General features: G+C 40.7%; 3 protein-coding genes across 14 annotated transcripts; 1 reads left to right on the forward strand and 2 right to left on the reverse strand.

Moving 5' to 3' along the window:
* Positions 1–349: 349 nt before the first annotated feature.
* On the forward strand, positions 350–61,378 carry LOC125098225 (uricase). Of its 4 annotated transcripts, none has more exons than XM_047726798.1 (8): positions 350–456; positions 40,671–40,889; positions 43,626–43,742; positions 43,840–43,918; positions 53,832–54,018; positions 55,579–55,702; positions 57,673–57,756; positions 59,823–61,378. In XM_047726798.1, exons 2-8 carry the CDS (start codon positions 40,713–40,715, stop codon positions 59,895–59,897), a joined length of 843 nt encoding a protein of 280 aa, XP_047582754.1. In that variant the 5' UTR covers positions 350–456; positions 40,671–40,712; the 3' UTR covers positions 59,898–61,378. The 4 variants fall into 4 exon arrangements, with proteins under 4 accessions (XP_047582754.1, XP_047582752.1, XP_047582753.1 ...); XM_047726796.1 differs by lacking the exon at positions 350–456 and adding an exon at positions 15,349–15,439 and having other exon boundaries at positions 59,823–61,377; XM_047726797.1 differs by lacking the exon at positions 350–456 and adding an exon at positions 27,240–27,481.
* DNASE2B (deoxyribonuclease 2 beta) lies at positions 13,993–81,216 on the reverse strand. 3 transcript variants are annotated; one of them, XM_047726792.1, is made up of 9 exons: positions 81,141–81,216; positions 53,589–53,671; positions 51,697–51,823; positions 30,209–30,590; positions 26,770–26,947; positions 23,378–23,459; positions 20,028–20,189; positions 18,056–18,253; positions 13,993–15,082 (listed from the first exon to the last, which is right to left on the reverse strand). In XM_047726792.1, the coding sequence occupies exons 4-9, from the start codon at positions 30,319–30,321 to the stop codon at positions 14,742–14,744; spliced, it is 1,074 nt and encodes a 357-aa protein (XP_047582748.1). In that variant the 5' UTR covers positions 30,322–30,590; positions 51,697–51,823; positions 53,589–53,671; positions 81,141–81,216; the 3' UTR covers positions 13,993–14,741. The 3 variants fall into 3 exon arrangements, with proteins under 3 accessions (XP_047582748.1, XP_047582750.1, XP_047582749.1); XM_047726794.1 differs by lacking the exons at positions 23,378–23,459; positions 26,770–26,947; positions 30,209–30,590; ... (1 more) ...; positions 53,589–53,671; positions 81,141–81,216 and having other exon boundaries at positions 18,056–18,188; positions 20,028–20,140; XM_047726793.1 differs by lacking the exons at positions 23,378–23,459; positions 26,770–26,947; positions 30,209–30,590; ... (1 more) ...; positions 53,589–53,671; positions 81,141–81,216 and having other exon boundaries at positions 20,017–20,108.
* On the reverse strand, positions 61,465–116,648 carry SAMD13 (sterile alpha motif domain containing 13). Of its 7 annotated transcripts, none has more exons than XM_047726803.1 (4): positions 116,565–116,648; positions 111,691–111,775; positions 93,676–93,787; positions 61,465–61,627 (listed from the first exon to the last, which is right to left on the reverse strand). In XM_047726803.1, exons 1-4 carry the CDS (start codon positions 116,572–116,574, stop codon positions 61,520–61,522), a joined length of 315 nt encoding a protein of 104 aa, XP_047582759.1. In that variant the 5' UTR covers positions 116,575–116,648; the 3' UTR covers positions 61,465–61,519. The 7 variants fall into 7 exon arrangements, with proteins under 7 accessions (XP_047582759.1, XP_047582758.1, XP_047582757.1 ...); XM_047726802.1 differs by having other exon boundaries at positions 61,465–61,630; XM_047726801.1 differs by lacking the exon at positions 61,465–61,627 and adding an exon at positions 75,668–76,808.
* Between the last annotated feature and the right edge of the window lie 1,191 nt (positions 116,649–117,839).

Consider the following 117,839-nt stretch of genomic DNA (forward strand, 5'->3'; position numbering starts at 1 on the left):
ATATAAAATTAATAGACATATGATGAGCCAATGAAACATGGCTAATGACCAAGGATCAAGGCAGATAATAGAATTAGGCCCACTGATGATCTAAATGTTAAAAGAACTGTAAAATAACTCAGAGCACAAAGTGGAAGGCAACGAAGGAACCAACCATTCCAGTATAGAATAATAAATTACTTATGATTGGGCTATGATTTGTGAGGGAGTGTCCTCAGTCAAGAGAAATTATCCTGTTTCTCTCTCATCCTTATGGAAGGTCGTGGTAAGAGTAGGAGAATTGTCTTTGGCTTACACAACAGAACCAGGACCTCATGTGCTGGATAGTGAGTGAGAATAAATCCAGATTACCAAATGCAAAATTCCAAAGAGAAGGCAAGCACAATAATACAGAAGTTTAGGAATCAAGACCTGAAATGTGAAGATGAGGACTGAGGCCCTATCCCAACCCAATGTGTAAGTAAAAGAGCACACAGGAGGCAGACTGGAGGGGATAGATAGGAGAGCTATTGAGGAAGCAGAATCAAGAGGAACTGATGATTATTTGGGTCAATGGAGGACGAAACAGAAAAATCTATGATGTCTCCAAAGTTGAGTGACTGGATAAGTGGTTCCCAAGCAGGGAAAAATGGAGGAGAAGCAGGTCTGATGAGCAGAAGGGAGTCTTGAATATGGGACATTTTAAATGCCATTCCAATAGAGATGTTTATTGCACTATTTTACACATGCATGTATGATGCATGTAAACACACACATACGTGAGAACTTTGTCAAAACATAGATGTGGGTGTCATCAAAGCAATAGTGGATAGGACTGCCTAGGGAGAATGTTTCAAGTGAAAAGAGATCCAGAGATAGGACCCTGAGAAATATGGACATTGAGGGGAAAAGGAAACTTGAAAGGAGACCCTGGCTGGACAGAGGTAGGAAGAAAATAAAGCAGAGCCATATCACAGGGACCTGGAGGAAAGCATGACTTAAGGAGGCACAGTGAAATGTAAAAATGAAAAGACATAAAAGATAAGATTAAAACTTTATTTTTATTTTATTTTATTTTATTTTATTTATATGAGAGAGAGAGAGAGAGAGAAAGCACAAACGGGGAGGAGGGTCAGAGGGAGAGGAAGAACCAGACTCCTCACTGAGCAGGGAGCCCAATGCGGGACTCGTTCCCATCCTGGATCACGACCTGAGCTGAAGGCAGATGCTTAACTGACTGAGCCAGCCATGTGCCCCAAGATTAAAACTCTAAATAGAGAGCACTGGACATTAGCAAGAGAAGATTCCTTGGACAAGTGGCCATGAGATTCAGACCATTTTTAAAAGTTATTGTAAAAGAAAGGAAAGGCATGGGTCAATTCTGGGAGGGGGGGGTGCTGTAGTTGTAGGGGCTGTAGGCAGGTTCTTTTGTTTGTTTTGTTTTCAAGGCAGGAGAGACTTGAACATGCTTGTATGCTGAAGAGAAAGATGTAGTAGAGAGCATGTGGCTGGAAACGTGCGGGTAGATAAATAATGGCATCAGGTTCTGGAAAAGGAAGGAATATATAGAATTTGATTTAAAAATAGGTATATAAGTGTACATATATTTATATATCAGTAAGACCATGTAAGAGAAAAATCAGTTCTCTCTGGATGGGATTTATTTAATATAATAACACAGGATATATCTAATATTTTAAGTGGAGATACTATTAATAGTCACATAGTGTAACCCAGACTTAAATAGTGACTTTAACATTTTATTTTGAAAAGTGATTTTTCCAAAATGCTTTACTTCGCTTTCTTAAAAGCAAGTGTTCTGAACAAAATTTGGCCTTTGCTTGATGATTCACTTTGAACATCAGTCATTGTCCAATGCTATAATACCACCATGCCCTCAAAAACGTTTGAGGTCCTCAGGGCTATTAACCCAATAATAAATGACTCCAGAAAGCTGAGAGTTTAGAGTGGTTCTGTCTTCCCACCCTGTCATTTGTCACTCCTCTGCCATTGTCAGTGTGTCCTAACTCCCTGCTTTTCATGTATTGCCTTCGCTTTGTAGCCACGTGCTGGGTGGGGGCCCGAGAGCAGCTCTGACCAGCCCCAAAGTGCAGACACGGACCTGGGACAACTTGTCCAGCCTCTCAGATGCCTTCACGCAGAGCTCTGGCCTGAAGGAGCTGGGCTTCCTGCCTTGGGGTCCCTGCCCGTTCTTCAGATGGGAGCTGAGGAAGCTGCCAGTCTGACTTCTTGGATAGAGAGACACAACTGGCAAGCCCTACAGCTCGGTTGAGCCTCCCCTTGGTCACCAGACACTCTTTTTTCTCCTGGAGATGTATAGACTTGAGTCATCAGGAGGCTCTCATTAAATCCTCATCTGCATATGGTCCTGAGCTACTGGGTACTGCTGTACATGAGCAGTAGAACTTGACTGGTGTCTTGTTTCTGTTTTTGTTTTCCTGTCAATAATGCCAAATTATTTTGTCCCTGGTAAAAGTGGCTAGAGTTTTACAGCTTCCTTTTCCACTCCCTAGGAACTGGTTAACCCCAGATGGATTACCCCACAGGTAGAAGCTTTGTCTAACATCCCCCGTGGGAGGTATACCTCTTTCTTTGGCGTTCCTGCACACACGAGCACACAGAGGCAGGGACAGGCAATAACTAGGTCTGTACTCTGACACCCATATTAACTGTGGTTAATGGTTTCACTCTACTTTCTCTGGCTCCTTCCTCGTTGCCGAGGTCTCCCACGGACAAGAAGGACCCGGCACTGAAGGGTTGGTTCAGAATTATGAAGGAAACCATAATGTCACTCCAAAATATGCCATTTTGGCGAGAGGATTATTTCGAGCTAAGGGCACTTGAAAAACACCCACCTCATGAAGGGGGGCTCTGAACTTCCCTATTCTTCCTAAGAGCAGGAGATGAAACTCCTATGTGAAAGATGTCTTCTCTGCACCTGCAGGAAAGAAACATTTTTGTCACCAGAATTGGGTAATTGCAGCTGAGAGAATTCTGTACAAACAGACCTTGTTAAAATGACTCTTTTCTTCCTTCAGCTTCCCCATATTTTTAGTACCTTTTCCACAGTTGTCTCTAATGACCAACCTAGTATAAAAGCATTTAGGTTTTGCCACTTTTTTGGGTCTTCATTTCCTTACAAAGGCCTCTATGTTGCGTAAAACTTATGTTCAATAAAATCTGTATGATTTTCTCCTGTTTATTAGTTTTATGTCAGTTTAATTCTTGGACCCAGCTGGAGACTCGAGGAGGGAAGAGGCAGAGTTTTCCCTGTCTTCAAATTACCTCGAGAAAATGATAGCTTTGCCTCTGGAGGAAGGGGCCAGATTTTTCTTATTGTCCTCTCCTTTAAAAAGTCTAGGAAAATTCTAGATGCAGAGGCTTGTATAGTTGTCCATCAGGCACACACATATAGGTAGGATCACATTTTCAGAGGCCCATGATATATAGTCAAGACCATTGGCATCAGCCGCTAGCAGGCTTCTCAGCAGTTGGTTGCCATTAAATTATCAATGGTGAATGTCGCTATCCAATGTTTATATGGTAAGACCCTGCCTATTAAGTGTGCAATGATCGTTGAGTCTCCAATAAGAAGATCCTAGGAGCTGAACAGGTGAAAATAGTTTTCTGTTTCTCTCTCACCAAAGCAATTTTTTCCCTTGGGTGTTATGTAATAAGCTCTGTGGGAGTGGTTGGTTATGGTGGTAAAACTTACTTCCAAGTAGGAGAGTAAAAAATTAAAATCAGTAAGAACCTGTTAGACTTGATAAAAAAAGAGATACCATTTTTTCGTGTAAACAAAAATATATGAGTATATATAGATACATAGCAAATCATTTGAAAAAATGTACTTGAGAGTATTAGTAGCAGTTTTGTGTGGATGATGACAGAAGTACTTTGAAAAGTATTCACTGGCTCTATAAGGTATAATTTACATGTACGCATATATGATACATTCAAAATACACTTATTTTAAGCATACAGCTTGAATTTTGAAATGTATACACATTTGTAATCACCATCACAATCAAGACAAACATGTGCATCTCTCTCTAGAAGATTTTTCATGCTCTTTCTAATCAATTCCACCTCCCCCAACCTCCAGAGCCAGGCAATCTGTGATCTGCTCATTTGCAGTACTTTGTACTTTCTTCCTTTATTGTAATATTATTGTAATATTCTTGTAATATTGTAATATTGTAATATTCTTCGATGAACATGTATCTTTTTTTAACAAGAAAAAAATTATTTTAAAACTAAAACAAATGAGGGACACCTGGGTGGCTCAGTTGGTTAAGCCTCTGCCTTTGGCTCGAGTCATGATTCCAGCATCCTGGGATCAAGTCCCACATTGGGCTCCTTGCTCAGCAGGGAGCCTGCTTCTCTCTCTGCCTCTGCCTGCCACTCTGCCTACTTGTGCTCACTCTCTCTCTGGCAAATACATAAATAAGTAAAATCTTTTTTTAAAAAACCTAAAACAATTGAAAACTATGAGAAAAAGTAGAAAAGCAATGCAAAAATATATCTATAAGGTGAAATCATTTCAAAATTAATTGATGTATTTCTCCCTGAGTGAATTTCCATTTCCTCCATTGCTCCCTGACTCTAAGGGACCTCCCCTATCCACCCACCTATCAACACTCCCCCAAATCAGCAGCTCACCACCCCCTCATGAATCCATATCCTCTAGGGGTTATAACAATCTTCTCACTCAAAATGGAAAACAATGAGAGAGCCCCTTTTCTTTTCAGAAGGTTTTTACCTATGTGACATTCAGAGCAATTTATTGTTTATCCATCATTTAAATTACTCCTTTCCCTTCAATTCTGTTTAAATACCTTCCAGTCGTAGAGTGATAATTAAACATAGTGGAAGCTTCACACAGCCCAAACATCCAAAAAAAGATTGCCTTCCTTGAATGTTTCTCCTGCCAAACAACAGAAAACATTCTGAGGCTACTGGAAATGAAGAAAAACAGTGGTGAATGAACTAGACAGGATCTTGGGATTAGGTGAGTATGGTACTGACCGAGGAAGTCGGTGGCTTCCCTGCCTACAAATATGATGAAGGAGATCCAAGACTAGTTATCAGGTACACAGAGTGCTTCCATGGAAGCCAAAACAAATGATCAAATATTGAATGAACACCTGCCTGCCAAATATCCAGATAACAAAGCCTTCCTTTGTACCAAAGTACCATGTACCCTTCAGATGATGTAGCCTAGAAACCCTGATGAGAACACACAGTTTTATTTAGCTAACATGGCCCTAAGGGAGTAGGGATGCAACGTACATTGCCTGCTTCCCTTGCCTAAGAATGTCACATAGTTTACTTTTCTAATTTCCTCCAGCTCACAGATGAGGGAAATGGAGGATTGGAGGGTTTAAGTAAATCACCTGAGGCTGCATGGAAAGTGGCAGAACTGGAATTTAAATCTCCAAAGCCCTCACTCCTGAAGGGCCTCCTACCTGTTTGCTCTGCAAATAATGGCCACAGAACCCTGTTGTCATCCTGTTAATATTGCACTAAAAACATTTGCAAAGAATTTTGCTGGATGTTGGGAAGGTTGATGGCTGTACTTCCTCTTCTCTGAGAGCATTTCTTTCTTCCATTCATTTCCTCCCCATTCCTCAAGCGTGAGATAAAGTAAAAAAAAAAAGGACTGGTTTTTATTTGTCTGTTTATTATTGAGAAAACACTATTACCGTGGAAAAAGGGAACAATTCAAATAAAGGGCATTCTGTGATCCTTTATTCTATTTATGCTAACCAGTGAGACTGATTTCCTCATGGAATCGAGTAGTTGGTAGAATGCACTACAGATGGAGGCTTTGCTTTTCCCTCAACATTTCAATTAATACGATTAATTAATATAGTTAGTATTTGTTGTTCTGACAGTTTAAAATGGAAAACAGGGAAATTCTGTATGTGCTGGGTACTAAGTGTTTTACATAGATTTTCTTATTCCTCTTATTAACGTTCTTGTTCTTCAGTTTAGAAAGTGGCTTGGAGAGGTTAAATAATTTGTTCAAGGTCACACTGCTGGTAATTGCTCAAGATCGGCCCATTCAGGTTTCAAACCCAGGCTGTGTGATTCCAGAGCTGTTACACCGTGCTATGGCTACTGTGTGGCTTCTGAAAGTCTTTTGTAAAGAGAAGTGTCCCAAAGGGTGGGAAGAATGATACTAAGGGATGGGCTTTTAAAGTGATTAATTGGAAAAAAAATACATTCGTTTGAATGTCTAAGTGCTGGCAAGATAGAGAAGAAATCATTTTAATCCCTTTGTGGTGCTGTCTCATATAGGCCTGGTCACATAAGGTTATAGCTGGTCTGGAAGGAGTATGACTCTAATAAGGTCATAGCCATATAGTCATAGAGGCTGCCTGTTGGTGATAGAGGACATCTTTTCTACTTGGCCGTGATCAGTTAGCCACCTGCAGGATACTGGTGACAAAGGAATTGAGCGAAAGAGTGTGTGCAAATCCATGACCATCCTTACACAAAGGCTTGTATTTATCTTGCCAGTGTTCAAAGATGGGATCTTTTATGGTACGTAAGCAAATATTTATTGAGTACCTAGTATATGTTAGGTTCCCATTATGGAAATAACTATAGTTATTATTAATTTAGAAGTGAAATTCTGGCAGCTTTTTTTTTTTTTTTCCTTTTTGAAATGCCTCTCACATTCATCTTTTCCTGGTTTTATTTGTTTCTGTCTTAGGTCAGGACCTTTTATCTCCCATCAGGATTATTGTCAGAGCCCCCTCAATGGAATAGAATAGAAAAAAATTGTTTTAGGATAGAAGGGACATCATTTAGTCTAAATCAGTTTCAAGGATCAGACCTTACCAGAAACTAACTCCCCTTAAATCATTGCCTTTATCATGATGTTTATCCATCTTCTCAAAAATTCCCAGGTTTTGTCCCTTGAGTTCAACTCAGAGCTTGGCTGTGAGGTCCCAGCTTGCATTGTGGCCCTACTGTACGTGTCCAGTTCCTAAAGTACATCCTCTCCTTTGGGTAAGCCTAACTCCTTGTGGTTCTCTCCTCAGCTCTGCCTCTGAGACTTTGCTCATGCTATTCCTTTCTCCTAGAATATCTTTCTTTCTATTCCAACTGTTTAAATTTCACCTGTCCTTGAAGAGCCCTTGATGTCTATTTCTTCAATGAAATCTTCTTGACTGATCCAGTTTTCATTAGTTACCCCTCTCTGAACCAATAGTGAAATTTTCATGCATCCCACAATTTAGTGCTTAATTATAGAATTTAAGATTGAAGAGGACTTTAAGATCACCCAGTTCTACCTTCCAATCTATGTGTGACTCCCCTCTACCACAGCCTTCCCAACAAGCTTTTGCCCTTCACTCAAACACATATCTGGCAGATCTTGCCATCTATACATTCGTTCATTCAACTCATAGTTCCTGAACACCCAGTTTTCCAGGCAGGGCACAAGGTACTGGGAATCTGATGGTGAACAGAATGCAAAAATCTACTTTCTATCATGAAGATAATGTCCTACAGTGAGAAATACTAAAATAAAATAAATCAAAGGGTATGGCATTAGAGAGTGCCTGAAGATGCTAACTTAGGGTGACCAGAAGAAACCTTTTAGAAGAAATTACTTTAATGCCAATGGTCTTACTGATGAGAAGAGACTAGCCATGTATACAACTGTAAGAAAAGGTTTTCAGACAGCAGGAACACCAAGTGCATGCCTTGGGAAGTGGGGGTGAGTTTGGAGAGTTTGAGGAGGAGGAAGAATGGCAGTGGGTGAAGTGTAGTGAGTGGGTGGGAGGAAGATTGGAGAGTGGCTAGAGAGTTAGCCCGGGTTATAGCCTGTAGAGCTCATAGGTGATAGCAAGAGGTTTGGACAACCCAGCTTGTATTTAAATTGAGCTGAATGTGGCTCACTCTATTCTATTCCTTTATTCTGGCTTTGCCTCTAGATGTTATGTAGAACAAATGTAGACCAATCTCCACAGAATAGTCTTTTATATATTTGAAAATATCTATCCTGTCCCCAGTGAGCCCTTTTAGGGATAGACATTTCCATTTCTTTCCACTGTTCTCTCCACTGTCTCAGGAGCCATACTATTCTGGCCAATTTCTTTTACTCGTCCTCCAATTTGTATTCCTCATAACAGTGATTATCTAGGTAACCAACACAGTATAGAGTATGTCTATTTCCTTAGTCTTTCTAATACGTATTACTCATACATCTCAAGATTGTATTAGCTTTTTCTTTTTCGTTTTTCAGCCATTTGCACTGTCCAGTCATGTTGACTTTTTGCCTAAACCGCTGGATCATTTTCTGTAGCATTTGCTGCTAAACTGTACTTCTCCTCAACCTACACTTCTGTGATGGCCATTGTGCAGGTTTTTTTTTTTTTTAATTCAAGGTCAGAGTCTTACATTTATAATTAATATATTTAGTATCACTTGATTTAATCCATTACACCAGCTTTCCAAATTCCCTTGTGATGCAATTTCACCGTCTGCTGGATCTGCTCTTCTCTTACCTGCTTGTCATATACCAATTTGATAAAGGTGTTTTCTGCATATTCACTGAAATCATCTAAAATGTTTATGAAACAGGGCTAAAGCCAGACTTAAGTATAAGATTTATAAAGGCAGAGACTGCCTGTTTTGTTCGTTGTTGTTCCTTTTGCTCATTATAGAGTCCAGTACAGAGTATGTTTGATGGATTAAGTTGGAAAGAGTGCTTGGGTGTGACCCCAAGAGCCTCCTTTCAAACTGACACAAATCGACTCTTTGACTAATGCATAAGTTCACTGGACTGTACTCACATCACCCAGTGTTACTGTCTTGACCATAAGGATATCAAGAGGAACATTTGTTTGTTGCTGCCCAAGGATACCATTACCTCTTACAACCTCATGATCCACTGGTCGTGTAACTCTTGTCAAAAAAGGAAACGAGGTAGTCAGAGATGCCTGACTTGCAGAGAACCTAGCTCATGCTCAGACCTGCAGATCATCTCATTGATTGCTTGGTTAAGTGCTTAAAAATCTGGCCCTTTTAAGATCCAGGCAGAATCGCCCTGGGAATTACATTTAAGAACACACCTACCATTCGATTTTGTAAATGAAAGTGACATTTGCCTGTCTTCTGTGTTTACTTAGTGATCTCTGGTCTTTCAGTAGTTTTCACTGTCATTTATTGAGCCTGGAAACATGAATTCACTGTGGGGAGCAGCGAGTTCTTTGAAGATTGCTTTGAGAGGACTTGATTTAGTTCTCTTTGACCAATTTTATTCCTACCTTTTTACTCTAAATAACATCTTTACTGAAAAGATGGAAGTAAAAGAAACAAAAGTTGCTTTGTTTTTCGTATTTTTTTGACACACACCGACTCCTATTAATTCCAATGTAATCTTGATTGAATGTAAGTATAAAATATTTTTTATATTTTATATTGTTATATTTTTCATTTAATCTTATCTTATTTTATTTATTTTTAATATTTTTATATTTATATTATATTTTAGCATTTTTAAAAGATTTTATTTATTTGACAGAGAGATCACAAGTAGGCAGAAAGGCAGGCAGAGAGAGAGGGAGAAGCAGACTCCCCGCCGAGCAGAGAGCTGGATGTGGGGCTCAATCCCAGAATCCTGAGACCATGACCTGAGCCTAAGGCAGAGGCTTAACCCACTGAGCCACCCAGGTGCCCCAAACTTAGCATTTTTTGCAACAAGTTTCATATTACAGTTTCACATAATTCTATACACAGGTTGGTGCCATTCTTCTATTCTTCTTTGTTCAATGGGCTTTTACTCCCATGCTTTGCATGCACTAAAGTTATAGAAGAGTGTGAGAAAGCAGGCTGTGTATTTACATTGCTTTCTCCCTTTCTTCCTCATGGAGAAATCACAGAGTCAGAATTTATTTTTGGTCTTAAACTCCTGAGCTGCATTCCCTTTAAGAATTTTCTGCCATGGCATCAGGGAAATACAAATCAAAACCACAATGAGATATCACCTCACACCAGTCAGAATGGCTAACATTAACAAGTCAGGAAATGACAGATGCTGGCGAGGATGCGGAGAAAGGGGAACCCTCCTACACTGTTGGTGGGAATGCAAGCTGGTGCAACCACTCTGGAAAACAGCATGGAGGTTCCTCAAAATGTTGAAAATAGAACTACCCTATGACCCAGCAATTGCACTACTGGGTATTTACCCTAAAGATACAAACGTAGTGATCCGAAGGGGCATGTGCACCCGAAAGTTTATAGCAGTAATGTCTACAATAGCCAAACTATGGAAAGAACCTAGATATCCATCAACAGGTGAATGATTAAGAAGATGTGGTATATATACACAATGGAATACTATGCAGCCATCAAAAGAAATGAAATCTTGTCATTTGCAACGATGTGGATAGAACTAGAGGGTATCATGCTTAGCGAAATAAGTTAATCAGAGAAAGACAACTATCATATGATCTCCCTGATATGAGGAAGTGGAGATGCAACATGGGGGGTTAAGGGGGTAGGAAAAGAATAAATGAAACAAGATGGGATTGGGAGGGAGACAAACCATAAGTGACTCTTAATCTCACAAAACAAACTGACGGTTGCTGGGGGGAGGGGTGTTGGGAGAAGGGGGGTGCGTTATGGACATTGGGGAGGGTATATGCTATGGTGAGTGCTGTGAAGTGTGTAAGCCTGGCGATTCGCAGACCTGTACCCCTGGGGATAAAAATATATTATATGTTTATAAAAAATAAAAAAAATATTTAAAAAAAAAGAATTTTCTGCCATGGAATCATATTTTTCCTGCACCTCAATCTCAGACTTTCTAAACTTGAACTACGTTCAACTTTTTTTTTTTCCTGATGACCATCCAGGAACACCTTTCTCCTGGGGTACCATGTCCTTGCTTGCAAGCCTCAGGTTCAGAGTTGAAATATCTCTGGTCATTTCAACTCTTTGGGAAATGAAATAATGTATTTAGCCACAAATTAATAAAATTTTTTTTAGCTAAATGAGACACTTAGGAAATGTCCAAATATTTGAAGCTATCTCATTACTTTTTCTTATTCTCTCCCACCAAATCCTCCCTATTTATTACCTTAGGAATACATTAATCATGTTGTGCTACAATCTCTAGCATACTTCCTTTATAACCCATATTCCGTGTTAGTACGTAAAACATCTGAGATTGTGGGAAATTTTATTTATTTTAAGATTTTATTTATTTATTTGATAGACAGAGATCACAAGTAGGCAGAGAGGCAGGCAGAGAGAGAGAGGGGGACGCAGGCTCCCTGCCGAGCAGAGAGCCCGATGCATGGCTCAATCCCAGGACCCTGGGATCACGACCTGAGCCGAAGGCAGAGGCTTTAAACATTGAGCCACCCAGGTGCCCCTTATTTATTTTTTTAAAGATTTTCTTTTGTAAGGAATTTCTATACTTGATGTAGGGCTCAAACTTACAACTCTGAGATCAAGAGTTGCATGTTGACCTACTGAGGCAGCCAGGCTCCCCCTCAGTTATTACTTTAATTGAAATGATTTGGCACTGCCCTTGCACTGTCATTCTCGTTTCTACATGACTTAAGTGAGAATTGTTTGCCTGTAAGAAATAGCTAACTACCCAAACCAACTGAAACCAAAACTGGGATACTTAAGGAAAGATACAGTGTGGTAGGTCATAGGATATGTGACTAGGGAGAATGGCTGGGCTCCACAGGAACTCATCTGACAACTGTACATTTGGAATTGATATTACTCTGTGCTCTTTTGAACTCGGGGTGCATTTGCACCATCCTCTAGCTTTTGCAGCCCACCGTTCTCTGCGTCAGCAAGCATAAGGCAATCTATGGTGATCTTATCTCCAGGGGACATAACCCTCCAGATCAAGTGCTCAAGCACCGAGACTCCGTTGTAATACTCCTACCTCAAACTCTTTTCTGAATCGTATTGCCTTCAATGCCATATGGCTTATTTTCTTTTGTGTCTCAAGCATTTGGAGCTGGAGAGGAAGAGGTCACGTGATACAGACTGGGGAAAATAGCTTTTCTAAGAAGCTCACATCTAAGAAGGGTGTGAGGGCAGAGTAGAAATGATTTGGAACTGCCATGTTAGAATTGCCATCTCCAACCCTGATTATTGCCATAGGTTTATTTCTGTTTTTAATTTCCTCTGCAATTACATTAAGTACTTTCCAGCTAAATACAATCTTAATACTTCTTTCCAAAGTATACTTCCATCTTAGACATAAGTCTTTAATTCCAGTATTTCAAACCATGGTTTAGAACTTAAATTTTATTCATTGATATCTCCCATATCCTTCTCTTCCTCCCAAAGGGCATCAATGAAAACATCCCCTACAATCTCAAAAGTTTCAGTTTCCTTCCAGTGATGTTATTATCTTAAAGATACTCCCCAGTGTCCCTATAGGAATCACCATGATTGGGTAATGGGCTTGGGCATATGCTTGAGGAAGATAGCAATACTAGTTTCTTTGTTCTGCTGTGGCTACTCCTCTAACTAAGCTCCATCCCAGGGAACTACAACACCAAGGTATATTCCTTCCTACCAAGGTCAGTATTTGATATCCTTGAACTACTGGGGCTGTTCAATTCCTTTCCAGCATTTTTTTCCTTCCTCAAGGAGGGTCTAGGCACTGCTCTTCCTCCCTTCACTGGGAAGCACATCCTTAATGTGCGTTGCCAGTAGGCCAGCATTGTCTTTTACTTCTCTCTGTCACATTCTTATCCTCTTTATTCTATGGATTCTGGTTTTGATTCTGCTCTCTTTCAGATTCTTCTGTGGTGCTTGAGATAAAATCATTTTTCTAGAACGTCTGGATTTACCTTTGGGGAAGCTCATACCTATTGTGTGTATATTTTTAGTCCAATAAAATTTCTTCTTCAATTGACCTTTGTTTTCTCATTTTCCTTTTCATTTATTCCTATCTGTGTTATTGAATCAAGTTCTGACCCGCTTCACCTTTAAAGTCAAGATCTTGTACTTTTTAGTTTTTCTGTTAATCCTATTTTATTGGAATTATTTATAGTCAGATGCTTTCTGTGAGGATAAAACATATTTTTCAAACCTCTTCATACATTTGGGGCGCCTGGGTGGCTCAGTGGGTTAAGCCGCTGCCTTCGGCTCAGGTCATGATCTCAGGGTCCTGGGATCGAGTCCCGCGTCGGGCTCTCTGCTCAGCAGGGAGCCTGCTTCCCTCTCTCTCTCTCTCTCTGCCTACCTCTCTGTCTACTTGTGATCTCTCTCTGTCAAATAAATAAATAAAATCTTTAAAAAAATAAACAAAAAAACAAACAAACCTTTTCATACATTCAAACATATAAGCTAGCTAGCTAATATTCAACATCCCGTTAGCTTATCTTTGCTTCTGACAGTGAGATAAACTCAATTTTTTCTCTGCTTTTCATTGGACGGGTGTCATTATGTTCCATGAGTTTTGGTTGGTGTTAAGACATCATATATTGGGGCACCTGGGTGGCTCAGTAGATTAAACCTCTACCTTAGGCTCAGGTCATGATCCCAAGGTCCTGGGATCGAGCCCCGCATTGGGCTCTCTGCTCAGCAGGAGGCCTGCTTCTGCCTGCTCTCTGCCTACTTGTGATCTCTTTGTCTCTCTGGCAAATAAATAAAATCTTTAAAAAAAAAAAAGACATCATATATATATATTATCCTATTTTGCATCATTTTATTTTATTGTGTCTTGGAATAGAAGTAAAGAGCATAGCCTTAGAGAACAGATAGACCTCTATAATATTGGGCAATTTACTGAAGCTTTGTAGGCTTCAGTTTCCTTGTCAGTAAAATGGGGATATAATAATTTCTATTGCATAGCATCATGATGAAGATCAAGTAAGAAAATATGGGTTGACTGTTCACTACATAGTAAATGCTCAATAAATGCTGGCCTTAGTTACTGTTATGATTACTCTTGTTAGATTATAATTTTCTTGAAATTGGGAACCGCATTTCAAGTTTTGTTAAGCAACTAGTTCTTAATACAAATTTATTACTGTTTATTCATAGCACAGTTGTATTTAGTGACCAGAACTCCCAAAATGAAGCACACTGGAATGAAGATTGTTAGGTTTGATTATGATTTATTTATGTTACTCTTCTTTATTTACTCCCAAGTTGGTAGGTTGTTTCACTTCTTCCTCCTAATCTGACTTAAAAACATTTTTTTTTGAAAATGTTTATTATTTCCATGTCGCAGATGAGAAAAGCAAAGCTCCGAGAGTTCAAGTAAATGGCCTAAGATCATAAGATCAGTAAGGAGCAGCAGCAAGAACAACAAATAAGACTCAACCATAAACCAGTGAAAAGAACTTTAAGAAGAATGTGACTAAATAGTATGAGATACACAGAGAAATTTTTTTTTCCTTCAACAAAGAATGAGAAGAGTCAGGAAATCTTTGTGAAGGAGGTGCAATTAATCTAGGAGATAGCCTGTCGATCTATGAACAACAGAGAATATTTTTTCTTCCACTCCATCCATTCTCACTTTAGTAATGTATAATCATTTATGTTTATGACATATAAATAGAAAGTAGATAAATTGTCACTAAGTGGAAGATAAAATGGTAAACATGGTAGAAAAGCATTTTATTTGATGGTATGTGGAGTACAGCTACATTGACAGGCTTTTGATATATAATGGATCTTATGGAAGAAGACTCATTGTCAACAGTGAAAATGATAGTACTTCTGTCCTTTCACCAAGTTTAGTTACAGTGCTCATAATACAAAACCAGTCCTTGAAATGCATGGTAAATAAGCTGATTCTGGGTACAAATGAACCCTCCACTTCTGAAGGCTTGGTATGGGCTCCGATTTAGGTCTCCAATACAGGTCCAGCGATTTTTGGTCCTCTTTTGGGAAACACACCATTTGGCATGATCCTGGTAAGAACTGAAATAAGACTGTCCAGATATCTTAATTGCTTTGACATTGTAGACGTGGTAAGGAAGGGAGCAGTTTGAAGGAAGCTCTTGTCTCTTTCGCTGCCAGGTTTCTGTTAGCAAGTGTGTCTTCAAATGTTGAGCCATCCAGGCTGCAAAGATGTCTAGAGTTTATAGGGAGAAAGATAGCAAGGCTAGTATTTGTACTTAGATAAGTCCCTGAAAATATCCTCAGCAATGGAACTCATCATTCACCCCTGATATGTGAATGTCATAAGCACAATAATAACAACATAATTGAGATAGTGGACGGGAGAACATTTTATAAGTGCTAAAGTGATATGTAAATAAAAGTTACTATCCTTATTACTAAGATGACATTGGTGTTTAAAAATGTCCTCTGTTCCACACAAATAAGAGAGTAATATATGTTTTTGTTCTGAAAAGATCTTCAGAAAGAATAAGGCTAGAGAAGTAACCAGGGGCCAGCTTCAAGGGATCTTTGCAAATCATGCCAAAATGTTTGGGTTTTCCTGAAATCACTGGGGCTATTTATTTATTTAGAGTGAGCAGAGGGGAGGGGGAGGTGGAGACAGAGAATCTTAAGCAGACTCTATTCTGAGCCCAGTGCAGGGCTCAATCCCATGACCCTGAGATCATGACCTGAGCTGAAATCAAGAGTCAGACACTTAACCAATTGAGCGACCCAGGCACCCCTCAATGGGGAAGTTTTTAAAGAAGTGTTAATGGAGAATTAATAGAAACTGGTTTATGATCATAAATATCAATCAAGAGGCAATGCAGAGGATGAACCATGACAGGTGCGTTAGATTGGAGATAGGGAAAACATCAGGTTGTCACAATAACTGTGACAATAAACACAGGTGGGACTGTAGCAGTGGCCGAAAGTTTGGAGAGGAAAAGATGAATGTGAGTGTTACTAAGGACCTGGAGCTGATTGAATTTGATGACTTGATAGAGGGGTGAGGAAAAAGGAGGGATCTAGAGTCCCCAGTTGACTATGCAGAATGCAAGAAAAAGAGTGGATTTGTGGGGGATAATGATGAGTTTGGCATGTTGAATTTGATGTGGGTGTACCACCTCCAAGTAGAAATGTCCCACCCACTTTTGAATACATCTGTCAGTCCAGAGATCTGGGGTGCAGATCTAGTCTTGGGAATCACCTGAAGGCTTGCTGGAAATCACCTAGAGTGAGTATGTAGAATGAGATAAGGATGAGTAGAGAACCACGTGGCAACTCAGCCACCTAAGTAGTAGGCAGAGGAGGAGGACCTGGCAGAAGAGACTTAAGAGAAGTGGGAAGAAGACCAAGAGACTATACACTCCCAAAAATCAGGGAGGGGGAGTGTTTCAGGAAGGAAAGGGTTTTAACAGTGCCAGATTCTGCAGAGACTATTTCTGTCCTGTTAATTTTTGGATCTCTATCTGGTGCCTAACACAGAGCTTGGCAAGTGGCAGGCATTCAGTGAATTTTATCTAATATAAAAGGAAGGAAGGAAGGAAGCAAAAAGGGAAGACAGTGAGGTCAACTAAGAGAGTCATTGGTGACTGCGGAGAAACTGGTGTCTACAGACCGAGGCTCAAGGCTGCAGTGAAGGAGCATTGATCCACTGAAGGCTCTGAAGAGTCCTTTAAAAAGAAATCTGGAAGAAAAGAAGAAACAGATATAGGGGATCTAGAACTGAGGGAAGGGTTTTGGGGATGTTTGTGGGCTAAGGGGACAGAGCTTATAGAGTGGGCCTGTTGACGTAGAAGAGGGAGAACAGATCAAGTGGATGAATCAAGGTATTCTGAGGCTGGGATGGGTTCCAAGGCACAAGGGGTGCACTTCTTCTGTTGGGGTAGAAGAAAACTCGTGAAAAGGGATGGAAACAGATAAGATTATTGAGAGTAGGTGTGTTCTTTTTGTTGTTGTTGTTGTTAGCTATTTTTAAAAATGGAAGTATAGCTGACACAAAGTGTTACATTAGTTTCAGGTATAAAACACAGTGATCTGACAACTCCGTTCTTCATTTTATGCGGACCACAGTGGAGCTACCATCTGTTACTGTACTATGCTATTGTATCATCGACTACATTCCCCAGGAATGTAGTGACTTATTCATTCATCCCTGTGACTTATTCATTCCATAACTGGAAACCTGTACCTCCCACTCACTTACACCCATTTGCCCATCCCTCCACCCACTCCCCTCTGGGAATCATCAGTTTGTCCTATGTATTTATGGGTCCATTTCTGCCTTTATTCAGGAGGGGAGGGGTTTGTTCATTTGTTTTGTTTTTAAATTCCACAAATAAGTGAAATCATATGCTTTTAAAATTCCACATATAAGCGAAACCATTATCTTCCTCTGTCTGACTTATTTCACTTAGCATAGTACCCTCTAGGTCCATCCATTTTGTCACAGATGGTAAGATTTCATTCTTTTTAATGCCTGAGTAATATTCCATTGTATATATATACCACATCTTCTTTATTCATTCATCTGTTGATGAACACTTGGGTTTCTTCTGTATCTTAGCTACTGTAAATAATGCTGCAATAAACAAAGGGCTGCACATATCTTTCTGAATTAGTGTTTTTGTTTTCTTTGAGTAAATACCCAGTAGTGGAATTATAGAATCATGTGATATTTCTGTTTTTAATTTTTTGAGGAACCTCCATACTGTTTTTGGTGGGGTTTGTTCTTGAAGGGGTTTCTCCTTGGTGATCTCTGTTCTCTCTATGAAGGAGAAATCGAAGCCAGAAATGAGGTGGCAGAGTCATGTAAAGGACTTGAGGGTAAAGAAGGTTTTAAATAGCTGCTTAGAGAATAGAAAAAGAAGGAGACAGCTGGGCCTGCAGCCCAGAGGCTGCAGACTGTGAGTTTTCACTGGCCCCTGGTTGGATGGTTGTGAGATATTATAAGATATTTTGGCGGTTGGATCAGGAATTTTGCTATTCAAGCAGAGTAAGCAAATGTTTGAATTGATCCAATCTCCCTTTTCCCTTTCCTTCCTTTTCCCTCCCTTCTCTTCTACTTCCCTACCCCTGAATAATCAGAGTATTTCCTCTGTATAAACCAGAGTGAGTCCAACAGCAAAGTTACATATGATTGGATCATGATCTTTCATACCATCAAGGAAAGAATCCGACTTTGCAAAATGGAGGAATTTTTGGCCCCGGGCTGACTGAAGTGCGGTGAGGTGCCGGCCAGGGATCTCTGACGAGCTGGAACCAGAGCACAGCTGGGGCATGTGAATGAGCTCCTGGTGAAAGATGGCAGGGATGGAACAGCTATAAATGTTTGGGTTATAGATCAAGAGCTGAGAATCTGAATCAAGAAACAGAAAGAAAAGTTGAGAATTAGGACACAGATGGAAATGCTTGTTGATATTATAGATCTTGCTTTGAGTTAAAAAAAACAAAGCAAAACAAAAAACAAAAACAAGAGTATTCCCTTCTTGAAACCAATAGCTTTCAAATTACTCTTGGTTAAAGTAGTTGACACCTATTGAGTACTTCCTACTTCCCAGGCATTGTCCTATGGGTTTTACATGTTTTTAATTCAATCCTAACAATAACCATATTATTAAGTAAGTAATTTTATCATTATCTTCATTTTACAGATGAATTAATGGAGAATTTATGTTGCATGCACAGGGTTATAAAGCTCATAACTGATGGAGTTGATATTCAAATCCAGGCAGTCTGACATCGGAGGCGATATGGTCCTTTCTTATATATGTACATATGCAAAAGTAGAGACCTCCCGTGAACTGATCATCCAGCTTAAAGAATGGTTAGCTAGGGGCGCCTGGGTGGCTCAGTGGGTTAAGCCTCTGCCTTTGGCTCAGGTTATGATCTCAGGGTCCTGGGATTGAGCCCCGCATCCGGCTCTCTGCTCAGCGGGGGGCCTGCTTCCCCCTCTCTCTCTGTCTGCCTCTCTGACTACTTGTGATCTCTCTCTCTGTGTCTAATAAATAAATAAAATCTTAAAAAAAAAAAAAAGAATGGTTAGCTCATCAGCATGTACACCTAATCTCTGTGCTATTCTTCTCTAATCATTACTGGGACTCAAGTAGTTAAACTAGGGCTTTGAGTGAGAGCCTCAGTAATCCTTGGCATAAGGTGGAAATTTGATGAAAAACATGTTCTAAACCTTTTTTTTTTTTTTAAAGATTTTATTTATTTATTTGACAGAGAGAGATCACAAGTAGACGGAGAGGAAGGCAGAGAGAGAGAGAGAGAGAGGGAAGCAGGCTTCTTGCTGAGCAGAGAGCCCGATGTGGGACTCGATCCCAGGACCCTGAGATCATGACCTGAGCCGAAGGCAGCGGCTTAACCCACTGAGCCACCCAGGCGCCCCTAAACCTCCTATACTTAGAGGTAAATCACTCTTTACTACAATTTAGCAGCCTCCTCAGTAAAAAGAGATTGGTAAAACAGTGTTCCTCCTTCTCCTCCTCCCTCAGCTTAGTTTTCCAAATCCATATCCGTAGTTTTCACTTCCAAATCCAAGTATTTTTGGCCACTTGACCTTGGGATCTCAAAGGAAGATCCCATGACTTGGAGCTCTCAGGTTGGTGGCCGGCAGGTAACATGTAATCTGCACAATTATTTTTTTAAATAAGATTGAGACCATGCTGTCTTTCCCACTCTCTCCCATCCTCCATCCCTAGGTGTCTAGTTCGTCTTGAAAAATATGGAGATCTGGTATCATTAGGTCTGCTTTCCTGCAGAGCCACATGGCAGAGATGAGGCTTTGGAGGGGAGACTCAACACTCCAGTTTATCACTGATCCCACTGCCCATGAAGTGTTGCTCATCTATTTCACCCATTTTTGTTACCAGCCTGGCCACTGCAGATATTTGAAAATACTACCCCGATCAATTTCAAGGACATCACTGGCAGATCAGAAAACAAAGGTCTAGTAAGTGAAACAGCTCAAGGTGTCACCATGGCAATGTCAATATTAGAATCTAGTAGAATCCAGGTGTCAGAGTGTTAATAAATAGAGAAATAGATGAAGTAATACATTTATTAATACATTTCCAAATCCTTTCTTTAACATTGCTATCTCTTTTTTAAACATACTCTAGTGTTACCTATTGCTTCATACTGGTTGTACTTAAAAGTTACGCAGATGCCAGTTTGCCCGTGTCTTCTTCCTGTGGGTGGATAATCATAGCCTTCTTCAGGAGTTGGAGGAAACCGGGGAATAGAATGAATCAGCCAGAGTCCCTGGACTCTGTTCCACAGCAGTAAGCCTACCAAAAATACAGTTAATACAGATACATTAGAAAAACAAAATATCCATTGAACAATAGGGTTCAAAGCTGCAACGTTTAAGCCCATTTATATTTCAGGCCAATGTTTTATTCCATTAATAAGCACAAAGATTTCTGCTTGTTTTTCAAAGATTTCAAAACCAATTCGGGCACACATCACCCAGCCCCATTACTGATAAGAAGCCACCAAAGAGGCAGCCAGGGCAGCCACCCTATGAAGAGCTAAGAGGAATTTCATGTTGTAACCATAAGGAGAATTTGTTTTGGCAGAATGCAAATGTGCTTAATTGGAATTTGACCTTGTTAAACTATATAGTCACCTGGCAAGCTTCAGATAATGAGTCTCTGTACTGCTAAGCAGCTAAACTATTTTCAAAAGCTGGCTAAAAAAGAGTTGGAGGAGAAAAATATCAAACAGAGAAATGTACCTGTAGTAATTTGTTGTAAGAAACCAATGCACCTTTAACTGTAGAAGACTAGTCAATTCCACAAGCCCAGAAACAAGAGACAAAGAGAATTAAAAGAGAAGCCATGACAAAACATCCCAGGTAATTGTGTTTAGTGAAGATTTGTGGAGCAAAATAACATGAAAACCGGAAAGAAAGGAAACAGAAAGATTTTCATCATCTTGTGACATGGCAAAATGAATCCTATCCAACAGGCATCTGTGACGATTTCTGTGTTTATAAATAAATTGGGATAGTTTTGGTATGCTGACTAGACTTTCCAGTTTGCATATGACCATGCAAATATAAAGCTATTCATGTTTGTCTTATTGTTAGAATGGAAATCAAGTGCCTGTCTGTTATTTCTTTTGCAAAGAACACACTTTAAGAAAGAACACTATTGGTCTTTCAGTGGATATAGAATCATTCCCTGTGTCCAGGTGGAAAATGTATGTCCAAAGTCCTTTTGCCTAACAGACCTGGATGACCTTCAGAAGCTTCCTTCTGCCCAGATGAGTGAGCTGTTTGCCTGAAATCCTAAGCCCCCGGGACCCATGCCACAGGATGTCAGGCATCTGTTGGCAAAGAGAACACCCCCTCCGGACATGGCGTCCTATTCCTTTTCCAGTCTTTCTCCCAAATCCTTTTAGTTGCTAGGTGGAGTGAGAATGGTGGTTGAGGGTTGTTGGAGGAGAGGTTGGAGAATGTGGTGTATTATAAAAATTGCTGCATTCCATGCTAATAGGACCATCAGGAGGGCATCTTGGCTAAATCAAAAGCTTTCAACACTCATAACATTTGACAGCCATTACAAATTATATTCTTAATCAGAGGTTGCAAAGTAGCAACCCAGTGGCCAAATCTAGCCTGCAGATACATATTATTATGCTCACAGAGTATTTTTAAGACTTTGAGCTCATTGCCAACATTTAAACACTGGGGGAAATTTCCACAAATACTTAATTTTCAACATCTCCTGAAAAATTGCATCCCCTAAAGGCAAGCTGAGTACTATCTGCCCTTTTGACAAAGTATGCACCTTCCAGTTCTTCAGGGACCTGCTAGTTCAGCCCACCTGGCTTGCTGACATCCATTTGCCTGCCCCTGAAGGCATGAGTTTGGGACCTTCTGAAAAATGCTTGTTGCCATGGGAAATTATTCATGATGCATTAAGTTGAAAAGCAGTTGAAAATAGTCATTACAATAGTTTTAGAAAAATGTTTTAAAATACATACTTTAGAAAATGTAAGTAGAAAGGATTAATGTGATTATCTAATGGGTTTTAGGATTACAGATTTTTTTTGGCTGGCATTTTGAATTTTTATGTATATATTTAGTTTATAAATAGAAAAACTATATATATAGTTTATAAATAGAAAAAGAACATTTCCTATGATAAAAAATTATAATATATATAACAAAATTATCTAATATGAAAAATTTATTTAAAAATCTTTTCAGGGTGCCTGGGTGGCTCAGTGGGTTAAAGCCTCTGTCTTTTGGCTCAGGTCATGATCTCAGGGTCCTGGGATCAAGTCCCATATCGGGTTCTCTGCTCAGCAGGAAGCCTGCTTCCTCCTCTTTCTCTGCCTGCCTCTCTGCCTACTTGTGATCTGTCTGTCAAATAAATAAATAAATAAAAATCTTAAAAAAAATACTTTTCGGGACACCTGGGTGGCTCCGTTGGTTAAGCAGCTGCCTTCGGCTCAGGTCATGATCCCAGCGTCCTGGGATCGAGTCCCACATCGGGCTCCTTGCTTGGCGGGGAGCCTGCTTCTCCCTCTGCCTCTGCCTGCCATTCTGTCTGCCTGTGCTCGCTCGCTCTCCTCTCTCTCCGACAAATAAATAAAATCTTTAAAAAAAAAATACTTTTCAAAAATGTTTATTTCAAAAGGAACCATACACTAAGAAGAATGAATTTTATTCTATATCAATTATACCCCAATGAACCTGACTGAAACATGTGTGTACACACACACACACACACACACACACACACACACTGGGTGGTATTCCCAGTATTCAATACTTGGATTTCTGCTACAGAGTGTGTATTTTTATTTTAATTTATTTTATTTTATTTTTTTAAAGATTTTATTTATTTATTTGGCAGACAGAGATCACAAGTAGACAGAGAGGCAGGCAGAGAGAGAGAGGAAGGGAAGCAGACTTCCCGCTGAGCAGAGAGCCCGATGTGGGGCTCCATTCCAGGACCCTGGGATCATGGCCCAAGCCCAAGGCAGAGGCTTTAACCCACAGAGCCACCCAGGCACCCCCATTTTAGTTCTTAACATTTAAAAATACACACTTTGGGGACACCTGGGTGGCTCCGTGGGTTAAAGCCTCTGCCTTGGGCTTGGGCCATGATCCCAGGGTCCTGGAATGGAGCCCCACATCGGGCTCTCTGCTCAGCGGGAAGTCTGCTTCCCTTCCTCTCTCTCTCTGCCTGCCTCTCTGTCTACTTGTGATCTCTGTCTGCCAAATAAATAAATAAAATCTTTAAAAAAAAGAAATAAAATGGAATTTGTGAAAAGGAGATTTCCAAGTCATATGATATGATTATAACCTGTGATATAGAAATAACGCATTTTGATAACTCAAAATAAACCATTAAGAAGAAAAGCTATCTTTTTGGTGTGCAACATAAGAATATTCAAGAGAGAATGTTGAAGAGAATGTTGATTGCCAATAGGAAAGAGAAACTAACAGCTTTTGTCATACCTTTAGTGTGTCCATACTTCCTGCTGTAATTCACAGAGGTAGGGACCCCATCATTGTAGAGTAGATAGGCTGTGTTGTTATTCTGCAGAAACACACTAGGGTTATAACGGTGTCACTCTTATGCTCGTAAATGCTCACAACATTTCTACCAGCCACCCAGACTGCGATACAGAGCTTTCATTAGTACACATGAAAAGTCATCCATTCGCCTAACAGGAAGCTTCCCCATCAATACGAATTTTGTGCCACGAAAGACAGGGGAACAGGAAGCCCATTCTCAACCACGCACGGCTTTGTCTTATGTTCCAGGAACCCTACGCTTCCTGCTGTGTATGTGAGGGCAGTATTCCTATTTCTCTTGGTTGTTTTGGACGCGCATTTCTCATTTGGCAACCGGTTTCTAATAAAGAAGTACTTAAATATTTGTTCAGGAAATGAAGTAGGAACAACCAGCCAAGGTTTACACCTGGGTTTTTTTCCACTGATATTAGAGGCACAATACGGAACTGGCTGTCAGGGTCTGGGTTCCTCTGCCTGCATTGTACTTCACCTCTTGGTCAGAATTTTGTGTTTAATCAGGATTCCTCATTCTCTGCTCCCACTACTTCCCTGGAGGGGAGGATCTTCCTTCAATCTATTTCTCAGTGTCACTTCACCTTCTCGCCTGATATTTTCCTGCTTAGAAAAAGTGGTGAAATTGAATGTGTGGGGATATTGGATTTCCTCCGGTAAGGCAAAATAAGAGAAATTTTCTAAACAGTGGTCCAAATCTCTGAGTAAAAATGAAGCTATTATTTTGGTGGTGTCTCTTATGTCATGTTTTGGAAATATGCTTATATTCTGTGTGATTCCATTTCATTGGTGTCATGATGTAGTGATTCTTACTGAAGCCAATAATGTTGATATTTTAAAAAAGTCTTGGGGACATAATTAAAAGCAATAAAGGACAACCCAGTTCCTCAATTAAAAAAAAAAGCCTCTTCGTTTTCTCTCAGAAAATAAGTCAATAACTGAGTTGCTTACAATTGCTTCATGATTTGATGTAATCTAAAACCTTTTTTTAAATGCACCCTATAGCCTGTGAAGCATTCCTGGCTACTATATTTAGGAATATCCAGGAAAAGAAGCTGTCTTTTTACACTCATTTTCCACAACTGACCTACTGAGCTACTGTTGGCCTTCATATCCTCAGCTGGAGGACTCTGACAGTGATTCAATGAGCTGGTGTTGAATGTGGTCATGAAGCCATTGTGTGCCTTTGGTGTACAATGTGAAGGAGCTCTGGGAAGATTCTGTGAGGAACTTTATCCTTACAATTGATGAAATGTGTTATTCTAACTAGGAGGGTAACGGCTAGCTAAGGTTAAATGAGTTATAGCCCTGTGAAGAGAGGCTTTCTGACAAAGGGGAAGACCATGGACCAGAGAGTAGGTAGGCCTATGCATGTGCCTCTGGACAGCTTTATATAACACATAGGTTGGGTATTATTTTGACTATCGAATGTTGGACAAGACTAATACAATCTCTGCCTCTAGTTAGCAGGGACTATAGACAGGCAAGTACAAGCAACTTCAGTATAATTTGATAAATGTTATTATAAAGGTGAATGGAAGGTTCTTATTGACAAAGGCAAGAGAAGGGCAACAATGCCCAGTGCAACCAAGATGTTGGCCCAGATCATCTTGGCAATTGAGATTAAAAACCAGTCGGTCTGATCTTGAATTCTGCTTTCTATTAGAACTCCAGGTTGGCAGGTGGGGGAGTTCTGTCTCACCATCACCTCTGGCACAGAATTCCAGCTTCCAAAGAACACCTCATCTCCCTTGAATGTCACCCACTATTGTTGCTCCTCTTTTGGCTCTATGCCAATCAGACATGGAAATCAGCCCGTTTACTGTCATTTTCTTTCCATAATCTACCACTTGAGGCCTGCGTGTGAGCAGGTTTTACTGAGGGTACAAAACGTTGAATGGTTTTACATTACCACAAGGACTTGCTCCCGGTCTCCCTCTGTGTTTCTTATGCTTTCTAATTCCTAGCTCTCATCTACTCTATTTTATTTGGCAGAGCAGTTTAGCTCTTTTGCCCTCCTGGCTCTGAGGCTAGTGTTGGGCCTCCAAAGCTCAATATTATACTCAGCCAAAGTAAGAACCATCTGTCCCAACTAAGGTGAATTACAGAGGCTCCACCATGTTGCTCTTTCATTTCTCTTCCCAGTGGGGAAGGGAACAGGGGAAATGCTAATTTCCTCACTGATGGGTTATGGTCCCGGCCTCCATCCCCAACCTTGGAAAGCAGAAGAAGCTGCAGGCAGTTTTGATTTTACATAACAACCTATAATTTAAAACAGAGTTGCTGCTGGGATTAAATAATTTTAAAAAGCACCCAGAACAGTGCCTGGTGCACCTTATAAATAAATAAATTCTTACCTTGTAACTTGGCTCTGAAGGCTGGTCTTAATGGCCGGTGAATAAAGTGACTATCAGCACACATAGGGACAGCTCTCTGCACGTTTTGAGTGAATACTCACACATATATATGTATTGTAGTGCTAGCGTCTAACACAGTATTATGGGGATTAAATTTATTGACCTATGCAAAGGCCCAGCACGCTGTAAGTGCTGAGTCATTTTACACATTGACTTCTCTATAAGTGAGTGTTGGGAATGCATACATGCGTGCAACCAAATATTATTGTTTGGTTTTACTTGTCACCCCTGGTTGGAATGCAGTGTCTTGTCACCGAACAGCAGATGGTGCCTGGAACATTGGGAGACTGCCCACAGTGAGCCAGCAGCCTGCTTACCTCTGTCTCTTTGGCTGGTTAGCTCATTGCCGGATCAAGTCCGGATAGCAGGTTTAATCTGCATTTGGGCAAGTTAGTTCTGGGCCTTGCGCTAGAACCCTAGCTCTCAACCTACTATTTGGAAAATGATAAATTAAAAGGAAGACCACCTGGAAACCTTCATGAGGGCCACTGCCACTCATCCCCACCATAGCATAAGCAATCCGTTCCTCAAGGCGTATTGACTGCGGGTCTATATTGCATTATAACAGGAGGGGGCTCCTTTGTATTTCTGTCAGAGGGATAAGATAGCAAGTCCCGAATGAATTGGCAGAGTTTGGCAGCCAGAAGGCTTCCATATGTAATCAGTTCACACCTTACCCAGTGATACTACTGGATATAGTGCTGAATGTGCCAATAATTTGGCATCGCCATAGAGTCTGATGACATAATCCTTAAGGTCTTACATTGATTCAGATTCTGTGCCAGCTGACTTCAAGTTGCTAAGACTGGGGGTTTGGTAGGTTAGCGTTAAGTCCTTTGGAAGCTTTAGATTCTATGTTATGCATTTTTGTATGAATCAAATGAACGATTAACAACAGGTTACCTTGGAGGCATAGGCTTCGTATAGCTGTTGTAATGTCCTTCCCAACACACTGTTGGTGGTATTCATGAGCTGCTTACTCCTCTTCCAGCTTCTGGTGGTGGAGTCTAGGTATAGGTACTCTAACCCAGTCTGTCTGCTTTCCTTGTCTTGCCTTTTAGGTAACTTATAAAAGGTAAACCTAACAAAGGAAATAATCACGAATTACTAACATCTATTGACTGCTCCCCTGGTGTGAAGCACCGAAACATACCATTTTACTTGTGTTTCCTAAGTCCGAGGAAAAGGATTTGCTCCAGCTTTCCACCTCTATTTTTACCCTTGGCTTTGGTCCTTCCCAGAGAAGGAATGTGAATCTCACTGGACATGTCCCGAGACAGTAGCCGGCCTGGCAGGAAGGGTCCCTGTAGGTGAAGCCCATGTACTCATTCTACACGTTGACTGTGGCTGTCTTCTGTTTCCACAGTCCATATGGCTGCCCTAGGGAGAGGCCAAAGCCCAGGGCTAGACAGCAAAGGCCTTGGATGTGTTTTTCTCTTCTGCCCCAAGTGCTTGGCATGCTCACGTCTTTGTAGTTGGCTGGCTGGGTCTGAGATTTGAGTCTGGCCTGCAGAGTAGATGGCGTCTCCCTTGACCCTCTGGCCTCAGCCACATTCTTCAGCTGTTTATCAGACTGCCCTGCATTGAGGGTTCGGGGCCAAGACCAGCCGATCAAGTAAGCATTTTGCCTTCTTTACTATTATCTTCTGTTTGTATATCTTCTTCAGGTATCTCATAGGGAGGGGAGGTGGCCGGATCATGGAGCCCAGGGCTTCTCAATGGGCCTGTGCTCACATTTCAGGCCAGATCATCCTTTGTTGCGGGGGGATGTCCTGGGTATCGCAGCCCCCCTGGCCTCTACCTACCAGATGACATAGTACTCCGCAGCTGTGCCAATCAAAAATGTTTGCAGACAATGTTGAAAGTCCCCTGAGGGCAAAGCTGCCGGGTCTAGCCAAATACTCTCTAATGCAAAAATCCCACAATGCACTGTCAAATACTCACAAGAAAGCAAACATCTTAACGCATTCACTATTGCCGCATGCCAGTACCTCACGCTGCACATAAAAGCTTCACATTCTACACTTGCTGTATTCATATGTGCATTTTCCCGCCCCGTGCATGCGTTCTTACTCTGAGGGCAGGGTCCTCACACGTGGCCAGGATCATAAGATCATTCTTTGGTACTGGCCTGATGTTGTTCTGCCCATTGACTCTCACCGTGAGTTGTAACAGCTCGAGGTTGCCTCCCTGTTTGCTCAGGCTCAGAATTCCCTCTGAAGGGTATTGCTAAGTAACATGTCCATTCAGCTGTGGCAAAAATATATTTTATGTGTCATTCATGCTGTAGTGGCCTGCCACTGCAGAGCTGGAGATCTGTGTCACGACACACCAGATGAGAACTCATGCATTTAAACATTTTTCTTGGGTAACCATTTCCAATTATATTCTGAAGACTCCTGGATCTCTTTGTAACCCAGACCTCTACACTGAGGTCCAGAGAAGCCTAAATGCATACATGTCCCAGAGACCTCCAGCTCCATAGTTTTGAAACCAAGTTTATAATATTTTGTCCAACTCTGCTCTTCTCCGCAGCTGGGGAACACATCTGTATGGTCAGAGACGCCAACAGTCTGAAAGTCTTTCCTAACTCGGCTCTCTCTCCTACGAACCTCAACCCATTTGTGGACAAGTTTTCTCAGAATGTGCCTTCCTCTCTAATTTGACTGCCATTTTTCTAACGTGCGTTGGCATATCATCTCACCCATAATGTGAGTCCTGTAGTTCTCCATGACTCTAGACTGGTCTCCATGAAGCTGGCCTTCCCAGTATTGCCAGTGGACTTTCTCAAATATGAACCTGACCACTTCGCATCCCTGTTTGAAGGTCTTTAGTAGCTCCCTTGGAGGGTCAAGGGCAGATTCTGCAGCCCAGCACACAAAGCCCTTTTTGAACTGTCTGTTGCCTCTTGCTGAACTTCCCTCCTGCCATCTCTTCATGTTGTGAAGGACCAGCAACACTGAACTGCTTCCACACTCTCTCCATGGGTTTCTACCTTTTTGCCCCTATACCTCCTCACCGCTCCCTCATGGGCCTGAGATGCCCTTGCAGCTCCCTGGTTTTTCTGACCAGCTCATCATTGTTCTTAAAACTTAGCTCAAAACAGGGATGCCTGGGTGGCTCAGTCCGTTATGTGTCTGCCTTCTGCTCAGGTCATGATCCCAGGTCTGAGTCCCATGTGGGCTCCTTGCTTCATGCGGAGTCTGCCTTTCTCTCTCTCTCTCATGAATAAATAAAGTCTTAAACAACAACAACAACAACTTAGCTCAAAACTACTTCCTCAGAGAAGATTTTTGGGCTGTCTGCTCCCCAATGACCCCGTCTATGCCCTCACCGCATAACTGAGCTCCTGGAGGGCAAGAACCATATTTCATTCATACCTGTGTTTTCAATACTCAGCACAGGGCCTGGCATAAGCTCAGTAACTGCTTGCTGAGAGACTGAATGAGTGTATCTGTGGTCTTTAGCTTGAAGTTTACACAAAGCTTGACACCAACCATAATGTCAAAACCAAAGACCTTAATGAAAGAGTGAAAAGGTGATCTAAGCTTTAGAAGAATCCATGGCGGGGCGCCTGGGTGGCTCAGTGGGTTAAAGCCTCTGCCTTCGGCTCAGGTCATGGTCCCAGGGTCCTGGGATCGAGCCCCACGTGGGGCACTCTGTTCAGCGGGGAGCCTGCTCCCTCCTCTCTCTCTCTCTGTCTGCCTCTCTGCCTACTTGTGATCTCTATCTGTCAAATAAATAAATAAAATCTTTAAAAAAAAAAAAAGAAGAAGAACCCATGGCTATAATGAGGTGCTGTGCTTAGTCTCTCTGACACCATGAAGGACGCCAGCGATCCAGCACCCACTCCAACAACTGCCGCGTGCTGCCTAATCAATGCCGTCAACCCAGCCGTGCTGCGCTCCATCAAGCCCTCTTTCTCCTTCTCAGAAGGACAAGAGCAAGTTCTCGGACAAAAAGAAATCTGCCTTCTTGCCTTTCTCCCTCTCTAAAAGGATGTTGGAAAGTTCCGTTAGGAAAGGCACAATGCAATGAGAGGAAATTGCCAACAGAGAGAGGTTGTCAGCTCTCTCCCACCTCTGTGGCCTCCAGACTTGTCCCATTGGGGCCAGCGAATCAGGCTCACGAGGGGCTGCTGAGCTCTTCCTCAGGGGGAAGCCCCCCACTCAGGAGCCTGCTCCTATTTGGATATGTGGGTCATTTACACACTTTAATTTCCTCTTTTTAAAAGGGAAAGGCAGGGTGGAAGATTCCTTTAGGACTTTACAGTGAGCCGCTTTGCCTCAGACCCTCTGGCTTTCTACCTGCATGCCCGAATCCTCCCGTTTCATTTACCTACCAATCCACAGCTTCGCCTTCCTCATTCCTGCACGATATTGTTGTTGCTTCCAGAACCCCAAACAGGCCAAAGAAGAGCAAAGCAAGGGCTGTTCTCAGAAGTCTTGCTGTCATTTTTTTTTTTTTTTTAATCTGCCACCTTTACCCCCTGCCACCGTGGGAAACTTGCCCCCGAGACTGAGGGCTCTGAGTCTCAGGTCTGTCCCAGGCTGTGCGGGTGCTGATGTTGGATTGCATTTACCTCTGCCGTTAGCTGTTTGGGCATTTCCAGAACGGAGCGAACCTCATGTCATTGTGTGGTTCTGTCACAACGTGCCAGCGTGACTCCACTCCGGAGGCTTTTGTGCTCAATTGTTGCCTGGTTTGCAAAGTCATCAGAAGTTCTGGAGAGAACAAAGGGATAGATAGTTAACTCTTTGGAGTGAACACCATGTGGTAGGAAGTTCAGTAGGCAGGGAAACTCCATCTTGATCAGTAGATGTGGAATTAAATATATGTCATGTTTTTTTTTCCCTCATGATGCTCTAGAAGTGAAAACAAATGCTTGTCGTTCACACATTAAGCAGAAATGACTAAACCTTCTGTCTTAGTCGTAGTTGGGATCTATCACTTCTAACACGCTCGGTCTTAAAGAAACATTTCCTAAAGTCTACTTCAAAGGGTTGTCTCAAAGTCAGAGCAAATTTAGTTGTATTTTACCAAAGATGTTTACATATTGTCTCCACCTCTGGTTTTAGCCAATCTATGCGGTGCTTTCGTTTCAAGAGGTCTTGGTGTCCAATTGGTTTTAATGCAATCAGGTAAATATGTTGACCACTCACCCTTCAGGTCAAATACAAAATATTAGAAAACATCTGTTTTGCCCAAACCATTCTTTTTTACTCTTGAAACTGAATTTGAAGTTGAAGGCTAAGAGAAAATGGCTCATTACGATCATGACTATAAAAAGGTGAGACCATTCTCTTTGTGGAGGAGGGAAGAGAGTAGAGAGGGATAGAAAAAGAATTTCTCTAATTGACTCAATTATTAAAGATGCTGTCATAAAAAGTAGTGATTTACCTTATGCCTGGAAATCATTATGGCTCTGATCTCTCCCTCTGGTTATGGGTCCAGATAGTCACTTAGAGACCCAGACCAAACTGGAATCTTCCAAATATTCTATGGTTGAGTTGGAGTTTTTCAGGACTCAGGGTTCATGGGAAAGTGAGGGGTTGGGGCTCTATTTCTTTAAAGACAGAGTTTTGTGAGGGATGTCTGGACCACCTGCCCACATTTTCCTGTGCTTGCAGAAGGGGCAGAATTCCGGGCCTCACTGCGGATCTGCTAACTCAGAATTCTTCTGCTTGGGTGTAGGAATCTGCATTTTTTTTTTTTACAAGGTTTAAGGCGATGCTAGTACACCCTAAACTTTGAGGTTTGCTGCCCTGAGCCAAGGCTGTGCTGTATCTGATAGGTTTGCAACCTATCAAATTGGTAAATAAAAAAATTTTTTTTTCTGATCATTTCTCTGTGGGTATCATTTTGTTCTATATATGTTTTTATTGCATTCAGAAAAAAAGTATTTCAACAACCTCAAACTTTCAATCAATTTTTAAAAACGTTCATAGCATGAAGTTTATTTTTCTAAGTTAAAATAAAATTAATTTTATCTTGTGATAGCTCTTGGTAGTATAATGGTAATAGCTGAGTACCCCAGGCTTAAGATTCACTGATGCATTTAGAGAGTGTAAACAACTTGTTTTCAGTTATGTAGGTTAATGAACATTTGTTGAACAGTATATAAGACAATTCCTATTTTCTCCTCATTCCATGCTTAGCATGGGGCCTGGCCAAAAGTAAATGATCCACAAATGTTAGCTAAGATCATTTTTATTACAACCTGAGCCCTTCCTGTGTTTGGGCTGGGGCACATCTGTGTTAGGATGTTATCTGCTAAATCCATTTTTGTTTCAAGCTCTGGAAAAACGCTATTAGGTCACTTTCTTTCAGAGACAACTTTAGTTAAGCTTTCTTATCTCCAGTTGTTGCTGACCTGAGCAGGCCGATGGCTCAGTCGGTGACCTTTCTTACGCAATCACTTGTTATTGAACCCTACACTGGGCATTGAGGGGCTTCAGGGATTTCAACACTATCCTAAAGACTAGATTCTAGTGAGTCCTGGATTCTGCTAAAAACAGCAAATTAATGTGAAAAGAAACTGAATTTGGCAGATGGAGAAAATGCAAACTGGATAGAATGGTTTTCACATTACCCACTTTTGAAGACCAAGTAAGTAGTAGAAGATGACAAAAATACCACAGATCCTTCACTGTACAATTACTTCTCAAAACAGTAGAAAATCCCTTCATTATAGCTTAACCAAGTCTAGTGAACGAGGTAGAGTTCGTCACTTGGTCATGGGCTTCTTAGTTCATAGTTGAAAGTTTGCATTCATTCATCCAGTATTTCTGGAAAATCTCAGTCCTGCCTGATCTCCTTGAAATTGTGCCTTTTCCACATTCTCTCTGTCATATCATCCTAGTGCATTTTATGTCTCTTGCATATACTCTGTCTCCTATGTGTCTGTATTAACCCTAATTCTTTATTTGGATCTATCTTCCAGTTCTCAAATTCTCTCTTAGGCAATATTATTCTGTTACTTAATTTATCTCTTCCAAATAACTAATTTTATTTCTTCAGTTGTGTTTAATCTGTTTCTTAATGCATTTAGTATTGCATTTCTAGAGGTTCAATTTTTTTTCCCTTCAGATTTGCTAGGTCTTTTTTATGGCCTCTTGTTTTTTGCTCAAGAGAAGAGACACTCTGTATCAAGAAGGAGATATATTCAGTTCTTTTATTTCTGTAAAAATATTAAATATGTTACTTTATATTTTATGTTTGATAATTCCAATATCCAATGTCTCTTTAGGTCATACTTTGCTGTATGTTGTTTATGCAATTCTCTCTCATGATACCTCACTACCCTGTCTGCTTTTTTATTTTTGGCTGTGAGTCCATATTCTTTGAATTCTTATCTGTGAAAATTTCTTGAGGTTGAGATAAAGTTGGGTTTCTCCAAACCCTGGTCTAGAGGGCCTTCACTGAAATTTGGTCATCCTTTGAGGATTTCTGAAAGTCAGACTGCTGGCTTTACTTTTTCATTTTCAATAGCTTTTTGGGTTGTGATTTACATGTTAGAAAATTTATCTGTTTAAGTTTAATGTTCAAACTTTTATAGGACTGTTGATGTGCTGAGTAAAATCTAAAATATGACAGATTGAAGGAAAAATTGATATCCTTATTGTGGGAGGAAGTGGGAAGGACTGGAATTATTTTGATGAAAACTGATGAGAAAAGCAACATGATACAAGTACTCGTGAAACAAAGAATTGTTTATGAAAAATGTTAAAGGAAAACCTAAATAGAATTAATGGAAGAAGACTGGACAATTTTATTTTGTTAATTACTATCTACCATTCATAGCTTTGTGGATGCCAATCTCTTCTGGAAGCTATCCTTGATCTCCCTCAATCTGGCTTAGGTATCCCAGAGTTAACTGTATTTTTTTCAACGCGAGTCATTATCACAATGTGTTCTAATTATTTGGTTATGTTTCTGAGTCTTTCTCTCAAGAGCAGGGATCAACAAACTGTTGTTGACCAAATATGACCCACTGCCTGTTTGTGTAAATAAGGTTTTATTGGAACACAACAACATCCATTCATTTATGCATTATGTATAACTATTTATGCTGTAATGGCGGAGTTGAGTAGTTGCAACAGAGACTAGATGGTCTGCAAAGCCTAAAATACGAACTTTTTGATTTTTTACTGAACGGCTTTGTTCTAGTGTAGAGGGTATAAACTTCTGGTGTATAATCTATCAGGGCAGAACAATGTTTCCTGGTTTGTTATTGTATCTCTTGTACTTACCATGGTGCTTATTACCTAGAAGGAGCTAAATAAATACAGACGAGGCATGGATTGAATGAAAACGGTTTCAGATGTTTCTATTCTGGGGTTATGTGGAATTTATAATGGATTAAATCTAGACAGATAAATAAAAAGGAGTATGCAGGCAAAATCCAATTTTAAAGAACTTGTAATGTTATCTCAAAAAGGCAAATGGGTATAGTGAAAACAATCAGGCAGACCTGAGTTCCCTGCCTGACCCTGCCTCTCCAAAGTCTTCTGGTTTGGGTTTCCCCCACCCCGCCAAGATTTAATTTGTAAGTAATCACCGTACCCAACGTGGGGCTCAAACTCACAAACCCTAGATCAAGAGTCACATATTCCACTGACTGAGCCAGCCAGGTGCCCCTGCAACTGCTATGTGGTTTTGACCAAACCATTTAACCTCAACACTGCCAGCTTCCTTTTCTCAAGGTGAGGCTCATGATCTGTGCTTTCACAGAGTGCTCTCAGGGTTCAGGGAGAGGCTGGGTACGTAGCCTCTGGCACACGACTAATGCTTATTAGGTGCTGGTTCCTACCCTCCTTGTTTCCTGTTTCTTCTGTGCCACAGTTATGTCTTCGTCTTTGCTGATGGGCTAAAAACAGTCCTTTGATGATATGGGTTTAATGACCACAAATAAACCAACATCACTCCTGTTTGCTGTCGCCCTTGCCCAGATGAAAGTCAGTCTTTGACTCAAATGTAGTACCTGTTACTGAAGACACGAAGCTGAATTTTCATCCTGCCTCCAAGGTCCATTAACTTTTCATTGTTCCCTTACTTCACAACTTAAACATCCTAACCGTACACACAGAATCAATCAGAGTGAAGAATTCCCCTGCAATTTAAAACCATGACTTAAGTTCTAGAGAAAGCGATGGGCTGGACCAGGGTATTTCTGGGCATCAGTGAGTTCCACCTGGTGCAGTGTAAGCAGAATAAAGCTCTTCAGTCTCAGCAGGGCTCTTTCCACAGTCCCAGTCTACCTGGTAGCCCCGGGACTTTGGACAGCTCACTTACACGCCATTTCTTTTAAAACAGGGATTCTTCCTCTTAAATGGCAGGGAGTTTGGGAGGAATAGATAAGATAATGTAGAGTCCAATGAATGGAATTTTAAAAATGGCATAGAAACTTAAGTTTCTGCAGTAGCATGTACTTTTCCCTCCCTCTGTATCCTTTCTCTCCCTAAAGAATGTGTTGGCCATCCAGAGTCTCATCCCTAAAGACTCTGCCTGTAGTGGGAAAGAGCATGTCATTGGGAGGCGGCGCTCCCCCTGCCTTCTGTCACCTAGTAATTGTGTGACCTTGGCAGGATACCTAACCCTGCATCTCCCTTGGTCAAACATGGATTAAAAATACCAATGTCGCAGGGTCCCTGTAAAGGATCAGAGGGAATAATACATGCCAAGTTCCTGACCCTGATGAAACCCTCGCTAAATGGTTGCTACTGTTATTTTTATTCTCAAGACTTACACATTTGGAAAGAGGTATCTTTCAATGTATGTGTTTCAGTAAAATTTTCTTCCCACCGTGTTCCTGGAGGTCTCCATCAATTCTTTGTTGAGGCGGTTCCTGCCCCCAATCTAGAAGCTCCCGAGGTCCTTGTTCCAGTTCCCAGCCTTAAGGCTACTGGCGCCAGGGAGAGGCGGGCAAGAACATTAGCATTTCCCCTGACATTTAGTGACTGAGTTTTCTCTTCCTTTGTAATAGGCAGAAGTGTGAAAATCACTGAGCACCTGTACATAGAGTCTTCATTAGTTAACAGGTCACCTTCCTTCTACCATGATTATGCATATGACTTTGTCAGACTGTTTCTGAAGCATCTGCCTGACAAATCCCTTTAGAGTCACGCTTTGAACATAACTCAGGGCATATCCCTCCTTGATAGCAAAAATAATCCACTCTACAGCCTAGAGCAACATGACATTTTCTACTAGATATCAATATTTTCCCATCTGACATTTAGTAGATCCTAGGCAGCCAAAAAAAATACCAGCTGCTTCTAAGGTTATGATTCACCATTATTGTTCTTATCCTTATGTATTGTTAAGCTCTGCCAAAGTGATATTAAGATTGTTCAGATGAGTACTCCTTTTTCTCATATTAGTTCAGCATCTTTTTCTGAAAACTTTTTGTTCGTGAATACCCAGGGAAATAGTCAGGCAAAGGAAAAACCTGGGCACAGAACTGGAAGAACTTCTCCAGAACATTCCAAACACAGAAAGAGAGGCCTGTCTCCAAGTACAGTTCTTCCATCATGGCGAACTGCAACTGAGTTGATTTTTACACCTGTGTTCAGTCCTAAATAGCTAGCTTTCTTGTATTTCTCTCTGTTATGGAGGGGAGAGATGAGGCCTGCAGAAGCTCTTCTAAGACTGAAGAGAAAATGTAAGTCATCTTTAAATTTACAAAAGTTTTTTTTTTTTAATATTTCTTAATATTTTCCACCTCAAATCTATCTGCTGGGCCTTCCAGGGGTTAACAGACTCCAGGCTAGAAACCCCTAGACAACCTACATCATTTTCAGTGTGGCCTGCAAATAAGACAATGCTTAGGGGACACTTGGGTGGCTCAGTTGGTTAAGCAGCTGCCTTCGGCTCAGGTCATGATCCCAGCGTCCTGGGATAGAGTCCCACATCGGGCTCCTTGCTCGTCAGGGAGCCTGCTTCTCCCTCTGCCTCTGCCTGCCATTCTATCTGCCTGTGCTCGCTTGCTCTCCCTCTCTCTCTCTGACAAATAAATAAATAAAATCTTAAAAAAAAAAAGACAATGCTTAGTACCTCATTACAGAAGTGAAAAATAAGACTAATTTACAATCTCAGAGAGTTCTCTCCAATATTACTTGCATGTAAGTCATGATTTCTATCCCCTTATCTTTCAAGACATGTCTAAGAAAAGGGGATTTTTCTTGTGTAGAGCCAGGTAAAAATTTATTCGGTCTGATGTTTCATCCAGAGTAATTTCTCTAGGAAATTGAGTTACCTCTTGTAACTTTGTTTCCCAAGGGCACACAAGCTTGAGGACAGACATCCAAAGTATGAAGGCAGAAAAGTAGGCCTTGTCATAGATTGGTGTGCAATCTGGGTATTTATCTCTAACAGTAATTGGAACCCTTTGACATTAAACTTGACATGTAGTTATTATTTATCAGTGATAATTATGACTAACATTTATTGAACACTTACTATTTGCCAGGCCCTTTTCTGAGTGCTTTGTGTTTTTTCTCACATACTCCTCACAGCAATCCTGGGAGGTGGGCACTACTATTATTCCATTTTATAGGTGGAGAAATTCGCCTCTACCTGCAGAGATAATAGGTGGCAGAACAAAGGTTCACCCCTGCGCTGCCTGATTCCAGAGCACAGAGACCATCCTCTCAGCCACCTGCCCACCCTCCACATGAGAGCAACTTTCATATCTTGCTGTACGGTTATCTTGGACAGGGATCTCTGCACCATACTGTGTTTTCTACACGATAGGGTTCTGGCACCTACTTCTGATTTCTCTGACTACAGACTGGGGGAAGTCTTACTGAGAAGAACAGCCTCATTTCTGGTCTGGACCCGTTATCTGTTCTGTCAGGTCCTGCTGAGAGACTCTCAGGCATCCCACACCACTGTTGTTCATTCTGCACCGTCCTCAGATGGTTATGTTCTTTTTCTTCTGACTTATTACCCAATCCTGTGATTACTCAAGCTTTGCTCTGATGCCAAGCCCTGGTTGGGAGATTGCTGAGGAAGGCTGACCTTTCTGGCCTGCGTCACGTGGGAGCTCCATGATGGCCGTGCTGTGTGGAGTGCTCGGTCTTGTCAGCAGGGTGAGCTCTCGGTGCTGTGTCCGTGACTCTCTCTACACCCAGTTCTGCCCTTCCCGGGCCTTTGTTCTCCAGTCAGCTGTGCCTGTAATCTCCAGGTTGTGGTGATCTGAGAGCAGATGGCACCTTCCCTACTTTCCCAGGAAGAGGAACTTCCTGCCCCAGGTTTGAGCTGAGGAGGCAATTCTGTATTGAAATCTGTGGGGTATCATCGTTAACTATTCCGTATCACCACACAAGAAGTGGAGGTGATGGTGCACAATTCATTCAGTCATGCCGCATTTGTTAAGCACCTATTTATGTTCTAGGCACTGTGCTGAGCACTGGAGTTGCCATGACAACTGAGAAAGACTGGCTCCTGCTTTCATAGTTTCCCATTTTTTAACAAACCAGACACATGATGAGGCAATTGCCATATAATTTGATAAAGACTGTGATAAGGCAGTAACTCTTTCCAGAGCATATAGAAGAGACACCTACTCCAGACCTAAAGGACTGGGCAGATAACTGGGGGAAGTGGCTTCTGAGACCTGAAGGGTGACTAGAAGACGTTCGTCAGGTGAAGGGGTTGGTAGTTGGATGGAAGGAAGGGAAACGTGTCCAAGGAAGAAGGCATAGCAAATTCAAAGGCCTGCAGGCAGGGCGCCTGTGCAGAGGCTGGGCAAGCACAATGAGCTCAGGAAAGCTGAAGCAGAGTTTGAAATAGGCTGTGACAAGACATGAAGTTGGAGAGGTGAGCAGGGTTGGGGACCCGAAGGGTGGCTATCATTGACTCTGTGTATCACGTAGGAACCACTTGCTTTTCGCAGACTGAGCTACTGTACTTGGGTATCGAGTGGCAGGGCGTAAGACTGAGGGGTCCCATTTGTTGAGTCCTGCTGTGTCCTGGGGCTGATGGACGATCTTGGAGACCTTTGGTTCTGACCCCTCGTCCATGCCATCCAGGACCCCCAATCCAGCCAACTGCCTCCCTGTCCAGGTGGAATCTCTTTGTGGCTCAAAAGACATGTCAGAGTCTTCCTCCAACTGCTACCAGAAGTGCTCTCTACTCTAAAACCTGGTGTCTTTACTCAAAATCCCTCCTGCCATCTCCACTGCTGCTGTGCCCATAGCCAGGCCCGATGTGGCCGCTGTTGTTGGGGGTGGACCCCACGGCTCCCCAGGCACTAGGAACTGAGCTGGGACTTTCATACTCCCCAGCAACTCCTACCAGTAGGGGGGTTATCTCCGTTTGTGCAGCCGGGGAAACTGAGGGCTCAGAGCCAACAAATTATTTGTTGCAAGCCACAAAAATATAAATAGCAAGACAGAATTTGGAGGTGGTCTGACTCCAAAGTCCTTGCAACCACAAGCCGTGACTCCTTCCCTGTCCCTATTATCATTCTTCTTCAGATCCTTTAAGTCTGCTCTTTGAGTTGTCTTATTGATCCTGTTCTTGAAGATGAGTCCCTTGAAAATTGGGTCAGAGGCTTCTGAGGGACCTCGCCAAGAGTCGCCCCTTCAATCAGCAGCATGTCCTAGCAGGCTCCATCCCCAAGATTCAGGACCGCCTCTCATCCCTCTCACTTTGATTAAGAACTTAACAATCATTTCTGATGTTGGTTAGTACTTTACAATTCCTCCCAGGGGATCTGGTAAACAGAATCTGGGGCAGCCCTCAGCATATTGTCTATGTGCCATTAGCCGGTGAGGCTCCTTCTTTATGACACCCCCACCCCAGATTCTCAGTGCATGTTGTTTCTGATTTACTTTTATTTTTGTCACTTCCTTTCACTACCATTTTAATGTTCAATTTTGATACTAAATAAAATGGGTTTTTCTGCCCCTGTGCTCCCTCCTGCCTCTTCTCTCAAACACCAGTAAAGCCCAGTGACAAATCTTCTGAATCCTAGCTGTGGAGACGGATGTATTTGCTAGTGAGAGCTCCGGCTCCAGATAAGGCTACTAATGAATCAATCACCGGGCTTTTATTAAGTGTCTCTTCGCTAAAAGCATAGCTGTTCCCACAGCCAGATGGCCCTGGCTCTGCCCTCCTGGAGGTACTCTGGACCCTGTCACTAATTACTCTTCTTCCCGGCAGCAAGTAGAAGAAGCAATTTTCAAATTGTTTTTATTGATCACAGGACATTTTCTCCGGAATATGACTCAGTATAAAAAAGAGGATATAATTATCTTCAGTGAACATAGTCAAAAAATTTTTATGAAAGAATGACAGTCTATATAGTGGTTTGGAGGACAAAGTCTGGAGTCAACGGATCTGGGCAGGAATCCTTGGCTCTATCCTTCACTAGCTATGTGGAGTAGAGCCAGTCCCTTAAACTCATTGAACCTCAGTTTCTCCCTCTGTGACATGGGAATAATACGAGTTTATAGAGCTGTTACAAGGATTAAGTTAGCAGGAATTTATTTAAACGAAGTAAAGATTTCGGTCCAGGAGATAATGTTATTGTTATCATTAGTTATTATTATCAAGAAACCCATCCACCTGTCTGTCTTCTGGCTAGCTGGATATATTTTCATCTGTTTCTCTCAATTCTCTTTTCCCCATTAAAATTCCCATTTTTCTTCAAAGGTCGGGTATAGTCTTACTTTCACGAATACTCTTAACTCTCACCCTTTGTAATTATATGATTAAATCAAGGCTCGAAGAGCTCGGAGATGATTTTTTGCTTTCATTTAGGTTTCTTCAATAAGAGGACTGTGTTTTTGTTGCAGAATGACGAGGTGGAGTTTGTCCGAACTGGTTATGGGAAGGATATGGTAAGAGTTCTCCGTATTCAGCGAGATGGAAAATACCACAGCATCAAAGAAGTGGCAACTTCAGTGCAACTTACTCTGAGTTCCAAAAAGGATTACATGCATGGAGATAATTCAGACATCATCCCCACAGACACTATCAAGAACACAGTTCATGTTTTGGCAAAGTTTAAAGGGGTAGGTGTCATTCTTCGTAGACACTGCCTATCTTGATATGGAATTCACCGTACTATAACTTGAGGGTATCACTTGCCTAACTGCAGTTTCTCCTTATTTTTAACACTATTTTTACATTTAAGCCACTAATTTTTTTTCTTTTTTTAAAGATTTTATTTATTTATTAGACACACAGAGAGAGATTACAAGTAGGCAGAGAGGCAGGCAGAGAGAGAGGGGGAAGCAGCCCCCCTGCTGAGCAGAGACCCTGATGCGGGGCTCGATCTCAGAACCCTGAGATCATGACCTGAGCCGAAGGCAGAGGCTTAACCCACTGAGCCACCCAGGTGCCCCTCTTTTTTTTTTATTTTTTTAAATTTCTATTCTAAAATTCTCAGCCTTACAGAAAACCTTTTTTTTTTTTTTTCTCTTAATTTCACGTCTTCTCTTTTTTGGTTCTCAACTTACTATATCCTTTAGGAAAAGAATCTTATCTGACAAATTTACATGTTCTCTCTTAATTAGGATCATTGGCAAATCAAGGCCCAGGGAGGATTTCAGAACAGAATTTTACACATTTTGTCCTTTTCTTTGATTCCTCTTGCTTACTTTTTTCTTTTAGAATGGTATACATTTATAGCAGAAAGTACCATTTATCTTTCTGGTGTTACTATAGGAGAAAATCTTGAGTATACAATGTATTTTGAAATATATTTGCCCAACTTTTAATGCCTTCCTCATTTTGTCAACTCCATGACCACTTGGTATCTGTATATCACGGTAAGCGTACTCTTCAAAAGGGTCTTGGAGCTGGTGGAATCAGCTGTTTTGGCACTTCACCTTCCACTTTCTTTAAGTGTGAGTGAAGCTGTGTTGGACTACCAGCAGATTTCTGGGGAACTCAAGATAATTTTTCTATTTGCTAAGCAGTCTAAAAGACAAGAAATGTAGACTGGAAAGCTTCTTTTTCTCATACTTTTGCATGAAATCCACACTCAGCATGTATGAAATGAACAGACCAATTGAGATATAATTTCCACAAGGCCTTCCTCCCTGCTGAATCTTTCTCTTGCTACTCAAAGTGGCCCAGCAAGCGTAAACATCGCTATGGACAAAGGCATTGCTCTTCTGAAAAAATAAATTGAAAATAGGCTTTCATCCTGAGCTATAGAGGAGGGTCAGGTAACACAGATTCTTATATTTCCCGTACTGGGTAAGAGATGCAGAAAAGTGAAGGAATGGACCTGGATATTAAAAACAATTAGAATTTATTCATTATAGGTAGAATGACCATATAATTTCTTATCCAAACCAAGATACTTTTTTTCTTTTGATTTTTTTCAATTGAGGTATAATTGGCATACTTCATATTAGTTTCAAGTGTACCACATAATCATTTGATATTTGTATATACGATGGAATAAATGTTTATTTCTTGAGATGAAAACTTAAGATTTATTCTCTTAGCTACTTTCAACCAGGCAATACAGTATTATTACCTGTATTTGCTGTGTGATACATTACATCCCCATGACTTATTTATAACTGGAAGACTGTACCTTTTGACTTTCTTTGCCCATTTTGCTCTTCCCCACTCCCCTGGCAAATATTAATCTGTTATCTATATCTATGAGCTTGATTTGTTTCTGTTTGCTTTTGTTTTGTTTTGTTTAGATTTCACATATAAATGAGGACATATGGTATTTGCCTGTTTCCTGACTTATTTCATTTAGCATAATGCTATCAGTTTTATCTATTATCTATGTTATCACAAATGTAAAGATTTCATTCTTTAAGAGCTGAATAATATTCCATTATATATATATAAAATATATATACATCATATATAATAGATACCATATAATTATGGTATAAATAATAAATATAAATACATATGTGTGTGTGTATATATATATATATATATATATACACACATTTACATATACCACATTTTTTTATCCATTTATCCATTGATGGATGTGTAAATTGTTTCTATATTTTGGCTATTGTAAATAGTGCTGTAATGAACATATATCTTTTTGAGTTAGTATTTTTGTTTTCTAAACTAGGACACTTCTGAGAGTGAAATAAGATGTTAAATAATTATTCTGGGACAAGAGGCATAAAACATAACTATCCTGGGGAAACCTATACAAATAGTCCCCCTTAGGCAGAGCCATAAATCATCTGTACACTATGCTAAGACCATAACACATTGTCTAGAGACTATCCTGAAGAATTTGTGCGAAAATAGGCAGCTGCTTTATAGGGCAGAGAGCTAGGGATGGTCCATGGGAGCCTTGTTTGCAAAGCAAGAAGCAGAAGTGGCCCTACATTAACGTTTTCTTTGGGAAACTTGGAAGCCCACTGGCCAACGTCATAGAGACACGAGAGCGTTTTGGAGTATACTGTGGTACTGTAGTTGGCGTGACTGATGACTGAACTCACTGTAAGAAGAATCTAAATGTTAAGCTTCATTTTGCTCATCCATTGATTGACACATTTCTTTCTGCAAAGCAGGTTTCTTTTAAAAACAGGATAGTATCACCAGGTAATGGTGATCTATTAAATACACTTAGGAGACCTTGTGAGAAATTGGGATAAGGACCAATTCACCTCTCCAGATTCTTTCAAAATCTCTATTTCTCTGATTCTAAAAAAAACATTTGAACAGGAAAGAGAACTCCATACGTATTTAAAAATTATTTTTAAATGGGGCAGTGTTTCTGATCACTAGCATTTTGTTTCCTTTTACAGATCAAAAGCATAGAAACTTTTGCAATGAACATCTGTGAGCATTTCCTTTCTTCTTTTAACCATGTTATCCGAGCTCAAGTCTATGTGGAAGAAGTCCCTTGGAAGCGTTTTGAAAAGGTTACCTCAGTTGTTTGTGCTCTCAGCTTAATTAAAGATATTGGCTTTATGATATATGCTGAAATTTTACCAGAAACATTTTTTTTCTAATTTTCAGAATGGAGTTAAGCATGTCCATGCATTTATTCACACTCCCACTGGAACGCACTTCTGTGAGATTGAACAGATGAGGGGTGGTGAGAAAATATTTTTGATGTTTTGATTTTACAGTAACAATTTCTGTATTTTTTTCTTCTAAACAATTCTGTTTATTAGCATCAAGGAAAACTGTAGAGAATTTTGAAGGCATTTAAATCTGAGATGGGAATGAGCATCGTGACTCTGGAGTACATTGAAAAACTATCTACTTTTTATCTTAATATAAAAATGAAATAATACATTTTGCAACAAACCTAGGGATTGAATAAGGTAGATCATTTTTATCATCTGATTCTGAGATGAGGGGAAAAAAAAAGTCCCAACTGACAAAACCCCAAATCTATGAATTTTCTGACTAGTAGTTTTTGTACCATATCATGCTATAATTATAATAACCTTAATAGGAAATAACTAGTAAATTATAATTGAGTTTCCCTGGTATTTTATTTTCATAATAATAAAACCACTGATGTTATTATAACTACTATTAGAATGAACCTCATTTAAATAGCAATGATAATTATATAATTCTTTCTATTTACTAAGAAATTTAAAACTTAACTGTGGAACATAATTACAATAAGGATTTATTGGTACTGATGATTGAACTTAGCAAATATCAAAATTTCCAAATCTTGTCTTCTTGGTTGAGATAGAGTTCAATAACTGGTTATGAGTTAGATTAGAGGACCTCTAAGAACCATGGAGCCAGACGTGGTAGATAGGTCTCTATCCCAGTAAAAAATTCATTTTCATGATCATCATAAATTGACAGTGTGGACTCTGAACTTCTTCCCTTTCTTCTCTCCCTTTTCTCTTTTCTCCTTTCCTTCTCTTCCTTCCCTTTTCCATACCTCCTTCTCTTTTTCCTCTAACTCTCTTCAGTAAGAATTGGAGGTAGCACTCATAAATGTCAGAAATATTATAAAATTAATAAAATATAAATCCCTTCTGAATTTTATTGGATAATGCCTTCCCTTAGAAAGTTCTAGTGTATTAGCTGTTGTTTAATAATTTCTGCTATCTGTATTAAACTCCAGGCACAGCCAGGGCCTTCTCAGTGTTTAGTTAACAATTATGTAATTATTGTCCTATAAAGGAGACTGTATAACTAGTAGTTAAATTAAGTTGAAATGATAATGATTTTTTAATACCCCAAATGCATAGCCATGTGATATATTGACTTGCTGATTGAGTTATTAGTTGAAATGTAACCTACATTCTTCCTTCCTTCTTTCCTTTCATATGTAACTTTGGGAGAGAAAGAGAAAGAAATGTTTCCCAATTCTCCAAGCCAGTGTTTTCCTACCTAAACACATTGACTAGCCTCATAAAATGATAAACTCTAAACTGGCATTGTCCAACAGAAATATGATGCAAGCCACACATGTAATTTTAAAATTTTCTAGTATTCACATTAGGAAAGCAAAAAGAAATTAATTTCAATAATATATTTTATTTAATCCAATATATGCACAATGTCCCTTAAATATGTAAAAATATCAACTACTAACGAATTATTTCACATTCTTTTTAAAAAGTTAAGTCTTTGAAATCCTGTTGGTATTTTTTTTTTAAAGATTTTATTTATTTGACAGAGAGAGAGATCACGAGTAGAGAGAGAGAGAGAGAGAGAGAGAAGGAGGCAGGCTCCCTGCCTAGCAGAGAGCCTGATGTGGGACTTGATTCCAGAACCTTGAGATCAGGACCTGAGCTGAAGGCAGAGGCTTAACCCACTGAGCCACCCAGGCAGCGCTCCTGTTGGTATTTTTATATTTACAGGACATCTCCGTTCACACTTCCCATATTCCAAGTGTTTCAGAGCCACGTGTGGCTAGGAGCTAACATATTGATTAGCACAGCTCTACACCAAATCATGAGATTTTGCAATATTTAGTATATTCCTCTTTTGACATTCAAGCATGTAAAATAACAGTAGGAGCTAGAATTAGATTTGGGAAGAGCTAATTAAAAAATGAGAATATGAATGAAATATGCTTATGTCATTCATTGAAATAGTATTTATTCAACATTTGGATTTTGAGGACTTTTTATGTATACCACGGCTGTAAATTCAGAGGTGAATAAAACATTCCTTGGCCTTAGTGAGTCTGCAGTAGATGAATAGTAGGAGATAGACTTATAAAAAAGATTTATTGCATTATTAGGGGTTAAAAGCCACAATGAAGGAATCAAAGTTATGCAAGGGAGGCAAAGAGGTGCAAAATCCTGACTCTTCCCAGGGTAGTCTGGAAAGCTTGACAGGATAGGAGGAAATATTCCAATTGACTTTGGAAAAATGATTCAGGACATGCTGGGCATAGAAGGGGAAAGAAAATTACAGGTGGAAGAAACAGAATGAACATGGGCAGGACCTACGAAAGAGTGGAAGAGGGAAACTAAAATATTTTGGATGTCTGCCTTATGCTGAGCACCATCCTGGACAAGTAATTTTAGTTTTAAAGGGCAAAGCATTTGAGGAATAGTAGGAAGTTTAAAGGGTCTAGTTCTTAGAATGTAAGGAGCTGAGATGAAAATGAAGAGATTGGTCTGGGTTGGATTTGGAAGCCCCTCATGTACCAAGTTAGCAAGATTGGTCTAACTTGGAGTTAGTTTTGCATGGTGATAAAACCATGTATGTTAGCCCCAGACTACAGTATATTTGAATTCGAGGTCCGCTACTTGATAGCTTTGTGACTCTGAGAAAGTTACTTATACCACCTCAGTGCTTTTCATTTGTGAGATGATGATAACAGTGTTCACCTCAATGGCCCGGGGAATTAAAGGAGATAAATATTAATAAAGCATTTTAGCACACTACCTTGCACATAAGAAGCACTCTTTAAATGGAAGCTGCTATTATTATTATTTAGGATGGCAATTGAGACCCAAGAAATGTGTGTGTGTATGTGTGTGTGTGTGTGTGTCCCATTCAGTAATTCTGACCAAGGTTACTGTGCATTGGCTGAAGAAACAGGCGGTAGTGAGAAATTTGGGACCTTGCTGTAGAGATGGAGAAATGATGGACTCAGATGGAGGGCAGTAAGAAGTAGAGATGGAGAGGGCATTATGTGAGGCATTTCTGAAGAGTGCCGAGTGGGTGTGAGGGGTTGGGTCAGGGTGGAAGGTACTGAGAAGGAGGAGTTAAAGTTGCCCTAAAGTCAGGGGCTTGCGGGAACTGACTGAGGAGAACACATATGATTAAGAGATGTTCAGGGCGAAGCTGGTGATTTGGGGAACAAGGGATAGAGATGGGTTTGGAGACCATCAACAGACTGATGGTGGGTGAAACTGTGGGCAAGAAGGAGCCATTTCAGGAAAACACGTGAAATGAGAGGAGGAAAGTGAGAGGGCGAGGGGAAATTCCCCAGTTTATGGGCTGGGCAGTCTGAAAAGTCAGACAGCAGGAAGGTCAGAGAGAGAGAGAAGGAAGATTGGAGAGAGTGGTGTCATGGAAGCAAAAGAAAAACACATTTCAAGAAATCAGAGACTGTATTAGGATTACAGGAACATGACACACATGTTCACATATCGTAGCTCCATACAAGAAGCTGGCTGCTTTTTGTAAAAGTCCTGTTCAGCGCACATGTGTGCGTGCGTGTGGTGGGGTGCTGCTCTGCTCCGGGAAGTTATTTAGGAACCCAGGTTGATGCAACCTTACTCTTTCTATCCTTACTTTTTGGGGTCACCTTAAGAGTAGCTCCCCTTACCAGACAACCAGGTGAAGAAAAGAGCTTGGAGGAGCAAAAGGAGGCAAAACCCCTCAAGCATAACACCGTGCCTGAGACTAGCACACGGCACTTCTGCTGGAGAGAACCCAATCACACAGCCGCACCCAGCTGCACTCGTGGCTGGGAAATGTGGTCTCACCAGGTACCCAGGAGGAAGAGGAAATGGATTTAGGAAACAGCAAGCAACAGTTGCCATGGGAAAGTTCAGACGTTTGGATTGAAAGAAGGCTGAAGAATAATTGTGCAGTTTGGCAAATGGGTCACTGGTGACTTCCAGAAGAATGTTTTATCAGGGTCTGGAGGTGTTAGTGGAATGGCCAAGGATAGGGCCCTGCTGATCATAAGGAAAAAAAAAAAAAAAAAAAAACAAGCTGTTCTTCACACCCTTGTTCTTTCCAGGAATTACCAGGAGCTATCATCAGTCTGAATTCTAGTTACCTGGTCGCTTCAGAATGGAAAAACTAGTCACCATAATAAGGCCAAAGCTTTTTCTTTCTGCAGAAAGCCACAAAGCTTCGCGGTACTGCAGTCACGGTGGTGTTCCCAGAAACCGCAGCTTGACTCATGTAGAGTGCAGCGTCCCTCTGAATATCATGCAGGGCTGGCAGGGAGCAGGGTAGGGGGAGAGGCATCTGTTGCCTCAAGTACATGCAGTATGTGTGTGGACACGTATATGAGCATGGCTATTTTCCAGTGCTGTGTACCTAAAAATGACATTTGTACTCTGTCCCTCTTTGGAGAGTAAGGATCTATGACTTAGGGCAGCAAAGTTTAATTTTTAATTTGCTTGTGATCCAAGAGCTAAAACTGCACATATCATGAGGTAAGTCAATGAACAAAAATTGTCATAAGAATTGCCCTTGATTAGGCCTAACCGAAGAAAAAAATCCGTATGTACCCCACCCCGCTCACCCAATTCACATGCCAAACGTATAAGGAAGACTTTTGGTGAGGGGTTAGCTAGTTGGTGAGAACTGTGCCCCCTCAAACACATGCACTCAATCACATATCCAGCCATGCAGCTCCCCACGGGGACTCCTCCCGGCAGGATATATAACTAATGGACTGGATTCTTTCTTGCCAATTGAACACACATTTATAGAAAGCCTACTGAATCTCGAGCACCATTTTAGGCCCTCAGAATTGTTGTAAAACTCCCATTACACTCTTTTCCTTTAGGATCCTTGAAAGCTACATCGCTAAGTGTACTTCTACCTGTCACAGAGTCTGTTAGTTCCAAGGGTGAGTCTGGAAGAGATCGGGAAATATGTTCACCCAAAGGGATGACCACTGTTAGGTTTGCGACTTGCCGAACTCTGAAAGAAGAGCTAGGCTTTGCACGTGGGATGCAAGTTGTTGGTTTAGGCATTCTAAGGAACCCGGATCTTCCAAACTCTTCCTCTCATGTGTTTCCCTGAACAACAAGCGTAGCCAGGTCTTGAAGTCGCTGAGATGGTTGAGTCACTAATTTGGACTAAATTGGCCCCCAGACCTCTCCAGTATTTGAATTATAACTCACAATTCTTAAAAAGTCAAATTCCTCCCAATCTGACACCAAGTTAAAAATTCAGCTAAATCATAGCTAAGTAGAGGAATGGTAGATGGAGAAGACATGTCCACTAAGAGATATTGTCTTCTGGTAGTTTAAAAAAAAAAATCTATTGACATGAAGACCAGTGGGGCCTTGAAGGTGGTCTTAAGGAAGGAGGGTGATAAAACTGAATTCCTGGAGGGAAAGTTATTTCAGAGGCTGGGCAGGTAGAAGAAGTGAGAGGGTGGAAGTGGGAGACCCAGGACAGAGACGGCCCATTGCCAAAAGAGCTATGTATGTCTTTTTTGATGTCAAGACAGAAACCTCTTCAGTTTCTCCAAAAGAGCTTTTGGTACGCACAAGTCTTTTAAAATCATCTTGATTACAGCCTCCTCGTACACAAACCCAGTTAACTTCCTTCCACCTGGCTGGCACCATCTTTCCCCATACAGAGTTGCACAGAGGTGCCTTGCATTTTCCCTGCATGAGTGAAATGGACTCTCAAAGACAAATGATATTTAATCTTCACTTTTTCTAGCACTTTACAAGTTTGAGGTTTTTCTACTAGAATGACTTATAATAGTTTTAAAATATCCTCCTTTTAGCTATTTGTGTCCTTTTTGGAGGTGTTAAACATGGAAGCAATTATCCTCTTCATGGCAGGATTTTTTTTCTTGGCTCAATAAAGCTTTGTGCTTTGTGACACCTGATGCGTAGGTAAGGAATTGGGCTTATTTTCTATTAATTTGCAGTGAGTTTCTTTCCCTTAGAGAGCTAAAGGGTAGGATGTATGCTTCTCTGAGAGATAAACCACAATCTGTTAAGTGTGTAGGAGGACACTAAAAGCTAGCAAAGATTATGTTCTAGCAAAGGAAAATGTGAAAACTCTTTTGCATTACTCTATAACCATGGCAAATAAAAAGAAAAAGAAAAAAAAAAGCTGATTAAGTGGTTTCATGACAAGTAACCTAGAAAAGGACAGTCCTTTTGGTTGAATTAATTCTGTTAGTCTAAATTGGAATTATTTTTAGCTTGTGTGAGGCACCGTATTTTTAGTTGATGGGTCCATGAATTTGAAAGTCTCAGGTTCGTACCAGTGTTCAGAAAGCTGGGGAACTGCCAACAGAGAAGATAAAATAAACTCTTTCATTTCATCCAGAGTGTCTAATGTGTGCCAAGGAAGAAAAATTATTCACATTAAAAGAGAATAGGGTTTTTTTGTTGTTGTTGTTCTTCATAGAATGATGAGCACACCAGAGTAGATGGCTCATGTTCTGCCAAACTGTGGCAAAGGTTAATTGTCTTTGGGAACATAAAACATTTTATTCTATGTGAAACTGAGGCCAGAGCACATTAGAAAACTCAACTTCTTTCTTCATTTTCAGATTCTAGCAAGAAAATAGATCATTTAAAAATTGCGTAGCAGAACTGACACTCCCCAGAGATCAATAAATCTCATTCTAGGGCTGGAGGTGGTAGAGATGGCATGTCAGAGGTAGTTTTCAGAACCCAATGAGCCTTCGTGAAACATGGGAAACATTCACAGGTAGTTAAAGTTGATGAGAAAAAGTCAATTATCGCAACATCGTAATAACTTTTAGAACGCATTTTCTATGGGGCAGCTATTCTACTAAGTCCTTTGCAGATACTATCTGAGATATCTATCAATTACAGGAAATAGGTATGATGATCATCTCTATTTCAAGATGAGAAACTCAAGGTAGAGAGAGATTAAGTAATTTTATGAGGGGAATAGTGCTCATAAATAGGGAAGGAGAGGCACGGAGAGCACTTAGATTTGAATTCAGGAAATCCTGAGTCCCAAGGCTGTGGCCTCAACCACTATGCAACACTGCATTTGGGAATCCTTTTAGGATTAAGACCATTGGAGGAGCCAAAGTCTTACTGGCTTATGTTGGTGACAAAGACCATCTGTATAGGAAGAGATGAAATAGGTAAAATTTGCCTTTGGTTCTCATTAACTTTCTCTTTATCCCCCCTCAAGAATTCCCACTGCTTGTTCTAATCTCATTCCTTATTGCAAATCTACATTCCATTTCGGTAGGATTTTTTTTTCCCAGAAGGGATAACTGTTGGAAGTAGGTTATATTAGTTTTTAAAGGCTTAAGAATTCACTCCTTTATGGGGTCTTTGTATTTCAATAGGAAATTTTTAAGGAATAAAAAGTTTTCCAGACACATAGGGGCCATTTCTAAAGGTGATTTTTCAGTTTCCAATTCAGATAAATGGTGATGGTATTTTTCAGGTTGGGGACTCTGAGGCTCTCAAAGAACACTGTGGAAGGGAAGGTGACAGCCTTTTTGTCTCCTAGAAAGGTCTCTTATTGTAAAGAAATGGGAAGAGAGAGACTCGATGTGATGGGGATGGGGAAGGATCCAAAAAGGAGGAAATAATGAAGTGTTGAGTTCAAATTCCATCCCTGGCAGTTTCTAGCCATGTGACTATGGGTAAATGACTGAAACTTTCCTGTATAAAAGTGCTTAATAGAATTGTTAGAATTAAGTAAGAAAGACTGAAAAAGGCAGCAACTAACCTTATGCCGACAGTTCAGATGTTCTCAGCTATTGGTGATGTCCTCCCTGTCCCCTGCCATGCTGTCTCTTATAGTTGGGTGGTGTAACCAGAAAAGGAAATGGTGAAGATTGATGGAGGAGAACTGTCTAGAAAAAAAGAGTCTAAGCTGTGAAATACTTATTCTTTGATGTGCATCAATCTTGTTGCCTGCATTCACTCATTCATTCAATAGATATTTATTGCTTCTGCAATCCTCTTGGATTTTAAACTTAGACTCACTTGGATTAGCTCTACACAGCATTTAGAAATAAGAATTTTGCAGAACCATGTCTTCATACATCTAAAATCTGTTACATCAGCCAACTTAGGGCATGAAGACATTGCTGGTGCCTTTCTCTTGATCCTTCTTCAGATGTAGTTTCCAAAGAGAACTTCAGAATGTTAAACAAATATCATTTCAGTTTTGCCTCATTATCCTGAAACACTCCGACCAGAAGGCCTTATTTAATCAGCTGATCTACCACTAGCCATCGTTATCTTTGGTAGATGTACACATGTGGCTGGAAAAATAAAATATAGTCATTATTTACCTACTTCTAAACTCTGCAGCTCCTGAACTGACCACAACAACTTAAACCATATAGAAGATATAAACTATTGGGTTATTAAGAGCTGCCCTATATTTTAATTGAGGATCGAATTATATTCTTGTCCTTCAACTAAAACCATGTACAATATAGTGATGCCTGACGCCTGTGGCCCTTGAGTTATACACTAAACAAGCCAAGAAAGGTATTAATCAAGTCTAACTTCATGACTGAAAAGAGATGACCTTAGTCATCCTGTCATGGCACAGTGTTACTTGGGGTTTGTACCCAACTGCACCCCGAACATCCAGCCTCTCCAGCCTGCACAAATAAGTCTATTTTTATATAAGTCTATTTTTATATAAGTGATGTTAATTCCTGAATATTCCTGCCCTTGTAGTTCTCTCATTACAACACTGTTGAATCTCTCCAGTCAAACTCTCCTACCTCCTGACAGTCTGGAGGTCTGCCTCACATGTGTTTAGGGAGAAGTTTGCACCCATTGGGAACCACTATTGCTTCACAGGACCTGCTCAGCATTGGCTGTGCTTGTTTGGGAAGCATCATTCTTTGGGAAGAATGATGCAGAACACTGTATTCTGGCATTTCGAAGTGTGTCTTCCAGTGCCGTGTTCTGTTCAAGCTTCACCGAACTGCAGAGCTACAGTGTGTTCCACATAGAAAAAGAGAGAATCTTCCCTTCACTTACTCTGCTCTCCACCTGTCCCGGGTCCTGAGCTAGAAATGCCTGGTACACAACTAAATATCTTCTTCAGATTATAGCTATCACTCCTTCACCTTCCCCCTTTGCCTACTGTTGTCAGGAATTGCAGGAGAGCTATATCATCCCCTCTATTTTTGCCAACTCTGCCCTCTCTCCCCCAGGTCCCCATGAACCAACTTTGTCCCTTCTCCTTCGGCCCAAACCAAAAGTTATGGGTACTTACTTAGGCAGCTCTGTGCCCTGTGGTCCTGCTTCATCATCCCAGTTTCTATTTAGGTCGAGCCAGGTCCACAGTGCCACCCATTCAGGAAGTTGTCTGGTTTTAGTGCGCTCATGACCACAAGAGAACTGAGGGTCTGATGATAATTGGAGCCATCAGCCTGTAGATGATCAACATGAGGATTAACTCTCCCCCATCCCATAAAGGCAGTCAAACAGCAGAACTGTTCTGGAGGAGCTTACAAATCGGTATGATTATCTGTTGAGTAAAGGAGAGCTCAAAAAATGCAAAGTATTTGGCCTAGAAGTCACCTGTACATGGAGCTGAGAAGAAGGTATTCATTTCTGTGGGTTTCAACCCAACAAGGTTTAGTCTCTCACCTTCAGTTCTCCTAGGGCTGGAGAAAGGCAGGGAGTCATGGAATCCAGACAAAGAGAAAGGCACACCATCCTCATCCCTGGGACTTCAGAGGAGACAGAGAGACAGCAAACATGGGCAGTGAGGCAGTTCTTTGTTCAAACCATGCACCATGTTTTAATGACCAGGATCCTTAGAGCTAGGTATCAGTAAGAAGACACTATTTTGTTTATGACCTCATCCCCCTATGTTTTTACTTAAAACAGGACCTCCAGTCATTCATTCTGGAATCAAAGACCTCAAGGTCTTGAAAACAACCCAGTCTGGATTTGAAGGATTCATCAAGGACCAGTTCACCACCCTCCCTGAGGTGAAGGACCGGTGTTTTGCCACCCAAGTGTACTGTAAATGGCGCTATCACCAATATAGAGACATGGATTTTGATGCTACCTGGTATGAGCATATGCTAGGGTCTGGTGCTGGCTCTTCCCTCTTCCCAGGGGCCCCAAGGTCATAGACTCTTCATCTGAAAGGGAAACTTAGAGGTCATCCAATTCAACCCTCCCACTGTTTAGGGTCCCTTCTGTTGGATAACAGAAAGACCATGCTCTTGATTTGAATTAGTAAATCTGCACTGAAATCCTAGGTGCTATTAGGTAAAATGACCTTAAATGGACCAGCTAATATCCATTCTATGTTTTTTAATTGATTACATCAGTAGTTCTCAAACATTATTGTGTATCAGAGTCACCTGAAGGGCTTGTTAGATTGCAGATTACTGGACCCACCTCCAGAGGTTCTGATTCTGTAGGTCTGGGGTGGGGCCTGTGACCTTGCATTTCTAGTAAGCTCCCAGCTGAGGCTGTTGCTGCTGACCCAGGAACCACACTTCAAGAATCACTGTATCAAGCTAGGATAATGATATTTGGTTTTACTCCCTCAGAGTAGATGCAGAGAGGGCTACATGAGGATGACAAACTAACCTCAGTTTGCCAAGGACTTTTCTGATTTTGATACTGAAAAGTCCCATGTCCCAGGTAACCCCTTGGTCACAGGCAAACTGGGACAGTTGGTCACTGTAGGCTAACTCAAAATGAGATGATATTCACAGAAGCAATTTATAAATGATAAATGCCTTAACAATGTAAAGGTGTGGTTATTATTATAATATCCCTGACAAGCAGTAATTAGGCTTCTGGACTCTGAATTTGCTTTTTGACCAGGCATTCCTCTGCTGAATTTCTAATTGTTAGAAATGTTACTTTCTGACCGGCTGGAATCTGCCCCCTGGTAACTTCCTCCCACTGGCATAGTTTTGCTCTACTCTTTTTATTATGGGATGGGTTTGAAAAGGCTTACAGAGAACCTCATCTCAATCTTCTTTTTCCTTTTTTAAGTGTTTTCCACTGGCAGGAGGCTGATGTATTTATGTTGGAAAGAACACAAAATTGAACATGGCAGAATCAGGGTCTTAGTTGGGTCTCCTATTAAGGAAAGAGACTTAGTGTGGATCATTTAATTTTAAGACTGCTCATGTCTAAATTGGGAATAATAATAATACCTGTCTCAGGTATATTGAGAGCATTCAATGAATTAATTAGGTAAAATCCTTAACACCAAGCCTGACACAGAATAAAACCCCGAAAAAACAATAACGCAAAGAACTGGCCAAGCAAAGCAGTAAGAGTGTAGCATACTTGTAAGTCCTTTTCATGGGTTCTTCAAATGGGAGGAAGATTTACTCTGTAATGTCCAGTGAGCCCTAGTTCCAGATGATGAAGATTGCCTAGTGACAATACCTTTGTTGAATGGGGTGTGTGTGTACGTGTGTGTGTGCATAGGGAAATTGGAAGTGAGGTGTTTTCGGGAGTAAGGCATTACAGGATATTAATCTCTTCTAAAATCAGCAATAAAATTGTTTTCTGGGGAAACAGAAGGTCACCACTTCTCAACTTTATAGTGCATTCCTAAAAGACACCTTATGAGTCCTCAGGTCTCTCTTCTGTGTTTTAGGGATACTGTTCGGGACATTGTCCTGGAGAAATTTTCTGGACCCTATGACAAAGGCGAGTACTCCCCCTCTGTCCAGAAGACCCTCTATGACATCCAGGTGCACTCTTTGAGCCAGGTTCCTGAGGTATGTTTTGTCACTTGCCATCTTGAAGACTAAGAGAACGTGTTGTGTCTCCTGTCAGCTCTGACAAGAGAGTTGAGAGTTAAAATAAGACAGTGGAAGACACATGAAAAATGACATCTGTTGTTGTTCAAAAGCTTGTTATAGCAAGTGAGAAGAGAGCAAAAAATGGAAAAATCTGTCCAACCTGAAAACATGGGCCACTGTTATAGTTCTTTAGGTTTGTTGAAAATTCTGTGGGTCTTTCCAACCTGCCACAACTTAAGCCTCATATCAGGACGCTCAATGCCCTGAAGGAGGAATAATTAGGCCAAGGGTCTGTGTTTCAGGGTAGACAGGGAATGAAGGATAGATGCAGACAGAGTCCATCCATCCATCTGATGTTATTAGATGGTTATTATATCTCTGTCAACACATGAAGAATACAAAGATAAATTAGACAGGGTGCCTACCCTCAAAGAGGTCATCACTGAGTAAGAGGAAAAAAAGAAATAAGTAAACTAATGATGCAGTAGAGGATAGAACATAATGGAAATACAGGGAAAGGCGTCTAACTCAGGAATGGGACATAGGGCCAGCCAGGCTTTCTGAGGGTGAGGGGCTTGGGTTTAGTCTTAAAGGACAAATAGGGATTATCTGGGTTCACACTCAAGGGTGAGGGAGCGTGGTAAGTATAGAGACCAGATGGCATCATAGAACTGTCATTTACTGTTGAGGATCTGCTATATATGAAGCTCCATGAGTGAAAATCTTTCCATGTGCTAGGGGTGAGGCAGGAACCAGATCAGGAGGATCTCTGTGGGCTTGTTTATAGTCTGCACTTTAACTTTAAAGCTCTTAGCAGCCACGGAGGGGTTGAACCAAGGTGTGGCACTACTGGATTTGCCCTCTAGAAAGATCGCTCTTAAAAAAAGGGTGACAAATTAAAAGGATAATGGATTACAGACAAGGAGACCTTTTGGAGGCTGTTGGGAAGCAGAAATCTGTCAAGAAGGGCCTGAATTTAGTTCCATGATGGGATGTAGAGGACGAGTACCATCCTTCAACTTGGGCAAGAGAGATGCCTGCCATGGTCCAGCACTTTCTAGGCCTTTCTCTGGTTATGCCTCTTTCCACTGGAAGAAGAGTCAGTGGGACCAAGGCAACAAACTCTTCAGGGACCCACACATCCCTTTCTAGATCATTCTCTGGATACTTGCACCCTAGAATTAACTGCCCAAATAACCTGAGACTACTTTTAGAAACTGTGTGAACCTCCTTCTCAGACCCATCCTCTGGAGGCTGATTATGCCATCAGTGCATACACCATTAGGCCTGAGAGTAGGTGAAGGGAAGGGTGTCCACCCATGTGAGTCCAAGAGAGAAGGTGCGATGGGCCTGGGGTCTGGCTTTTCCCACACTATCACATCCTGGGATGGTACTGCAAGCAGTCAGAGATTTCTAAATTACATCCTGGTCTTCCAGGTTGTTATGAAGGTATATTTGTCAAGTCGGAAGGATAGACAATAGTTCACGTAAAAGTTTCCTGCTTGATTCATAACTTTATTTTTTTATTTTTTTTAAACATCTGGTATGTGGGCCTCCAATTGTATTCTGACCCCAGGGCCTGAAAATGTTTGGGACAGGCCTTGAGAGGAGGAACTTGACTGAGGAAGAGTTTAAGAGGTTGACCGGCCAGCACCAAGAGGCCAGTTGGATACCGTAGATCGCACAGGTTTCTGACCCAAGGACCTCTTACTTTTCTGAGAACAGATTTTGTACTTGGAGGGGAAATGGGGGGGGGGTCCACCATCTAATAATAGGACTCTCAGGAGACAGCTGTGTCGAGCAGTGGAGGACCACCAGAGGGTGTCTCAGGGACAGAGGTGGAACTTGAGTAATGGGGCGCAAGGCAGGTGGGTTGCAGGGGAGAAGTGATAGAGGGAGAGAGCTTTACCATTGCCCAATGTGATCCATATTACTTCGGCTTCCAGATAGAAGACATGGAAATTAGCCTGCCCAACATGCACTACTTTAACATAGACATGTCCAAAATGGGACTGATCAACAAGGAAGAGGTAAGAGAACTTTAAAAATATTTAAAGTACATCCACCCTCCTGCCCCCACACCCTTACTTGTCTTTATAAATTTGGGATGATAACATCACCAAGCAAAACTCTTCACAGCTGTTGCTTTTGGAGTATTTATAGTTCCCACTGATTAAAGTCCTCTTAGACTCCAGGCCTTTCGGTACCTGAGGCTGGAGTACCCTAGAAGTGGATGAGTGATTGTGGAGGAGGGCTGGAGGCTGCGGGGAGTCAAAGAAAAGGAAAGCACAGAGTGTGCCAGAGGAGACAGCTCTGAGATCTGCTTCTCTGAAAAGTGCCACCCAAGGTCACGGCTTCATTATTCTTCCATGATGAGGCGATGAGGAGGAGAAGAAAAAGATTCTATTTTCATTTTCCTTCAACGTCTTTAACTTTGGATTCAGTCGTCAACTTAAGTAGCATATAAACAGAAAATGTCCACAGAAAAATGAAAGAGTGTGTTTCCAGTGGCAATTCTAGAAAGCGAGATGAGGAAGTGCACTTTTTGAAAGGAAACCTTGTTTTGGGAAAAACACTTACGTGGAGTTGTTTGAAGCCATGACAGAAGGTTAAACTAAGTGGGAGTGTCTGACTCGACAGCCTGAAGTGTTGGGGCCTTGGAAATTAGAACTGTCCTTCCCCTCTCGAACCACTTGCAGAATGGTAGGATCTCTCTGTTTGATCCATCCTCTCACGGACTTCTAGAATTTGAAAAACATCGTCTTGATGGCTTCTTTTAGTGTGTAGGTGAGGAGGGAGGGGCCATCTATCAACATGGCTCCGCGGCCATAGAATTCTGGGCCTGCTGACCTAGGAGTCTTCTTCTTAGCCACAGTCCTCTGACCACTCACCTTGTGTCTGTTCTGCAGATGATATTACTGGGCTCCATGGGGGCTCTGCACCACTACATCTGTAGGTGGGGTTTGGGGAACAGCACTGGGAAGAGAAGTCATGCTTAGATGCCTGGCATAGCTGCTCAAGAACTCTGTGTGGCAGAGGAGAGCAACTTTGACCCCCAGGTACAGTTCACTCAGCTGAGCAGGGAGGCAGCGTTGTTGACTGCGATGGAAGGAAAGCAGGGTGATTACCCAAACCCCACTAATTAGAGTAGAAAGCCTTTTAAAACAATTACCTTCTAAAAAGCACAAGAGGGACCCGAAAGTAATCCTGGCCATGTCTGCCAAAGCTAAAACAAAGGGCCCCAAACAGAAAAGGGTCAAGTGTCATGAATGGGACAGTGCTCAGCCCAGGAAGCTAGAAGAGAAAGGAGGTCTCCTCAGGGCCCCCAGACACCTCTGGCCTGCACCGATCCCAGCTCAAAGACTTGTTGCCGGCTTGCCGGTTGTGTCTCTCTATCCAAGAAGTCAGATTGACAGCTTCCTTAGCTCCCACCTGAAGAACAGGAAGGGACCCCAAGGTAGGAAGCCCAGCTCCTTCAGGCCAGGGCTCTGCGTGAAGACATCTGAGAGGCTGGACAAGTTGTCCCGGGTCCGTGTCTGCACTTTGGGGCTGGTCAGAGCTGCTCTCGGGCCCCCACCCAGCACGTGGCTACAAAGCGAAGGCAACACATGAAAAGCGGGGAGTTAGGACACACCGACAATGGCAGAGGAGTGACAAATGACAGGGTGGGAAGACAGAGCCACTCTAAACTCATAGCTTTCTGGAGCCACTTAGTATTGGGTTAACAGCCCTGAGGACCTCAAATGTTCCTGAGGGCATGACAGTATTTTAGCATTGGACAATGACTAATGTTCAAAGTGAATCATCAAGCAAAGGCCAAATTATGTTCAGAACATTCTATTGAAAAAACAGGGATATATAATGCATTTGAGAAACATTAATAGCCCAATGATGAAAATTTTTCAAAAACTTTTCTAGAAAAGTTTTCTACAAAATTTTCTAGAAAATAAGGCATTGCTGTACATGAAATAACTGTATGACTGAAGGGCATATACATTTTCCTATTTATCGAGTTGTGGTTTTTATTGTTGATTGACGGAAAAAAAGGAGAGGTCTATTGTAATGCCTCTGAAGTTGCCATGTGGTTTTTCTACAGGTCTTACTACCCTTAGACAATCCATATGGCAGAATTACTGGGACGGTCAAGAGGAAGCTGGCTTCGAAGCTGTGACATTGTAGCCACCTCTCAACTGAGGAATTCCTTCAGCCTCTTGTGATGCTAGAAATCATAGCATGTAGCCATGCAAATTTTCAAACTGGAGTGTTGATTTATAGTGTTAATTTTCCTCCTGTAGGAAAGAATTCTTCTACAACTAGCTCAGCAAGGTGTTTTGTGATTAATAATTACAACACACTTGGTGGATACAGTTTACTTCACAAATGTTAAGCGGTATGAGAATAGTCATAAATCAATATTTCCTTTTGGTTTTCTTGTGCCTTCCTATCTTAGAGAAATTTTAGAATCAATGTACTAAGAAAACAATAATGAATTAATGGATGTGTCTTATCAATTAATCTGTGCACAAATTTAAGAGTAAGCATTGTTTTCAACCTACTGATGCTAACACTTTGCTCTAGGCAATGCAGAAAATGTAATGATGAAATCATATTTGGAAACTATCACCATCATGGCTTCAATGAGACTGGAGTATTTGAATTTCTAAGAATGTTCCAGTGTATATATCACTGGGAGTTTATTTCTACTCTTAAAGTATTTTTGTAATCCTAATGTATTGGTTTTAGGACTTTTACAACTCTTTGAGAATATTTAGTAGACACTGAAAAAAAGTACAACTTGTTTTTCTTTGAATAATGTATCACTTTGGGAAAAAGAGCACATTTAATAAATGCTAAGTCACTATACCAAACAATGAATATCCACAGAGAAAGAAGATGAGAGATTCTCTATAAATATATCAGTGATGGTGTTGCCTGGGTGGCTCAGCTGGGTGAGTGGCCAACTCGTGGTTTCAGCTCCGGTCATGGTCTCGGGGTCTGAGACTGAGTCCTGCATCAGGTTCCGTGCTTGATGGGGACTGTGCTTCCGTATTCTCTCTCTCTCCCTCGGCCCCTCCCCCCTGTTCGCTTGCTCTCTCTCTCTTACTCACTCACTCTCTCTCACTGTCAAATAAATAAATACATCTTTAAAAAATATCAATGATGATGATTTCTAGATGGTGGGATTAGGAGTAATTTTTTTTTTTTTTACCATGTGCTTTTCTGGATCTCCCAAATATAATAATCAGAGAAATAAATGTAATTAATGATTTAAAAGTGTATACAGATTTGACTGGTGATTGTGTCAGTTGACTAATACTACTATTGTATATAGATATGTATCATAAAGCTTCATAAACTGTGATTTTAGAAGCCCCTGATGAAAACCTGTCCACATGAACATTCTAGATAACCTTCCTCCATTTAAAAAAGTCTCCATTTATCAAGTTTTTAAAATCTCCATTTTTTATAATGGTTACATATGAGTACTTAGCATTGTTTGAGAACTCTGCTTCAGTCCCCCGGTTCTGGTACTGTAACTTAAGCTAGCACGGCGTAGTGTTTCATTTAAAAAAACTCACTTCGCTCCTGGATCCACCTCTTACAAGTTCTACGACGAACATCCTTCTCTGTAAATTAGAGGTGAGAATAGAGTCTCAAAGGTTTTTTTGAGGATAAAACGGGATAATGTCTGTAAAGTGCTGTGATTCATATTTATGCCCGACACACAGAAATTTCTATATGTGTTTATTAAATGATGTTAATGTTAAATATTTTACTTCTTTTCATGTGATGTTAGATCCAAGTAGGAATGGTGATTGGACTTTGTGAGGGAGATGAGAGATGGGAAGTCTGAGAGCAGCGAGCCCTAGAAGACGCTGGAGGCCATGCACAGGCTCCTGCCTGCTGGGAAAGAACATGAGATAAGAAGGAAGAAATAATTTGATAAAGGAAAGTTTCGTGCCACATTGAATACTCATGTTACAGAATGTGCTTACAGCCTGTCACTTGCATGGCCAAATAGCTGGTACATTTCATTCCTGTGCTGATTTGATGATCTAGTTCGAAGAGCAATTTAGAGTTTAACATGATTTTTTTCTAAAAACAAACAGCAAACAAAAAACGCAATCAGGCCCTTCTTACTAGATATTATATTGGTCATGTAAGTTTTAGAAACACTGTAGTTGCTTCAGAGAAGAAGTCCATATTAGAGCAGAATCCTTAGAAACTGGGGTCCACTGTGTACTCACATGCATTTTGTTTCTCCTGAGCTCTTAAAACATTTATCGTAATGGACTACACATGAACAATTGGATGTTATGTCCCAGGTGCGGGACTGGAAAGCCTGTCCTCTGTGAAATTTTCAAGGACCAGATTCCTATTTTGGGAAGAATGTTTTCTTGTGGTTAAAATTGTAAACTATATGCTGAAAACCAGGCTGGGAGTTTCACCTGGTTTTGTAAGTGCCGTGAACTGTAAACACCTGTGAGCTCATTTGTATCAAAACAGTTGGTAATTTCGTTACAAAGGGCTACGGGGACTTTGTTCCAATTTTTCTGGAAAGCTGACTTGCTACATAGCGCCCTCCCTGCCTTTTCCCCATCCCTTCCCCAACCCTGTGTCAAGTATGGTCCGGGCATAAGGTAGGTGACCCCAGCCCATTTTCTGCCTGGGAAGCAGTTTGCAAGGCCCTCAAGGGAGCAGCTGTCATTCACAGGCTTGTGGTTTTGGAGGCAAAATTCGAAGACTTGGCTGAAATCCTCTTAATTTCATCCCCTAACTTTTCACAGAAACAGGCTCAGAAAATGTGTTCCATTTTTTCTCCTTTTTAGAGTCAGACTTAAGTTCATACCATTCTTCACCTTTCAGTAACCTGCTTTTTCTCCTTTTGTTCTCAGCATAATAGAAACCACTCTTTGGAAATAGTGTTTTTCTTGTTTGTTATTGAAACAGACTTTACCTTTTTCAATCACATGCGAGATTTAACTACAGAAATCAGAACTTCTCTCTAAACTCCCAGCTCTCTTGTCCAGAAAGAACATTTTTTTTCTCTTTCTCTCTCTTCAGACTTGGGACAGACTGGGCTTTGCCTTTTGTAGTCTCCTTTGCAAAACCTTTTAACTTCTGCTTCCTCGCCTGCATTTCAAGAGGAAACCAAAGCTTCTTTCTAAAGACATGGATTTCAAGCCTTCTGACTCACTGGGTTCTTCCTGCTGCTAAATATTAGAAACTTATTCTCTTTGTATTTTCTATAGTCTTTGTTCTCATTTCTCTCAGAGCTCAGCTACTTTTTATTCTTCCATTGGCCCGGAATCTCTCAGGAATTCTATAAGTTTTTGGATTCTGTGGCTATCCTAGTGAGAAGGAATGTCTAAGGACCTTCCTCCCAGCAAAAACGCTCATTCCCGCCTCTACAGGTTTACAACATCCATCGTGGAAGTAGTTCACTCTCAATCCTTAAAGTGTGAAGAATTCCATTGGAAATCTGTCACATGAGGAATATGTTCAACCAAACTTGGAAGAAAGGCATGCTGATTTCTTTATATAAGAAAGGGAAATAAGTGTTTTCAAACACTAATGATGTACTATACCTTGGCTAATTAATTTAAATTAAAAAATAATTTAAAAAAACAACTTCAATTGGGTTTTGTGGGTATACCTTGGAGAAACTGCAGGTTCAGTTCTGTACCACTGTAATAAAACAAATTTTGCCAAATAAGTAAGTAAATAAATAAATAAAATTGAAGGACCCCAGGTATATTTGTTTCTTGAGGCTGCTCTAAAAAAGTAACACAAGCTTGGGGGTAGATAACAACAGAAATGTATTCCTTCATTGTTCTGGAGGCCAGAAGCCCAAAGTCATGGTGTTGGTAGGATTGTGCCTGCTTTAAAGGTATAGAGGGGATTCTGTCCTTGGTCTTACAGCTTTCTTCGGTTTCTTGGCTTGTGGCTGTACTACTCTGGTCTCCCATGGTCACATTGCCTCTTCTGTCATCTCCTCTTGGATTTAGGGCCCACCCAAATAACCCAAGGTAGTTTCTTTATCTCAAGATCCTTAACAGTATCTACAAAAACCTTTTTCCCACATAAGGTCACAATTACAGGTTCCAAAAAATAAGGCAGGAACATAGGATTTGGCAAGGAGGGGTACAAATCAACCCAGACAGTGAGTCAGGGGACAGACAGTGAGCTTCTTGAGAACAGCTCTTCTAGTGCCTATTGGATCTTCTGCTGCACATAGGCTACTGTTTCCTTCGTATCTGGGGGACAGTCACATCCCCCTTTCAGCCTGATCAGTTGTCACATGGATGTCTGTAAAAGGGCAAAGAGCATGGACTTTGGATCTAGATTATGCAAAGTTTCAGATTGGGCTTCTCCAGTTTCTAGCTGTGTGACCTTGGGCAAGTAACCCTAAACTTTAGTTCTATAGTTTTGAAATAAGTATAATAAAAATAACTACCTTACAGAGTAACTGAGGATTAGCTGAGATAACGCATGCAGGGGTTAAAATATTTTTGGTTGTGAGTGTCTTCAACTGGAAGGACATCTTGTTTACTTAAATAGTTCAGAGATAGGTTGTCTCGGGATTGATCTGGCCACTCAGGGATAGCTTCGTGGTCTCCGGCTCATTCCATCCTCTGCTCTGCTATCCTCATAGTGTGTTAATGTTTCCCCTGGGCTCACAAAATGGCTAGTAAAGCTGTTGTTACAGATGGTGTGCATCACCCGAATCTCCCTTGGGACCAAAGTACTCAGATGTCAGAAGTGTTGGTCTCTGCAGGCTTATCATTGGGTCCCTCTGGAGGAATTGCCCTTGGCTAAAAGAAGCTGCCTCACCCCAACTTATACCCAGCCCCTGCGAGCAGCTCACATCCATTGCTGGTCAGTGTAAGAGATACAAAGTCTCAACCTTCTTGCCTCATTCGGGACAACTCTGCAGGGACACTCCAGTCCCAGAGCTCCTAACTGCCTGAGGTCGTTGTTGAAACTGTGTCATAATCCAACTTCTCCCTCTGCCTAGTCCTGCTTCCTTCGCTGCTCACAGGCGTTGTTCCAGAGAATGATCCTTAATAAACCTGCATGAAAATCTCGGGGTCTCACTGTACCTCTCTTAAGGAAGCCAACCTGTGGATCTAGGAGTGTGTCTGGGAAGGAGGCTCTAAAATGGGGTTGTGGGAGCTGAACCGCCCACTGTCCAGCTGGCGATGAGCTCCTGGAATGTTGTAATTCTGTGATTGTTAAAACTATCACCTGAGGTGAATTGGGATGGGATACTGGAGGAAAGGAACACTCTGGCAGTGGCAATATCTTGGATGCTTGAAGGATTGGGGGTAATAATTATTATAAGGATGATGGAATTTGTTTAGGTATTGCTAGGAACCATTAATACATTAAGAAAGACAATGGGGGTGCCTGGGTGGCTCAGCGGGTTAAAGCCTCTGCCTTCAGCTTGGGTCATGATCCCAGGGTCCTGGGATGGAGCCCCGCATCGGGCTCTCTGCTCAACGGGGAGCCTGCTTCCCGCCCCCTCTCTGTCTGCCTGCCTCTCTGCCTACTTGTGATCTCTGTCTGTCAAATAAATAAATAAAATCTTAAAAAAAAAAAAAGAAAAAGACAATGAAAAAACATGAGGATGATTAACCAATATAATGCAAATCATGAAAGCAAGAGGTCCTCCTTGGTAACATATAAAGAAAACCTACAGCCAGATGACAGAAAAAAAAAAAATTAGGATCAGGCCTAGGACTTAATTATAAGAAGAACAGAGGTCCAAGGAAGATTGATCTTTCAGTTCTGAGAGGTCAACACACCAAGGTCAGGCTCCTGATTGATGCACCAGAAACCCTGAATTCCCAGATTTCCCAGAATTTTTTGGTCCTGCAGAAGTAGATTAGCCTTTCCTGTTAAAATCTAACACTGCCACCCTTGCTTGAAGGCAGTGCAAAGCCTTCTGCACGTCTCCTTGGAGTCTCTTTTTACCTTCCCTTCAGGCTACCAGACCTATAAATAGGGTCAAGTTACATCATACCCCAGCCAGAGACATGCCTTTGACTGCTAAGGGAGGAAGACGCCTACAGGCCCTAAGAGTGGCAAAGATTCACACAATTTTATGTACGAGAGTGGAAGGATTATACATGGGACTGGATCCTGAGGGTTTTGGACAAAACCTATTAGATTTTTATTCATTTTTAAAAGATTTTATTTATTTGAGAGAGGGAGAGCCCTAGTTGGGGGAGGGGAAGAGGGAGCAGGAGAAGCAGACTTCCCGCTGAGTGGGGACCCTGATGTGGGGCTTGATTCCAGGACCCTGGGATCATGACATGAGCCAAAGAGATGTTTAACTGACTGAGCCACCCAGGTGCCCCCCTCCTATTAGATTTTTAAATCAAGAAGGAAGAATAGAAGCACTTCCCATTCACATAGGATGGCCCACTGTATACATTTTTAGTCTTGCCCTAGGACTACATTAATCTACTTTTTGTATCTGGGACCTAGACCATCTGGACCCTCCACAGAACATCACATTTGTTCGTTGTACCCATGATATCATGTTAATGGAACTGGAAAAGCAAGAAGTGGTGCTTGTACCTTAGCAAACGGTGGAGCCCACCATGTTAGTGAAGTTTTTAGGTCTAGGACAGGGGTTGGAAAAATCTATCTTATCATCTGTTTTTGTAAATAAATTTTATTGGAACACAGCCATTTGCTTATGTATTATGTGTTGAGTAGTTGTAATAGAGACTATTTGGCCCACAAAGCATACAATATTTAATCTCTGGCCTAAATAGGAAAAGTTTCATGACCTCTGATCTAGGGTGTTCCAGGATATCTCTTCCAAAGGGCACATTATTACATCTCAAACTTTCTACCACTAAGAAGAATGCACAGTGCCTGGTAGTCTTTCTGTGTTTTGGAGGCATCACATTTCACTGGGATATTCCAAGGGGAATATTGGTCCAATCCATCTACTGGGTGACAAAGTCTTTCAGTTTTGTGTGTGTCCCAAAGCAGGTCCAGTCTGGGTGCAAATATTCCTGATGCTTCAGCCATATGAATTAGTAGACATGATGCTATTTAGAAATTCACCTGACTGAGGAAGATGTTGTATGGGGTTTATAGAAAGCTCCAGTATGAAAATTACAACATTGACTCCTAGGGTTCTGGCTCATGCCATCTATAGCCAAGAATTATTCACTATTTGATAAATAGCTCCTGGTGTGTTATTGAATCTGGGTAAAGACAAATGTCTCTTATGGGACATAGAAGGACTTTGTGGCCAGAGATATTCATCATGAGCTGGTTTCTACCAAATGCATTAGGCATTACGGTTTGGTGAGACCAGCAGCAATCCACTTAAGATGGAAATGATAGATCTGGAATCAGGCACAAGTAGGGCTAGAGGACACAAGAAAGTTATGTGGGTCCCGACCTTCATGTCATCCACCAGTGTTTCTCCAACACCTCTCACACTGTTATGGCTGTTATGACAGCATTGAAGGTAAATACTCTCAGTGAATACAGTTTTTGGAAATGCACCAAAGAGTCATCTAAGAAAGGTAAGTGTGGAAAGAAAAGGGGTCCTAGGTAAGAATATATATTTATATAAGAATATATAAATAGCTTGGTTGGTCAGTCTCCTGGGAAGAAAAAGATTGGCAGATTGGGAAGAAGGGAGAGACTGTGAATGGATCTATTATGTATTAGTCATGCTTTTTATTCCCTGTATCTTATGATGTTTTGATATCTTGGTGGTCCTTACAGACCTAGTGAGATATTGACCCTCCCAGGGGTAGCTAATTCCTAAAGATAGGAAAGTTACTTAGGAGCATTCCTTTCCTGTCTGATCCAACCACCTCCCTTATCTAATCCACACACCAAGCAAATATTTCTTCTATCATAAGTCAACCCAGGGCTAGAAGCCAGACAACTAGAGAAGAGACAGCCCCTATGCCCCAAAGCCTGACAGAATTATTCAAACCAGCCAATCCTAAGCTCTTTCCTGGTTTGCCTTTCCATGGAAACCTCAATAAAGTTTCTGTTCTAGGCCTTCCCTTCACCTCTGCTTTTGCTTTCTGACCAAAAGCAGATGCTTCCCTTCTGGCCCTGCATGGTATGGTATGTCATCCTTTCTCAGGAAATGTAAGCAATAAATTCTTCCTTCAATGCTTTGACTTACCATTTTGTCACTGAGGGATCTTTATAAATTAAGACCTGGGCAAAAATCACTGAACATTAAACGTGAGGATCTTTCTATTGCATAATGTCTATCAAAGAGTACCAATCATGGAAGAGGCACCGACCAATCAAGTAGACAGAATGACTTGACCAGTTCATGTCAGTTAGCCTTTGTCACTGGCAATCCCAATGCTGACATAATGAGCTCATGAATAGAGTAGCCATGACAGCAGAGAATGAGGCCATACATGGGCCCCAAAGCATAAGATTCTACTTTCTATTACTGATCATAACTGTTGCTCACAAACATCCAACTTTCCAGCAGTAGAGACCAAAATCAAGTGAGAACTTGATATGGCACTGATCCTTGAGAACACAAAGCAGCTACTTGGCAATGAGTTGTATACATTGGACCCCTTTCACTCCGAAAGGGGCAATGATTTATCTTAACTAGAATTGATACATATTTTGAGTATGGCTTTGCTTTTCCTGCCTGCAGGGACTCACTTGGCAGCATTATCCAGGGGCTTACACAATCCTGCACAAGATTATTCAGATCAAGGGACCATGAGACCTACTTTAAAATGAAGGAGATAGGACAGTCTGTAACTGACCTTATGATCCTCTAGTGCTATCATATACTGTACCATCTGGAAGCTGCTGACTTGATAAGGGCAATGGAATGGTCTTTTGAAGGTACAGCTGAGGTGCTAGCTTGGAGATGATACTATGTGATGATGGGGCACCATCCCCCAGGATGTGGTATTTACACTAAATACTTTACTCTTATGTGGTGCTATGTCCTTAGAAGGTAGAACACGTGGCTCTGTTAACCAAAGGGTAAAAATACGAATGGCCCCACTCACCATCACTCCCAGTGACCCAGTTGGGAAATGTGTGCTTTCTCATCCCCTCGGCTCTAGGCTTTGATTGTGTAGAGGTCCTATTCCTAGACAGAGGATACTTCCACCAGGGACACAGTGAGAACAATTTTAACTTAAAGCTATAGGTTTGTACAAAACGCAAACGTGACAATTCTCAAGAGAAATAGCTATTCTCAGTCCACTACACAGGCAAGAAAGAATCAATCAGACTGAAAACTTAGAACATTTACGAAGGGGAAAAGAAACTGTAGGACAGGACAGTGTTGTAGAGTTTTCACTGAATGGTGGAGAGAGCAGTGACACGTCTAATTCAAATTATTTGATTCCTAGAAAACCATCGAAATTGCTGAAATAAACTTCTAGATAGACTTGCTTATTTTACATAGGCAATTGAACCAACAGAAGTTAAGAGACTTGTACAGGGTCTTACAGGTAAGTCAGTAGAGGATCTGGGATCAGAACCCAGGTCTGCTGATACCTAGTCCAGTGTTCCCTTCCCCCTCCAATGTGGATTCACAGCTTCAGTGCTTTCCTTTTTAACTCTGTGTGGGTTAGGCCAGTGTTACTCTGCATTCTGCATGCACATCATACAGAAGGCTGATGAATAACCTACAGACATTAGGGTGGCTGGGAGAAGTCACCTTAGCATTAAAAATTCATTACAAAATCTGCCCAAATAGATAATTAAACAGACTGATGTCAACCTAATTGGCTCAAATTAATGAATGCAGATCTACTTAGATTTTTAAATTAAAAAAAAATTTTTTTTGATGTTTGTTATTGACCCACACATGTCTTCATTAAAATCACAAAGGTAGCAGAGGTCTCCCTTTCATTAGTCTCACAAAACCATTTTGAATGTCATTGAATGTTCATTTTGGATTAGGGATGAGATATATTTAGAATTCACCAAATGCCTCAAACTAACTTCTCTAGGCCTTTGGGGACCAATAAAAACTTATATGCATTTTGCTCAGCACATTTCCCTTAACTCAGCATAACATTTTTTCATGGAGCTTAAATAATGCAATTTTTTTTCTTTTATGTGCCCTCACGAAGATAAAGTATCTAGAACCACCCCAAATCCAAGAACCTGAGAAAGTAATTGTTTATTTCTTTTAGAAATTTTAGAATGCATCAAATAAACAGTATTTGGGTTGAGCATATGTTTGTTAATTCTGTGACTGGTTTGGCCTTGAAAAATGGAGTGAGACCATAGTAATAAAATCATACTTTAATGCCTTTTTCCTGTTATACTAATGACTATACTATGTACTCTCATTAAATTCTCCATCAATCTTGAGACTGGTATTATGGAAGGCTTACTATCTTCCCCACAGTATCCGCCCTCCTATCTGTTTAGCTGAATATGCAGCTGTCTGAAACAAACACTACAGCTCCCAATCTCCCCTTGCAGCTAGGTATGGCCAAATGACTAAGTTCTTGTCCAAGAAACACAAGTAGAAGTGCTGTATGCAACTTCTGACAATAGGTATCCTTCTTTCCTTCTTGGCTAGAATACAGTTGTGATAAAGGACACTTAAGCAGCCATCTTGGAGCACACAGGAAGCTCTGTGTTGAAGATGGTGGAGGAAAACCCTAGGAAAACACTGGGGCCCAATGATTGTGGAGTGGCTATCCCAACCCTGATCTGCTTACTTCAGACCTCATCTATACAGTAGGGAAATTCTACTTGCCTAAGTCATTGTTACCTACGTTTTCCACTGAAACTAATCTTAAATGATATACTTGAGCTGTTCTATCCTGATAGAGATGTGCTGTAAGTGTCAAATACACAGTGGCTTTTGAAGACATACCTTAGAAAGATTGTAAAGTATATCAGTAATTTTTATATTGATCATGTATGGAAATGGTAATATTTTGGATTTAGCAGATTAGATTATTTAATTTTCCTGTTTTATTTTTTACTTTTAAAAATGTGACTACTAGAAAATTTTAAATGACACATTTAAAGTTATATTTATTATATACTATATATTTATTTTATATATATGTATATATGACATTATATATTTATTGGACAGTGCCAGGCAAGTGTTGCTCTATGCTGTCTCTGTCTCTGCACTAGAGAATAGGTGAGGACCCTGAGGCCAAGAAAGCCATACACCTACCAGAGTTCCCATATCTAGTAAATGACGGGGCTGTGGATTTATGTGGAGATCTATGTGGAGCAGCCCCAGTGCTCCCACCCACTATGGCAGAGTGTATCTCAACTGGGGTCATTGGGTTCTGGTGTAGGAGGGAGAACACTGTCCCAAACACTACTTCTTATTTATTTATATGTATGTATGCATGTATTTATTTATATTTTAATTCCATTGTAGTTAACATCCTGGGCCAAACACTAATTCTTAAAGGCAGGAACTGCTAGTTGCTTGAAGGTTTTACTGAGTTTCTCTCAAAATATGTTTATAATCTGAAGAGTTTTACAGTTTTATTTCCAAATTGTATATTTCCCAGCATGTAAAAATAGAGTGTAGCCCATTGAAAAAGGAAATGGAACACAATTTACTGAAAGAATCTGTTATCTTTAATTTAGAAAGAAGACATTTAACTTGCAAATGTTGCCATAGATGTCTCTGCCCCACAGATGACAGAACTGGAGAAACTTGTGGAAGATATCTCCTTGGTTGCTCTACCTGACTCTTCTGGAAGCTTAAGGTCTCGAAGTTCTGTGATCTCAAAGGCTTAGATGAGAGCACATTTTATCTTGCTCCCTTATTTTGTTGTTTCTAGATCTTGCTTCCCCAGGCCATGGCCTGCCCTACAGGTAACAAGTACGTGCGGTGTTACTGACACCTCTTTCCTAACCTCTGCTATGGTAAATGTGGTAGCTCTTCCCAGACACTTATTCTGTGGAAGTGGAGCACATGTTCTATTTGGAGATTGGCTGGCATCCCCAGCATTCCTGATGTCTCCCTAAAGATAATAGTAGACAGGAACACTCTGCCTACCTGAGGTAAAGAAACATCAGCCTAGCTTCCTACTTGTGGGTAGCCAAAGACTCCTCTTGCTTTTACTCACAGGGTCCTACATTATTCTGCTCCAGTGCTAGGCTGGACATAACTTCTTTCTTGAGGTTCACAAAGATATAACACAGCTACAGTCACCAAATAACCTGAGACATGATCGTTTTAATCTCTTTCTTTTGGTGTAGAACTGCCAAGACTGGCCAGAAACGGTACCCAGACTATTTAATTGCCTATGGAGCTGCAGCATGAAACTAACGAGCTGCTCATTAGTGTACCCAATGCTTTCTCTTTCCTTCCTGTGGCTTCTGCTCCTGGTTTAGAAGCAGAATTATCAAGTTTTCTCCAAAGAAACATATCTGTCCTACAGCAGTCAGATCTCTGAACATTTAACTTCATCTTCCAAATCATTACAGAAAACACTTAATGGCTCTGTGCCCAGACCTGACCCCTGCAGATCCCATTTGCAATGACCGTCAAAAGGCAGATGGATCACCACCAGTAAGTACTCTTTGCATTTGGCTTCCAAATATAGGAGTGGTTGGGTAACTGAGGGTCATTATACTTTTCCAAATTAAATTCTTCTAAGATCTATTTCTCTAATGCAATGGAAGGACAGTATGTTCCCCTGACTGTGGATGCTAAGCTTAGGGACAGAAACCATGCTCACATAGGGTATTTGTTGAGTAGAGAACAAGGAGATGGCCACCAACTGCTCTCTGAATATGAAGATCATTCATATTCGTCATGTCCATTAAGTATCAAAAATGATGCTCAAATCTGCTGCACATTCTGATGCACTATGCCACCTTATTTTCTTTTCAACTAAATCTACTGATAAGTGCTAGTTCCTGAATTAACTTACTCTAAGGAGGCTCTCTGTATGGTCCTTGCCCTCCATCAGCAGTCTAAATTTCACATACCTTATAATGACAATGTAAAAGAGTGCAGTTGCTGGCTGCAAGGTATTAGGGAATTAAAAAAGATTGTAATAAATTGGAGCTTTCAGCCTCACCTAGAAGAATGCAAATGTAGTCATAAGAACACACACATACTGCACTGGCCGAAGAAAATGTCAGCTTAGATTCCACTAAAAGAGACCAGTGTGTGACCTTGCCTTCAAATCAATTCATTACAGGTCCTCTGTGGAGTCTGAATCCAAGGCTAAAACATGGGGTGGGGAAGAGAGGTGGAGGGGCAATTTTTTTTTTAAATCCCTCACGATTTTGATATCCTGTCTGCTCCTCCAGTTGAGAATAATCAAATTCAACATTAAACAATTCTCACATGAAATATATTGGCACGAAGGTGTGCTCATTCCCACTTATGCTTATGAGGTGCTTCCCATGTCTGTGGGTATTTGCTACTAGCTGCAGGCCCAGATCACAGGAATAGAAACCTGGTGTGATCAGAAAGGACTCAGACATTTCTGGTTTTAGGGCTGTTTGGAGACAAAGGCTGCCTACCTGCTGAATTTCAAGTACTTCTATCCTCTTGTTTTGATAACACTTCCTTTCCCCTGAATTGGGGGTGGGGAGGGGCAGAAAGCACCTTCAGTTATTGCCAAGGCATTATTCTGGAGGTATGAAAGGCACACTATCTTTAGTTTGCTAATTTTGCCTGAAAGCTGTCAACAAAGGGCTAAGAAGAAATGATTTGGTTCTTTTCAGTTTGCTTTTCAATTAAGATATTTTCTTTTCCTTTCCTTTTCCCCCCTTCCCTGACAAGCATGTATGGAGTAGCCTGGGCCTAAAGCTTAGTTGAGTCAGGTTGGGGTTAGGGAACAAGACTTCTGGTAGTTGTGAGAGGTGACGGGATATAAGCATCCAGGGACTGAAGGGAGTATAAGCCCAAGTTCAAATCTAGAGAAAAATACAACTAAAAACATACTTCCAGCAACATTTGCTCCAAGTATTCAATGGCCAGCTGATGGTGGTGACAGGACATTGTCCTCTAATATCTCTTCTCCCTTATTTGTAGAATAATGGGACTTTTGTTAGTTGGACCCATGGGTTCTAAGGAAAAGAATATTTCCAGCCTCTTGCAGCTTCAGTGTGCAAATGTGACTGAATTCTGGACAAGCTATAAGGGGAACTATGTGCAATTTCTTGGAATTGTCTTTAGAGGGAGGAGGTATGTTCCTTTCCTCTTTTCTTTTTCCTGCTGGAAAGATTAGAAGTCAAGTGGTGATGGGGAGAGCTAAAGCAGCCATCTTGGGCCATGAAAGGATTCTGAGAATAAGTAGCATGCATGATGGAGCGAAAGGGTAGGAGGAATCCCTAACATCATGGAGGGCCATGCCATCTCTGGTCTCCCTGGATGTTTTTCATGAAGACACCCTTCTGTCTTGTTTATCTTACTTGGCAGGGTGGGGGTGAGGGCAGGGAGCCAGTTTTAGATTATAGTCATATTTTTCCAGACTCATATATAAAGTATCAGGTGCATGAGCAGAAGTAACTCGGAGACATTCTCATGCTATCCCATAGAGGCAGAGAAGGGTCACACATCATCACTATTTCACCTGTGGGAAAGTCTTTCAGAGGGGTGAATTCAGTTCTTCATCCCATCTTCCTTCTGTTGTATCCCGAGTTCCTTCTCTCTGGCCTGCATCACCAGCAATTATACGTCTCACTTTTTATCAGTACTGCTCCCCACAGTACATAAATATATTCTGCCTTTTAGTTTTTTTTTTTTTTTTTGTAAAGATTTTGTTTATTTATTTGACAGATAGAGATCACAAGTGGGCAGAGAGGCAGGCAGAGAGAGGGGAGGAAGCAGGCTCCCCGCTGAGCAGAGAGCCTAATGTGGGGCTGGATCCCAGGCCCCTGAGATCACGACCTGAGCTGAAGGCAGAGGCTTAACCCACTGAGGCACCCAGGTGCCCCTGCCTTTTAGTTTTGCATGATCTGTAGACTGTGAGAACATGGGGATGGAAAATGTCTCTTTTGTAACCCCTTCTCCCACTTATCATGCAAAACAAAGCATTACTTAAATTTCAGACACTCCATACACTCCATAATTGAATTAATTTGGAATGCATTTTTCAACTCCACCCATTACACCATTTCCTGTTTTGTTTTGTTTTGTTTTGTTTTTTTCACTCTCATCTTCAGATTTTCTGTTCTTTAGAGAAATTATCTTCACAGGAGACTGAATTATAACACTCTCTAAAATAGTGGCTCTTAACTTGAGGAAGGGGAAGACAGAACAACTTCGTGGAGTCCATCAGCTCTGCAAAGTTTTATATGTGGGAATATGAACTTTTGCCTGGAGGGAAAATACATAGCTTTTACCAAAATTTCCAGAAATTCATGACCCTCCACTAGCGTACAGTAAAAAACAAGAAGAAGGGGGGTGGGGAGGGAGAGGGGGAGGAGAAGAAGAATGGGAGAAGGAGGAGAAAGAAAAAGAAGAAGAATTATTATTATTCTTTTTTTTTTTTTTAAAGATTTTATTTATTTATTTGACAGAGAGAGATTACAAGTAGACAGGCAGGCAGAGAGAGAGAGGGAAGCAGGCTCCCTGCTGAGCAGAGAGCCCGATACGGGACTTGATCCCAGGACCCTGAGATCATGACCTGAGCCGAAGGCAGCGGCTTAACCCACTGAGCCACCCAGGCGCCCGAATTATTATTATTCTTTGGCTAAAATGATACCTAAAATTGGTTTTTGGATGGGGCAAGAGAAGGAACAAGGCCTACTTGGACAATGCAGTTTATAAAGAAGATAAGCCCATAAATAGATCAAAATGTTTTATATATCTAAAGTTGTTGTTGTTGTTGTTGTTTTTGTTTTTTTAGGCTTCACTTTCCTTCCATGGTGTTGAAAAATAACCTTAATCCTTAATCCCAATTGAAGAGGCGACCAAGCAGAAAAGATCAGACACTGGCAATAAACTGAAGCAATGCTTTATTGCAACCACAAAGCACCAATTCAACAAGGCATTGACACACAGAGATTTGAACAAATGTCTCTTTGAACAGAGATGTGGCAAGCTCACTTTTTTCAAGTTCTTAAAAACAAGTACTCAAACCAAGAATCAAACAAAGCATCAGAGCAATTAAAAAAATATTACACCATCATGAAGGAATATATATAAAAATATTCTGTACTAGTAACAAGGCTTTTTGATCTATAACTCTCGGCAAATTCCTTCAGAAACAAATCAGTATAAATACAAACCATAAAGTGAAAAAATCCTTTCTTCTTCGGAAACAAAGAACCAATTTGAAAGTAAATCTATGCAGAAAATATCATTATCCCCTGTGAAAAAAGCTGAATATGGATGGCGATCCCCAAGACAAAACAGAGTTTCTCTTTTCAGAGGTTCTGCTCCTGCAGGGGCCATGATGCACGTTCCTCTCAAACATCGTGGTACATCCCAGTGAAACCTTAATAAGGTCAAGTGAAGGACCCTCTATAAAAGAGGGTGTCGGCAATTCCATCCAAATAACACAAACTCTAAGGAGCAGAGCGATTCAAGGGAGACAGCATCTCTCTCTCTTTTCTCCCCTCCCCTAAGTTTTCTGGTCTTTTATCTCTCTACATCTGTAACCAGAAGATCATTCCATTCAACACTTTTTCAAGGATTTTGGGAAAGCAATCTGAAGAAAACCCCTTTGGTGGGGAGGGGTGTCCAACCATGTCAAAGATAACTCTGTTTGACAGGCTCCACCAGGAAAACCATGCTGTCCACAAGTCATCCTTGCTCCTCCTGGCTGAGTTCAGGTCAGCCGATGGATTGCCTAGTCTATCCCATAGGATAACGTTTCATTTGACTGAAATTCTTTACATATACACATGTATGTATTCTGTTTACAAAGTTTCATCACATGAAACTAAATTATATCATTATATATTTTTTGAGGTCTAAGACCCCAATTTGACTGTACTATGAAGAGTTGTTCTTTAGATGCTTTGTCTGCAGAGGTTTTACATGATACTCGTAGATTTTCAGAGCAGGCCCCAGTTTTAACTGAAGTCCCGTCAACACATCATTTCTTGTCATCAATAGCAGGGATTTTCCATCAATTTCCTATAATGGAAGAAGACGGTAAAACCAACACTGAGTCCAAAAGCTCAAGGATAATGAAGAACAAAAAAAGTTCAAAGGAAAAAGACATATTGATTGTCCTCAAGCTAAAAACATTACTTTTTCACTTGGGTCAAATGGAAAAAATGGACTCCTCTATTTTTATGTTCCATCTTTCACTTTTATTTTTGGATTAAATATAATCCATAACTGATCTTGTTTTCAAGATCACATCCCTAAAGTCTCATCTTAAAAAAATGATGGCAGGCTTGGCACATATATCTGTAAGGGTCAGAGATATTGTTTCTGAAAGAAATAATGACCCTTTCCATTTATAAAATGTATTGAAGTTTGTGCAAAATTTCTGTGTACTTAACTCCTAAAACAACTCTATAAATTAGGGCAGGCAGGTATTATCAGATTTTACAGGCAAACTAAGGACCAAGGCGAGAAGTTAACGTGCCTAAGATCAAGAAGTTAGGCAAGGAAAACAGAGGATTGGAAATCATCTGCCTAAAACCAAAGCTGATGTTCTTTCCGTAATGCCTTGGTGTTTCTCTTGACACTTAGAAGTAAATATGTGTAGTATAGGTGAACCAGTGGGGTCATAGATGACTCGGTATTCCAGAATCTTGCCAATTACAACAATGGGCAATGGAAAAATGATTCACTCTCTGTGAACTTCTTTCCTGTCCTTTAAAAGAAGAACCGACCTGAAAATCAACCTACCATACTTCCTCTTAGTGGATCCTCAAGATTCAGGTAGTGAAGGTAGTGACGGGCAGGGCTCTGCCCCTGCTCTCTCAGAATCCACTTCCCACTCCCTTCAGGTACCCAACCAGAGTTCCCTGGAGACCACAAAACTTTTGGGGTAAAATATAAACAGGCTTTTCATGAAAGGGATATGGATCCCAAATACAGAAAGTAGTTTGGAACTTCTGGAAAGGGATCACTGAGAAGCTTGCTGAATACCACCTTATTTTTATTATTTTTTATTGTGGGACAAGTGAGCTGGCTCTTAGGGGGCCTGGGCTCAAGAGATGGACCAGCTCTGCATGTTTGGTAAGCATCGACTTGTCTGTACAGACATATGTCTGTACCCATCTCCCCCATGATGGACAGATAAGGAGACAGGGGTGTAATTGCAACTACACAAAACTGTGACTCTTTCCTACACTGACCCCAAGAAAGCCATTCTTCCAAACTCCCTTGTGTTTTGCTAGGCTATGAAGAAAGTGTGCTTTGTATGTCTCCGTGTATGGAGAAACGTCACTGGGCTCACGGGCTGAAGAAACACCCACTTTGGGATGCCTGGGTGACTCAGTCAGTTGAGTGTCTGCCTTTGGCTTGGGTCATGATTCCAGGGTTCTGGGATCAAGTTCCATGTCAGGCTCCCTGCTCAGCAGTAGCCTGCTTCTCCCTCTGCCTGCTGCTCCCCTTGCTCGTGCCCTCTCTCTTGAAAGAGAAAGAGAGAGAGAAAGAAAGAAATACCCACTTTGTGACTTTGGGTAAATCCCTTCCTCCTCTGTCTCCTCAGTTGGTAATGTGGGGATTTGGGGGTTTCTGATGGGATTCCATGAGATACTACTTTCACAAATGCTTCCTGAGCTATGAGTTATATAATCACTTACTGTTCCTCAACAGGCCCATGGTCCTCATGTCACCTGTCAACCACCTACCATGAACCAGAGCAGAAGGGCAAGGAATTACTTCTAACTGCTTTTTGGTGTTTTTGAACTCTGGAAACCTTTATTTTGCTGACAACTAGAAAAAAAAAAGTCTCACATTAATTTGTGAGAGACAACTATTCAAAAACATGGTGCATAAAAAAGCAGTTAGTTGACAGGGCAGACTGGAAAATTATTTTAGGACAAAGGATTTGACTTTCCAAATCTAAAATATTTTCTTCTCCTTACGCAGCTAGTAAGCGCAAAGACTGCCCATCAGTAAAAGCTGTAAGGATGAGAATTGGCAAAGGAGCTTATGACATGCGGAAACCACTCTAGCAGTTCTGAAGGCACTATGAGGTCACAGGAATCTGAATCACAGGTTCCTTCAAAGCTCCCATCTATCTTAGATTGACTGAGATGAAGATGTACTCACTTATAACGCTTTAAAAAAACAGCCAAGCACTTCCTGCTCTCCTTCTTTCCTTTGTTGTTGTTTGCTCATACTTAACTTCCTACATATTTTAAATGGGCATCAGGAAGAGATGACACTGCTCTCATTTCTACACAACAAGAAAACTTCCTTGACTAACCGATTTTTTTTTTTTTAATCTTTGCTGGCAAAAAAAGTCCTTCTACAACTCAGCATTTCTGTCAAAAGCCAAGTTGTCTGTGAAAAATGCTGAAATTTGGATTTTATTTAAGACAAAATGGAAAATCAAGTTTCATGCTCCAATTTGATTTTCCCTTTGTTCAGTAGCCATACTGCAGTTCACCTCACACTAGGGCTGGTAAAAGAAAGCTCCATCTGGAAATCCTCATTTTAAAAACTGGAAATGAATATAACTCATACATACAACAAAACATTCCTCTTTGGTCATGACTACAGCAGCTCAGATGAATGGCAGTAGAACACAACATGATGGAAATGTGAGCTTCCAGGTCAAACAAACTGCAGTCTGAACCTTGTCTCTCCACAACTTATTGTGTGAGCCTGCACAAAGGACCTGAATTTCCTGAGCCTCAGTTTCCTCACTTGCAAAATGAAAATAAACCCCTGAAGGATTCTACAGATTAGAAATGATTCATTCACGTAAGGCACCTAGTACAGTGCCTGACAGACAGGAGGTTCTCAATGACTAGTAAGCAGCAAGAACAGGATGTGTTCCAATTCCAAATCCATCTACTGCTTCCTTTCTGGAAGTGTGCTCCCTGCCTGAATGCTACCCTTTGCCAGAGGGATGTAGGCGTATTCCTGTTCAAGTTCAGAAAATTCGGTGAGATTAAAAAAGCTCAAGACTACATCAAAAATTTGTCTCATAAAAACTGCAAACATAGAAAAGTTCCTTGATTAAGGAAGCGAATCATTTGTTACATAACTTCTATAAAAGATTGAGATGCAAATGAAATCCAAATTTTGCCAGTCAGCATGGTGTACTAGAATGAGCATGAGACTGGGAAATGGAAGACAGAGTTTCTGATGCAGACTCCATCAGTAATTTTCCACAAGTAACCACTCCTCTGTATCCCAGTATGTTTATTAGCATAAATGAAGGGGTTGGAGGGTGACCAGATCCAGTTAAATAAATATTTAAAAATCCCATGATTTAGCATGTACTTATGATTAAAGTCAAAACAAAAAGATAGTTCACCATCTTGGGATCCTGTTTATCTCCCTGTGTTAGGGATAATCATTTGTCAGTTTCAGTTTCTATCTTCATGTAAGAGTAACCAAGTACCTGTTGGACAAGAATATTTATGCAAAAAATCTTTGCCTACTTAATAAGTTCCAGCAAGTACTCATGCATGGAAGTAAGGTTTAGAAATGGTATGTGTAAATTTCCAATGAGAGCAAGACCCAAGATGTAAAAATAAATGAGTGGGATCCTTAGATATTATAGCTCAGTAGAGAAGCATGTGTTTTAGAGAAAGACATTATTTTATTGCTTATTAGGTGGGGCCTAGGCAAGTTATTAATCTCTCTCAGCCTCATTTCCTTGTCTATATGATGGAGGAAAAGTAGCTACTGTATTTCACTGCTGAAAGGATTATTGAGATAACACAGGTGAAGTAGAATGCCTGATATCTACCAAGTACTCCATAAATGCTAGCTATTTTTAAAAGTCTCTATTAAAAAAAATCTTAACCCTTTTACTTTTCACTCTTTCTCTCTACAAATGCTAATACACCTTGATAGCTCTTTCAATTGAGATTGTTATATGGCCAATTGGAATGATGAGGTACAAAGAGGTTCAGAAGAGAAAAACAGTGACTGTCAAGAAAGAGGAAACTGGTTAATAGCAAGGAGGGACAGTGAAAAAGTCAAAGAGAAGTCAGTGGGCTTTCTGATAGGAGGGCCCTGCAACTAACCCAGAAGGCCATACTTGTGGGGTGGTTTCTGCTATCCCAAATATAGTGCAGAGGAAAAGAAGGCTCAATTAGAAACAGAAGATGGGATGAAAGCCAAACTCTGCTGCTTCTTAGTTTCTTGTGTATCATCTGGCCCATTATTTCTTTCCTCTGTGAAACAAGAGGTTTGGACTAAGCTGACTTCTGTCCATTCTAGTTCAACACACTCTTAGATTCCAATTCTGTCTTTGATAAGCATCAGACTCACCATCCTTACAGGAAAGTCTCCCTATGAAAGAACAAAGCACAGACTCCTTACCCATGATGTGGAAGAATTTGATGAAATGGGCTGTCCTTTTCCACTTCAGTCTTCCCTCTCACATTTTCTAGAACTTTCTTTGTAACAACTCTCTTGCCATTCACTATCTGGCTACAAGTGGTGACCAGTCTGAAGTTTCCCATTCCACTGCTTACAAAGGGTACAAATGTCCCAGAGGAAGGGGGACTTGGTCTGGAGCCCAGGGATACAAATGTGGAAAATCCTGTGTCCGATATGGGGATGACATCAAAGAAGGAGGAGTGAAATCTCCTGGCCTTACCCACATGACCAGTGGAAAAACAATCTCCTGAGAAGAAGTCTCCATCTTCAAAGACATTTTGAAAGCCAGAGTGTGGCCTCTCAAACTGTGGTTTCTCTTTCAAGCAGTTTTTGTCTCTGCAGTCACCTGTATTTTCCATTTTGATGTGGTTCTCTTTGGACTTGTCATAGTTGTTGCGTTTCTTGGCATCAGACAAGACGTCATAGGCTTCTGCTACTTGTTTGAATTTCTCCTCAGCTGCCTCCCTGTTTTCTGGGTTCTTGTCTGGATGTACCTGAAGAGCTAACTGGTGGTAAGCCTTCTTAATATCAGCGGGGGACGCATTTTGAGGCACACCTAGTACTCTGTAGTAATTCATCATGTTTCCTTAAAGGACCTTTCCTTACCAAGACACAGAGTTTGTTTTCAGAACAACTTCCATATAATTTTGGAAAGTAAGATGGTGAACCACTCCAGTCTATACCAAGACCCTTTGAATCTCCTCACATAGTTGTTGGAACAAACTCTCTTCTGGGGAGGAAATTCCTCTTTGGTGTCCTTTACAATTCCCCCCCTCCCCCACCCCCACAGCTCAATGTGAGGGGAGTGACTATGAGCTCAACATTATCAGCCAATGACTCTCAGCTGATGCTGTGCCTGCCTTGCATCCCTACTGGCAGAAAATATGAGGTGGATAATATACATATTAGGAAGATTTCATCTAGTTTAAAAAACCAACACTGAGCAGCTTGTTTATAGAAAAAAATACATCTATGTGGCTCAAAAAGAAGTCTTTACCTCATTTGTTAAGGCAACAGTCAGAAGCAAAATGGGTCTTGCCCTTAAATTCGACACAAAATCCATTTTGGCTCATTGTGAGGGCTAATGCCTTCAGTGACTTAATGCGTATCTCCCTGTTATTTAATATTTGCTACTGGCACAAAGTGTGTGATAAAGGGGCACTATTACCAAAAAAACCTTGTACACATTTCTGATGAAGAAAAAGAATGAAACTCACTTCATCAAATGAGGAAACTGGGTTACAGAGATGTCTGCCTAGATTTAAAAAAAAAAAAAAAAAAAAAAAAAAAAAAAAAAACCTACCAGAATAGACACAAGGAACAGAATTAGAAGTGAAGGCTTCCCATGTATGGTCAGATAAGGCTTTTTCACTTCAGCTATCTTTATAAAGTTAGCCTTTTTGAAACTTATCTCCGGACTTAAGAATAAAACTAAGTAGCAGCATCACAACAGCAGATGCTTTAAAAAATAACTTTGAGGCTCAAGTGTAGGAAGGGTGGCTGGTTGCTCTTTTTTCCAGGACACATAACTACACATCTCTCAGATTTCCTTGCAATTTGGTGTGGCCGTGTGACCAGGTCCTGGCCAATGACATATGAAGAGATTATGTGTACTTCTTTCTGTGAACACCCGGCCCATAAAACTACTTACATGTACTCCTCTTTCCTCTTTATCTTTATGCCAACTGAATGTCAACGTCTGGATGACCTTGATCTGACTGCAGATGACAGAGCCTCCATCACCCTGGGTTCTTGAATTATAGAGAAGGAAAACACTCCCACGACCACCATGGACTATTTACATGAATAAGAAACAAACTTCTACTATAATTAAGCCATTATACATCTTTTCATCTACTTGTGACAACAGTTAGTCCACTCTAATATACCATGTCCACAACTTTTTCACTTCTAGAAACTTCAATAATGTCATCAACCAGCAAAGTCCTACCTCTGCAACACTTGAAGTCCAAAATCCTATCCTATCTCTCACTCTTCACTCTCATTACACCGATTTTCACATTTCAATTCCACTTTCTCCAGGGTCATGAGTCTCCTTCAGACTCCTCATTTGTATCAAGTCTGTACCCCTTGGTTGGCCCTGTGAACTATTCTTTTTTTTTTTTTTTTAAGATTTTATTTATTTGACAGAGAGAGACACAGTGAGAGAGGGACCACAAGGAAGGGGAGTGGGAGAGGGAGAAGCAGGTTTCCCACCGAGCAGGGGCCCGATGTGGGGCTTGATCCCAGGACCCTGGGATCATGACCTGAGCCAAAGGAAGATACTTAACCAACTGAGCCATCCAGGTGCCCCTGAACCATTCTTTTATATGCCCTCTCAAATTGCCCTCTTTGGCCATTAGTCAACCATGGTGCCCATGCCACAAACACCCCATCAGGGAGAAGAATAGCAATCCAACTTCTCTGACTCCTATGCCTGGTGCAGCTGGGGAAAATAAACAAGATTTGAAGATGAAATCCTACACAGAAGCTGTGTGCCAGTCTCAGCTGGGTCAGGAAAATTACTCGACAGTTCTTCTATGTATCCTTGGTCAGCTCCCTCTCCCATTCCCCTTGATGGCCACTCTTAAACTCACTGCTCTCCTCCAGTTCCTTATTAAACCTCTCCCCATCCTGTCCACTCCAAGCACAGGAGCTTGCTTCTTGTTTAGCAAAGGAAATAAGAGTCTGTTGGGAACTCCCTTAATGTCCCTGGGGACAAGGGAAATCTTAGCTAGATATGTACACATCCTCACCTATGCCCCCAGAGCACAGGAAGGATAGAGGAAAAACAGGAAGGATAGAGAAAGACATCCCTGTCTTGCTCAGAATTAATCCCTTCATTTTTTTTAAAACAAAAAAAATGAAAGCATTGAATATTTTATTGACCAAACTGAATGAATGGAATCATGTATATTATGGCCAACATTACATTTTATTATGGTAAAATATGTATAACATGAAGCAGGCCATTTTGGTAGTTAACCTTTTTTTTTTTTTAAAGATTTTATTTATTTATTTCACAGGCAGAGATCACAAGCAGGCAGAGAGGAAGGGAAGCAGACTCCCTGCTGAGCAGAGAGCCCGATGTGGGGCTCGATCCCAGGACCCTGGGATCATGACCTCAGCCGAAGGCAGAGGCTTTAACCCACTGAGGCGCCCTTAGTTAACCATTTTTAAGTGTATAAGTTAGTGGCATTAATTGTAGTCACAACATTGTGAAATCATTGTTACCATCTATTTTTTAAACTCATCACCCCAAACAGAAACTCTCTTAAGCAGTAATTCCCCTCTCCCCGAGTCCTTGGAAGTTCTAATATTTGTATCTCTATGAAGTTGCCTATTTTAGATATTTCATATAAATGGGATCATACAGTATTTAAGTGGTTTACTTCACTTAGTGTAGTGTTTTCAAGGTTTATCCACATAGCATGTGTCAGAACTTCACTCCTTTTCATGGCTGAGTAATATTCTGTTGTATGGATATACCATATTTTGTTTATCCATTCACCTGTTCATAGACACTTGGGTTGTTTCCACCTTTTGGTAATTGTGAATAATGCTGCAATGAACATTTGTGTACTATTGTACACAAATTGTGTACTATTGTAGTATCTATTTGAGTCCCTCTTTTCAATTCTTTGTGGAGAATTGTTGAGCCATATGGTAATTCTATGCTTAACTTTTTGAAGACCCACGAAACTTTCCTACAGTGGCTGTACCATTTTATATTCCCAACCAGCAATGCACGAGGGTTCCAATTTCTCCATGTCCTTGCCCTTCCATACTCTTTGATCTCATCCTTTTCCTTATCCTAAGGGAGTTTGCTTTATTTAACTGTCCTCAATCTCATTCAATTTTAACCTAATTCTTTTGGCTACTTTCCTGCATATAAATAAGTTTGAGTGTCTCCTCTCTTAGAAAAGAACCCTCATGCCAATTGTGTAAGACTGATGAATCATAGACCTGTACCCTGAAACAAATAATATGTTAAAAAACAAAAAACAAACAAACAAACAAACCAAGAACCCTCATGCCTACATAACACTCCAGCTACTGGTTCTCCCTTCACTTGGCCTGCCTCCCACTCACTGCTCAAAGGAGGAAAGCATCCTCTACTTCCCTGTCACCCACCCTCCCCCTTCCCCAACTCCACTGAAACTCCACCACCATTCACAGACCCCACCAATGGGGCTTCACCTTTTTGAGGTATCTGAACTTGTTGATCACTGAATTTTTCTGAAACTTACTCCTTCACTGATTTCTGTACAAGTTCTCATTACTGGTTCTTTCCCTACCTCCCCCACTGTTCTTTCTCAGTTGCTTTTGCTAGATGCTTTTCTTCTCCAAACAATTAAAACTTTGTTATTCCCCCAGGGCGCTGACATGGACCTTTTTCTCTTCCACTTTTAAATGCCTCTCATTCTCATCTCTCCCATGACTACTAATGACCTCATATCTCTGCCTCTAGGTCTCACTCTTCCCCCAAACTATCTGCTAGATACACACACCTGGGTGTACCACAGGCCTTCAAATTTAATGTGCCCCAAACTGCACTCATTATATCCCTTTTACAACTTATCTCCCACAAACATCCTAGTTCATGGCACAACTTTACAACCACCCAACCTGGAAACTTGGCAGTCATCCAAGCCCCTCACTTTCCCACCTGTGGGTAGTGAACTCAGTCTTGGGTTATGGCAGAGAAGAGAAATGGGACAAAACTTCAACCTCCATTGCCAGTGATCCACTAAATTCTTCTGCCCATTTTCCCCAGATTTTCTAACCCATCCCTTCCTTTGCCCAGTAGAATTATTGCAGCAGCATTCCCACCTTCCATCTTCTTGACCTCCAATCCATTCTCCACATTGCCAATAGACTGATCTTTGATCTTTCAAAACCACAAATCTCATCCTGGCACTCACTTCCCACTTAATATCCTTCCATGGTTTCCCAGTGCCTTTCAGGTGAAGTCTCTCTTCTGCCAGGCAAAGCAGACTATCTGTATTCTGGACCTCTGTTTATCTTTCAGTCTTATTCCTTGACATTCCCTGCTCCACACGTCTTACTCTAAGGCACTTGGAATTCTCATGATAAATCATGTTTTTCTCATGTCGTCATGCCTTTGTATTTGATCTTCCCCTGCCAGGAATTCTGTGTTTCCTTCAAATGGTCCCCATACCTACAATGGTTTCAGGTGGTTTGTTAAAATAAAACAATACTCGCAGTAATGGACATTATTTACTTCAAGAGTTTTATATTCATTTTAATAAGTGTTAGAAAAAGCTACAACAACTATTGGAACACTTGAATGAGTGAAAAAGCCAAAGAAGCACTACGCTTGTACCTGGTTATGTGATAATGTCTTACAACTGGTCTCATTTCAAATAAATGACTTAAACAACCATTGGAGATTTTTGGTTCAGAGAAATCTACTCTATTTCAATCAAAAACTCAAAAGGTCCTTTCCTTATCAGTTTTGCTTTCAATACTCTTGGCTGGTATCTTATTGCTAGCACCATCCGTTTGCTTTTTGAGTACTTCCCAAATATTTATAGACTGGAAGGACACATCAGCAGAGTTTGAGTTGCCACTTCCCCTATTGATTATGTTATAAAATATTTTAAGCATTTCAGAACCTTCAACTGTTAAGAAGTATCTGGTGTCAAGTCACCTTAAATATCTTCAGTAGTTGGTATTATAAAGTGCTGATAAAGTAACAACAATTACTTACAATTTGTGAGGTTTTAACTGGTCTCACTCAGAGCTGGGTTTACCATGAAGCTAATGAAGCTTAACTTTTGCCTCAGTAATTTTGTATTTATATTTTCGAACTTCTTTCCCCAAGGAGGGCTCTTAAAATTGTAAAAGCTTTAGGCCTCCCAAAACTCGGATTTGTCCTGGGTCTAAGGAGAAATATCCACCACAGGGGCACCTGGGTGGCTCAGTCGGTTAAGCGTCTGCCTTCGGCTCAGGTCATGATCTTGGGGTCCTGGGGCTAAAAGCCCCACATGGGGCTCCCTGCTCAGCAGGGAGTCTGCTTCTCCCTCTCCTGCTGCCCCTCTCCCAGCTCGTGTTCACTTTCTCTCCCTTGCTTCTTCTTTATTTATAGGTAAATAAATAAAATCTTAAAAAAAAAAAAGAAATATCCAGAAAATCACTACAGTTGAAATCCATCTGGCCATTACTTAGGCTACTAGGCTCAGAGTTGCTCTGATTGGCCTCCCCACTTTCTTACTTCTTTTGGAAGTAGTGTTGTTTGGCAATTTGTAGCAGTGAGAATTTTTACTCATATTTGTTAAGTCAGTGGCTTCAGAAAGTTAGCAAATAGTCATCTGAAAAAAATGCCAATCTTTGCATTTCAAATGAATGGCTTAAACAACCAGTTGGGCATTTCAGAGTAAAATACTGCTCTTATCCAAGTGGTTTGGGGAAAGTAAGGAGATAGTAGAGTAAAATTAATTTGTCACCATGAATTGCATACTATATTGTCATGATACTCTGAGAAAAAAATTATCAGTGATACATGTTGTTCTAGAAACAGAATCACTGGGGCACCTGGGTGGCTCAGTGGGCTAAGCCTCTGCTTTCAACTCAGGTCATGATATCAGGGTCCTGGGATCGAGCCCCACGTCGGGCTCTCTACTCAGCGGGGAGCCTGCTTCCCCCATTCTCTCTGCCTGCCTCTCTGCCTACTTGTGATCTCTCTCTCTCTCTGTCAAATAAATGAATAAAATCTTTAAAAAAAGAAAGAAAGGAAGAAAGAAATAGAATCACTGATGTTGCTCACTTGTAAGTTTGAGGGATCCAAACAATATGAATTATATGACACTGACTGAATGGCAGATCGCTGTCTTCCATCTTCTTCATATATAATCTGAGTATGCGAGTCAGACAGATGAAGACATGGAAGTGAAGTGACTACATTACGAGGGGCAGAGTTGTCTGGGACCTGCATTACGGTCCAACTTGAGTGGTGATGGTGCCTTACGGAGCTGCCAGCATTCCTTAACTGGCAACTAACAACACTGTCAATGGAAATGGTTTTCCACCTGAGAATGGTGCTCGCTTAGCCTTCAGAGGCTGACACCATAAACCTTGTCTTAAATGTTCTGTGAGGAAGGTAGAGATGCTTTGTAAGGAAGTTAGTCAAAAGGTTCTCTAAAAAACTAATGCTCTAGCCTTCAGAGGCTGACACCATAAACCTTGTCTTAAATGTTCTGTGAGGAAGGTAGAGATGCTTTGTAAGGAAGTTAGTCAAAAGGTTCTCTAAAAAACTAATGCTCTTAGGAAAGCAAAATTCCTGAACTACCTTTGACTCTTGGAAACCAGGCAACCCATATCCATGGGCAAGTGACAATTTTTTATCATCTAGTCACCAAAATCAAACTGTGTATATATAACATCTCAAGTAGTTTTGGGCTCTGTGCTGTGCATTGAAAGCATACTTCATGAAGGCCAGTCCTAAGCTAACACTTGGCTATTAATGCAGCAGCTTGACCAATATTCTGCCCACTTACATCAATGTTCATGTTATAGAAATCTGAGTCCTGAAAAGGGAAACTCTTCAGGATCCTCTAGTGACCAATGTCAATCAAGAGAAAAGAAACTAGGAGTCACCACAGCATGAGAGATCTGCCTGCCAGGGGACAATTGGGGAAATAGCCACCACCCCACGGTGTCTATGGGAAAGAGAGTACTGACAGAGTCGTCATTATTGCCTCCTCTAGGAAGAACTCCCACTGCCTCCTGCTCTTACTGGCCAGTGAACCCTCTGGAGCACTATGTTAATGAGGTCAATGAGTGAAGGAAGAGGGATATCACTGGTCTTAAAGGGGACTGGCCAGAACAGTAAAACAACTTGAAATGCACATACTGCTGTCATTGGGTCATGGTGGGGGTGAGCAGGGACTTAGAACTTCCCTTTTGACAGTTCTTTTGGCTTATAGTTGTGGCTTGCACTGCAGGCTCAAAAGAGGTTTTCCGGAAGAAAACTTGATAGAGATCATTGCACCAGAAGGAAACTTAATGGAAATCATTGTCATGTGGCAGTATCCCTGCTCAAAGAAAGGAGGTCATGCAAAGATCACCAGCTTCACCAGATGCTTCATACCATAGAAACATGGGGTGCCATTTTTACCCTTTGGATTAACCTCGCTCAGTGGCCTGATATCTTCCAAGGAGGTATGCTACTAGAAAGCCACATCTGTGTTTGGTTGCTACAGCAACAGAACATCCAGTATCATACTATGAGACCACACCATAAAGTCAGATATTCTCCTGAAACTCAGCCCAGCCAAGGGTGGACATGTCCAGCATCAACATCACTATTTAAGTCAGCTCTAAGTTCTGATCACAGTTCTGGAGGCTGAAAGTCTAAGCTCACAGTGCTGGCATGGTCAGGTTCTTGGTGAGGCCCTCTTCCTGGCTGATGGGTGGCTATCCTCTTGCTGCATCCTCACATGGCAGAGAAAGACAGAGACAGCTCTCTGGTCTCTTCTCCTCAGGGAACTATTCCCATCATGAGGGCTCCGCACTCACGACCTCATCTAAATCTGACTATCTCCAAAAGCCCACCATATAATATCATCATGTTGGGAGTTAGGGTTTCTACAAATGAATTTGGGAAATTGGGGGAGGGGGCAAAAACCTTCAGCGTACGACAGTCAGCCATGAAACTAAGCTCCCCATATCACTGGCAACTGTACTATATTTTCTGGACCTGCCCTTTTCCGAGGTGGTGTAAGGGTACTTTCCAGCCGGGTCCTGTTTCTGTCCAATGGCAGGGCAAAGTTTTTCTTGAGATTTCAGCATGTGGTCCTTCTTATAGCTTCTCAGTTGTCATGACCTAGAAGATGTGCCTGGAAGGGTCACATGTTTGGGCTGGGGGTGGTGGCCTTCCCACCTAGGGTGAGCTTGAGGTTCACTAACAGGAAGATCCTTGAAGGTGAAACATAAAGCTTTCTGAGGCATGATGATGGAAGAGGCAGGGTAACCTAGTAAAGGATGCTGATTCTCAGTCCTCATGGAAATCACAGCAGCTACTTGTCTTATCAGGCTGAGCCTGACTAGTGGTTCCCTCCTTGCCCTCCCTCTACCTCCTTTAAAGAGAAGAGGAAAGAGGATGAGAATTACACTGCAGGAGGAAGATTTGGATCACTTCCAGGGAATAATTCAAGGGAGACTCTTTCCTCTACTCAATTGCCCTTCCATGAGAATGAAGGAGCTTGAGCTTCTAGACCATGCTTGCAAAACTCCAGTGCCCTGGGAATTCATTTCTCAGGCTCCTGAGTTGGGCTCAGCACAGTAGCAAGATGATGCCCTTTCCCCACTTGAAAGACTTCTGAATGAAGACCTTTGGGAGAGTTTGTTCTCTTTTGCTTCCCAGTATTGCTGACGCCAGAATGATGTCATTCCTGGGAGAAAGGGTCCATTTCTGGGCCAAGCTCAGAGCTGGCCAGCTCCATTCTGAGGTCCTGCACAGAATCTGGAAGGCCCAAAGGACACTCCCCACCCAATCTGGGACAACTGCCTCAGAGGAGTCTGAATAAAAGCCCAATCTTAAAAATGCTTTTGGACAGCTGGGAATTGGGCCAAGAGACCTTTTAGCTAAGTCCCCCCTTTTTTTTTTTTGTTAACCTTTTACAATATTATTTAAATTTAATTTCAGAAGAGAGCTATTCAACTATAATGACACAAATGGATATTACTCCACTAAAAACTACAATAAAATATGTTCCAGCTGATAGGCCTTCACCTTTCCACCTGAGCTTTTTCCCGCCATGATTTAATTATAAAAATTTTCAGGGGCACCTGGGTGGCTCAGTGGGTTAAGCCTCTGCCTTCAGCTCGGGTCACGATCTCAGGGTCCTGGGATCGAGCCCCGCATCGGGCTCTCTGCTCAGCAGAGAGCGTGCTTCCCCCTCCCTCTCTGCCTGCCTCTCTGCCTACCTGTGACCTTGGTCTCTCTCTGTTAAGTGAATAAATAAAATATTATTAAAAAAAATTTCAAACATGAAGTTGTAAGAACATACAGTGAACACCCGTATGACCACCACCTAGACTCTACAGTTAACATTTTCTATACTTGCTTTATCATATGTCTACCCCTCTACTCATTCTTCTATCCAACTGTCAACCCATATTTTGATGCTTTTCAAAGTAAGTTGTATAAATCAGTGTATTCCCCTAAACACTTTAGTTTGCCTACGACTAATTGCTTCATGTTTTTTATAGTTCCTTTTCTTTTGAGGTAAAATGTAAAGGCTATGTAGCCCATAGATCTGTAACATCTGTACATGTCTGCGCATCTGCAGTGCCTCTACTGAAGCAGATGCCTGTAGCCCAGACCCTCACTGGGACCCAGAACGTTCCTTCATGCCGCTTTCCAGCCATTCTCCACTCCCACCTATCCAGAGGCAACCACTGTTTAATTCTTGCTACCAATGATGTGTTTTCCTGTTCTCAACTTTCATCTAGATGAAATTGCTATGGTCTGAATGTTTATGTCTCCCCAAGATTCATATGTTGAAATGTAATCTCCCGGGAGTATTAGAGATAATTGATTATGGTGTTAGAAGGTAGGGTCCTTGGGAGGTGATTATATGGATTAGTACCCTTCCAAAAGGAGTCCCAGAGAGCTCACGCATCCCTTCCTCCATGTGAGGACACAGCAAAAAGACAGCTGTCTAGGATGCAGGCCCTCACCAGACACCCAGTCTACAGTTTCTTTAGTCTTGGAATCCCCAGCCTCTGGAACTGTAAGAAGTAAATGTTTATTGCTTATAAACTACCCAGTTTATAGTATTTTCATTATAGCAGCCCAAATGGGCTAAGATAGGAAGGAACTGTTCAATATGAACTCCTCTGTTAGGGTTCTCTTACTCAGTATGATACTTTGAGACTCATCCAAACTGCTTTACATATTACTAGTTTGTTCCTTTGGATTACGAGTGGTATTCCATTGTGTGACTCTACCACATTCTCCCAGTGATGAACACTTAGGCTTCCAGTTTTGGACTATTATGAATAAAGCCACTAAGAATAATTTTGGATAAATCTGTGGACATATGTTTTCATTTCCCTTGGGTAAATACTCAGGATTTAAACTGCTGGATCATGGGGTAGATGTATGAGTATTTTACATCCCCACCAACAATAAAGGAAAATGTGTTTGTTCTACCTCCTCTTGAATGTTTAAATTTATAAATCTTTCTAATTTTAGCTATTCTTGTGAGTGTGAAGTGATTTAAGCTGCTATTTCAGCAAATTTTCCAAATTACCAATAGCAACAACTATATATGTGTGTGTGTGTGTGTGTGTGTGTGTATAGAGAGAGAGAGAGAATGAGAGAAAGAGAGATCAGGTTTGAAGAAAATATTGAAGGAGATTTAGAGATTGAGATATATATATATATATATATATATATATATATATATATATATATATATATATAAAGTTTCACTAGCCAAACCTGGCTTAAGAGAATAAGAGAGCTAAATGGATATGGAAGAAGCAGCCAGACACATTCTTCAGTTTATAATTCTATTGATATTACAAAACTGGAGAAGTAAACGTAATGCTTAGAAAACTACAGCCTTCACTGATAGGGAGATAGGATCTCTGTTTCCCTATAGAGCTGGTCTGGTGTGGACCACAACATGTCCCCTCAATTTGCTTCCTCATGGTCAAAGCCCCTTTGGGCACTATGTTTAGAGAGCTGGCCCAGCCTAAAAAATGGGAGTCAGGAAACACCCAGATAATGGAGAGGGACCCCCTACTCCCTCCTTCCAATATGAACCCTGGATCCGAGGGAAGGGAACTAGCACTTTGGGGACATCAATACTGTACCAGGACCTACCCTAGGCACTGTGTGGACAAGGTCCCTTAATCCTCACACTACCACCTATCAAGTTGGGCATTGATGTGAAGCAAGACTCAGAGAGATAGGAACTCGCCCAGGGTCACACAGAGTTAGAAGAAACAGGATTTGACTCTAAATCTGTACTCTTTCCACTCTACCTTGTTAAGTACCTGGAACACAAATTGGAGGGGGTTTCCTAGCTCGGTTGGTGCCGGGACCATTAACGGACAGTGCTGTATGTCTCTAGTCAGATCTGCCCCTCATTTCCCTTTCCTCTCACTTTCTGCTTTCCAGTGTGTCTGTGGTGAAGGTAGAGCCGTCCCATCTTTCAGCAGATGCAGATGTAAATGAGTGTTAGCCCTCCTTCCTGAAGCTGAGACTGTGTCCCAGGGATTGGGTTCCCCTCTCTCAGGAAGGAATCATTTGCTCGTCACTTTCCTTCTCGCCTTTCCCACCCTCCTCAGCAGTCCAGCATGATGGGTGTTTATGCAGAGGACATGCAGAGCCTCATAGATCCCTCACTGCTCTCTGGTCCTCTTCCTCCTTGCTCCCTCTGCCTGCCACAAGGAAGAGGTAACTGTGTTCATTGTGGGTTTCTCTGGACCGACTTACCTGCTCCTGAAAAGCACTAGCTTGCTCCTCAAATCCTGCTGTTCGGAAATAGTTGACAACATCCATCACGGCCCAGTCTGCAGGATCTGGCGGCCTCCCATTCTCCATGGAACTGCAAAACACAAACCCAGAATCTTGGAGCAGTGGAGCATGCAAGAGTGTGTGGCTCGGCTTACTACTCAGTCTCCTAGGGGCAGGCCCTGGCCAGCTTGCTAGATCCGTGGCCCTCTCTTCCCTCAGAGGCCCAGATTCCACTTTTCCTCTCAGGACCATAATCATTCTTGTATTTCTTGGGCTCAGGACATTGTCGCTCTTATTGGCTCAGTCATTGTTTTCCTCATAAACCATTAGGCCCTTCATATGAAGTGCTTCCTCATGAATTGGTTTTTAATCCAGAGATATTAGGAGTGGTTTCATGATTTCTGGCAACTCACAGGATGATACTCATACTCCTGAATTAAGAACACCAGGCCCTGTACAATACGGCCCCCATGCACCTGTCTTTTCCCTTCTCCTACCACCTTCCCCATCCCCATCCCAACATATCCTCTCTACAGCTGTGAAATCACAGAGCTAAAGCCATTCTCCAGTATGCTGTGCCCTTTCATAGTTCTGGGCCTTTGCATGTGCTATTCCAGACACTTACAATGCTCCCTCATTTGTGTCTACTTGATACAATCCACCATTCCTATCTAGTTCATCCTAGTTCCCATGCCACCTCCTCTGTGAGGCATTTTCTGGCCCCACCAGGGAACTGTTTTAGTTATAACCTTCTCTGCATTCGAGAACTCCATTCAAACTCCCATTGCAGCACTTTCCACGCTGGATCATACTCTCTTCTTATTGAGCAGTCTCTTCCATCAGAGTGGGAGATGTGGGCTGGGAATACACAACTGGGCCTGAATCATCTTATTATTCCTAGTATCAAGCATATACTTAGGAACTCAACCAGCAGTCACATGACTTTATGATGACCAAGCATCTGAGAGGTTCTATGGGTAATTTATCTCACTAGATTTAGAAAGGAGGGATAGGAAAAGTAGAATAGAGAAAGAATGGCAAGGATCTACCATTACTGTGACTTTGCCTCATTTCTCTTTCAGGAGTATTTGTCTGGATTTATCTATACCTCATCCAAAGTGATTCTTCCACAGTGTACATCTAATCACATTGCTCCCCTGCTTAAAATCCACCAAACCTTCTATTGCCTTAAAGATGAATTCTAAATAGCTTAACTTGGCTTGGGAAATCCTTCAGAACAAAGCTCCTGCCAGCTCTCCTGCTAGGAATACACTAAAGAGCAAACAGACATGGTCTGCTCTCTTGTGGACCTACAGTCCTGTGGGGAGAGATGATAATCAGTAATCATACAACTAAATGCACAACTGCACATTGTGGTAAGTGCTATGGACAGGTATACTGTACTATGGCAGTTTAAGGAGCCAGCAGATGCATTCCCATGCAAGTTTCACTTGGGGTAAGGTCTAGAAAGAAGGCAGAAGTTAACAGAATGAAATCAGGTGAAGATTATTCCAGAATCTTCGGCAGGAATGTATACATACAGTCAAGGGAGCCATGCAGGTGTTGGAGGCCACATTGAGGATTCTGGATTTTTGTCTATGAGCAATAAAACTTGCTAAATGGCCTTATGTAAAGGGGATGACCTGATCAGATTTGCATTTTGAAAAAGAGAATTAGAGATGAGCCAAAGGGGGATGGAGGGGTGCCAGTGAGAGGTGGTCTGCTGCAGTCATCCATGCAAGAGATCATGGTGATCCAGACTAGAGTGGTGGCTATGGACAAGGAGAGGAAGTGCGTGGATTTAAAAGATTTTTATCCAAGAAAATCAGCATGACTTAGTGTGGACTAGATATAGAGAATGAAGGAGATGGAAGTGTCATGGAACTGGATGGATGGTGGTAACTTCACTTAGATGGCACTTCCAGGTTTAGTTGAATACACTGAATTTTGGGTACCATCTACATCCAAGCAGAGATTTAATGTGGGACTGAGTCTGGTGCTCAAAACAGATGAGTGGGCTGGAGGTACACATTTAGGAGATAGAATTTTTAGATAGCAACTGAAGTCTTCGGAGAGGGTGAGAAGAAAATTGGGCCTAGAACTAAGCATAGGTAGGAGGTTCAACATGCTAGTGAAAGTGGAAAGGATTCGTGTTACTTTTGAAGGAAATGAAATTGCCCAGACTTTGAGGATTCCTGAAAACCTTCAAACACCTAAAAGTCAAGGGACAAGCTATGCCTCTGCCTCATCCCCAGCATAATGTTTTGCTCATAGTAGGAACTTAAAATATTTGATTAAAAAACCAAACCTCTGTCTTCAAGAGAGCCTTCAATCAATGGCACACTTCAACAATGACTTATCAACACAATGTTTTAATTGAAAAGCAAAGCTTACTAGTTAATAGTTGTTTTCCCTTTTGAGCTTAGAGATTGTCAATCTGTAAACACGCATGTGCACATGTACATATGCATTCATATATATGCGTGCTTACTACACACACACAACCCTACCTAACATTTAACAGGTAATATACACGGGGAAAAACTACTTTCACCCTAATATTGCCACACATTAACTATGTATTTTAAAGTCAAAGCTAAATTTTTTTTTTTTAAGCTAAATGGATTTTTGAAAAATTACCCACATGCTGGGACTTTTCCGTCATCCTATTAACACAGGCCATCAACAGCTGACACTGGGCAGTTCTTTTAAGGTACCATTTTCTTTTCCTCTCTTGCTTAAGGTAGGTTTGAAGAATGTTTAGAAAGGAGTTCACTGTTCTAACAAATCTTTTAAGTTTCCTAATCAGCTCACTTCTGGCAGTGAGCAGAATCCCGTCGGATATACTTTTAAGTGCCCCAGAAAACATCTGAATCCACTCTCCCTGTGGCTGACTCCAATTAACTGCTTTTTCTCATAAAGAATAGTTATCTAATTGTAATAACAAAGCATGCTACGTTGTACTTTTAGGATGAGAGGCTTTCCTGATTCTTATTCCACTGGGATATGACATCATCACTTCCATAATTGTGAAATATTCTTGAGTATTAGCAATGCGGTAGAGAACAAAGACTACGGTACTACTGATAGTATGGCATGAAGAAGAGGAGCGATGGAAAATTAGGCACGTTCTCATATTTAGGGTAAGGAGACCCATGCAGAAGAAATGAGGGGCATGAAACCATTTAGTGATTGATCCACCCTAAGTTTAGGCCTGACAGCCTTCCTCTCTTCAGCTCTTCTGCACCTAGCTCAGGTCTCAGGTGCATTGCTGATGCACAGCGAAACTCCGTTAGACCTGTGGAGTAAGAACCAGAGTACATAGAATCTACAATATGCTCTTCCTACATTTCCCATGATCAACCTCCTAACTCCTTATCAATTGGCTACTGTAACCTGTTTTTAGGAAACCAGGGCTCAGAAAGGTTAAGAAACTCACCCCAAACCACATAGTAGATAAAGCCAGGATTGGATTTCATACATGCTTGCTTCCAAATCTATGCTTTTCCAATCAACTCCTCGATACAACAAATATTTAAGCCTACTGACTTCTCAGTCCAGGGCTGGATGCCAGATTACAAGGATAGGAATGCATAGTCCCTGCCCTCAGAGAGCTAGCGATCTGGGGAGGGAAGCAGACATGTGAACAGCTAATTCTAAGTGATACTAGAGCTGAGGGCTGAACAAGTGCTACTGAGGACGCACCTGCTGGAGGGCCCAAAAGGTTCTGCCTAATTAGGACAACTTAGGATCTTCCAGGGCAATTCTGAAAGGCTTCTATTGCTCCACACACTTCCTAAGTTAGGCCTTAGAGGGGATGGCTTGCAGAGGTAGGTACATGTGGGCACATGTTATCACTTCAAGGTTGTTTATTTTAAAGTATGATGAATAATTTCGTTGGGCATCTAGTGGTTTTAGTGAACAGTTTTAAGGAGAAAACTGGCAATGATCAGGGGCAACCTGAAAGTGGGAGTTGGGGTGGGGGGCGCATGGAGTGCTGAGGCTACATGCAATTATGAGTGCATTTCACAGGATGGATTTAAGTGTCACCCTTCCCAACTGAGAAAGCCATAGGTCTCCTAAAGGACTGCTATTTGTGAGCAAACCGAGACACTCTGTTTCCTTTTAAATGGACTGTTCTCTCCAGATCTTTTCTTATAACTTGTGCGTGTCAAATTGCAAAAGGAATTTAAATGGTGCTGTCTAAAACACCTCCCAGATGGTGGTTCCCATTGCGGCTGTTAATTTTGCACTGATGAAATGAGATGGCAGATATAAAAGTTCCATTATTTTGTTTGATATTTATTATTTCACTATCATCATAGCAAAAAAAAAAGTTTCTTAAAATATAATGTATAAAGATGATAAATTCATGAATATTTTTTCCAGGCATGAGATCTTTAAAAAATATGTATGTATTTTAATTTATTACAGAAAATTAGCAAGAATCGTAGGGCAGAATTTATCTATGATCCCATCACCTAATCAAACCAATGTTTCCATTTAACCCAATCACCATTTAGTCGCTGTGCATATGGGTTAAGTACATCATATATTGGTAAAAATTATATCATGCATGGATAATTCACACTGGGAAACAATTATCCCTTAATTAAACAATCGCCTCACTTTTAAAGAGAGCTAGAGACACAATTATTGGGACAGAAATGCAGTAAATAACAAATTTGGCAGATACATGCAGATGGAGACCTTACTGTGAGTGTTTTTCATGTTGACATATTATAATTTTAAGCGCTGGCAGCTGAGGTCTCCATTTCCCCTTTACACATTAGTGAAGGCAGGTGGAACATAGTTGAAACCCTTTCTTAGAATCTAGCATGTGTATAGTTTTTAGTACTTGCGATATTCTAGATTCTGAAGGCTGATGAGACCAAAAGGCAACTATGGATAAATACAATTCATATGAGACTTCAAAACTCCATTATACTCATTAATTGCATTTCTGCTTTAAAGTTCAGAGCAAAAGTTATTTTAGGCATTAGTTAATATATTACAGTGATATATTTATCACATTACTCCTTTTATAAAGGTAACTCTCAATGTTACCACTCAGAAATGCATTCTAATTCTGTACTGCCTTGATCTTTACAACTTATTTTCAAAATTAAATTAAACTACTCTTTGCCCATATCTTAGAACAGCCTATGGCTAAAAGCAATATAATTCTGACTGTAATAAATTAATAATTTTTTTTTGTTTTGTTTTTTTTTTTTTTTTTGGCTTGTGACATATCTAACAATGAAGCCACTAAATAGGCTTTAGTTTTATCTCTACTTCTTTCTTCCTCTCCCTTCAACCAAATTAGCAGGGATCTGGCTAAAAGGCAGGACTAAAAAGAGAAAGGATGATTCAAAGGTTCTTGACAGGACATTTTTCATTTTTTAATACTCTGATAAATAAAAGTTGTCTGCATTTAGCTGCAGCATACTCAAGCAATGGAAACACTGAAAAAGCAAATAATTCTTCAAGCCTTCTGTATATTTCAAATTCTTTAGCTTGGCATTCAGAAATTTGATTCAAACATAACTTCCCAGGCTTATTTCCCATTCTAAGTTTGTACTGAAATCCAACTGGGCAACATCCTGGATTTTCCCATATCCACAGCTTGGTTACGCTTCAAAGCTCTGTGGTTCAGCTTCCAAAGTTTAGAACCTTAGTCATTTTAAGAGGTACTGGTTAAAAGTCCTGTTCTTAATATGCCCAATCTTTTATTCCAATCATTAATTAATTTGAAGCTGCCAGGCACTTGATGAGCCTTGGGAACCCATTGTCTCGCGAAGGGGAAAATCTTGAGTCAGCTAAATGATGAAAAAGGTTATGGTTATGGGTGTCACCTGCCTTATTCCAGAGGGTGGTTAAGGAGCAGGAGGAATTGAGAGATAGAGGAAGGAAGAGAAGTAAGAGTCACCATGGCAAGGGGAGTCAGGCTGTGTTAGGTATGTAGAGACCTTGGAGCCCTAAATCAGAAGAAACAGCAGCAGCAGTCCCAGGGACAGACAGGACATCTTCCTGCACTTCTCTCCTCTGTAACAGAAATTACTTCAGGCTGATGGCTCCCTTCTGGAAGCACATGGCACTCTGTCTTTGACATATCTCTGCTGGGAATGCCTCCCCAGCACTCCACCCCATCTTTCTGAAAACAAGGGATTTCTATAACTGCCCCCCCTTCCTTACCTGTTCTCAACTTTGTAGGACAAAAAAAAAACCTCTGAACAAGTGTAAATAAGGACACTCCTCTCAGGAGCATGCAATGAATTAATTTTTTATTCATCATCAGATATAAGTCACACCAAAATTCAGGCTAAAGCACAGATACGCATGTGTTTCATATCCCAGTCAGTACCAAAGACAACTGTGCAAGGACCACCTGAAGAGCTTTCCCTCCCTGTTCTGAGCCACAGCACAGAGCTCACTCTGCCAAAGGACTTAGGTATGGCTTTATTGTTTAGACAAACTCGGTTTTCCTTCTGTAGGGATGACTGTAGCATACCAGCCACTATGTAGAAAACAGCAACTCCTCAGGGCTGATCATGTATAAAACATACATAATGCACGTTTGTGAATTTTGCTGGATTTGATGAAACTCCTGTTGTTTTCATGCTTTAAATGATACGCCTGGCTGACTCTATGGTTTTTATGCATTTTACTCTTTCTAAATGTACACTTATTTAAGGTAGTCATTTGCAATGGACATAACGGTACAAATCAAAACAATAAACAGACTCAATTCTTAACTCAAGTTATCATTTAAGGGAATAATGAAATATTTATTATAAGGCCATATGGCAAAAGTGAATTATGCCCTCCTCCCCGTCAATTCGTATGGTGAAGCCCTATCCCTTGATGTGACAGCATTTAGACTTAGGGCTTTTAGGAGATAGGACAATTAAGGTTAAATGAGGTCATAAGTGTGGGATCCTAATCCAACAGGATTGGTGGCCTTGTAAGAGCCAGCATACACACACCCCAGGAAGTGCACATAAAGATCTAAGGAGAATGTGACCATCTACAAGCTAGAAAGACAGCTCTTATCAGGAGCTGAATCTGCTGGTACCTTGATCTTGGACTTCCCCATTTCCAAAAGTGTGAGTAATAAATTTCTGTTCTTTATACTACTCAATCTATGGTATTTTGTTATGGCTGCCTGAGCCATACAGTATATATCAGAGTGAACAGATCACTATATAATATTAAGGAATGAATTCTAGCCTCACTAAGAAAAATAAAACTGTACCAGCTACAAGAATCACCATTAACTCCTATATAACATCTGTATTCAAGAAACCATATAGCACCCTGACTTATCCCACCAAACATATCTGCAGAAGAGTTATAACATTGGATCCTGGTAAGAAAGGTTATTTTTCAAGTTTGAATTATGGGCTCAGGACTCAGGCTACCTCCCCTCTCCTGCTATCTTTTCTTCTTCCCTCCCTCCCTCCCTCCCTCCTGCCTTCCTTCCTTTCTTTCTTCCTTCCCTAACAAACCATTAAGAGGCATTTGGTATTTAGCCCCTTAAAATGTTTCGGGAGTTCTATTTCCCTTGCATTTAGTATAGAGGTATCTCACCATCGTGATCGCCTCCCTGTTCCAGATTGCTGTCCCCTGGAAAGAACAGCACGGTGGGAACCATCATTCACTGCATTCAGGTAGAGAGTCAAGCAGTGTGGTTGTGGGTCTGGGAAAGGTGGGCAGAACAGATGAGAGGGGCTTGATGGGGAGAGAGTACCCAGGAACTACCTAGCAGCTGGATACAATTCCTCATTGCTTTCAAAGAACACATATCTAAGGACCGCTAGTTAGTTATGCAGCACCACAAAAGGACAGAATTAGGAGTAAATGAGCAAAAGCTGAAACCCAATGATCAGACACATAATTATTTCTACAAGTTTCCTCTTTTTCCTTTGCTGTGTAGCCAGGCAAGTGTTCCAGGCAAATAACCAAGTATCCTATATCCCATGAAGTTCTTTATTTAACCATAGATGTGACTGCTTCTCTTAGAGATGGAGACCTGACTGGTGGATTGTTGTACCCATATGCATTGTTAGATTTTTTTTAATGAGGTAAAGTAAGAATAGCCATTGTTATTATTGTTATATGAAAAGTCTCTTTGATAATTCTACAATAAGTTCAGAGTTTTCAAATTCTAGCAATGCTAATAATAATTTCTAACTCTACCCTAATATTTTACATCTACCATTCACCTGCTAACCCTCTAATTCACATGGGCAAAAAATTAAGGCTTAATAGTTACTACAGGTAACAGACTCTCAAAAGTTAGTATTATACTATTAAATCAAGTTAAAACTTTATAGTACCCATTAAGAAGAAAAGTATCATATTCCTAATTATAAAAGGAATTTTAGTTCCAAAATTTAAAAAAAAAGCCCTTCTTCAAAATTAAACCATATACTGACTGCAAAGGCAGAGGATATGGTGAGATACAGATGCAAGAAAAGACATGACATTAATAAGAAGTAGCTTCTTTTGAAAGTCCTTGGGTGCCTGGATGGCTCAGTGGGTTAAGCCTCTGCCTTCGGCTCAGGTCATGATCCCAGGGTCCTGGGATGGAGCCCCACACCAGGCTCCCCACTGAGTGGGGAGTCTGGTTCTCCTTCTCTCTCTTCCCCTCCCTTCACTAGGACCCTCCTTCTCTCTCTGTGTCAAATAAATAAATAAAATCTTAAAAGAAAGCCCTCCTAAACCTTGCTACTGTGAGTTTTCTATTGCAGTAGAGTTTCCCCACTGAGGGGTGAGGGGCATGGTGGTGAAAGAGAAATAAACTGCTTCCTGCTGAAAAGCTGCTAACTTATTATAAGCATCTATTGGGTGGGAGCATTGGTTCCTCCTCTATCCTAGAAGACAATTAAAGAAGGGGAAAAAAGGCCCACTGTTGAAAAAGGGAGCAAGACTAAGTGAATGGCAAAAATATACATATATATACACATATATATAAGTATTAAATTAAGTTACATATTAAATATATATTTGACATTGAATATTTATGATTTGTAGAGATAGGCACATACATGTAAAATACCTATAATTTTTTTTTAGAATTTAGTAAAAATTCTAACATTGATCTAACATGTCCAAACGTAGAACAATGATAATAAGAGTGTCATGTACCAAGGTCTATGATTAATCCAAAATCTGTGCATCTACAATCCACAAAAAGAGAATACTATAATCCCATTTGTTCAATAACAGCTTATTTTATGTGTCCTTTGAATATATGTGTCTGTTTGTGTACATTCTTGTATTGCATGACTATGTGTACACATATGGATACAGAAAGTACTTGTATACAAACTGTAGAAGGATATAGTTCAGACTATCAAAATGGCTCCTTCTTAGTTATTTAGTTAGTTATTTCAAGACTTAATAAACACACATGAACCCGCCAGGCAAAATAAAAGTTGGGATCTGGACAATAACCACATCCATTTCCCCTCACTCCCCTGACCTGAGGTAATCATCATCCTCAGTTTCCTATTCATGTAATCTTTCTCCTGGTGCAGGTGTGCAAGAGCTTCACTTGGCATTAACCTACGCAATATGGTAGCCATTAATCCCATGTAGCTATTGGGCATTTACTATTTGACTGAGGAACTGAATTATTAATTGTATTTACTTTTTATTAGTTTAAATTTATTTTTTTATTTTTTATAAGATTTTATTTATTTATTTGTCAGAGAGACAGAGAGAGAGAGAGAGAGAGGGAGAACACAAGTAGGCAGAGCAGCAGGCAGAGGCAGAGAGAGAAGCAGGCTCTGAGCAAGGAGCAAGGAGCCCAATGTGGGACTCGATCCCAGGACCCTGGGATCATGACCTGAGCCGAAGGCAGTGGCTTAACCAACTGAGCCACTCAGGCATCCCTATTAGTTTAAATTTAAATGTAAAAACTTTAACAGATATAAAATACATTTCTGTTAAACACAGCTCCATTGTTTTGGTATGACAGCATTTCACTTTAACTGCTGCATCACCTAGCTAATTTGTTGAAAGTTCTCCTATCAGATGCATGTGTCCTCTCCAGTATTATACATAAACATATAGCCAGTCTAGTTGGTATCAACTGATTCAGTTCAAACGATGTTTTCTTACATACTCATGTAACACTGTAATGTGTCTGATGCAGACAGCTCAAGTTATGAGAATCTCTTTGTATGTCACAAGTGGTAATTAAGTTGACATTCTTAACTACTTTAATTTTAATAAATTTTAGTTGAAATAAGTATGGATAAATTTTTAAAGTTTAAAAAGGTAGCATACTACTGATGAAGAATTGAGAGTTGATGCAGAAACTAGCACTAGAACCAGAACAGTAAAGAAAAAGGGAGGTTGGAGAGAAAAAAAGAAAAAAGGAGGCTGGCTGAAAGTATACTGGAAATTTCACAATGAATAGCAATTGCAATTTGCTGGAGCAGAGCAAAAGGAAAAAAAGCTGTTTGTTTGTTATGCAAAAAAAAATGATAAAGATAATAAAATGGACAGTATTAAGACCTTTTCAGTAGATATATAGTAAATTTGGTAACTTTCTTCTCAATGATCAAAAAAGAATTAATGCTATTAGCCACATGAATTAAAAATTAAATGTCCAACAAAATGTTTTGAAGTGATTTCAAACAGAATCTGAGCTTATAAATTTGTATAGCTATAAATGGCTTGGATTCTTGCACAAAAAAGAAAACAATTTTTCCATAGACATCTGGTTATATTCAGTTTTCTTGTATATTATGAGAAAAGACTAAAAAGGTACTTCACAAAAAGTGAAAGATTTTTCAGTCAAGCCACCCAAAAATCGCCTGAACACAAAATTTTTTAACAATATCAACTGGTTCAAAATTTGAAAAACACAATTACTTTTCTTTAGCTTTCAATGAATAGTGCAACATAAAAGACATTGCCCAATTAATACTGGAAGTATGCTTTGTTTTGAAAAACTTCCAAATTTATGAAGAAATACTGTCAATTTATGGCCTGAAAAATTGAACTCAGACATAAATATTTTTAAATCTTTTATATCTGCCAAAGAAGAATTTCAGCTAGATGTGAAAAATTAAATTCTATTCTAATAACGGTACTTCAGCCACATTAACTAAAAAAAAATCTGGGTTTAATGTAATTCTAAAACAACTGACTAATGTTTCCCTTAATGCTTTATTCTACTGTATGATATTCATGTTCAGTTTTCTAAAGCAGACTCTTGAAATGTCATGGATATCATTGTTAAATAATCATTATATATTTGGAAATGCCATTGCAATGTCATATAATGGAATTGTGGGGGAAAAAAATAAAATACAAGGAATATAATGATGTGTGTTCTTTGCCAATGCTTGTTGGGTAAGTCCTAGAAGTTTACAAAGATCTACCATTGTTCTAATTCAAGATTTTATTAAAGCAAATGAGTGCTTGCCAAATTTTCAATGAAGATCAAAAAATGGCACAGTATATTATATTTTCTCATTGATATCACACTACATGTGAATGAACTAAATTTATATCTCCCTGAGGGAAAAAAAAAAAAGAAGCTGATTTGTGACCCAGCCAGACAGGCACAAAATTTGAAATTGAAATTTTTCAGAGTATACAATCCAATGATAGTATGCAATAATAATTTTACATTTTTCTAACATAAAACAATTTTAAGAAAAATTTGAAAACTGATATACTGACATTGATAAACTTAGTTATTTACAAATTTATATAACACCACTTTGAATTCAATGTTAATTACATTGAGTTGGTATAAGTTTTAGTAAATTTATTTAACTTGGAAAGACATTTTGAAATTGATATGCATTTGTTTCAAAGTCAAATAAAATCTTCCAAAAAAGAAGAACCAGTTGTGTCAATGTATATGCATATAATACAAAAATAATTTTTTGGTACTTGATTCATTTATTGGAACTTTTAACTATGCTTGGAATTACCTGGATATGTGATTCTATTTTTTCAACTGTAAATCTTATGAAATCTAATACAGATCAAATATTTGCAATGAAAATTTTATTTCCAAATTGAGATATAAGAGATAAAATACAAAATGGACTTAGAAATTTTAGTATAAAACATGTAAAATACCACTTTAATAATATGGTTTCAACCTCCTGGAGCTTTAGTTTACTCATCTGTAAGATGAGAATAATAACGTATGTCTTAAAATGTTGTTGTGAGGATTGACAAGTCTCACACGAAAGTACTAAACATATGAAGGGACTTCATAAACAGTATCCTTGCAAAACTAAAGCTCTGATCAGAAGTATGTGGCCAGTGAATAAGGGTTATTATCCTAGACTTCTTTGGAAATGACCCTTTGTGACAGTACTTTCCCAAGTAAAGCAACTATATTTCCATGTCTGGAAATAAAATGAAAGCAAAACAAGCCCCAGTTTTGGCAGATCTCAGAAACAGCTGTAAGAGTCTACATCTTGTGCCTTTTGGGATTCTATTATAATCTAACTCTACACTGTCCATTAGGTTAACCATTAACTGTTGTAATAATTAACTGGAACTTCTGTTTCTGGTCAAGATGGAGTAAAAAGGCCCAGATTTATCTTTCTGCCTAAGTAATGAAAAAAGTAGAAAAAAATATATAAAAGAATGACATTCAAGACACTGGACATAGGTAATAAAGGACAGTGATTCCCGAGGGATGGAAAACAAGCAAGGTAAGCTCTATTCACTACTCCCTGAAGAAAGAGTTCACAGAGGAGAGTCCTAAAGACAGAGGAGAAAGTTCTCAGCAGGAAAACTTTGGAGATGCACAGAGGCTTTCTCAAGTACTCAGCAGAGCAATGATTATCACGTACATGTGAGGAAACTAACTGAGTCTGGGGAAAGAACCACCCCAAAGAATTAGAGAGCACAATCCTCAGGGATTATGCAGGGATGGGAAAAGTGCATGTCTCCATCTACCAGAGAGGAAAACTTCATAATTCATGAGCACTGGCTAGAGTACAAAGATGGGTCTTGCCTCAGTAAGTGGGGAAAAATACCCTTAGACTAAATGAAGCTCTGGTCCTGCTAACAAAACTTAATAGGATTAAAAATTGTTTCCCAGTAACCTATCTGCACCCAGGACAGAGATCAGGGATATTTATAATTCCTATAAAAATACCCAGTACCCAAAAACATAAAAATTCACAGTATCTGACACTCAAATCAAAAGTTATCAGGTATCGGGATGCCTGGGTGGCTCAGTTGGTTAAGCCGCTGCCTTCAGCTCAGGTCATGATTCCAGGGTCCTGGGATCGAGTCCCGCATTGGGCTCCTTGCTCGGCAGGGAGCCTGCTTCTCTCTCCACCTCTGCCTGCTTGTGCGCTTGCACGCGCGCTCTTTCTGACAAATAAATTAAAAAAAAATGTTATCAGGTATGAAAAGGAGTAGAAAAATATAACCCATTCACTGAGAAATCAGTCAACTGAAATGGACTGAAAAATGACAGAATTAGTAGACAGGGACACTGAAACAGTTACAATGACTATACTTCATATGTTCAGAAGCAAGAGGAAAGACTAAAAATGTTAAACAGAGATATCAACATATAAAAATAAGACGAAATTTGAACTTCTAGAGATGAAACCTACATTGTCTGAAATGGAAAACACAGTGAGTGGGATTAACAATAGATTATACATTTCAGAAGGAAAGATTAGTGACCTTGAAGGCAAAACAATAGAAACCATCCAAAAGGAAACACAGAGAAAAATGAACGAAAAAAAAACCTAGGGCATTAGTGAATTGTGGCACTATATCAAGTGATCAAATACACTATAATTGGAATCACCAAAGGAAGAATGAGGGAAACAAAAAAATGATGCCTGGAAAACTTCTAAACTTGATGAAAACAGCCAATAGAGCCAAAAAACAAAACGAAACAAAATTCCAACCACAAGAAAGATGAAGAAAACTATACCACGTCTCATAATCCAATTGCTTTAAAATCAATGATAAAAACATCTCAAAGGCAGACAAAAAAGAGACACATATAGAAAATGAAAGATAGGAAAAAGACTAAATGTTTTCCCTCAGGAAACAAAACTCGTTTGTCTAATCTCATCACTTCTATGCAATTTGTTAGCGGAGATCCTATTCTGTGCAATAAAGCTGGTAAAAAAATAAAATACATTCACATTGGGAAGGAAAACATCAGATTCTCTTTACTTACAAGATATAATTATCTATTTTTTTAAAGATTTATTTGACAGAGAGAGAATGGGAGAAAGCACAAGCAGGGGGATCACCAGAGGGAGAGGAAGAAGTAGGTTCTCCACTGAGCAGGAATCTTGATGCGGGGCTTGATCCCAGGATCCTCAGATCATGACCAGAGCTGAAGGCAGACGCTTAACCAACTGAGGCACCCAGGTGCCCCCATAATTATCTATGTTAAATATCTAATGGAATCTACCAAAGAGTTACTAGATAATAAATGAGTTTATCAAGATTGTAGAGTATAAAGTCAATATGCAAAAATCAATAGTATTTCTATATACTATCAAAAAAACAATTGGATATTAAAATTTAAGAAGCAATACTATTCATAATAGCATGAAATTATAAAATTATGTAGGGATATATCTGACAAAAGATGTGCACGACATACAAATGGGAAACTACAAAACATCGCTGAGGGAAATTACAGAAGACCTAAGTAAATGGAGAAAAATACTGTGTTAATGGGTTGGAAGACCCAATACTGTTAGATCAATTCTCCCTAAGTTGATCTATATAATTCAATGCAATGTCATCAAAGCACCAGCAGGTGTTTTTGTTGTTGTTGTTTTTGTTTTTGTTTTTGGTAGAAATTGACAAATTGATTCTAAAAATCATTTGGAAATGCAAAGAACCTAGGAGAGACAAAACAAGTCTAAAAAAGAACAAAGTTAAATAGATAACACTACTTGATTTCAAGATTTGCTATACAGCTATAGTTATCAACTATGTTATATTGGCATAAATATATACAAAATTATGAATGGGATAAAAATTCCAGAAACAGATCCACACATATATAGTCAATTATTTTTCAACAAAGTTGCAGGAACATTTCAACAAACAGTGTGGGAACAATTGGATATTCATAGACAAAAAAACCCTACCACCACCACCACAAACAGAAACTAATTTAATCTTTATCTTATAACATACACAAAAATTTACTCCAAACTCACAGTCCCAAATCTAAGAAAATGTAAGTCTTTGCAACTTTAGGTTAGGCAGATATTCTTAGACATGACACTAAAAGGACTATTCATGGGGCGCCTGAGTGGCTCAGTCAGTTAAGCATGTGACTCGATTTTGGCTCAGGCCATGATCTCAGGGTCATGAGATGAAGCCCCATGTTGGGCTGTCATGGGCATGAAGCCTGCTTAAGATTCTCTCTCCCTCTCTCTCTGCCCCTCCCCTCCCCTGCTCTCATATGTCTGTGCATAGTCTTAAATAAATACATACATAAATAAATCTTAAAAAAATAAAAAGATAGGGGTGTCTGGGTTGCTCAGTTGTTAAGCATCTGCCTTTGGCTCAGGTAATGATCCCAGTGTCCTGGGATTGAGCCCGCATCAGGCTCCCTGCTCAGCAGGAAGCCTGCTTCTCCATCTCCCATTCCCCCTGCTTGCATTCCCTCTGTTGCTGTCTCTCTCTCTCTTTCTCTCTCTCTGTGTGTGTCAACTAAACAAATAAAATCTTTAAAATAAAATAAAATAAAAAGATAAACATTATTCATAAAATAAAAAATTGATAAACTGGAGTTCATTGGAATTAAAAATTCCTACACCTTGAAAGACACCTTAGAGAGAATGAAAAGACAAGTCACATACTACTGGAAAATATTATCAAATCATGTATATAAAGGACTTGTATCCAGAATATACAAAAATTATCTATAAAATAGACATAAATAACTAGCCCAATAAAAAAGATGAGCAAAAGATTTGGACCATATTTTACTTAAGAAAGATGTATGGATGGTAAATAAGCACATGAGATGCTCAACATCTTTAGTCATTAGGGAAATGAAAATGCAAACTATAATATCAAATATGAAAAAGACTGATCATACCGAGTTCATGAGGATATGGAACAACTGGAATTTTTATACAATGCTGGTGGGTATTTAAAATAACAACCAGTTGAGAAAACAATTTCTAAGTTTCTTAAAAAGTTAAATATATACCTGCCGGATAGCCCAGTCATTCCATTCCTATATATCCAAAAGAAATGAAAGCATATGTCCAAACACAGACCTGTACACAGAGTCAAAGCAGCTTTATTTGTAATATCTAAAAAATGGAAACAACCCAAATGTCTATCAGCAAATGGATGGATAAACAGTGAACAAATTGGTGTATATCCATACAATGAAATATTACTTAGTAATAAAAAGTAATGAACTACTGATAGACACTATAACATGGGTGAATCCCAAATTAATTATGCTGGGTAAAAGAAACCACACCCCCCAAACTCCCCTCAAAAAGGTACATTCTGAATAATAATTTATATAAAACTCTAGAAAAAGTAAACTAATCTACAGTGACAGACAGTATATCAGTGGTTGCCTGGGGATATGGTGGCAGGGAAGAACAGGAGGGAGAGATTATAAAGGGTTACAAGGAAATTTGGGTGGTTATCTTGATTGTGGTAATGGTTCCACAGGCATATATGAGTATCAAAACTTACAAATTTTATACTTTAAATACATGCAGTTTATTACATGTCAATTACATATCAATAAAGCTGTTAACTTTTAAAATTGCTTAAAAGTTCAATTATCAGTTACATTAGTCACATTGCAAATTTTTAAACAGCCACATGTGACCAGTGGCTACCATTTTGCACAGCGCAAGTGAAGAACATTTCCATCACTGTTCAAAGTACTAGACTTACTGGAGAGCACTGATCTAACTCATAAAGGAAAAAAAAAAAAGGCGCATCTCTTTCTTTTGTTTCTCCGGTATTTACCAACCCTAAACTTCAAGAATGGGATAAACATGCCAGCATGGCACTGATGTATACATTACCCAAGAATCTTTAAAAGCAGATTTTATTAAGTTTATTTTAATGTAACTTTGCTGTGAAGCAAAATATACCCTCTACTCACAATCATGTAGCACACTATTCCCTCATTTAGATATCATAACTTCTATGCATTATTTATTTAATTAGTTTTTTCCAAAGCTCAAGTTGAAGGCAATTTTAAACTAAATGATGTGGGAAAAATGGAACAATAACACTCTCTTGGAACTTACTTTCTCCTGGTAGTCCAAGTGGTTGTAACTTCAAAATAACATCTAAATAGGGATATACATATTTTTTATATACTCACAGATATCCTACAAGTTACTCTGAAATATGTAGCATGTTTCAGAATATGCTACATAATGCAACTAAATTTTCCTTTCTAAAAGAATCAAGCATATAACTCACCACAGAGTTTCAAATGTGAGAACAAACATGAAAATACACTATATACTGAAATGTTTCACATTCAAGGATCAGTTAGGACACAGTTGTTCAACTTTGTATTCTAACTAAAGCTTTTTTCTTTCCTTTACTAAAGGTCTCAGTTTTGATAGAGGTGATTTTATTTAAAAAGACTCAAATTCTCTATTCTGCCCCCACCCTTGTAGCCAATGGACTTAGAAGGCAGAGTCTGTTTGCTCAGTGTTTTGTTTCAATATACAGAATGCAGGGCTGAGATCCTCCATGGTCCCTGTTCCAAAGCCTGACGCCCTAACCCTTTATGCACAGTTTGATGCCTGAGACATCTCTGTCTTAGAAATGGAATAAAGAAAAAGGCAACCGGGGTTGTGGGGGGAGGGGGAGGGAGTCTGGTGGCCAGTGCAGACCACGCAAAATCACCCCCAAACAGTATATTGTAGTAGATAAGCAAGAATTATAAAAATAGAAACCAAGTCCCTCTGTTGTTTGCAGAAGCAGAACTCACAAGCCAGTTTCACTTACTTTTTTACACCGACAGAGCCATTTTCCTTGTTTTCCATGTCAACAGATAGCATGGGAAGGCTGCAGGGTTCCTTTACTTCAGCAACTAATCAATAAGGGAGAAAAGCTTGTGTTTAATTCTTAGAAAGTGAGAGAAGAATATATATTCTGAATCGGAAACATAGTGGTCCCTTTTACAGCTTCACACCAGTTCACGTATGTTTGTTTAAACCTCCAGTTCCCTCAGCGATAGATAGGAGAGATGTGATTAAACCTAAAGAACTAGAGGAGGCGGATTGGGGTGCTTTCATCTGTACTGGCACTCCCTGCTTTGACAATAAGCATTTACAAATGAAATTGAATCCTCCTTCAAAACAAGTGCTGTGTGAACTGGCACAGCTTCCCCTGGGTGCCAAGCTCTCACTTAAGACATTGCAACTCATAAATGAGTCAAAGTCAAGAAAAACAATCACCCTTTTCCTGCCCCTTCAGACCAGGGGCTAGGATTTCTTTTTTTTTTTTAATTGTATTTTTTGTTGTTGTTGTTTGTTCACTCACAAACCTTCTATTTTTTCATTGCAATGCAAAAGAGCACTTAAAGCTTTTGTCAGCAAGTATTCCCCTACCTCACATATGCTCAACGAAAGCCTCAAAACCTGTGAGATGGCCACGCTGTGGTAAAGCTGGAAGCTCACAAAAATGTCAGATATCCCTTAGCACAGAAGGTTGGTGCTGGGGTGTGTGCGTGTGTGTGTGTGTGTGTGTGTGTGTGTGTGTGTGTAAGAGAGGGGAGGCAGCTCATTAGATTTACATAAAAATCACCAAAACGTCCAAGGAGATATAGTAGCATCTATCACTTTGTCTTTTTGTTTAGTAGGATGAGGACTGTGAAAAAATAAAAAACCCTCCACAATTAATATGCAATTAGCAAGATGAAAAAGCTATGAACAAAACTGCTTTAAAAAACTAGTTCTGAAACGTGCTTGTTCTACAGCTGAAGCCATAAATTAAATACATTTCCTCTCAAATTACTTTATACTTCGGCACTCCTTCTCTAGGGATTACTCTGACATGACAAGTGCATCATTTAGTATATTCACAAGATTTTATCACTGTTCGAGAAGTAGATGATTAACAAATAATACTGTTAAGTGTGGGATAATCTTCACTTCTGATACACACACATACAAACACACACGTGCACGTGCACACACACACACAAACTTCCAGTTGCTAAACCACTTAGATCATTCATAGAGAAATCCAACATTTAATAGACATATAGATATTAACATACATTCACACACCGTTACAGAGTAGACAGAAGATAGTGCTGCTGCTCCATGCCAAAAGAATGATTTCACTTCAGTTGGAAACTGTTACACATTCACCATTTTCTAAGCATCTCAGAAAAAACAAAACAAAACTAAACACTAACAATGATACTCTGTAACACCATACTACATTGTCTTATTATTATTATTACTATTATTATTTTCTTTTTGTGGAAGAGTAAAAAGAAAACCTACCTAGAAGCAACTAAAACATGTCATTTTTTATAGGCTTATCAAGAGCAGCCAAAGAAACCCCAATGTTTTCTTTCACAAAGTAGGCTGGCAAAGGAATTCAATAAGGAGGTACAATTTGACACAGTGAAATAAAACCAGGCTGGCTCTCAGCCAACATGACGTTAGGAATCACACACAAGCTGCACCAACTGCCTTCTGGTTCATGGCTGACTTTTTAAAGCTACAGTGTGCCTGTTCACTTTTGCTAACTACCTTCAGCACAATTAGTGGAAGTGAATGAATCAGGAGTCCAAGAACTGCAGAATTCTCCCTGCACCTGTCTTGTAAAGAAAAACCTGCAGTATTGATAGCCTCTTCTTTACTCTCCCCCCCCACCCCCCTTCATGGTTGCTGCATGATAGATCCTTGCTGTTGTTCTAAGCAGGAATGTCATGTTTTGAAAACTATTTTTCTCCCCCATGGGAGAAAAAAACAAGAGAAAATAAGAGAAAGAACCTAGCACTACTGGCTACAATCAGTAAATACTCAGGAGCTGCAGACCTGTGTTACACTTTCTTCCTAACAGAGACTCATGGACAAAGTTCCCAGGGCTGGCTTTTAAGCAATCTCTTTAAGAATAAGGAAAGCACTGCCCAGCAGAAAATCCTTTTCTTCATTATGCAGGAAGTAACATATTTCAGAGGATGCAAAGTGGATGACCAGATCTTTTGAGAACACCTACATTCTTTTATTTTGGCATTCAACCTACCATATAAAGTCAGCCAAAATGAAAAATGAAACAAATCTCATTCTACAAAAATAATTAGTTCTGGGAGGTTTAATCTTAACTGTTTATTCCAGTTGCATACAAAGCGTAATTCAACAAATCTAACTAACACTATCCATGAGCACCAGGTCCTATATTAGTTACATATGAAAAAGAAGATACTATGCCAACCTCCAAATTCATAGTATCTCCGCCCATTCAGGAAATGGGAAGGTGGCATAGGGAGACTAGGAATGATCTTTTAATTTACCCTGGTCAATCTCACAGTTCCCTTGCTTGGCTGGAAACCACGGTTGAATGGAAACATTCCCATTCCACAAATATGCCATAGATACACAGAAAGCATGCATAGCTTTCATCAAAAGAAACAACAATCAATATTTGGACACTTTTAAGTCAAGATGTCAACTAAACTACTTAAGATAGGGCAGAAAGAATACAGGTTCCCAAGAAGGAATGTAGAGAAAAAAAATCATCTGCTGCTTTATGACTGCGTAGAATTCAGGAAGAATTGAGGAGAAAGTAACAGGTCTCCCTTTTCTTTAATAATTTTTTAAGGGCCCTAGAAGAAGATCAGAAATTATAATCTAAATTTGCAACCTGAATTTCAAAGTCAAATTTCTTTTCCCCTCATTTATTCCAAGAAGGATATTAGAAATGTTCAACTTCATGAAAGATCATCACTGAGAAAGATTTCAAATGCTCTCTCTGCCCATCTTCACCATCCCTCCTTTGAAAAAGCAAATGATAATTTAGGGACAAATTCTAAAAACAACAATAATAATAACAACAATAATTTAGGGACAAATTCTAAGTGTTCATTTATTTTTGAGGACCATTTTTTTGAGTCTGGTCAAACAGGGGAGTCTTATCACCACTGATCAAAATGATGAACTCTTCTGGAGATAGAGAGCCCTTTCACCAACAGATTTCATAATGCTTTGGGAGTTGGTCTGAAATTCCTGAAATGTGCTCCAACTAAATTCAGATGGGCTGGGGTGTGAGTCCTGGGGGGAAGGATGGATGGCAAACGTGTCTCAACATCACTGTCACGCCAATGGCTCAGAACAAAATCAGGTCAGCTCTGAATCTTGAAAGGAGAGGCAAAGAAAATCTAGTTACACGTAACTTTTCCTTAAACACCCCTACAGGAGGAAGGTTTCTGTGAAGTTTCTCCAAGATTTTCTTCCTACACATAGAGGACATCTCCTTCTCTCTCCTCTGCTGTGATTAAGTTTGCCTGTTAGATAAGGGTAAAGGTTTCAGAAGGTGATGTAGGAAATCAATCCCATTTTATAGGGAAAAAAAGAGCCTAGAAAGCATTCTAAATTCTAACAAGGGCAGGTTTCACTCATCAGCTAGTTTCCAACTTTGGAATAAATCGACATTTGTGGGTATAAATATATATACTGGTACTCACCCACTTCCTCCTTACTCTCTACAACAAACTGATTTAATTCTCTTCTCCATTTTAATAAAAATGATGCGTATGTATATTGTATATGGTACGTGTATACAGCCTGTAGGATAAACAAAATGTGTGTATGTAATGTTTATGTGATGTGTATGCTGTGTAATACGTATGGTATGTGTTTGTGGCGTGTGTAGAGTGTAGAGTGCATGGTGCGTTTTTATGGGCGCGGGTGTGTAGTGTGTTAAGTGCAGGGTGAGAGAGACAAACAAGATCTTCTGATCCATTATTCTGATATTACGGGATGCGCTAGAATAACTTGGGAGATCCTCGTGTTGGGATTCTGAAGCAGAACTTTCGGGCACACTTGAGAATGGGCTGAGGAGGGGAGATGAGTCAGCAAGGGCGGGAAGCTGGTGCCTCTGATAGAGCTTTTTATTGTTCAGGACTCATTCCCCCATCCCAGCCCCCACCCCGGGAACCGGCGGTGTCCCAAAGGACCCACTCGCCCTGCCTCCCGTCAGGGAACCGGCCCGCAGGAGTGTCCAGCCCACATCGCAGAGTGCAGACCTGGGTCCACGTGGCTGCCGAAGAAACCTCGAGAAGTCGCCGGAGGGCAGGGCTGTGCTCACCGCGTCCCTAAGGGCGTCTCAGGGGAGAGGGAGGCGCGGCCTGGAGAGCGAGCGGTGGGGCAAGACTGAAGGCAGGAGAGGGGACGCCTGGAAGCCTCTTGCATGAGCGGCGCCGTCCGATAGACAAACGACTCGCTGGTGGCACCGGCGACAAGAGGGGAAAGTTTCTGACTAAGACTTTCAAGAAGAAACCGTTCGTCTTTGAGTTTGGGGGCTCCCCGGGGAGCCCGTCTGTGGAAAGGGAGTGTGGGGGTGTGGCGCTCGCTGGGCGCCCCGCCGCGCCGTGCCACCACCCAGTCCCATCCTGCGAGCTCTGCCCCGCAGCCCGGCGAGCCGCAGCTCTGGCGGAGCCCGGCACGCTTCTGCCCCCAGTTCCACTCCAGGGTGACACATTCCACGCTCGTAGGTGCAACAAGCTGCGGGAGCGCCGGACACACAGCAGTGGCGAGGGAGGGCAGGGCGGTTTTTATTGTGGTTTTCTTCGTTTCCTTTAATCCTGGAGAGGGTAGAGAGTGGCCGCGTTCCCAGTGCCCTCGCAGCACTAGCGTATCACTTACCTCCCCGCATGGCCGGCGCCGGGAGGCTTTCCCCCGCGCAGAGCTCGGCGGCCGCCACGCGCCCAACCCGGGTGCAGCCGGCCGGGCGCGCGCGCGGCACGCCGGGACTTGTAGTCCTCCGCCGGCGGGCGGGGCAGGGGTCCGAGGGCTGGACCACGGGGAAGCGGAGAGGTCGGGAAGGGAGGGCGCAGGGCCGGGGCCGTTTGAAAGTCGGGGACGGCATTTGCAACAACTTAAAACCTCCAGGGAGCTGAGGGAAGGGAACATTCTTAGAGAGAGTTTTAAATTGGGGGTGTTCAGGCCAATACCATTATCGCCCGGTCTTACTGGCTCACGACCCGTTGAACTTAAGCTGGGTTTGGGCGGTAATGACAAGTAGACATTTCCGGAGCCAAATTCATATTATTTGGGGCCTTACTCTTCCTTCACTCCGAGCACAAACGTGGCGTGCTCTACTTGGAACACCTTTGCTTTCGTTCACAGAGTAACTCAGCTGAACCCCAGGGCATGTAAAGGTAGGGTGAATATATCGCACTTTACATTTGTAGAGCACTCCACAGTTCACAGAGCACCCTTCATTCGGTTCCTTTTGTTGAAACGATAGAACAACACTGAGTTAGGCAGAGAAAAAAGTAAGATGCAGGAAGTTTTTTGTATCCGCTTTATTCATTTCCTTTTCTACCCTGCTCTCAGCAGCTGGGAGAGAAGGAGGGCTTTGGGCAGATGTGGTGGGCGCGGTAAAAGAAGAGTCTGCCCTGAAGGACTCTCTTGAAATAGCTGATGGGTGAATCCTTAGTAAGGAAATAAGTAAAATCAAGGAACCTATGGGTTGGAAGAATGGACGGGGGAGCATAGAGACAGAATGGAAGATTGTGATCAGGCTAGAGGCAATATGGAAAAGTGGTAGATGGATAATGGAGGAAGGAAGAGGAAAGAAATGGCGTGGGGGGAGGTGTGGATGGGGGTGGATGGGGGCGGGGTGTAAAGACTGACTAGAAGGCTGTGATGAGACTAGAGAAAATATGAAAATGTTGTATCAGAAAAAAAAAAAAAAAGCAAAAAACAACGGGGATTTTAGAAGCCAGATAGAGCTGGGATCCTGGTGTCACTTTATGAACTAGCTTTATGAACTTAGATAAGTTATTTGACTCTTCCATACCTCTTATCCTCATCTTTAAAATTTCAATAATAATAACTCCTACTTTATTATGTGGTCATACAGATTAAAAGAGATGGGAAGCATTTAGTATAGTGGCTGGCATATAATGAGCACTG

Source organism: Lutra lutra, chromosome 4 (assembly GCF_902655055.1).
Source record: "Lutra lutra chromosome 4, mLutLut1.2, whole genome shotgun sequence".
NCBI classification, from domain to species: Eukaryota; Metazoa; Chordata; class Mammalia; order Carnivora; family Mustelidae; genus Lutra; species Lutra lutra.

Coding starts and splice junctions, on each gene's coding strand:
- SAMD13 (XM_047726801.1), bottom strand. Junction 93,788..111,690: donor GGCTCTGTCGGTGTAAAAAA/GTAAGTGAAACT, acceptor TGTGTTTTGCAG/TTCCATGGAGAATGGGAGGC. Junction 76,809..93,675: donor CTAGTGCTTTTCAGGAGCAG/GTAAGTCGGTCC, acceptor CTTCCATTATAG/GAAATTGATGGAAAATCCCT.
- DNASE2B (XM_047726792.1), bottom strand. CDS start 30,321: ATGACAGCAAGACTTCTGAGAACAGCCCTTGCTTTGCTCTTCTTTGGC. Junction 23,460..26,769: donor ACGAAGCCTATGCCTCCAAG/GTAACCTGTTGT, acceptor GTGTTTCTGCAG/AATAACAACACAGCCTATCT. Junction 20,190..23,377: donor GAAGTATGGACACACTAAAG/GTATGACAAAAG, acceptor TATTTTTGGTAG/GCTTACTGCTGTGGAACAGA.
- LOC125098225 (XM_047726795.1), top strand. CDS start 31,127: ATGGCTCATTACGATCATGACTATAAAAAG. Junction 43,743..43,839: donor CTTGGAAGCGTTTTGAAAAG/GTTACCTCAGTT, acceptor TCTAATTTTCAG/AATGGAGTTAAGCATGTCCA. Junction 57,757..59,822: donor GACTGATCAACAAGGAAGAG/GTAAGAGAACTT, acceptor GTTTTTCTACAG/GTCTTACTACCCTTAGACAA.